We start from the raw sequence: 115,659 nt of genomic DNA, 5'->3' as shown, positions 1-115,659 counted from the left end.
CAAGACAGAAGAAAGAGAAATGAAGGAGTCGATCTTATTTACAATTGCACCCAAAACCATAAGATACCTAGGAATAAACCTAACCAAAGAGGAAAGAATCTATACTCAGAAAACTATAAAGTACTCATGAAAGAAATTGAGGAAGAAAAAAAAGAAATGGAAAAAATGTTCCATGCTTATGGATTGAAAGAACAAAATTTTGAAAATGTCTATTCTACCTAAAGCAACCTACACATTTAATGCAATCCCTATCAAAGTCCCATCCATTTTTTCTAAAGAAATGGAACAAAAAATCCTAAAATTTATATGGAACCAGAAAAGACCTAGTATAGCCAGAGGAATATTGAAAAAGAAAGCCAAAGTGGGTGGCATCACAATTCCAGACTTCAAGCTCTATTACAAAGCTGTCATCAGCAAGACAGCATGGTACTGGCACATAAACAGACACATAGATCAATGGAACAGAATAGAGAGCCCAGAAATAGACCCTTAACTCTATGGTTAACTAACCTTCGACAAAGCAGGAAAGAATGTCCAATGGAAAAAAGACAGTCTCTTCAACAAATTTTTTTGGAAAATTGCACAGCCACATGCAGAAAAATGAAACTGGACCATTTCCTACACCACACACAAAAATAGACTCAAAATGGATGAAGAACCTCAATGTGAGACAGGAATCCATCAAAATCCTTGAGGAGGCAACAATCTCTTCAACTTCAGCCACAGCAACTTCTTCCTAGGAACATCCTCAAATGCAAGGGAAACAAGGGCAAAAGTGAACTATTGGGATTTCACCAAGATCAAAAGCTTTTGCACAGCAAAGGAAACATTAACAAAACCAAAAGACAACTGACAGAATGGAGAAGATATTTGCAAACGACATATCAGATAAAGGGCTAATATCCAAAATCTATAAAGAGCTTATCAAACTCAACACCCAAAGAACAAATAGTCCAATCAAGAAATGGGCAGGGGACAGGAACAGAATATTTCTGCAAAGAAGATATCCAGATGGCTAACAGACACATGAAAAAGTGCTCCACATCACTCAGCATCAGGGAGACAGAAATCAAAACCACAATGAGATACCACCTCACACCAGTCAGAATGGCTAAAATTAACAAGTCAATTAATGACAGATGCTGGCGAGGATGTGGAGAAAGGGGAACCCTCCTACACTGTTGGTGGGAATGCAAGCTGGTGCAACCATTCTGGAAAACAGCATGGAGGTTCCTCAAAATGTTGAAAATAGAACTACCCTATGACCCAGCAATTGCACTACTGGGTATTTACCCTAAAGATACAAACGTAGAGATCCGAAGGGGAACGTGCACCCCAATGTTTATAGCAGCAATGTCCACAATAGCCAAACTATGCAAAGAACCTAGATGTCCATCAACAGATGAATGGATAAAGAAGATGAGATATAGGGGCGCCTGGGTGGCTCAGTGGGTTAAAGCCTCTGCCTTTGGCTCAGGTCATGATCCCGGGGTCCTGGGATCGAGCCCCACATCGGGCTCTCTGCTCAGCGGGGAGCCTGCTTACTCGCCTCTCTGCCTCCTTGTGATTTCTGTCTGTCAAATAAATAAATAAATAAATCTTAAAAAAAAAAAAAGAAGATGAGATATAGATATATACAGTGGAATACTACGCAGCCATCAAAAGAAATGAAATCTTTCCATTTGGGATGACATGGATGCAACTAGAGGGTATTATGCTGAGCTAAATAAGTCAATCAGAGAAAGACAACTATCATATGATCTCCCTGATATGAGGAAGGGGAGATGCAACGTTGGGGGTTAGGGGGTAGGAAAAGAATAAATGAAACAAGATGGGATTGGGAGGGAGACAAACCATAAGAGACTCTTAATCTCACAAAACAAACTGAGGGTTGAGTGGGGGAGAGGGTGGTGGGGTTATGGGCATTTGGGGAGGGTATGTGCTATGGTGAGTGCTGTGAAGTGTGTAAACCTGGCGATTCACAGACCTGTGCCCCTCAGGCTAATAATACATTATATGTTAATTTAAAAAAAATAAAATTAATTTTAAAAAAGAAAGAAAAAAAAAAAGAAGACATTTTTGTAAAAGACAGAACAATGAAGGGTGCCTGGGTGCCTTCATTGTTAAATGTCTGCCTTCAGCTCAGGTCATGATCCAGGGTCCTGGAGTGGAGTCCCACACCGGGCTCCCTGCTCAGTGGAAAGCCTACTTCTCCCTCTCCCACTCCCCCTGCTTGTGTTCCCTCTTTCGCTGTGTCTTTCTCTGTCAAATAAATAAAATGAGGGGCACCTGGGTGGCTCAGTGGGTTAAAGCCTCTGCCTTTGGCTCAGGTCATGATCTAAGGGTCCTGGGATTGAGCCCCACATCGGGCTCTCTGCTCAGGAGGGAGCTTGCTTCCTCCTCTCTGCCTGCCTGTCTGCCTACTTGTGATCTCTATCTGTCAAATAAATAAATAAAATCTTTAAAAAATAAAATAAATAAGGACACCTGGGTGGCTCAGTTGGTTAAGCAGCTGCCTTCGGCTCAGGTCATGATCCCAGCGTCCTGGGATCGAGTCCCACATCCGGCTCCTTGCTTGGCAGGGAGCCTGCTTCTCCCTCTGCCTCTTCCTGCCACTCTGTCTGCCTGTGCTTGCTCTCGCTTCTCTCTCTATGACAAATAAATAAAATAAAATCTTTAAAAAATAAATAAATAAATAAATAAAATAAAATAAAATAAATAAATAAATAGATAGATAAAATCTTAAACAAACAAACAAAGAGGGAACAATGAGCTAGGGCAAAGGCCCCCAGCCAGTATAGTAGGGTCTAAGTAAAACTGAATCCTTACCTTGCCAGGTCACTCTGCTCTTCGGAACTGATCCCATTTTCCTCTTCTGCCCCTCACCAGCCTGCTCATCCTAGTGAAAAAAATAAAAATAAAAAATAAAAAGCTTACCTAGACTTATCTTTCCTTAGGCAATTTCTAAATAAATCATTATGCCTGTTTTCATTTTGAAAGGCTTCACTGTTTTACTGGTAGAAGGTACTTTTTAGGGGCACCTGGGTGGCTCACTGGGTTAAGCCTCTGCTTTCAGCTCAGGTCATGATTTCACCGTCCTGGGATGGAGTCCTACATCAGGCTCTCTTCTCAGCAGGGAACCAGTTTCCCCCTCTCTCTATGCCTGCTTCTCTGCCTACTCGTGATCTCTGTTTGTCAAATAAATAAAATCTCTTTTTTTTTAAGTTACTTTTTTTTTTTTTTAAGATTTTATTTATTTATTTGACAGAGAGAGATCACAAGCAGGCAGAGAGGCAGACAGAGAGAGAGAGAGGAGGAAGCAGGCTCTGCGCCAAGCAGAGAGTCCGATGTAGGACTCGATCCCAGGACCCTGAGATCATGACCTGAGCCAAAGGCAGAGGCTTAACCCACTGAGCCACCCAGGTGCCCCTTAAAGTTACTTTTAATTTATTTTTATTTTTAATTTTTTAAAAATATTTTCATTTATTTGAGGGGGCACCTGGATGGCTCAGTGGGCTAAAGCCTCTGCCTTCTGCTCAGGTCATGATCTCAGGGTCCTGGCAGGGAGCCTACTTCCTCCTCTGTCTGCCTGCCTCTCAGCCTACTTGTGATCTCTGCCTGTCAAATAAATAAATAAAATCTTTGAGGGGAAAAAAAAAAAAGATTTTCATTTATTTGAGAGAGAGAGAGAGAGAGTAAGCTAGAGCGCAAAAGTAGGGGGAGGGGTGTAGAGAGGGAGAATCAGGGTCCTCACTGAACCCGACTCAGGGCTAGATCCTAGGACTCTGGGATCACAACTTGAGCCGAAGACAGATGCTTAACTGATTGCGCCACTCAGGCGCCCTGAACCTAATTTTTAGAACTTGAAAGGCACTTTGAGTAAGGGAATCTTTTTGTGTCTCCAGGACATTCAGGTTGGAAACCGTCCTACCAATGACAATCCTTACCCAGCTGAGACTCCTGGCTGGGTGGGGGATGGGGGTGGTGGTGCTTGTATTTTGGGAGGAGCCCGAGGGTTACATCTTAGAATGACAGGAAAGACGGTATGGAGTTCTGAATTCTGAATCAAGCTCCCTTCCGCTTTCCACCTTCACAACTGTGAAGCAGTCGGTACCACCTAAATTTCTTCTCCGAGGGGGAGTAGACCTGGGGTGTTTCACGACTCCTGGCTGTGCTGTCGGCTTCACGCTATAGGTAAGCTACTAAGGGTTGAACCAGAGTTCTGACTGGACCCTGCTGCTCATTTTCCTAAGATTGGGGCCGGCATTTATTTTTTCAACTCTCCATGGGGAGTCTGAACGAATAGAGAAGGAGCTTCGAAGGGACACTAGTCGGTCTATAGTGTCTGCTCAGTGCTGGTATTACACAGCTGGCCTCTGAGTACCCATGTCAAAAGGAACCTTCCACCCTCTGCTTGCTTGTGCAACATCGCACAGACCTGGCCCCCAGAGATCTATCTCCCCACATCTCACCCCACCTCCACCCTAATCTCTCCCCCAGGCAAATGGGAGGTGCTTGGGGACAGCCTCCAAGTAGTGAGTCTTTGTCCCCAGGTTGGAACAAAACAGTCTCTACCCTCTGGAACGGCTGATTCAGATTATTTGTTTGGGCCTTTTCTGAAATTAAAAAGGATCGGTGTATTTTTACTCTCTGTGAATGGGATGAAAGCTCAAATGTTCCCTGTCGGGTAGGGGAAGTCAGACTTGTGTTTCAGTCATGGACATGATTTCTGCAGGCTCCAGGCACACGTGGCTGGTCTCCATGCCCCTCCCTCCAGGTCTTCCATCCCATCTGCCCTGACTGGACTAGGCTAGAAGAAACCAGGGCTCCTGCTGCTGCCGTTTTCTTTACTTCTTGTCCCTCCTTCCTGATCTGAAGCTCCCTGGCAAGGTGTTATTTTGCATAAAGAATATGGTGGATTTATGGGCACAGTCAGTTTCTGATGAATTTATATTTTAATCTCTGTCCATGCTCTAACTTGGCTTACATGGAGCCGCACAGTTCTTGCACAGAAATGGCGGGGTCCAACTGAAATCATATATAGAGGTGCTGATTACAGGAGGGAGACACTGACCTTGAGCTCGAGTGGCATTGCTGTGTGGTGATCCAAGCCATGTGCACTCAGCCACGATTGAAACCTTCAGATCTCTTGGGCGTTTCCTTCCTCTGATTATAACTTAGGGTTTGCAGCAAAACTCAGGAGGAAACAGAGCAGACTGTGGTGCCCACTTGATTTCTGCAGGGCAGGTCTAAGCAGAGAAATCTCCACTTTATAGGTCCTCTTTTCTCAGCTGAAATGCAGGTACTTGACATCTAACAAACATCGTACATTTAATTATTCTGATTGCCTGACTCTTTTGCCCAGAGGGGAAGAGGGGCCTTTTGTTTATGGAGCCAAAGTCAGGCAAAATTATGAGGTAGTTTGTCCGGGAGAGCTCAAACCTCTCCCTGTTTCCTACATTTCTATTTTGGCTTCTCCTGCCTGCTGCTCATACCCTCAAAGGTCTTGTTACCTGCTACTAAAAATGTCTAAGTAAAGAAAACAAAGCAAAAAAAGTTGGGGGGAGGGGTGGGTAAAGTTAATGTTCCATTAGGGTCTTGGGATGCCTGAGTGGCTCAGTTTGTTAAGTGTCTGCCTTCGGCTCAGGTCATGATCCCAGAGTCCTGGGATCCAACCTCACCTGGGGCTCCCTGCTCAGCAAGGAGCCTGTTCCTCCCTCTCCCTGTTGTGTGTGCGCTCTCTCTTTCTCTCTGATAAATAAATAAAATATCTAAAATAAATAAATAAATAAAAGTGAAAGGACTAGGTTTTGTTAGTGGGTCACTATCCATAGGATTAATGTGTCTGAAGTCCGGTGGTATCACAGTCACCACCACCCCACCCTCACTCCCCCACCCCCCTTCACTTGTATTCTGTTGGTATTTGCAAGGAGGGCGGCTGAACTTCCACAGTTGTGGCTTCTATACTAAGATGCAAGGTCCTGGTTGGTTTTTATCATTCCAGCCACTTACAAACATGTAACTGTTTGAAGAATATGGAAACTGTAACGATTCTATTTTTGTCCCAGTTAAAAATACTTCAGCATAGACAATGGTATCTCCACCAAGTAGAGATTATAGTGTTTGGTTGTTTCATGGTGTTAACTAAATGACCACCACCCCCTTGCTGCATCTTTAGATTTCTATATTTATCAAAATCCATTTGTTAAAGGAGTACATCAGGAAAAGAGCGAGTTATTCCAAGTTTTGCTCACATGGCTACTGAAAATATAGAGAGGGAAGAGAAGGAAAATGTCACAAGGCAATCTTTCTTTGCATTTGGGCTTTTGTTTGCTGTGATGGATTGAAGATTGGAAGAGTGAGTTGTTGAACAGCCAAGTCAACTGCACAACTTATTTCTGCTTGCCACAGAGTTGCTGGGAGCTGTGTATAATTATTATTAAACATCTCCATTATGGTGGCACCTAGGTAGCTCAGTGGGTTAAAGCCTCTGCCTTAGTCTCACGTCATGATCCCAGGTTCTCAGCTCCGCAGGAAGCTCTCTGCCTCTCTCCCCTCTCTCTGCCTACTTTTGATCTTTGTCTGTCAAATAAATAAATAAATAAATAAATAAATAAATAAATCATTTAAAAAAAAAAGGAGCCAGGGTGGTGCAGTTGGTTAGGTACCTGCCTTCAGCTGGGGTCACGATGCCAGGGTCCTGGGATAAAGTCCTACATCACCTTGCTTTGTGCTCCGCCCCCCCCAACAAATAAATAAAATCTTTAGAATAAATAAACAAATAAAATTTTTAATTTTTTTTTTATTATTTTAGGGGTGCCTAGGTGGTTCAGTTGGTTAAGCGTCTGGTTTAGTGCAGGTTGTGATCTCAGAGTCCTGGGATCGAGCCCCACATTAGGCTCCCTGCCCAGTGGGAGTCTGCTTCTCCTTCTCCCTCAGCCTACTGCTCCCCCTACTTGTGCTCTCTCTCTCCGTCAAATAAATAAATGAAATCTTTTTTTTAATTTTTATTATTTTAGATTAAAATCTGGTACAGGATGCCTGGATGGCTCAGTCAGTAGAAAGTAAGACTCTTGATCTTGGGGTCACGAGTTTGAGCCACACATTGGCTGTAGAGAATGACTTAAATAAATATATTTATATGACAGAGATCATAAGTAGGCAGAGAGGCAGGCAGAGAGAGAGAGGAGGAAGCAGGCTCCCTGCTGAGCAGAGAGCCCGATGTGGGGCTCGATCCCAGGACCCTGAGATCGTGACCTAAGCTGAAAGCAGAGGCTTTAACCCATTGAGCCACCCAGGTGCCCCTAAATAAATATAAAAAGATATTATTTATTCATTTGAGAAAGAGCATAATTAGGGGGAGAGACAGAGGGAGAAGGAGAAGCAGATCCCCAGCTGAGCTGGGACCCTGACTTGGGGCTCAATCCCAGGACTCTGAGATCACAACTTGAGCTGAAGGCAGATATTTAACCATCTGAACAACCCAGGCACCCCTAAATAAATAATTATTAAGGGGCACGTGGGTGGCTTAGTTAGTTAAGAGTCCAACTCTTGATTTTGGCTCAGGTCAGGCTCTCAGGGCCATGAGATGGAGTCCTGCCTCAGGGTCCAAGCTGGGCATAGAGCCTATGTAGGATTCTCTCTTCTCTGCCTTCTGTCCCCCACTCCAGAGCCCTTAGCTCGTATGTGCTCTCTCTCTCTCTCGCTCTGAAAATAAATAAATAAATAAATAAGTAAATATGAAGAAAATCAATTAAATGTAGAAAAACATTCAAAAGAAAATAAAAATGACCTGTAATTCCAGTAGGATAAGGTGACATTTATGAATATCTTACCTTCTAGCCTTTCTTTCTAAGCATAAATTATTTTTAGACAATTGGTGTCCTGCTGAATATTGTTTTGCATCCTACATTTTTTACTTGATATTAATTCATGAATATTTTTCCATAATTTCAAATAAGATGATTTTTTTAAAAGATTTTATTTATTTGACAGAGCGAGATCACAAGTAGTCAGAGAGGCAGGCAGAGGGGGGAAGCAGGCTCCCTACGGAGCAGAGAGGCCAATGTGGGGCTCAATCCCAGGACCCTGAGATCATGACCTGAGCCGAAGGCAAAGGTTTAACCCACTGAGCCACCCAGGTGCCCCAAATAAGATGATTTTAATATCTACATAATAGAAACATTAAAAAACCTATTTTATTTTATTTTTTAAAAATCTGTTGGGACACCTGGGTGGCTCAGTTGGCTAAGCGGCTGCCTTCAGTTCAGGTCATGATCTCAGGGACCTGGGATTGAACCCCACATCAGGCTCCCTGCTCAGCAGGGACCCAGCTTCTTTCTCTGTCTGCTGCTCCCCCTGCTTGTGGGCTCTGGCTCTCTCTCTCTCTCTGTTATATGAATAAATAAAATCCTTTAAAAAAATAAATAAAGATTTGTTTATTTATTTAAGATTTTATTTACTTATTTACACGGAGAGAGAGAATACAAGCAGGGGGAGCTGCAGAGGGAGAAGCAGGCCCCTGGATGAGCAGGGAGCCCTGCATGGGGCTCTATCCCAGGACCTGCACGGGGCTCTATCCCAGGACCCTGAGATTAAGACCAGAGCTGAAGGCAGACGCTTAACCCACACTGAGCCACTCAGGAGCCCCAAGATTTATTATTTTTTTTAGAGACGGAGAGAGAGTGTGTGCTCCCACATGCCTGTGACAGGGGGTGGGGTGGGGGGGTGGTACAGAGGGAGACGGAGAGAGAAAGAGAAACAGAATCCACACTGAGCATGGAGCCTAGCACACGGCTTGATACCAGGCCCCTGAGATCATGGCTTGAGCTGAAACCAAGAGTTTAACACTCAACTGACTGAGCCACCAAGGTGCCCCCAAAACCTATTTTTCTTTAAAGATTTTATTTGTTTATTTGACAGAGAGAGAGATCACAAGTAGGCAGAGAGGCAGGTGGGGGAAGGGGGAGGAGGCTCCCTGCTAAGCAGAGACCCCCCAATGCGGGACTTGATCCCAGGACCCTCAGATCATTACCTGAGCCAAAGACAGGTGCACCCCGCCAAAGCCTATTCTAATGTAACTTGCAATGTGGTTAAATATATGTGTGTATATATATATATATATATTTTTTTTTTTTTTTAAGATTTTATTTATTTGATAGACAGAGATCACAAGTACGCAGAGAGGCAGGCAGAGAGAGAGGGAAGCAGGCTCCCCGTGGAGCAAAGACCCCGACACTGGGCTCGATCCCAGGACTCTGGTATCATGACCCAAGCCAAAGGCAAAGGCCCAACCTACTGAGCCACCCAGGTGCTCTGGTTAAATATATTTAATGGAGTCAAAATGTGTATCTTTTTTTTCCTGTATTTGTTACATCTTCTTTTTAGTTTTCAATCTGCAAAAAACTGCTTCAACCCAAATTATAAGAAAACCTGAAGGAAAAAAATGAGAAACCATTACAGTGCCTTTTGAAATATAATAAAACAAAGTATTCAAATAATACCAAATGTGCCCCCATAAATCAAAGAACAAGGGCAACATGGGAATTTAGGTTGAAAGTTAATTCTCTTTTTCACATTAAAATGTCAGAGTAGGGGCGCCTGGGTGGCTCAGTTGGTTGGACGACTGCCTTCGGCTCAGGTCATGATCCTGGAGTCCCAGGATCGAGTCCCACATCGGGCTCCCAGCTCCATGGGGAGTCTGCTTCTCCCTCTGACCTTCTCCCCTCTCATGCGCTCTCTCTCACTGTCTCTCTCTCAAATAAATAAATAAAATCGTTAAAAAAAAAAAAAGTCAGAGTAATCAAATAGTTAAAAATGACACTCCATAATTAAAGTCTAAAGATAGGGGGGGATCGAGTCCCGCATCGGGCTCTCTGCTCAGCGGGGAGCCTGCTTCCCTCTCTCTCTCTCTGCCTGCCTCTCCAACTACTTGTGATTTCTCTCTGTCAAATAAATAAATAAAAAAAAAAAATCTAAAAAAAATAAAAAAATAAAAAAATAAAGTCTAAAGATAGTAGTCCTATAGTTAGGGCCTTCCCATATGCCAGTATTGCTCCAGCAAACATGAGCATACTTTTAAAACATTTATGGATACTGTTTTAAATTAACTTTTTTTTTCCCGTAAAGAAAAACTGTTCAGGGCTTGCCCTGTAACAATGCATTCTGTGACTACTTGATGAACATGAATTTATTAGCTCAATTCTTCTCTATAGGAAGGAATTGTCAAGACAGCAAAACATTCTCAATAATCACTCTGTCCTGGGGTGCCTGGGTGGCTCAGCGGGTTAAGCCTCTGCCTTCAACTCAGGTCATGATCTCAAGGTCCTGGGATCAAGCCCCGCACCGGGCTCTCGGCTCAGTGGGGAATGTGCTTCTCCCTTCTCTCTCTGCCTGCCGCTCTGCCTACTTGGGATCTCTCTCTCTCTTTCTCTCTGTAAAATAAATAAATAAAATCTTAAAAAAATAATCACTCTGTCCCATCATGATTATTTTGTAGACATAGCCCATAAGCCTGACTTGCAAATAAAGTAGAAGGGACAGCCTTGATTTCCTAGTAATGAAAAGGAAGACAGAGGGACACACACACACAGAGTGCCTAAATGCATAGTGCCTTTTTTTTTTTTCTTTCAGATTTTATTTATTTGACAGACAGAGATCACAAGTAGGCAGAGAGGCAGGCAGAGACAGAGAGAGGGGGAAGCAGGCGCTCCACTCAGCAGGGAACCCGATTTGGGGCTTGATCCCAGAACCCTAGGATCATGACTTGAGCCAAAGGCAGAGGCTTAAACCACTGAGACACCCAGGTGTCCCAAAAAAACAAAATATTTAAATAAAAAAGTTTGAGGGGTGCCTCAGGTCATGATCTCAGGGTCCTAGGATTGAGCCCTGCATTGGGGGGGGTGTCTCTGCTCAGCAGGGAGCCTACTTCCCCCTCTCTCTGCCTGCCTCTCTGCCTACTTGTGAGTTCTCTCTCTCTCTGTCAAATAAATAAATAAAATCTTTTTTAAAAAAGTTGATCTAATATGTATACTATTTAACCACAGTGCTGTAGTAACAGCTAAAATATTATTAACATCTTTTGATGTTAATTTCTTCTGTACTCTGTATAAAATAGTTGAGCTGGCTGATAGGAAACCTAAGTCCCAGTTTTGGTTCAACTGCAATCATAGACACATCATTTCACGTCTCCCAGACTCAGTTTCCCATCTGTGAAGTGTCAGTAATTACAGAGCCTTTAGGTGAAGCTGAGATAACTATGTGAGAAAGTGCCCTAAGCATTTAAAAAAGTATAGCCCGAGATACACCATGCTATTATTATTATCCTCCTGTTATTTAGAAATGCAGCAATTAACTGAAATACCACTCAATGACATAGCAAAGCTTTATCTTTGAGATTTTTAAATAGCTTTGAAGATGAAAGGATGTTGAGAGGTTTCTTCATAGGAGCTCAGATCCCAACTGAATTTGTTTTTAAATAGTGTAAGGGTTTGATGACTGTATTTCAGTAGGATTACTAAAAATAGAGATCTTATGCTTCTTCAAAAAATTTTTTATTTTGGGGGCACCTTGGTGGTTCAGTGGGTTAAAGCCTCTGCTTTGGCTCAGGTCATGATCCCAGGGTCCTGGGATCGAGCCCCGCATCGGGCTCTCTGCTCCACGGGGAGCCTGCTTCCTCCTCTCTCTCTCTGCCTACTTGTGATCTCTCTCTGTCAAATAAATAAATAAAATCTTTAAAAAAAATTTATTATGAAACATAACCTGAGAATGAATTGTATAACGAATCCCCATGTCCCCATCACTAACAGTCAGCAGTTGTCAAGATTTTGCCATCTTTATTTTATCCATTCTTTTTCTTTCTCTTGCTCAAGCAATTCCCCAACAAAGGTCATTTTATCCATACATACTTCAAAATATATTTCGTTCGTTCTTTGTTTTTTTAATAGGATTTTTAATTTATTTATTTAACACAGAGAGAGAGGGAACACAAGCAGGGGGATCAGGGGGTGGCAGGCAGAGGGAGAAGCAAGCTTCCTGCTGAGCAGGGAGCCCAATGTGGGACTTTATTCCAGGGCCCTGGGATCATGACCTGAGCCAAAGGCAGGAGGCTCTCCACAACTGAGCCATCCACGCACTCCTTACAGTAAATTTCTTCTTCTTCTTCTTTTTTTTTTAATATTTTATTTATTTATTTGATAGAGATCACAAGTAGGGAGAGAGACAGGCAGAGAGAAAGGGGGAAGTAGGATCCCTGCTGAACAGAGAGCCCGAAGCGGGGCTTCATTCGAGGACCCTGAGATCATGACCTAAGTTGAAGGCAGAGGCTTTAACTCACTGAACCTCCCAGGCGCACCAACCCCCACCCGCCTTACAGTAGGTTTTTTTTTTTTTAGAATTTTTATTTATTTATTTGACAGAGAGAGATCATAAGTAGGCAGAGGGGCAGTCAGAGAGACAGAAAGGAGGAAGCAGGCTCCCTGCAGAGCAGAGAGCCCAATGTGGGGCTCGTTCCTAGGACCCTGAGATCATGACCTGAGCCAAAGGCAGAGCTTAAGCCACTGAGCCACCCAGGTGCCCTCCCCTTACAGTAGTTTTAACTTCCAGTTTTATTATGAGTGTGACTGAAATTCTTGTTGTTGTTATTGTTGTTGTGTTAGGGCTCTTTTCCTCATTTTTCTGTGAACTCTATGACCTTATCTTTTGCCCATTTTTCAATTGAGTTACTGCTCTTCTTGATGTTTTTGAGTTAAGAGCCTAATTTGCTGTCTGTGACAAAATTTGCAAAGATCTTTTCTTTTTTTTTTTTTTTTTTAAAGATTTTATTTATTTATTTGACAGAGAGAGAGATCACAAGTAGGCAGAGAGAGAGAGATGAGGAGAAGCAGGCTCCCTGCTGAGCAGAGAGCCCGATGCGGGACTTGATCCCAGGCCGCTGGGATCATGACCTGAGCCGAAGGCATAGGCTTAACTCACTGAGCCACCCAGGCGCCCTTTTCTTGGTTTGTTAATTACATTTCTCCTCTTTTAAAAATTAGAGCAGGGGGCGCCTGGGTGGCTCAGTGGGTTAAGCCTCTGCCTTTGGCTCAGATCGTGATCTCAGAGGCCTGAGATGAAGCCCTGCATCGGGCTCTCTGCTCAGCGGGGGGCCTGCCCCCGCCACCACCCCACCACCCCCCCGCCGCCTGCCTGTCTGCCTACTTGTGATCTCTGTCAAATAAATAAAATGTTTAAAGAAAAATGAGAGCATAATTTATACACAGTAGAACTCACCCTTTTTAGAGCATAGTCCAATGAGTTTTAACAAATGAATACCATTGTATAACCCACCACAATCGCAATCAAGATTTAGAACGGTTCCTGTCATTTGCTTTGACTCCGCCTATTGTATTCTGTTTTGTCATGATTTTGCACTTTTTCTTAGCTACTATAAGCATGACTTAATGTAAACAGTTTCTTTCAACAAATATTTCATCTGGGTTTTTTTTGTTTTTTTGTTTTTGTTTTTTTTTAAGATTATTTATTTATTTATTTATTTGACAGGCAGAAATCACAAGTAGGTGGAGAGGCAGGCAGAGAAAGAGAGGAGGAAGCAGGCTCCCCGCCAAGCTCCATCCCAGGACCCTGGGACCATGACCTGAGCTGAAGGCAGAGGCTTTAACCCACTGGGCCACCCAGGCGCGCCCCCATCTGGGTTTTGAACAAACATTATAAAGCCTAAATATATATTCTACCTGGGGAGGTGAGGACACATATAACTAATAAAATGCATTTTTTTCTGTTAAAGGAGCTTCTACTTCAAAATTACAGGTTTCTTTTTTTTCAAAAAGTACTTCATTTATTTGTTTGAGAAAGATAGAATAATGGAGCGTGCACAAGAGCAGGGACGGAGGGAATAGGGAGAAGCCGACTCCCCTGCTGTTAGGGGAGCCCGCCCCCTCGCCCCGGGATTATAACCTGAGCCAAAAAGGTAGATGCTAAGCAACTGAGCCACTCAGGTGCCCCCAAAAGGTGCAGGTTTCTTTAGCGAAGGTGAATAGGATTGCTCTTTTATATTTGTGGAATTATGGGGCAAGTAGTAAGCTGATGGTACCTCCAGCATGGTACTGAAGGGGATCAGGCTACGCCACTCCAGAATATGCCCCTTTGGCCAAGAATTTTTTGAGCCAAAGGCAACTAAGCACCAGCCAACTGTGGGGGTGGGGTGGGCAACTCTAAAACCAGTGTATAAATTTCCCTTTTGTAAAGGATATTTACATTTATAAAGGCCATTTTCATTTGTAAAGTTGTCTTCCTCTCCCTTTCTCGAAAGAGAATGGCTCCTATAACAGCTTTTATCACCTGGGATGACTGGAGCCTGCTTAACAAACCTTGTAAACAACCCTGATTTACCAGACGTTTCCTCGTCACCTCCCTACAGCCCACACCCTCCATCTCCACCCTGATTTAAAGATACAGAAGTGCTGGGTCTATCAGGCTGGCTGGGTTCTCACCCCTCTTCTGTGAAGCTTCCGTATGCATATGCAGTGGACCCTTTTCTCCTGTTAACCTATCTTTTGTCAGTTTAAACTGTAGGGCCCCAGATACTGCACCCCAGACGGTAGAGGAGAAAGTTTCTTGGTTTCTCCACTGCCCATATCCCTTGAATGCTTTGAGTTTAGTGGAAGATTGAATTTTGCTTCATTGTTTTCAACAACAGTCAGTGACAGCAAAGTTCAAGGATTTGGAGTTATGTTTCCCAATGCTCAGCCAGTGCTCAACCTCTGTGCAGCGAGTCCCTCAGAAAACCACAGGAAGTTTCTCAAGAGGTGGGCAAGCTTGTTTGTCAGCTCCTCGCGGGTTGGGGTTACAACACAGCCCCCCTTCCCCACCCCCAACACTCTCTTCTCCAGGTCACCTCACTAGTAGTTCCCCAATTTTTAGCAGATAAAGTCTTGAACTCCTCAGCTTCTTTTTCAACACCTTGGCCCTCACCTCTCTGGTCAACTTTCCTCAACCTCAGGTGTTTGATTCAGCCTGAGAACAGGCTGTGCCTACTGAGTTTTTACAGGAGACCTTTCCTCTCATATCAACTTCAGATTCTCTCTACCCACCTCCTTTAGGACTCACCACATCTCTTTCCACTTCATCTTTGGTTTGTCTTTTGATGCATTCTTCGTAAATTTATTGATTGCCTGAGTGTATCATGTTTATGTAATTGTTCCATTGGATGTAAGGGAAATGACAAGCGTTTAGAGGGCAGCAAATCTACCTGACACTTAGCTTTGTACCTTACCGGCTTCTGTGGTGCTAGGCACATAGTGAGGTCTGTGGATAAACACTAATTATTCATTTATTTATTTATTCATTTAAGATTTTATTTATTTATTTGACAGAGAAAGAGAGAGAGAGATCATAAGTAGGCAGAGAGGCCGGCAGAGAGAGAGGGGGAAGCAGGCTCCCCGCTGAGCAGAGAGCCCGATGATGATGATGATGATGATGATGATGATGATGATGATGATGCGGGGCTTGATCCCAGGACCCTGGGATCATGACCTGAGCCAAAGGCAGAGGCTTTAACCCACTCAGCCACCCAAGCACCCTCCCCTTTTCAAAAAAATATTTTATTCATTTGAGAGAGAGAGAGAAAGAGCGCGCGCGCACGCGCACACAGGAGCAAGGTAAGGGGCAGAGGGAGAAGCCAACTTCCCACTGAGCAGGGAGCCTGATGTGGGACTTTGTCCCAGGAATCCAGGGTGGTGACCTGAGCCGAAGGCAGATGCTATAACCAATTGAGCCACCTGGGCACACCTGAATGAAATACTTAATGTAATGAAGAAAATGGAGGTTGCTGAGCACGAGAAGAGAGAGCAGGGGAGCCTTAGTGCTCCTGCAGAAATCTCTCTCCATCAGCAATTTTTCTCCTCTTCCATGTGGACAATTCTTAGAGCCTAGTTCAACTGCCCCTCAGGCATCCTCCGTAGAAACTCTGAGGCCACCATTAGGTTTCTATTTGTATTTTTTTTTCTATTTGTATATATTAAGAAGGATCAGCATCTCCCTGGAATGTCTTTCCTGCACAAAAAAGCATTTCTGTATATCTAAAGCTACAGTCTTATGAGACACAGATTTCAAAGTCAGATACCTTAGGCTCTGGGTATAGGTACTCCTTATTAAAAAGGAGTTGTCAGATTTCTGTCTTGTATTTGATAAATTGTCCAAATTTAGCCACAGAACACTTTTTATTTCTTCATTCCTTCCTCCAACCTTCCAGCCTCACGAGATTAATGAAATCTCAAGGAAAACTGGCAAAAAGGGGCACCTGGGTGGCTCAGTCAGTTAAGTGCCTGCATTTGGTTCAGGTCATGATCTCCAAGTCCTGGGATCCAGGCCCATGTCAGCCTCCCAGCTCAGTGGGGAGTCTGCTTCTCCCTCTCCCTCTCCCCCTGCTTGTGCTCTGTCTCTGTCTCTTTCTCGCAAATGAATAAATAAAATCTTTATTATTTATTTGTTTATTTGTTTATTTATTCATTAAGATTTTATTCATTTATTTGACAGAGATCACAAGTAGGCAGAGAGGCAGGCAGACAGAGAGAGGGAGATGCAGGCTCCCCACGGAGCAGAGAGCCCGATGCGGGCTCCATCCCAGGACCCCAAGATCATGACCCGAAGTGAAGGCAGAGGCTCAACCCACTGAGCCACCCAGGGGCCCCATAAATAAAATCTTTATAAAATTAGCTAAAAAATGTCTTTTTAGGGTGCCTGGGTGGCTCAGTGGGTTAAGCTGCTGCCTTCGCTCAGGTCATGATCTCAGGGTCCTGGGATCAGTACCGCATCGGGCTCTCTGCTCAGCAGGGAATCTGCTTCCTCCTCTCTCTCTCTCTCTGCCTGCCTCTCTGCCTACTTGTGATCTCTGTCAAATAAATAAATAAAATCTTTAAAAAAAATGTCTTTTTATTCTTCATAAGTTACAAAATGAACATGTCTGTAGAGGAGACATCACGTGACAAGAGCTATCCCAGTAGGGAATGTGACTCTTCCTCCTGAGGACAGTATTGATCTCCCAGGTACAGGCTCTGTTTTTAGATGCCCTGACAACAGGTCATGCCCATGGGAACCTGCCATAATCATGGTGCCTGGTACAGTCGGTGGCATATTGACTCTTAATCTCAGGGTCATGAGTTCAAGCCCCACACTGGGGGTAGAGATGACTTAAAAAAAAGAAAATCTGGGTGTCTGGGTGGCTCAGTGGGTTAAAGCCACTGCCTTTGGCTCAGGTCATGGTCCTAGGGTCCTGGGATCGAGCCCACATCAGGCTCTCTGCCTGATGGGGAGCCTGCTTCCTCCTCTCTCTCTGTCTGACTCTCTGCCTACTTGTGATCTCTGTCAAATAAATAAATAAAATATTTTTTAAAAAGAGAGAGAAAAAATCTCGGTGCTTGGGTAGCTCAGTCGGTTAAGCAGCTGCATTTGGCTCTGTTTTGCCCCAATAATGGGTCCGTGAATAAAGGAGCGAGATTGATACAAAGCTAAGGTCAAGCAAAGCTTTATTTAGCACCAAGCATCAAGAATCTAACTGAAGGTTCGGGACACACCTCTTACAAGAGAGGGTGACCCTTCCTTGTTTCACAGACTAGCTTGTAAGGGCAAAGGCCATGCGGTTGGCCTGGCCATGCACAGGTGACCAATGAGATTGTAACACACACAGGAAACTCCACAGTGATTCTAGGTGACCAGTTGAATTACAATTTACCCTAGTAGACATTTGAACCAGACTATTACACCTTGATTAGAATTGGCGCCAAAAAGGCTCCCAAAAGGCGGGGCCCATACTTTTTGGTAACCAGGGAGACAGTATGCATCCCCCTCCCCACTGATGGGAGGTCTCCACCTGGCCTGACCCACCCTTGTATCTGGGCTTTGTTACCTGGAGCTGGTTTTCCAGGACTTGTTTTTAAGTGAATCCCCTGGGGGAATGGGAGCAGGGACAGTTTCTAAATCGGTCCTTACAGGCTCAGGTCATGATCCCAGGGTTCTGGGATGGAGCCCCACATCAGGCTCCCTGCTCAAGTTGGAAGCCTGCTTCTCCTTCTGCATGCCAGTCCCCCTGCTTGTGTTCCCTCTCTCTCTGTGTCTCTTTCTGTAAAATAAATAAATAAAATCTTAAAAAAAAAAATCTTAGGGCGCCTGGGTGGCTCAGTGGGTTAAGCCGCTGCCTTCGGCTCAGGTCATGATCTCAGGGTCCTGGGATCGAGTCCCGCATCATCATCGGGCTCTCTGCTCAGCAGGGAGCCTGCTTCCCTCTATCTCTCTCTCTGCCTGCCTCTCCGTCTACTTGTGAGCTCTCTCTGTCAAATAAATAAATAAAATCTCTAATAAAAAAAAAATCTTAAAAAAAAATAATGGTGACTTACTCCATGGCAAATGAATTCAGGTTCTCCCTCCTTGTATCCAAAAGAAGGCAAAGAGAGCTAAATCCTCTCATTTTGAACTTCAAATAGCACATTTCTCTCACCACAATATACTCTATTAAAATTAATTCACTGCAAATTATTTCTGACTGACATTTCTCTGAGACGGTCTGACTCTACTCCCCTTCTAGACTGGTTGAGCACAGAAGGCAGTGTCGGCTAAGGTTAGGCAGGCGAATTTAGGACCTATGGCTGCTTCACCATGTGGTAGCTGTAATGGGTACTGCCTGCTTCTCTTTCATGAGGGGAGAATGAAAGCTGTTGTGAGAAGTCAGTGAGTGAACTCAGACCAAGCCCTCAGGATTTAGCACATAGGAACTCAGTAAATGGTCAATGAATTTTATTATCACTTTTTTCCTTATTGAGGGATCTTCTGTAGGAATAAGGTCTTAGAAATTAAAAACCACAACACCCAGTTGCTTCAGTTTTTGTCCTAGAGGATTTCTTTCATTGCATATGAATAAACTAGTACTTTAAAGGCAAACAAAGTGTGTTTACTCAGTAAAATTCCCAATTATTTGAGGAACAATCCGCCAAATTAAGTTTCAGTTTCAAGTGCCCTTTGAAAGTCCTGTATGTTTGCCAAAATGATTCACTGTTAGTGTTTTCTTTGGGGGGGAGAGGCAGAGAGAGGGAGGCAGAGAGAGGGAGAGAGAGAACCCAAGGTGATTCCATGCTGAGGGCAAGGCCTGTTGTGGGGTGCAGATCCCAGGACCCTGGGATCATGACCTGAGCCAACTTCAAGATTCAGTCACTTAAACCACTGAGGCACCCACGCATCCCAAAATGTAATTATTTTTTAAAGAATGTAATTATTTGTTAAACTCCAGCTTTTTCTATGTCCTTTGGTTTCTTTTACTATTATAAAATTGAGAAGTACTGGAAGCATATAAAAAATATGGACAATACTGCAACAAAAAAATGTTTCCAATACACACATAAAATACACATTAACATTTTGTCATATTTGTTTTCATCCTTTTTCTTTTTAATAAAATAAGATGCCACAGCTCCAGTTAGAAATTGCTCCCCATTCTTCTTCCCTTTTCTCTCCCAAATTTTCTCTCCTCCCATCTCTCTCTTTTGTTTGTTCATCTTTGGATGGAGACAGGCAATTATCACTTAATGAGAATGTTAAGGGCAAGGGCTTTGAGGGTCTGAGATATTAGGTAACATGATTAAGTATCAGAATGATGAAGGACTTTTTCATCAGATAGGTGCTTTCCTTGGCCAGTTCTTATCTGAGTAATGAGGGGATACAGAAGCCTAAGATGAAATCTACTTGGACACAGACACCAAACGTGTGGTTACCCCCACTTTCCAGATGTGGAACTGAGCCTTAACCAGGTTAGACAAGCTGCTATGGGTCACACCGTGTTCGCCTGCATTTCAACATAGTGGTCTGATTTTCTTTTTTTTTTTTTCTTTTTAAGATTTTATTTATTTATTTATTTGACAGAGAGAAATCACAAGTAGATGGAGAGGCAGAGGGAAGCAGGCTCCCCGCTGAGCAGAGAGCCCGACGCCGGACTCGATCCCAGCACCCCGAGATCATGACCTGAGCGAAGGCAGCGGCTTAAACCACTGAGCCACCCAGGCGCCCCCTGATTTTCTTTTTAATGTAAGCTCTAGGGGTGCCTGGGTGGCTCAGGTGGTTGGGCTTCTGCCTTCAGCTTGGGTCATGATCTCCAGGTCCTGAGTGTGAGCCCCATGTTAGGCTCCCAGTACAGCAGGGAGTTTGCTTCTCCCTCTCCACCTGCCTGTCCCCTGCTTGTGCTCTCTGCCTCTCTCTCAATGAAAAATAGGGGTGCCTGGGTGGCTCAGTGGGTTAAGCCTCTGCCTTCTGCTCAGGTCATGATCTCAGGGTCCTGGAATCAAGCCCCACATTGGGCTCTCTGCTCGGCAGGGAGCCTGCTTCCTCCTCTGTCTGCCTGCTTCTCCGCCTACTTGTGATCTCTGTCTGTCAAATAAATAAATAAAATCTCGTAAAAAAAAAAAAAAAGTAAGCTCTATGCTAAATACGGTGGTTGAACTCAGGACTCTAAGATCAGGAGTCACATGCTCTGCCCTCTGACCCAGCAAGGCATCCCAGCAGTGTCTAAGCCCCCATCTTTAACCAGCAAACACACCGTCTTCTAGGTATCATCACAATGGTTATTTCTGTTGCTGTCATGAACAAAATGGAAGTAACCAGAGAGGTTGTTGATGCCACAGGCACTGTTTCTGACAAAGCAGAGGAGACACTAACTGCCCAGTGATATTTTCTAAGTACTGAACCTGTAGTAACCAATTCCTATCATCTGTATCACAGAAATTTTGAGAGCAATTTTCTATTTATTTATTTTTTTTCTTTAAGGCCATTCTTTTTAAAGATTTTATTTATTTATTTGACAGAGAGAGAAATCACAAGTAGGCAGAGAGGCAGGCCTGGGGTGGAGGTGGGGGATCAGGCTCCCCGATGAGCAGAGAGCCTGATTGGACCCTGAGACCATGACCTGAACCTAAGGCAGAGGCTTAACCCACTGAGCCACCCAGGAACCACAGGTCTCAATGTCTTAACAGCTGTGAGACCTGCTCACTCCTAAAGCAAAGGGAAATCAGGCTTTACTTCTGACCTGGGATTGGCCCTCCTTCCTTGAGAGGGGAGGATTTCTGAACTTCCTTGTTTGATTAACAAGGAAGTGGGTGATGGGTGTTGAATATGCAACAGGGTCGAATACTTGGGGTAAAAAAGACTAATATTTGCTTGGCCCTATTCTATGCCAAGGGGCTGTTTACAGGGATTCTCTTGCTTGGTCTTCACAGAAAGTTAAGAGACTAAAATGGAACATTGTTTTCTGTTGTTGTGTTTGTTTTAAGATTTTATTTATTTATTTGAGAGAGAGAGAGCAAGTGAGAGAGGGAGAATGAGCAGGGCAGAGGGAGAGGTAGAAGCCGACTCCCTACTGAGCAGGGAGCCCCTTGTGGGACTTGATCCCAGGAGAGCAGAGTCCTGACCTGAGCCAAAGACAGAGGCTTACTGAACTACCCAGGAGCCCTAAATGCAACACTGTTATTCCTATTTTACTCATGATGAACCTGAGGCACAGGTAAGGTAATTAAATTGTTAAAGGTCAAAGATGAGTTAAGTGACAATGTTATCATTCACACTCAGGTTGGCCTGTCTTCCAAGTCCACATTTTTCTTTTTTTTTTTTTTAAAGATTTTATTTATTTATTTGACAGAGATCGCAAGTAGACAGAGAGGCAGACAGAGAGAGAGAGAAGCAGACTCCCTGCTGAGCAGAGAGCCCGATGCGGGACTCGATCCCAGGACCCTGAGATCATGACCTGAGCCGAAGGCAGCGGCTTAATCCACTGAGCCACCCAGGTGCCCCCAACATTTTTCTATATGATGTAGGCATCAAAGTAAGTTACTGGTCAGTGAGATCTTTATGATAAATCTCCCTGATAAATTGTCTTAGTTCTTACCACATGTTAAGAATATTACCTACAGGGTTGCCTGGGTGGTGCAGTGGGTTAAAGCCTCTGCCTTTGGCTCAGGTCATGATTCCAGAGTCCTGGGATAGAGCCCCTCATTGGGCTCTCTGCTCAGTGGGGAGCCTGCTCACTCTCTCCCACTCCCTCTGCTTGTGTTCCCTCTCTCCCTGACAAAAAAAAAAAAAAAAAAGATACTTGCAGAGAGGTGCCTGGGTGGCTCAGTGGGTTAAACATCTGACTTTGGCTCAGATCATGAATTTAGGTCATGATCTCAGGGTACTGGGATGGAGTCCCGCATCAGGCTCTCTGCTCAGCAGGGAGTCTGCTTCTCCCTCTGACCCTCCCCTTCTTGCTCTCTCTCTCTCTCTCTCTCTCTCTCGCAAATAAATAAAATGTTAAAACAAAAAACATTCTTTATCTTTGTTCATGATTTATGTGAGAGTACTCATTACCTTCTAATACACTGTAAAACTGTCCTCTTTGTTTTGCCTTTCTCCCTGTAACCTACACTAAAACATATGCTCTACTAGGACAAACATTTTTGTTTGTTTTGTCCAGTGATGTAGCCTTTGTGTTGAAGTCAGTGTTTGGCCAGATAGTATGTGCTCTTTAAATATTTGTTGTCTAGGTGAACAATTTATTATTTTTATTTTAAAGATTTTATTTATTTATATGGGTACTTGGGTGGCTCAGTTGGTTAAGCATCTGCCTTTGGCTCAGGTTATGGTCCTAAGGTCATAGGATAGAGTCCTGCATCCAGCTCCCTGCCCAGTAGGGAGTGTTTCTCCCTCTGCCTTTCTTCCCTTCTCATGATTGCTCTCTCTCAAATAAATCAATAAAATCAAGAGACCGGTGTGAGAGAGAGCACAGGATGGGGGGGAAGGGGGACGGGGGGGGGGGGGGGGAGGGAGTGCCAGAGGGAGAGCAAGAAACAGATTCCCCACTGAGCAGGAAGGCTGATGTGAGGGCTTGATCTCAAGACCCCAAGGCCCTGGGATAATGATCTGAGCCAAATGTAGACACTTAACAGACTGAGCAACCCAGGAGCCCCTACTGAGTGAAAATTTTAATGTACAAAAGACTGGTAAGTTATTTGTATTTTTCCTTTTATAAACTGATTGTTATGTCCTTTGCTTATTTTTCTATTGTTCAAAGTTTTTATTGATTTGTATGAATTTTTTATGTTGTAAAGATAGCAGTTGTATGGCAAATATTTGCCTTAGTTTTTTCCCATTTTTACCATTATGTGTGTTAAAAATATTTAAAATTTATGCAAATTTACAAATCTTTTCCTTTGTGATTTTGTGCTTTATTAGGACAAGTTTACAAAAGAAAAATTTTACCTTTAACTATATTTAGTTAGGGGCTCCTGGGTGGCTCAGTTGTTAAATGTCCACCTTCAGGGGCACCTAGGTGGCTCAGTGGGTTAAAGCCTCTGCCTTCCGCTCGGGTCATGATTCCAGGGTCCTGGGATCGAGCCCCGCTTCCGGCTCTCTGATCAACAGGGAGCCTGCTTCCCTTCCTCTTTCTTTGCCTGCCTCTTTGCCTACTTGTGATTTCTGTCTGTCAAATAAATAAATAAAATCTTTAAAAAAGAAAAAAAAAAAGCGTCCACCTTCAGCTCAGGTCATGATCCCAGGGTCCTGGGATCAAATCCCTCAATGGGCGCCCAGCTCCGCAGGAAGCCTGTTCCTCTGTCATTCATTTCCCCTGCTGTGTTCTCTCTCTCACTGTGTCTCTGTCAAAGAGGTAAATAAAATCTTTGGGAAGAAAAAAAAAAAAAAAAAAAGAAGTATAAAAGCTAAAAAAAAAAGAATACTATCAGAAAAATTTAGAAATAGATTAAGTTGCTTTTAAAAAACAAAATGCCCGGGGCGCCTGGGTGGCTCAGTGGTTAAGCCGCTGCCTTCGGCTCAGGTCATGATCTCAGGGTCCTGGAATCGAGTCCCGCATCGGGCTCTCTGCTCGGCAGGGAGCCTGCTTCCCTCTCTCTCTCTCTCTGCCTGCCTCTCCGTCTACTTGTGATTTCTCTCTGTCAAATAAATAAATAAATAAAATCTAAAAAAAAAAACAAAAAACAAAAACAAACAAAAAAAAAAAACAAAATGCCCATTCTTCCTTCCTTCCTTCCTTCCTTTTTTACTTTTTGTTGCTTAAAAGCACTTCTACTTAATTATTCACTTATGCCTTTTTATTTATTTATTTATTTATTTTCAGTTATGCCTTTTTATTAAAACTGATTCTGATGGTGAGCTTACAAATATAAACACCTAGTCCTTTGGAGCTTAAAAATAATATCATGAATAAAATCCTTTTTATGGTATGATGGATCATAAAAAATGTTGGATCATTAAAAAATACTATTTATTTATAAATATTTTTTTTTTAGATATTTATTTATTTATTTATTTGACAGAGAGAGAGAGAGAGAGAGAGATATCACAAGTAGGCAGACAGACAGAGAGGGGAAGCAGGCTCCCCGCCAAGCAGAGAGCCCGATGCAGGGCTCGATCCCAGGACTGAGATCATGACCTGAGCTGAAGGCAGCGGCTTAACCCACTGAGCCACCCAGTCGCCCCTATTTATAAAGATTTAAAAAGTGACGCCTGGGTGGCTCAGTTGGTTGGACAACTGCCTTCGGCTCAGGTCATGATTCCGGACTCCCGGGATCGAGTCCCACATCGGGCTCCCAGCTCCATGGGGAGTCTGCTTCTCCCTCTGACCTTCTTTTCGCTCATGCTCTCTCTCACTGTCTCTCTCTCAATAAATATAAATAAAAATATTTTTAAAAAGATTAAAAAAAAGATTTTATTTATTTGACAGAGACACAGTGAGAGAGGGTACACAAGCAGATAGAGTGGGAGAGGGAGAAGCAGGCTTCTGGCCAGGAAGGAAGCCCAATGCGGCCTGATCCCAGGCGCCCCTATAAAGACTTTTTAAAAGTTTTTATTTATTTGAGAGCAAGAGAGAGCACAAGCAGGGGGAGGAGTAGAGGGAGAAGCAGACTTCCTGCTAAGCAGGGAGCCTGGTTTAGGGCTTATCCCAGGACCCTGGGATCGTGACCTGAGGTGACCACCAACTCTTAACCAACTGCGCCATCCAGGCACCCCATAAAAAACTTTAAGGTATTTTTCATTTTAATATTTTTCTTGCAGGTATTGAGAAACTTGAGCTCAGGTTGGGTTACTTCCCTTTTCCCATCCATAATAAAACAAATTACTTAAATTCTTTAATGTATGTATTACCCTTTTTTTCTATACATTATCCTTAAATTGGAGGTATTTAATAAAGATTAGGTTAATGTAACAACAGAAACCAAAGGACAAATCTATCAAAGAAGTAAGTAAATTGTCTTATTCTCTTAAATTGGGTTATGTGCCCAGCAGCAGCTATCAGTTTAGACCGGGTAAAACACTATGGAATTAGAATTCCTGGTTTCTAATTATTCAGTCGCTGTGTGGCTGGGAAGAAGGCTTTAATATTGCAGCATCTGTAAAATGGGCTTAACTCTGAGGCCTGCCTCTTGCAGTGGTGAATCACTCAGGGTAAGGCACAGCTTTTCAAGCTGGTGGGGTAAGCCTGAAGGTGGAGCAGGTTTGCACGCCTTCCTTCTGCCTGGGGGTGGGTTGGCTCAAAAGCCAGCTCTCCCCTCCACTAGCGGACAAACCCGCAGGCACAGCTGACTGGGAACCAAGCAGAGGACCTCCAAGGCTCTCTGCAGACCTTCAGATAAACAGAAAGCAAATCAGAACGGCCCAGCCCTACCACCTACAGCTTCTTTTCTCTTTAAACCTCAGCTGTTCTGGGTGTAACATGAGCATACATCAGTACTAACCACTTTATAGAGTCGTTTTTGAGGTTTAAAGGAAATATGTATGATCTCTCTCTCTTGCATACAAAGTTCAGCGATAATGGGTGAAAAAATTTTTTTCTTGGGTAAAATTCTTTTCTAACCCCTGTCTTCCTCTTTTAAATGAAACCTCTTCTAAAGCCTGCTCACCTCAAGCAGTGGCGGTGAACCTTCTAAACAACCTTTCGGTCAGGATCTCTGCAAGGAAACTAGTATGATTTAAATCAGTTCAGTAACACCAAGGTGTAAATGACTGGTACCCACAGGCGACTTGCAAAAAAAACTTGCATTCTATAAAAGGATTAACCGGAAGGATTTCAGAAAATATGGATTTGGGGGGGGGGTAAGAGGGTGAATAGAATTCCCTGAACCCATCACCCCGACGCAGAAACCATGCCTTGTAGGACTGTAGGAAGGGACAAGGAAAACGCACATTTAGTTAATAAGTTCTTGAACCGCAGAACGATTTCACCCCTCACCCCCTTCACCAAGGGGCCTCTGAGATCATAACGACCTTGGCCGTCCTTATCTGAGAAAGAACCTCCGCTAGAGAAGGGGAGAGGGAAGACCGCAGCTCAACTGAATTACCAGAAAGGATGTTTTCATTTGAATAAACTCTACCCAGTTGTTACCTCCCCCCTCTTCTCCCCTAACTTTTATCCTTTTGGAGGGGCGAGATGCTGGGGTTCAGGACGAGGGGAAACGGCCGCCAGAGGTCCGACGGGCTGGGGGCTCCTCGGCGGGGCGATCTCCACTGCTGCCCGCTGGACTCCCGGGAGGGGCAAGCAAGGAGGGGACAGCGGCGAAAGTTCCCTGTTCTGCTCGGGTCCTCCCCAAAACCCGAGCTAGCGGAGCGGGGGGCGGGTAGCCGGATCACAGAGGACTAGGCAGTTTCCGGCAGGCTGGGGGAGCGTCCCGGGGCACAGCCCGGCCCGACGCAGTGGTCGAAGTGGGCGTTCTGGGCAGCAGACTGCTGCGAACCAGCAGGCGCCGAGGAGGGCCGGCCGCACCACCCCCACCTGCGGCCGCGCGGGGAGTGCCCGGACCGCGTGGGCCCAGCCCCGAGCCTCCCGGGGAGGGGCACAGGGGGCAGGGCGGGGCCCCGGGAGGCGGGGTCGCGAGGCGCTTGGAGGCTAAAGCCGCGCCCCAGGCCGGTGAGGAGGCGGCGGGAGGGGCCGGGAGGGCCGGAGTGAGCGGCGGCCGCAGCTGCAGCAGGACGGCCCGCCGGCGGCTCGGGGCCGCGCGCCGGGAACCTCGCGGGGCGGGCGGGCGCGGCACCCCCTGCCTGGCCGCCTGCGCCTGGGGGGGAGGCGGCCCACGCGTGACGGGACCAGCAGCATGAGCAGCGGCTACAGCAGCCTGGAGGAGGACGCCGAGGACTTCTTCTTCACCGCCAGGACCTCCTTTTTCAGGAGAGCGCCCCAGGGCAAGCCCCGCGCCGGCCAGCAAGTGAGTGGCGGGCGCGGCAGGGTGCTGCAGCGGGCACCAACAGCCCCCGGGAGCCCCGAATCCACGTGTATCTGTGGGACGCGCCGGGCATGCCCAAGGGGAAGGAGGAAGGGGGCGCCTAAGAAGGGGCTTCGGACTTTGGGGATCCCGGGGTCTTGCCTGGAGGTCGTGCACGTGGGCGTGCGGGCGTGCGCTAGGGGCGGCCAGGGCGAGGGAAGGAGGTGGGAAGGGCGGGAGGCCGAGGGCCTGCTCCTGCCTTCGGCGCCGGACGGCCTCTGCCGCCCTGCTTTGGGCTGCGGGCTGCGGGCGAGCAGTTCTGAGAACGTGGAGGTGTCCCCAGCCACTCCCGGCGTTTCCTCTGCTCCCCGGCTGTCCATGGTCGGGGTCCTGGCCCCGGCCTCCACTGGGAGTCGGTCCACGGACAGGGAACTCCCGAGGGGCTTGGGGACTACGGGGTAGTTTTGGTGACCTGGACTCCGCCACCTTCCGGGTCCAGCACGTTGGGGGTGGGGGTGGGGGTGGGGGCGACCGCAGGCGCTCCCCAGATCTCGGTTGCGGGAGTCCAGGTGGTGCGTTTCCTGCGAAGTCAAGTTTATGAGTGCCTTCGGTGTTTTGCAAACAAGTTCCGGTGCTAGGTAAATACCAGCCGGCGGGAGCGGAGCATTAGACCGTTTTCTTCCTTTTTTGGAGGAAGCTTGCTGTGGGAAGTTATGACTTGGGAAAAGATGAGAAGGGAAGTTTGGGCCGGTTTGGCCGACCCGAACCGACCGTGTTTTCCTGGAAGGCTTTCCTGAAACGGGCCACTTGGGGTGGACTTCTGAGCCCCGCGCGTGAACCCGCGGCCCCTTGGCCCCGGGAGCCGCACCAGGAAGCTCCGCCAGCCCGGCGGTGCTCGCCTCGGATTAGTGCGAGGCTGTAATGGAACAAATTTGTTGCTCTTCAACAACAGGCGCTCACCAAACCGTTGCTATTAGACTTGGTCCTGGAGGCTGGAGGCAAGGAAAATCGTTCAGGGCCGGATGATGAGTTATGGGAGGGGTGAGGACTGAGTAATGTGTCAGGGTTTCCTTTCCAGACCTTTTAAGTTTATTTAACCACTTTCTGAGGTCAAATTTCTTTTTATAATTCGGAAGTTCTAATCTTTTCAACCTCTTAACTTCCAAACCGGAAGGGGGGGGGACAGGGGACAGTGAAGGGCGAGAGTGGAAAGTCAAGTGCCCTTATTCAGTAGCAGGTAATTTTGAGTGAAGTTCGGGGCGGCAGCCTGCCCTCTTTATTGTTTCTAAGGCTTAGGGCTGCACTATTTACTAGTCACTTTGAGCGGTGGCTTAGCTTCGGCTGCTGCAACAAATACCGTAGACACGTGACTTAAACACAAATATTTCTCTTAGTTCCGGAGGCTGGAGGTGGATCTCGGTGCCTGGCTGGTGGCTTCGGTTTTGGCAAGGACCCTTTGGCTTGGAGACCGCTGACTCTTTGCAATGACCTCCCATGGAGAAAGGGCCAGCTTTCTTCCACTTACAAGGACACTGATCTCATCGTGGGGGCCGCCCTCATGGCCTCATTCCTTACCCCCCACAGGACCCACCTCCAAATCCTTTGGCATTTAGGGCTTCCTCATACGAGTTTTGGAGTGGGGGGTCCACAAACATTCAGTTCATAGCGACTGATCCTCTATTTTCGGTAGAGTGTATTTATTTTTTTTATTTTTTAAAGATTTTTATTTATTTGACAGAGATCACAAATAGGCAGAGAGGCAGGCGGGGTGGGGGGCACGGAGCAGGCTCCCTGCTGAGCAGAGAGCCCAATGCAGGACTCAATCCCAGGACTCTGGGATCATAACCTGAGCCGAAGGCACAGGCTTAACCTACTGAGCCACCCAGGCACCCCAGTAGAGTGTATTTTAATGGCATGAGTTTGTTCTAAGGTTTGGAAGGCAGAAATACTCTTCCTCTCTGTCGGTTAGGGAAGAGTTGCTTTTCCTTGTGCTTCTCTCACTTGGTTCTTTTTTTGGCCTCTTCTGTCTTTCTCTCCTTTGTATTTTCTCCTGCCACTTCTTTTGCTGTCACCATTTGACTAGAACATGACAGAGGGGGTTGCACTCATTTGAAGTTGATTCCAGAGGTGGCTCTTCTCCAGAAAACTTGCTGGTTCTTAGATTGTCCAGGTGTGTCGGTCCTTCATGAGGGCCAGAATATCCAGGTTAGAATTTCGGGAGAAAGTGTTAGTGCTTTAAAAGAATAAAACCTTTGGGACGCCTGGGTGGCTCAGTTGGTTGGACGACTGCCTTCGGCTCAGGTCATGATCCCGGAGTCTTGGGATCAAGTCCGGCATCGGACTCCCAGCTCTATGGGGAGTCTGCTTCTCTCTCTGACCTTCTCCTCGTTCATGCTCTCTCTCACTGTCTCTCTCTCAAGTAAATAAATAAAATCTTTAAAAAAAAAAAATCTCCCATTTAAAAAAGAATAAAACCTTGGATTGCCTGGGTGGCTTAGTGGGTTGAAGCCTCTTCCTTCGGCTCGGGTGGTGATCCCAGGGTCCTGGAATGGAGCCCCACATCGGGCTCTCTGCTCAGCGGGGAGCCTGCTTCCCTTCCTCTCTGCTTGTGTCTCTGCCTACTTGTGATCTTTCTCTCTCTGTGTCAAATAAATAAATAAGTAATCTTAAAAAAAAAAATAAAACCTCCCCCCACCCCAGAGTTGAGATATACAGTGTTTCTGTTCATTAATCTAACATATATATTATATAATGTAATTTATTTCACTTTCAGAATGAGCTTAACATTAATATATATTTTGGAGTATTGTGGTGAAAGTCAGGACAGTAAGACCTAGTTCTTCACTTGAAGGACTTGTTCTCTATATTCTGAAGCATTATTGCCTGTGTATTCCCTCTCCTAATATAATACACGCAAGGTGCTGAGTTATGGGACTTATTTGCCAGTTGGCCACAGCATTTGAAACTGAATTTTATTTTTTTAAGATTTTACTTATTTATGTGACAGAGATTACAGGTGGTCAGGTGGAGGGGTGGGGGGGGCAAACAGACTCCCTGCTGAGCAGAGAGGCCTATGCAGGGCTGGATCCCAGGACCCTGAGATCATAACCTGAGCCAAAGGCAGTGTCTTAACCCGCTGAGCCACCCAGGTGCCCCTGAAACTGAATTTTTGTGAGCATTTTGGTTAAATTGACTGAATGAGTGTGTTAAATTCCGGATGAGATTTGTGAGTTCAAGAAGTAAAACTTAAAATATAAAGCAAGGCATCCTAAGCATAGAACATTCCTTTTACCTTAGGTTGGATAACAGATAAGCCTTTTTCATTTTATTTATTTTCTTTATATTATTATATTATTACTTTATATTTCTTTGTATTGTATTTTATAGTGGGACATACCCCCAGTGGGACTTGAAGTCATGACCCTGAGATCAAGAGCCAGCCAGCCCTGCCTTTTTCATTTTATTATGCTGGTGATTTTAAGAATAAGATAGGTATTTTTAACAAAGCATAAAAGTGAAATTTATCCTTTCTCTAGAAAGGTGGAAAGAAATGTTGCCATAAGGTCTATTATTGATCACAGTAAAGGTTTTTTTTTTTTTGGTGCTGAACCACCTGGTGAAAAAGCCAGGAAAATTCAGTTTGTAGGACTCCTGAAAATATCCAGAGATAGCAAGATGTTTTTGGTAAATGCAGGATGGAGAAAAAGGGGGAGTGGGATGAGGAATTTCTTTTCTTCACTTGACAGGCAAAGGAACATCGCCCAACTTCTTTCTGTCTCCCAACAAAAACAAAAATCCTATGGATATAAAGAAAATGTTACCGTTTTCTTCGTTGTGTTGGTACCCTCTTTAAAAAAAAAATAAATAAAAAGGCTTAAAAACCTGTCTGGAGAGTAGAAACAGCAGTGAGAGGTGGCCTTTTTTGGTGGCAGTTTGATGACCTGTTTATTGCTGTATCCCTGGGGCGTCCATTGGTACTGGACACAAAGTGATTGCTGAGTGAATGTTAGTTGTATGAATGAATGCTTTCCTGGTTTGGTAATAATTGGCTCATTGCAAGTTTTTCAGATGTACCCTATCTAATGAGTCTCCCTAGAGCCCCCTGGAAAATTAACTTAAGGAAAGGTAAGGCCTTGTTAAGTGTGTCACTGAAGGGCCCACGCACGTACTTTGCTTTTGATTAATTCTCAGCCCCACCCCCCAAAATTATTTCTTTATTTGTTTCCTTTAATTTTTTTTTTTTTTTTTTTGAGAGAAAGAGCACATGCACCTGTATGTCCCAGGAAGGGGTAGGGTAGAGGGAGAGAGAATCTTAAGCAGAAAATAACACAGAGGACATGGGGAGATGGAGAGGAGAAGGGAGTTGGGGGAAATTGGAGGGGGAGACGAACCATGAGAGACTGGACTCTGAAAAACAATCTGAGGGTTTTTCAGGGGCCAGGGGTGGGAGGTTGGGTGAGCCTACTGGTAGGTATTAAGGAGGGCATAAACAATGAATTCTGCAACACTGAAAAGAAATAAAAAAATAAGATCTTAAGCAGACTCCACTCTCAGAGGGAGGGGCACTCCAGACCTGATCTCACAACTCTGAGATGACCTGACCTGAAAGCAGGGGTCAGACGCTTTATCAACAGAGCCACCCAGGTGCCCCCCCCCCCCCCCCCATTTAAGAAATCTGATTTTCTCTTTGCAAATATGGACATCTGTAATTCAGGATTTTCTTAAAAGGTTGACCCTCTATTCTGTACATATGTTTGTTACAATGTTCTTAATTCCTGCTTGTGGATCCACTGTTGTTTCATGTAGAGCGGAGAATGGGCAGCTCTGTAATTTATAATTCTCCTTTTCTACACATTCAGACTTCCGAGAGTAGGAATGAACTGAAATTACTAATATGGTCTGTTGGAACTATCTTACTTCATAGCTAAGGTAATCCCTTTTCTTTCTGAGCCTTGGCTAGTTAACAGGAATAAGGAAATGAGACACACTTTTTGCTTTAGCAGTAGAATAGTCAAGAATTTTTTTTTTTTTTTAAATATTTTATTTATTCACTTGAGCGAGGGAGCAAGTGAGAGAGAGAGTATGAGTTGTGGGGACTGGTAGGGGCAGAAGGAGAAGCAGACTCCCTGCTGAGCAGGGAGCCCAGTGCCAGGCTTGATCTCACCTGGGATCATGACTCCAACTGAAGGAGACGCTTAACTGAGCCACCCAGGTGCCCTGAACAGTCCAAGAAGTCTTAAAATTGTCTTTGTACCACTCACACTTCCGAAAGAGTTATACTGAAGACTTGTTTAATAAGGAAAGCCTATATGAGTCCACATAACAGGTCTCAAGTTCGCCCTATGGGTAATTTCCTTACTATAATTTTTTTTTTAACATTTTATTTGACAGAGATCACAAGTAGGCAGAGAGGCAGGCAGAGAGAGGAGGAAGCAGGCTCCCTGGGACCATGACTTGAGCCCAAGGCAGAGGCTTTAACGCATGGAGCCACGGAGGTGCCCCTTTCCTTACTATAATGTAAATATTTTTCTGACTTGGCAGTTTGGTGCTGTGTCTTGCTGCTAGAATCAACAGTAAGAAGTTGCACTGTTTTATTCAGTGTGTCCATTAGATGCTTTGGCAATAAATCACTGGGAGTAAAAGAACAGTGATTTAGGGGTGCCTGAGTGACTCAGTAGGTTAAAAGCCTCTGTCTTTGGCTTGGGTCATGATCTCAGGGTCCTGGGATCAAGCCCTACATCGGGCTCTCTGCTCAGCAGGGAGCCTGCTTCCTCTCTCTCTCTCTGCCTGCGTACTTGTGATCTCTGTCTTTTAAAATCTTTAAAAGAAAAGAAAAGAACTCTGCCTTTGGCTCAGGTCATGATCTCAGGGTCCTGGGATCAAGCCCCACATTGGGCTCTCTGCTCAGCGGGGAGCCTGTGTCTCCTTTCTCTGCCGGCCCTCTCTGCCTGTTTGTGATCTCTTGTCAAATAAGTAAATTAAAAAACAAAAACAAAAACTTAAGGGATACAAACAGGCCAATTTAGCCAAAATACATTATACAACAGCAACTCTTTCGCACGCATCTTTCCCCTATCTTCTGTCATTTCACCATTGCTTCTGAAGAGCACCCCTCTTCCCAGATAATGGTGCTCAGCCAAATCAGAAGTGAAAAGCAAGCCTCAAACCAGGACAGGACATCAAAAGATAGTTACTTATGTGGGCAACTGGGCACGGGGTTGAGGGACAAGAACTGATGCTCAGGGCTAAGAGTTACGGACCAAGCATTTGGTCTGCCTCATTTTTCTTCTCCCAGAAAATGATTGTTTACAGTATGACATGCACTGACTGCCAAAGGAAGTCTAAAAAGAATAAGCACATTATTGGGTATTTTTAGCTTCTCTTTTCATAAATGTTTTGTGTCACTGCTTTCCAAATAATTCTAAATCTTGCAAGTTAGCCAGAAGAAGAAACCGGGTAGAGATGTATTGTTCATTTAAGAGGTGACTAATTTTCTCTTGAAGTTGAGTTAAAAGAATGTGTCTTTGTGAGTTCTGCTCACACAAACACAAAATTCCAATGGATTAATAGGTACCGTGTAAAAACAGAATTTATCAGACATGAAGATGAAATGTGCAAATCACCGCATACCAGGCAAAAGGACTGGTAGGAATGTTTGCATTCAACAACATCGGGATCAAAACTGAATGCAAGAGTTAGTACAATCAAAATACCTTTGAGGTTTTTAAATCACTACTTTTTTTTTTTTTTTTAAGATTTATTTATTTATTTGACAGACAAAGATCACAAGTAGGCAGAGAGGCAGGCAGAGAGAGAGGAGGAAGCAGGCTCCCTTCTGAGCAGAGCGCCCAGTGTGGGGATGTGGGCTCCATCCCAGGACGCCGGGACCATGACCTGAGCAGAAGGCAGAGGCTTTAACCCACTGAGCTACCCAGGTGCCCCTGGCCTGTTTGTATCCTTGTTTCATTGAAGAGCTCTGTATAGTGCCTAGGAAGAGGTTTAATTCATCTTCTTCTTCTTCTTTCTTTTTTTTTTTTTTAAGGTTTGTTTTATTCATTTGACCGAGGGAGAGACAATGAGAGAGGGAACACTAGTAGGGGAGTGGAAGAGGGGGAAGCAGGCTTCCTGCTGAACAGGGAGCCAGATGCCAGACATGAGCTGAAGGCTGACGCTTAACGGACTGAGCCACCCAGGCACCCCAAGAAGTTTAGTTCTAAGCAAGCGTTAGCCATGTGACAAGGCGCTGCTGCTTGTTCGCTCTCCGATACACCTTACAAAATAACCACATGCGATGAGGACTGTAGTCCTACCAGCCTCACTTTTTTTCAAGATCCACGTGGTTCCCCATTGCAGAACCTTACCCTGGGATTGCTGCCATCCATTCTCCTTCCCATGTTAATCTGCCTCTCCCCTCGGAGAGGTCTTTCTGAGCCACCAGTCTGAAGTAGGTACCCCTCCCCTCTTAAAGCCCTCTGCTCTTTCCTTTCATAGCAAAGATGATAATATGTTGTTCTGTTTAGTTTAACAAGGGCAGAGACTCCCGTGTTCCAGGAGCACATAAAATAAATGCTCCATGCTTGGTGTGTGAAGGAATGAAAGCTTACTAATTTTGGATGGAAGTTGCTATACAAATTAACACAAATTTTCCCCCTCTCCCAACTAGACCATAAGCCTCCGTGGTATCTTACACATTAGTGTCATTTAAAAATAGATGATATTGGTAATAGGTGTTATTACTAGTTTATATATAATTCACTTCATGTATTTCCCCCTTATTTTAAGAAAGCCTGTCATTCATTTATTCAGTAATTTATTGAATTTATTTTATAAACAATTTATTTCTGCTATGAAGGAAAGAGCAGAGCATTTTTGTAAAGCATTTGTTTTTATGTATTAGAGTGTGGGAGAGTGCCCATGCGTGTAGGGGGGAGGGGTAGAGGCAGAGGGAGGAGACTCCCTGCTGAGCAGGGAGCCTGAGGAGGGGCCCAGTGTGGGGCTTGATCGCAAAACTCTGAGATCTTGACCTAAACCAGAGACAGACACTTTACCCATGGAGCCACCCAGGTTCCTGGAGAGCAAAGGGCATTAAGAGGGGAGGAGTGCCTACTTTGTTTTGTCTTAGTTTTATTTTATTTTATTTTTTATTTTTATTTTTTAAGATTTTATTTATTCATTTGAGAGACAGAGATCACAAGTAGGCAGAGAGGCAGGCAGAGAGAGAGGAGGAAGCAGGCTTCCCGCTGATCAGAGAGCCCGGTGCGGGGCTCGATCCCAGAACCCTGGGATCATGGCCTGAGCCAAAGGCAGAGGCTTTAACCCACTGAGCCACCTAGGCCCCCTTAGTTTTATTTTTTAAAAGATTTTATTTTACTTATTTATTTTAAAGATTTTATTTATTTATTTGACAGAGATCACAAGTAGGTAAGTAGGCAGAGAGGCAGGCAGAGATAGAGGGGGAAGCAGGCTCCCAGTTGAACAGAGAGCCTGATGGGGTGGGGCTCGATCCCAGGCCCCTGAGATCATGATTGGAGCTGAAGACCAAGGCTTAACCTACTGAGCCACCCAGGTGCCCCTAAAGATTTTGTTTAATCTCTGTACCCAACTCGGGGCTTGAACTCAAAATCCTGAGATCAGGGGTGCCTGGGTGGTTCAGTGGGTTAAGCTCAGGTCATGGTCTGGGGTCCTGGGATCAAACCCAGCATCAGGCTCTCTGCTCACCGGGGAGCCTGCTTCCTCCTCTCTTTCTGCCTGCCTCTCTGCCTACTTGTGATCTCTGTCTGTCAAATAAATAAATAAAAATCTTTAAAAAAAAGAATCCCGAGATCAGGAATCACACACTCCACCGACTGGGCCATCAGATGCCCCCATTTAGTAATATTTTTTAAAAGCTTACCAACTAGACAGCTCTCTAATTTTTCTTTAAAGAACTTGCTCCTTTAGTACAAAGGAAACCCGTACGTGTTGATGGTTTTTCAGGGAACCACGTCTATTGTGTGGATAGAGTGTGGTAAAGCTATACATCTGTTTGGATGGAAAGTTTACTGAGAAGTTGTATTCCTGTAAAACAAGTCACATTTTTCCTGTTGACATTTGTCCAGAAACTATAGATGATTGTGTTCCACAGAAACCTCATCATCCTCAAGGATATGAGATGCATTAAACAGAGTTAATGTTAATACCACTAATCAGACCTTAACCACTCTTTTTTTTTTTTTTTTTTTAATTTTATTTATTTATTTGACAGACAGAGATCACAAGTAGGCAGAGAGGCAGGCAGAGAGAGAGAGAGAGGGAAGCAGGCTTCCTGCGGAGCAGGGAGCCCGATGCGGGGCTCGATCCCAGGACCCTGAGATCATGACCCGAGCCAAAGGCAGCAGCCCAAACCACTGAGCCACCCAGGCGCCCCTTAACCACTCTTTTGAATGAAGTTAGTTTTCTGGGTTTTTCTTCACTACTACTACTACTTCTTCTTCTTTTTTTTTAATATTTTATTTATTTATTTGATAGAGATGGAGAGCACAAGCAGGCAGAGCTGCAGCAGAGGAAGAGGGAAAAGCAAGCTCTCTGATGCACAGGGAGCCCTATATAGGGCTCCATCCCAGGACCCTGGGATCATGACTTGAGCCAAAGGCAGCTGCTTAACTGACTGAGCCACTCAGGTGCCCCCCAGGATTTTCTTTTCTTTATTTTTTTTTTTTAAACGTTTTTTTTTTTTTTTTTTTTAAGATTTTATTTACTTATTTGACAGAGAGAAATCACAAGTAGATGGAGAGGCAGGCAGAGAGAGAGGGAAGCAGGCTCCCTGCTAAGCAGAGAGCCCGATGCAGGACTCGATCCCAGGACCCTGAGATCATGACCTGAGCCGAAGGCAGCGGCTTAACCCACTGAGCCACCCACGCGCCCCCCCCCTCCCCAGGATTTTCTTAATAATTAACACTCGTTTGGGTATCTGTGGCTAATAAAATGATTTTTGTTTAATTTTTTCTTTTTTTTTTTTAAAGATTTTATTTATTTATTTGACAGAGAGAGATCACAAGTAGATGGAGAGGCAGGCAGAGAGAGAGAGAGAGAGAGGGAAGCAGGCTCCCTGCTGAGCAGAGAGCCCGCTGCCTTCGGCAGCGGCTTAACCCACTGAACCACCCAGACACCCTAATTTTTTCTTTTTTAATGGATAGGGCCAGAGATGCAGTAGGATGTCCAAGCCCATGATCAATGATTAAAATGTGACATGCATGTAAAAATGTTGTGAATGGAAGAGACCATCTGCCCTAGATTTATTTTAGTATGCGTGAGAGAGCCCACATGCAAGTGGGGGGAGGGGCAGAGGGCGAGAATCTTCAAGATAAGTCCTGCTGAGGAGGCCACTTGGATTTCACGACTCATGATATCATGACCTGAACTGAAACCAGGTCGGATGCTTAACCTACTGTGCCACTCAGGCGCCCCTAGAAGAGCCCATCATTCTAAAGCAGGACTGCCCAGTATGGGAGTTCCTGGCCACGTGTGGTTGTTGAGCACTTGAAATGTGGCTGGCCTGAATTGAGAGGTGCTGTAAGTATGAAATACACACTGGATTTCCCAGACAAAGGAAGAAAACATAAACTATTACCAGAGTGCTTGTTTACTATTGCTTATATGTTGAAACAATATTTGGGATATGCTGAGCTGAATAAAATTAAGTTTTACCTGTTTATTTTTTAACATGGGTACAGGAAAATTTAAAATTACATAGGCAGTTCACATTCTGTTTTCTGCTGGACAGTGCTGTTTGCTAGGGGCTTCGATCTCCATCCTCTGGTGGCTGCAGAGGGACAGACCACTTGCCAGCCAGGCACCCTGGGAAGATTTTTCTTCATAAAGAGGAACTTGCCCTTTACTGTTGGGAATGGTTTTTCAGCCCCTCTTGGGTCATGCATACTAGCATTTTGAGGTTGTGAAACCCGTGTGTGGGGAACTTCCCTTTTATCTGACCAATGAGCTGATAGATAAAACTGTCCTAAAGGCAGTTCAAATTGCAACCCTGCCTTAAGTTTACAGAGAATGGGGTTCATTAATTCATAGAGTACTAACCCAGCAAGAGTAATACACATTTTATAGAATGTAATTGCTAACTGCTGCTACATGATTCAGTCAGCTAAGAATAATTTACTAATTATATACTGCAGCACTCAGTTTTTTTTTTCCCCAGATGCTAAACAAAGTGAGATAATTGGAGGAGGAAGAAGGATGAATTTGGGAATTGGAATCCAGAAGAATTGATTGAGAAGATATGGATTTAAAAGGTTTTAGAATGCAACCAGCACAGAGTTTTTCATGAAATTAATGAGGTCTAGACAATGTGTGTGTTAAGATAGTAAGGTTGTTTTCTAAATGCATTCCCATGGAATATTCCATTAAATTTTTTAGAATTGTTTCCTAGTGTTTTCATTTGTCCTTCCTTTTTAAAAAAATAATTAATACCCCCAGTGTGGGGCTAGAACTCCTGACTCCCGAGATAAGGAGTTGCATGCTATGGACCAGCCAGGTGCCCCTCATTTGTGCTTTTACATGCATTATAATCATACTGATTTTCACAATCCCCATTAAAAAAAGTTGCGGTAAAATACACCTAACCTAAAATTTGCCATCTAGATAGTTGTTCGGGTAAACCATTTTGAAGTGTTCAGTGGTATAAAGTATCTTTTCATTTTAGTGTCTCCAGTTGCCAGAACTTTTTCTTTTTTTTTTCTTTTTCTTTCTTTTTTTTTTTTTTAAAGATTTTATTTATTTATTTGACAGAGAGAAATCACAAGTAGACGGAGAGGCAGGCAGAGAGAGAGAGGGAAGCAGCCTCCCTGCTGAGCAGAGAGCCCGATGCGGGACTCGATCCCAGGACCCTGAGATCATGACCTGAGCCCAAGGCAGCGGCTTAACCCACTGAGCCACCCAGGCGCCCCGCCAGAACTTTCTCATCTTGGAAACCGAAATTCTGTCTCCATTAAACTGCACCCCACCCCCATACTCCTGGCAGTTAGCCTTCTATTTTCTGTTTCTAAGCATTTGACTAGTCTAGATAGCTCATATAAGTGAAATCATACACTATTAGTTTTTGCCTTTTTGTGACTGCCTTATTTCACTTAGCACAATGTCCTTAAGGTTCATCTGTGCTATTCCATTTGTTAGAATGTCCTTCCTTTTTTTTTTTTTTAAGATTTTATTTATTTATTTGACAGAGATCACAAATAGGCAGAGAGACAGTGAGAGAGAGAGAGGAGGAAGCAGGCTTCCCGCTGAGCAGAGAGTCCGATGTGGGGCTCGATCCCGGGACCTTGGGATCATGACCTGAGCCGAAGGTAGAGGCTTTAACCCACTGAGCCACCTAGGCACTCCTAAAATCCCCTTCCTTCAATGGAATATTCCGCTGTATGTATATACCACATTATGCTTATCCATTTGTCAATCGGTGGCTAATTGGGTGCTTCTACCTCCTGGCTATTGTGAATGATGCTGCAGTAAACATGGGTGTACAGATAGCTCTTAGAGACCCTGCTTTCAATTCTTTCGGGTACATCTATACCCACCGATGGCATTGCTGAATCATACAGTAGTTATACTTTTAATTTTTTTAAGGAATTCTGTCCTGATAAATTTGAATCTTGCTATTTAGATTTAGGATTAATGAGCTCTTTCTGAGTGATTGATTACAGCTAGCCCAGCTATCATTTTCATGTTTGCCTTGGATTTCATTGAATAGGCATTATTTTCTAAATTTTGGAACACTGAGATGTTCCTGATTTTTTTTTTTTTCTTTTTCTTTTTTGCTGCTATGCATAACAGTGTAGTGAATGTTTTGAGGGAGAGACTTTCCCAATATGGATTAACCTCAGGATAGATGTACAGAATGGAATTCTACTTAAGCAATGATGGTATGGCCATTTTTATACCTGTTTGTTCTCTTGCACTAATTGAAGGCTGCATTTTTAACTAGTTTCATTGTGCCCTTAGCTCCATTTTGGTGTAGTCATTAAAACAGAGGGAAAACTGGGACCCCTGGCAGCCTCAGTCAGTAGAACATGCCACTCTTGATCTTGGTTTGTAAGTTCAAGAAGCCTCACTTTGGGCCTAGAGTTTACTTAAAAAACAGGAAAAGCTTTGTAAAGGTACCTCGTTGTTAGTTAATTGCATTCCTTTAAGCAGTAAATTTAATATTTTTCTGCACTTCTAAGTGATCTTCCTCTTGGTATGAGCATTGTTCATGGCCTTTGACCATTTGCGAGGTAGGCAGGAAGTCTCCAGAGAGCCCGTTCTTGAGTCCTGTGCACATTTAGCTGGGTAGATGGTTCTCCTTTTTTTGTGGTCAGCTAAACTTCAGGTTATTTTTGACTTACTGTGTTTGTTCCAAAGGGACATTACATATTCTGGCATTGAGAAATACTTTAGCATGTGTCTCGGGCTGACATCATTGAAACTTGGAGCGCAAAAGCAAACAGCAAACCAAACAAACCAACCCCCCCAAAACAAAACTAAACACAAAACCACTTAACTTCTGTAATTATGACACAGGAAAGCCATTACTAAGAAAGCATCAGTGTCCTATGAATACACTAGAATAACAGAGGGTGGGAGCTGGGTGATATACATCTTTAACCATGTTTAAACAGGCACTTTCGGTTGCTTTTTTTAATCTTTGAATTTCAATTTATTTATTTATTTATTTATTTAGAATTTCAGTAAATTTAGTGCTAGTGTTCCAACCACCCTGGTAGATAGAATTCAGAACTATATAAATAGACCAGGTATTGAAAAAAGGATTGTAAGCAGGTCCCATGGTGTAATGGTTAGCACTCTGGACTTTGAAAAAAGGATTGTAGGGCGCCTGGGTGGCTCAGTTGGTTAAGCAACTGCCTTCAGCTCAGGTCATGGTCCCAGAGTCCTGGGATCGAGTCCCACATTGGGCTCCCAGCTCCATGGGGAGTCTGCTTCTCCCTCTGGCCTCCCCTCTCATGCTCTCTCTCACTCTGTCTCTCTCTCTCTCAAAATAAATAAAAATCTTAAAAAAAAAAAAAAAGAAAAAAGGATTGTAGCACAAACTACTAAAAACCCCACCTACCAAAAATGACTTTTATAGTGTTTACTTATAAGCTTCTTGTCTTTTGTTGAATCATTGCAATTAGATGGAATTTGGCATCGATACTTTTTAAGTCTTGGCCGTGTCAAAAATTTTTGCTTAATCTCTTATAATCTGATTAACTCCTACTCCTTGCTTTCATTTAATTTTTTTTCTTCAGAATATTTTAAATAAGTGAATCTTCTAAAGAGATGTAAGAAATTATTTCTGACTTTAGATAGATCACGAGCCCTCCTTCATCCTCCTGTTCTTAGACAACTTAAGTTTACTGTGAAAATTTCTTATAAATGCTTGTTTTGAGGACTCCTTTTCGGTACTTTGCCAGTGAAGTCATAGAAATTTATGTGTATCTGGTCACAGTTCTCAAACAGCAAACCAAAAACTGAAAGATTTGCATGAAAATAGAAAAATAGCTGTATGCATTACATATGAAGAAAAAAATACCAATACTAATAAAATGAAGTTCAGCATTCCACAGTGTTTTACAGTTTAGGGAGCGTTCCAAGGGACTTGAAATGCAGTTGATTTATTTGGACTCTAATTTCAGTGGAACTTCGAGATAAGAAATTAAACCAACACAAGTTTTATCGCTGTAGACTTTCTGCAGATTTCAGGTTTTAATGGCATCGCAGAGGTGAATTCAGGGATATTTGACTGGAGTCCGTCATTTCCCAGCTATGGGAAAATGTAAATATTATGTAGGTGGTTTAAAGAAACAATAATATTACTTGTGTCCATTTAAGGTCTGTTTCTGTTTGTTTAAACAGGCTTGTGGATCGCTTTTTCTTGCCAGTTTTCCTTTGTGGGGAAGTTACTGCCCTTTCAGATCTCTCTGAAGTTTGAAAATTGCTTTCTCTGATGACTGGCGCTGGCCACGTGGGGCGGACGGTTGGAAGGAGTATGGTTGGTTAGGCTGTGGCTGCTGTTGCTGAGCTGGGGTGTGATTCTTGGCTGTCCTGTGGGGCTCCGTTAGAGGAAATGTGGTCTGTGGACTGTACCCAAAGCCCAATTATTCCTGCCATTTGGTGCAGAGGATCAGAGGTAGGTCCTCTAGGGGAAGGTAGTACCTCTCAAAAAGGCAAACATAGCACCATTATCAGAGAATCAACTTTTTTTTTTTTAAAGATTTTATTTAATTATTTGATAGAGATCACAAATAGAGAGGGAGGGGGGAAGCAGGCCCCTCTCTGGGCAGAGATTCTGGGCTTAATCCCAGGAGTCTGGGATCATGACCTGAGCCCAAGGCAGAGGCTTTAACCCACTAAGCCATGCAGGCGCCCTAAGAATCAACTTTTTTTTTTTTTTTTTAAAGATTTTATTTATTTATTTGTCAGAGAGGGAGAGAGAGTGAGCACAGGCAGACAGAATGGCAGGCAGAGGCAGAGGGAGAAGCAGGCTCCCTGCTGAGCAAGGAGCCCGATGTGGGACTTGATCCCAGGACGCTGGGATCATGACCTGAGCCGAAGGCAGCTGCTTAACCAACTGAGCCACCCAGGCGTCCCAAATTTTTTTTATTTTTTAAAGATTTTACTTATTTGACAGGCAGAGATCACAAGTAGGCAGAGAGGCAGGCAGAGAGAGAGAGAGGAGGAAGCAGGCTCCCTGCCGAGCAGAGACCCCGATGTGGGGCTTGATCCCAGGACCCTGGGATCAAAACCCGAGCCAAAGACAGAGGCTTTAACCCACTGAGCTGCCCAGGCGCCCCCAGCCTGGTTTTTTTTTTCGTTTGTTTGTTTGTTTTTTGTTTTAAAGATTATTTATTTATTTATTTGAGAGAGAGACAGTGAGAGAGAGTATGAGCAAGGAGAAGGTCAGAGGGAGAAGCAGACTCCCCATGGATCTGGGAGCCCGATGTGGGACTCGATCCTGGGACTCCGGGATCATGACCTGGGCCGAAGGCTGTTGTCCAACCAACTGAGCCACCCAGGTGTCCCTCAGCCTGGGTTTTAAATCCATGCTTGCCAGCCAGTGTCTTGGGCACGTCCTTGCACCTCTTTAAGCTTCAGTCTGTAAAGTAGCAGGATGCCTGGCACATAATAAGCTATAATGAGTAATAGCAATTTTAAAGAACCAGCTATTTATCCTTGAAAGGTTCTTCTGTATAGGGTAGGGTCATGCACTTTAACTGACTTTTGGGCTGAGCAGAGAACTGACCATGGAAGGGAGATTTGAAGCCAAAGAACGAAAGGTGGCAATGAATTAGGTGTGTCTCTCAGGTTTTATTGACCAAAATGAACTGGGAATCCTCATTGTCCTTGATCAAGAAGATTCAGTCATTCCTGGAGGCTTTTCTTGTTAAGCCACTTTCAGTCTCACTGTAGTTCCTTTGTTTTCTGGTAAAGGGGTTGTTGTCTCCTGACCAAGCCTGAAGCCACCTAGCGAAGTCTTCACCAACTTCTTTTTTCCCTTAAAGCAAGCCACTCCCGTGGAAAGAGAATGATCAGGCCTGTGAAAATGGGTTCTTCTTAAGAGATTATGTATAGGGGCCTCTGGGTGGCTAAGTAGGTTAAGCCTCTGCCTTCCGCTCAGGTCATGATTCCGGGGTCCTGGGATTGAGCCCCACATGGGGCTCTCTGCTCAGTGGGGAGCCTGCTTCCCCCCTCTCTCTGCCTGCCTCTACGCCTGCTTGTGATCTCACACTCACTCTCTGTCAAATCAATCAATCAATCAATCAATCAATCTTTAAAAAAAAAAAAAAGGAGTTCATGTATAAGTTAACAAACCAAAGGTTTTTTTCTTTTTTCTTTCAACTTCCTCCGTTCTCCCTTACCTGCCTCTGGCTGCAGAGTTTTCCCTCAAGGCTTGACCTGCTGATGAATTTGGCTTCTTCCTGAGGGCTTTCCTTTTTCCTCCAGAAGGTGTAAATCACCTTGTGCTTGTTGATTAGGGACTTAGTCACCGTTTTGTTTCTGGTTTTCACGAGATCAGATAGAATGAGGTAATGTATTTAACTGTGTAAGTCACTGCAAAGGGGGTGCTGCAGCTGTCATGTGAATCCCATCTCCACGTGGCGTTGTGGCGGAGTTCCCAGCCCCCTGGTCTCCCACCCACAGTGTGTCAGCTGGACCCAGCCATAGTTCAGAAACAAGCCCCCCCCAACCCCCCCCCCCCCCCCTGCGCTCTCCAGGAACACAGGCTTTAAAGCTGCCCAGTGAGTCACGTGGTCTGCTCGGCGCACTCCTCCCAGTTCATTTATGCTCTGTAAAACTGGCATGAGTGTTGGAATCTGGTGGGAAACCTCTTCCTTTGGACCACGTGAGCCTCTTGGGGTTTGCTTTTCCCTCTCCGTACACAGTCTCCCCTTCCTTTGGTTGTGTTTCTTACAATGAATTGGTTGTCTAAAACTGGCTTGAGATTCTTAATGCTGCTGTGAATATTTTTAATCACTTGAATTGTAAATTAGCTGAACTGTAAATTTTACTGATACACTTTTCCGTAAATGTAATTTATTCATATAAAAAACCTAGACATTAACTAGCATGTGAGTACATGCTCAATAAAGGTTAACTGTTACTTCTAGTAGTATTAGCATTAGTTTATTAGTATTAAAAACAATTTGTTAGGAGACTTTACCCAGTGTGATTTGCTGGAAGAATCCAGGGATGTAGAATTGGGAAATCATCTTGGGTTTGAATCTGTCATTTACCAGCTCTGGGAGTTTTGAACAGGTTCCTTAACTTACTGAGTATTAGCTTGTTAATTTTTTTTTTTTTTTAAGATTTCATTTATTTGAGAGAAAGAAAACATGAGCTGAGGGGAGGCTGACTTCCTGCTGAGCAGGAAGTCCAACGTGGGGCTTGATTCTGGGACCCTGGGATCATGACTTGAGCTGAAGGCAGACAATTAACTTACTGAGCCACCCAGCACCCCCCTCTTTTAAAAAATTTTTATTTATTTATTTGAGAGGAGAGTTAATCATCACATGCACAAATCATTTGATATGGCCTCTATAAAGCAAAGACCCCTGGCCCCTGGCCCTCAGGATGAATTCAGTAAACCACCAGGACCCCCTGATTTCTTTCCCAAGACTTCCCTCTTTAGAAAAAGAAATAATTCTACAGGGTGCCTGGTGGTTCAGTAGATTAAGCATCTGCCTCTGGTTCAGATTATGATCCCAGAGTCCTGGGGATAGAGCCCTGCTATGTCCCTTGCTCATTGGGGAGCCTGCTTCTGCCTCTGCCTGCTGTTTCCTCTGCTTGTGTGTGTTCTGACAAATGAAATAAAATAAATAAATAAATAAAAACAGTTACTACAGAACGGTTAAAGAAGATAAAGTGTGTGGAAAGTATTCCTAGGTGGGGCACCTGGGTGGCTCAGTGGGTTAAGCCTCTGCTCAGGTCATGATCTCAGGGTCCTGGGATCCAGCCCTGCATGGCGCTCTCTGCTCTGCTTCCCCTCCCCACCCCACCCCCCGCCTCTCTGCCTACTTATGATCTCTCTGTGTCAAATAAATAAATAAAATCTTTAAAAAAATAGTAAGAAAAAAAAAGTATTCCTAGGTTATAAAATGTTACATAACTGCAAATATGACTGCATCACCAGTGTGTTTAGAGATGCCTACAAAATTGTTTCCTTAATATAGATTATCTAAAAAATTGATTTTAGATTTTTCAACCTATGGTAGCATTGGAGGTGACACTTGTTATTGAAAAATGAATTTATTTTCCCCATCTCACTCATGTGTGTCTATTTTTATCTGCAAGGTAGTGATTTGTTTTGGGTTTGTTTTTTGCTTTAGATTTTTATTTATTTATTTGAGAGAGAGCACAAAAACACAAGCAGGGGGAATGGCAGGCAGAGAGAGAAGCAGGTTCCCTGCTGAGCAAGGAGCCCAACATAGGACTTAATCCCAGGACCCTGGGATCACAACCTGAGCCCAAGGCAGCTGTTTCCAGTTTCATACAGACTTCAGGAGATACTTCAGCAAGACCCTGTAGGGAAAGATACTTCCTTAAAATTGGACTTCTAAACATTTGAGGGATTACTGAAAATTTAGAAAGACATAACTAACTCTAAAGGTATGGCTGGATGGAATGGTTCCTTTTAATGTGAAGAGTCTGAGGTTTTCTTTTAGCTAGAAGGAACATACTTAAGTGCATAATTACAGGAAGTTTTGTTTTTAGTCATGGAAATCACAGAAAAATTATTTTTCTAGTGACTCCTGTTATTTTCATTAAGTACATCCTAGTGTCCCTGAAATTATGTGGTGGATTTTAGATTTGGAAAATGTGATGTGACAGTACGGATGGCAGATTTTGGGGCTGCTCATGTTTTGTGTTCATTTTAATTTGAAATGTTGGCTGCTGAAAAGGAGTATGTGTCAGAGTGGTTTGTGTGAACTAAAATGTTGCATTGGCATTTTGTGGCAAGTGGAGTACCAAGACTCCAGACCATCATGTTCGTTATTAAATATCATTTGAAGTATCTCATTTTACATCTAGACATTACGTTCATTTAGGCACTGATTGATTGTAACAGTTTTTATGATCAGATGGGAGAATGTGGGCTGAACTATAAATAGATTCCCTCAGCTGTATAATTGATGTCATCAAAAAAGGTAGACCCATAAAGTTGAAAAGCTTCTTCAAAATACTGACCTGTTCCTTGTGGCTGTTAGGACTTGGAGGAGTGCGTTCTGGCCAGGGTTCAGTGGCTGGCAGCGAATGAGGTGGAATGAAGGCAGCAAGCATGGGGTGGCGTGGAAGTGGGGCCAGGTTACAGATACTGGTCAGCTGGGGGGATCTGGTAACTCTGGATGTGGGTATTGGGGTGGTAAGAAAGGACAGGGGTGAGTTGTGGCCTTCTTGGCTTGGGTGACTCAGGAGGTCATGTCACTCACCACGAAAGGGAATGTAGAAGAAAAATCAGATTTGGGAGGGAAGGTAAGTTCAGACAACCTATTGACTGCAGGCCATCAATAAAAACAGAATGAATGAATCTGGGTGTAGTTTTTTGAACTGTCTGCAGGGCATCAGTGTTTCCCAGGCTTTTCCATAAGATAGAGGAGGTAGACCTGATCTGGGGAAAGAGCTTTGGGATTTGTTGAGGCCCGGGAGGAGGAGGACCCAGGCAAGGAGGACACCCTGGAATTTAAAGGGTAAGGGTGTGTTCCCAGCCATAAGTAAAGTGAGTGGCTGGGGAGGTAGGAAGAAAGCCAGGGGAGTGGAGTCCTAAGAGTCCAGGAGGAGCCCACCTCAGGAATAAGGGCTTGGTCAGGACAAGTGGAGCATACAGAAAAGCCAGGGATCCAGGGACTGAAGTTGAGCCAGGAGGAGACTCTGGAGACCTTGAGGAGCGTCTCTTCAGTGACTGGAGAGGCAGTCTGACTCCAGAAGGAGGAAGAATGAATAGTTGTGGAGGAGACTGCTCTTCCAAGGCATGGCTGGGAAGGAAAACACCGTGCCCTAAAATGAGGCCGTGGGGTAGAGGGAGTCGTTAGATGAGACACTTGAGGAGAAAGAAAGCCCATGGGTATTGGAAGATACAGATGAGGGAAAAGGTTCCTTGAAGGAGATGGCTGGCTTCGAAGCAGAAGGAATGGTGTTCGGACCAGAAATGGGGAAGGACTGCTTAGGAAGAAGATGGCTCCTCTCGGAGAAGAGGGGAGGGGTTAAGTCTGGAAAACACGCTCCTGGTATAGGTGATGGTGACTAGGAGTTCGAGTCGTGGCAAATGGGGACTGACTGGGCGGGCGGGGGTGCGGCTGTGTGGCGAGAAAGCCACGGGCCCAGAGACAGAAAAATAAACAAACTAGCAGGAGGGTGGCGGGGCTGGAGGACCAGGTGACGCTGCGGGTGGCTGCGGGTGGAGCCGGATGGGGAAGGACACACCTATGGGTGTGGTGAAAGGCTGGGAGAGGGCGCGGGCCCAGGGCCTTCCTCGCTTGCCAGGCTGAGTGAGATTGTTGGATTTTATTTTCTGGGTAAGGAGGAACCCTGTAAGGAGTAGTAACAGGTCAGACCTCTGATTTTGCAGCGGGGAGCAGTTTAAAGGCAGAGTTTGGGCGGAGACGGGGGTATTGTTTGGAGGCTATTGCGGTGACCTGGGGGGAGGGTCGGTCCTAGGGTTTGAAATGGGGCAGCCGCAGTGGGAGAGGCGAGGATTCCTGAAGTTGACTGGGTAGATGGGCACCTGTTTGGCCAGGTAGGGTGAGGGGAGGAGACAGGTATGTGTTTGGGGCAGCTGAGGACGGTCCTGCCCCCGTGGAACTGGCAGGAAGGTAAGCCGGTCTGGCGAGGTGGCACCGTTCGATTTAAGGCACGTTTTCTGAACATTGGTGTAACGTCCAGTTGGCGACTAGAATGAGGGGTCTGAAGCTTGGGAAAGAGGTCTCTCTCTGCTAGAGACATATTTGGAGGCATGAGATCATCATCCTTCAATAGGAAGTGGTGGAATTTATTTGAAGGAACACGAAAAAAATCTTGATGTGGATATGGACTATAAAAAGTAAACTTCTCAGACCATTTCAGCATATTATTAACTTTCTTAGAATAAAGTCTTTGATCAGAATGCGGATGTGTTGCCCTCCAGTAGCTCAAAATTTAAATGACAGAAGGATGTTAGGAAATAAATTGAAGGAAATGTTTTTAAAAGATTTTATTTATTTGACAGGGACTGCGAGAGAGGGAACACAAGCAGGGGGTGGTGGGAGAGGGAGAAGCAGGCTTCCTGCTGAGCAGGGTGCCCTGTGTGGGGCTTGATCCCAGGACCGGATCAGGACCTGAGCAGAAGTTAGATGCCCAGCGACTGAGCCACCCAGGCACTCCTCGACAGAAATGTTTTTATCTTTATAGTTTTTTGGGTTTTTTTCTTAAACTGTTAGGTTGAAATCTTTTTTGTTTTTCTTTTCTTTCTTTGTTTTTTAAAATTTATTTGCCAGAGAGAGAGAGAGAGAGCGAGAGCGCGTGTGCACAAGTAGGGGGAGCAGCAGACTCCCCACTGAGTGGGGAACCTGATGTAGGGCTTGGATCCCAGGACCCCGGGTCATGACCTGAGAGGAAGGCAGCCACTTAATCAGTTGAGTCACCCGGGCACTTCTTATTATGTTTTTTTCTTTTAAGTTTTATTTTTATTTAAGTAATCTGTATACCCAGCATGGGGCTCAGAATCATTACCTGGAAATCAAGAGCTCTTCCAGCTGAGCCAGCCAGGCACCCCCCCCCCCTTTTTTTTTAAAGATTTTATTTATTTGACAGATCACAAGTAGGCAGAGAGGCAGACAGAGAGAAGGGGAAGCAGGCTTACTGCTGAGCAGAGAGCCGGTGCGGGGCTCGATCAGGACCTTGGGACCATGACCCCAGCCGAAGGCAGAGGCCTTAACCCACTGAGCCACCCAGGGCCCCCCTGCTCTCCCCCCCCCCCCCCCAAGAATCTAAAGTCTTTAGATTCTTTGGAAGTTGCAGCAGTGTGGTGGGTGCTCTAGAATTTGGAGCTGTGGGTAGCTCAGGTTCTCCTAAAGCCCCTGCCTCTCTCTCCTGAACTGCCTGCGCATCTTTTGGATGTAATGATGTAGAAGAGTGCTGCTTTTATGGCATCAACAAACATTTACTTTTCCCAAGATTTTTATTTATTTATTGAGAGGAGGGAGCATGCACCTGTGAGAGGGGAGGGGGGAAAGGGCCAAGGGAGAGGAAGAGAGAACCCCAAGCACTAGCCCCAGGGCTGAGCCTGACAGGTATAGGATAGTTCACAATGCGTAATTATGTAAAAGTAGTGTGAGTACCTTTATAGCTGACCACCCAGCTTTATTCTTAAGATTTTGAGGGTGCCTGGGTGGCTTAGTGGGTTAAAAGCCTCTGCCTTTGGCTCAGGTCATGATCCCAGGGTCCTGGGATCAAGCCCTGCATCGGGCTCTCTGCTCCGCAGGGAGCCTGCTTCCTCCCTCCCTCTGCCTGCTTCTCTGCCTGCTTGTGATCTCTGTCTGTCAGATAAATAAATAAAATCTTAAAAAGAAAGAAGAAAAGATTTTGAGAGGGGCACCTGGGTGGATTAGCCACAAAGCATCTGCCTTTGGTTCAGGTCATGATCCTGGGGTCCTGGGATCCCTGCTGAGCCGGAAGCCTGCCTCTCTCCCTCTGCCACTCCTTCTGCTCATGTTTCCTCTCTTGCTGTGTCTTTCTCTGTCAAATAAATAAATAAAATCTTAAAAAAAATATTTTGAGAGTGAGTGAGTGGGCATGCCTGTGTGTGTATAGGGGGAGGGGCGAGGGGAGGGTGGGGAGAAAATCCCCAGCAGACTCTGGACTGCGAGCCCAGCTGGTGTTGGGTCAGTTTCACCACACCAAGGCCATGATCGGAGCTGAAACCAAGAGTCGGACACTTAAACCTACTGAACCACCCCAAGGTGGTTTACAGACCATCCAGCTGTAAAGATAACACTTGCAGGTGTCTTTGAAGGCCCTGGGTCTTCCTGGCCCCATTTTCTCTCTGGTTCCTGTCTCTCCAGTTCTTTTCTTTAATCATGCTATCCATGTATTTAATACTTTTATTACTGGTGTCTCTGTAAATATTAATCAGCAATAGTTAGTGTTACTTCACATTTTCTTTTCTTTTCTTTTCTTTTCTTTTCTTTTCTTTTCTTTTTTTTTTTTTTAACTTGTGGATGTGATGGGGCACCTGGGTGACTTAGTGGGTTAAGCTTCTGCCTTCGTCTTAGGTCATGATCCCAGGGTCCCAGGATTGAACCCCGAGTTGGGCTCTGCTCAGCAGGAGCCTGCTTCCCCTTCTCGCTCTATCTGCTGCTCTCCCTACTTGTGATCTGTCAAAGAAATAAAATTAAAAAAAAATTTGTGGATGTGTAATTCCATGTTTTCTTCTTTTTTTTTAAATATTTTATTCATTTATTTGACAGAGATCACAAGTAGGCAGAGAGAGAGGCAGGCGGGGGGGGTGGGGCTGGGGGTGGGGGTGAGGAGGAGTAGGCTCCCTGCTGAGCAGAGAGCCCGGTGTGGGGCTTGATCCCAGGACTCTGGGATCATGACCTGAGCCGAAAGCAGAGGCTTTAACCCGCTGAGCCACCCAGGCGCCTCCCATGTTTTCTTCTGTAGCTCACTTTGGTTCAACTTTGTTTTTGAGATTCTTGCTACTCCAGTTCATTCTTTAAGTGCTGAACACTCTAGTGTGTCCCATTTTCCTGTTGATGGACATTTAATATTTCCTTCCATTTTTCTCTGTTATAAATGACATTGTGATACATATAGTTATTTACCTGTCTCCTTTTGCGGGCGAGTGTGAGACTCCGGGTAGGTTATAATCCCAGGAGTGGACTTGCTTAGTTTGTGGAGAAGGGAATGTGTATCTTCAGGTTGGTTGGACAGGTTCTTCAGTTCCATCTTTGAATTGGGCAGCTTGAGGATTTAATTATTTTTAACTTCTATGTTAGTATTTTCTTTTCTTTTTTTATTTTATTTTATTTTATTTATTTATTTGACAAAGAGAGATCACAAATAGGTAGATAGGCAGAAAGAAAGAGGAGAAAGCAGGCTCCCTGCCATGCAGAGAGCCCGATGTGGGACTTGATCCCAGGACCCTGAGATCATGACCTGAGCCGAAGGCAGAGGCCTAACCTACTGAGCCACCCAGGCGCCCTGTGTTAGTATTTTCTTGAAACTGTAATGGACCTATGGAAATGTGTGGTTTGGGGAAAATTTGGAATACACAACAGATAATATTTACTGTGAATTAATGGTCTGTGATTTTAGTGATTTGTGTAAAGTTCCATTTAAATGAATTTTATATGGTTTTATATCTTCACCTAGGATCACAATGAAAGGCTGTAAGAAAAGAAATAATGAAACTGTATTTCTTTGTGCTCTCCTGAAGTTAACATGGAGTGTGGCTTGGGGGTGGGGTATTAAAAAACATTGTTATTGAGGTGTAATTGGCATATATTAGTTTCAGGTGTACAACTTAATGGTTCAATATCTGTATGTGTTCCAAAATGATCATTAAGTCACCGTACCTTGTTACAGAATTTTTTTTCTTGTCATGAGAGCATAGGGCTTGAGTACCTTAACTGCTGCTCTCTGAGCTACTTTTAAGTATGTGCCACAGTGTTTGTTAATTTTGGCCCAGTGCTGTACTGAAAATCTCTTCTCAGCCCTCACTGATCTCAGTGATCAAGCAGAATGGAATGAATGATGAATGGCATCAGGTCATGATCCCAGGCTTCTGGGATCGAGTCCCGAATTGGGTTCCTTGCTTGGCGGGGAGCCTGCTTCTCTCTCTGCCTCTGCCTGCTGCTCTGCCTGTTTGTGCACTCACGTGTGCTCTCTCTTTCTCTATCTGACAAATAAAATCTTTAAAAAAAAAAAAAAAAAAAAAAAAAGAATGGCATAAATCCTGATGGGATCTTTGTGAAGTAACCTGGCATACTATACTCCCTTGGGATGAAAGAGGGTTCTGTTTTCTTAGTCTTCCTCAGGTTGCTTCAGTTTAGTTTGTGGTGTCCAAGAGACTCGTTGGACTGGCTTTAGGCTGATACTAATCAGTTCCTTCATATTTCCCCCACTGCTTTTTTTTTTTTTTTTTTTAATACAGTTTGGTGGGGAGGGTTAGAGGGAGATGGAGAAAGAATTTCAAGCAGGGAGTCCCAAGCAGGAGCCAGACGTGGGGCTTGATCTTACAACCCTGAGATTATGATCTGAGCTGAAACCAGGAGTTTGACTCTTAAGCTACTGAGCCATCCAGGGGCACCTTCCCCAGTGACTTTTTAAGAACTGCTGTGTAGCTCTCTTTTTTCAGTAAGATCCAAAAACCATTTGCTACTGTGGCTTAGTTATTTCTCCAAACATTTATTTCCTTCTGGCAGGAATCCCGTAAGAGAGCCACTTCTCAGGGACCTTGGCTATAAGTTCTGCCATGTGTCATGTCATTATTGATAGGGACTTCTTGCAAGAATAAAGCATGAAATGGGGCGCCTGGGTGGCTCAGAGGGTTAAAGCCTCTGCCTTCAGCTCAGGTCCTGGTCTCGGGGACCTGGGATCGAGCCCCACATCGGGCTCTCTGCTCAGCAGGGAGCCTGCTTTCCTTCCTCTCTGCCTGCCTCTCTGCCTACTTGTGATCTCTGTCTGTCAAATAAATTAAAAAAAAAAAAAAAAAGAATAAAGCATGAAAGATCTTGGCATCCTAGGAGGAGGCAAGGGGCGAGCTTTTTATTTATGCAGATTTAATGTTGATCACTACTGATTTCATCGGAGGCTTTGTGGGCCTCTTACATACTCTCCACTCTCCTAGTTTATTTTTTTATTTTTTTAAAGATTTTATTTATTTATTTGACAGAGAGAGAAATTACAAGTAGGCGGAGAGTCAGGCAGAGAGAGAGAGGAGGAAGCAGGCTCCCACTGAGCAAAGAGCCCGATGCGGGGCTCGATCCCAGGACCCTGAGATCATGACCTGAGCCGAAGGCAGCGGCTTAATCCACTGAGCCACCCAGGCGCCCCTCTCCTAGTTTATTTTTAAAAAATTTTCATTTAGGGGCGCCTGGGTGGCTCAGTGGGTTGGGCCACTGCCTTCGGTTCAGGTCATGGTCTCAGGGTCCTGGGATTGAGCCCCGCTTCGGGCTCTCTGCTCAGCAGGGAGCCTGCTTCCTCCTCTCTCTCTGCCTGCCTCTGATCTCTCTCTGTCAAATAAATAAAACCTTAAAAAATTTTTTTTTCATTTATTTTTAAAAATTTCACATATTTATTTGATAGGGGGTGGAGCAAGTGAGCACAAGCAGGGGGAGCTGCAGAGGGAGAGTGAGAAGCAGGCTCCCCACTGAGTGGCGATGGGATTATATCCCAGAACCCTGAGAGTAGGACCTGAGCCAAAGGCAGCCGCCTAACTGACTGAGCCACCCAGGTGCCCCTCCTGCTGGTTTAGACTAAGAATTTTATTTTATTTTATTTTATTTTTTTTTAAAGAATTTATTTATTTATTTGCCAGAGACAGAGGGAGAGAGAGCGAGCGAGCACAGGCAGACAGAGGCAGGCAGAGGCAGTGGGAGAAGCAGGCTCCCTGCCGAGCAAGGAGCCCGATGTGGGACTCGATCCCAGGACGCTGGGATCATGACCTGAGCCGAAGGCAGCTGCTTAACCAACTGAGCCACCCAGGCGTCCCTAGACTAAGAATTTTAAAGCAGGTGCTCCTCGAAATAGAGAGCAAATGGGAAATCCTGTGGACATGGGGTCTCGTGACTATACAGTTGTCAAGACTGGGTTTGAGAAGTGACCTGACTGCTAGGGACATTCAGTGGGCAGGTCATCTGTTCTTGAACAGCAGCATTTCCTTAGTCCTGTGTGGCCTTCTCTTTTGATTTCCTGAAGCACTCAGTGACTCCTAATTCCAATACTCGGAGCTATCCGATCACAGTTATTTGTTGCAAATTATCTTTTCTACTGTATTAGGCTTTCTTGTAAGCTGATCATAATAAACTCTGGTTGATAGCTCACCTGTTTTTATTTATTTACACACACATATATGTAATACTTTTTTTTTTTTTTAAGATTTTATTTATTTGGGGCGCCTGGGTGGCTCAGTGGGTTAAAGCCTCTGCTTTCGGCTCAGGTCATGATCTCAGGGTCTTGGGATCGAGCCCCGCATCGGGCTCTCTGCTCGGCGGGGAGCCTGCTTCCTCCTCTCTCTCTGCCTGCCTCTCTGCCTACTTGTGATCTCTCTCTGTCGAATAAATAAATAAAATCTTTAAAAAAAAACGATTTTATTTATTTGACAGAGATCACAAGTAGGTAGAGAAGCAAGCAGAGAGAGGAGAAAACAGGCTCCCTCCTGAGTGGAGAGCCCGGGGCTCCATCCCAGGACCTGGGATCATGACCTGAGCCAAAGGCAGAGGCTTTAACCCGCTGAGTCACCCAGTCGCCCCTGTAATACATTTTTATTTAAAATAAGTGTGAGGCTTGAACTGATGACCCTGAGATCAAGAGTCCCGTGTTCTACTGACTGCGCCCATCAGGCACCCTCACCCGCTTTATTTAAGTTGTTTGCTTTCTCCTCAGACCTAGCAATTCTACTTCTAAAAATTTATCCTTAAATTAAAAAAGAAAAAACAACAAGCCCCTCTAAAACCAAGGATATATGAAAAGGTTTGTTATAAGAGTTTCATTAAAGCATTTTTTTTTTTTAAGATTAAAAGTGTTTTGGGGATGCCTGGGGTAGGTCAGTCAGTTGAGTGCCTTCAGCTCTGGTCATGAACTCTGGGTCATGGGATCAAGTCCCACTTCGGGTTCCTTGCTCAGTGGGGATCCTGGTTTTCCCTCTACCTGCCACTCCCTCTGCTTGTATGTTCTCTCTCTCTCTCTGACAAATAGATATATATATATTTTTTTTTTAAATTTTTTTTTAAATTTATTTATTTATCAGAGAGAGAGAGCGAGCACAGGCAGACAGAATGGCAGGCAGAGGCAGAGGGAGAAGCAGGCTCCCTGCGGAGCAAGGAGCCCGATGTGGGACTCGATCCCAAGACGCCGGGATCATGACCCGAGCCGAAGGCAGCTGCTTAACCAACTGAGCCACCCAGGCGTCCCTAGATATATATTTTTTAAGATTTTATTTACTCATTGGACAGAGTGAGTGCAGGCAGGCAGAACTGCAGGCAGAGAGAAGGAAGCAGCCTCCCCACTGAGCAGAGCTTGATGTGGGCTGGGTCCGTGACTTGAGCCGAAGGCAGAGGGTTAACCCACTAAGCCATCCAATAATCATGGGAAAATAATCTCAATAATCATGGGGGGAAAAAAGATTTAAACTTTTTTTTTTTTTTTTAAGTAATCACTATACCCAGTGTGGGGCTCAAATTCACACAGTGAGATTGAGTGACTCGCTCTACTTACTGAGCCAGCCAGTTGCCCCAAGGTATTATTTTTAATAGTGGGAAATTTAGAAACAATTTAAAGGTCCAACATTAAACCTGTCATATATGTATAGACATTCACCTATCTAATAATGTTTGTAGAAGGGACGCCTGGGTGGCTCAGTTGGTTAAGCAGCTGCCTTCGGCTCAGGTCATGATCCCAGTGTCCTGGGATCAAGTCCCACATCGGGCTCCTTGCTCCACAGGGAGTCTGCTTCTCCCTCTGCCTCTGCCTTCCACTCTGTCTGCCTGTGCTTGCTCTCACTCTCTCTCTCTCTCTGACAAATAAATAAATAAAATCTTAAAAAAAAAAAAAAAAAAAAAAAAAAATAATGTTTGTAGAAGGGCACCTGGCTGGCTCAGTTGGAGGAGCATGATCTTGAGGTTGTGGGTTTGAGCCCCACGTGGAGTATAGAGATTACTTAAATAATTAAATAAGCAAAATTAAAAAACCATAACCTTGTTTAAAAAAAAAAAAAAGTATTTGTAGAGTACAGTGGTACAGGTTCTGGATCCAGACTCTGAATTCTGCTTCTGCTGCTGCTACTTGGAACTGTGTGACCTTGGGCAAGTTTCTTTTTCTCCTTTTAAAATTGTGGTAAAATACACATAACATAAATTTTATCTTTTCAACAATTAAAAAAAAAAAAAAGATTTTATTTCAGAGAGCACAAATGGTGGTGGGGAGGAGCAAAGGGAGAGGGAAAGAGAGAATCCCAAGCGGATTCCACACCAAGCCGAAGTGGCACTTGATCTCCCCATCCCAAGATGATGACCTGAGTTGAAACCAAGAGTTAACTTGCTTAACCAACTGAGCCACCCAGTTTCTTAATGGAATTGTTCATTGTACAGCTTTCTTTAGGGCATTCTGAATGTCAGTGAAGTTAATGCATGTAAAAAGCATAGACTGGGCCATGTCCTAGTAACACTCAAACACTGTCTATCATATATATTTTAATTTAAGTACGAATTTTATGGGGACACCTGGGTGGCTCAATTGGTTAAGCTCATCTGCCTTTGGCTCAGGTTGTGATCTCAGGGTCCTGGGATCTAGTCCTGCATTGGGCTCCTTGCTCAGAAGGGAGTCTGCTGCTCCCCCTGCTTTTGTGCTCTCTCTCTGTCTGACAGATAAATTTAAAAAACCTTTTTTGTGTATGTAAGATATACAGCGTGACTTGATATCCACAGTGGGCTGATTATTATAGTCAAGCTAATAAGCATGTCATTTCCTTATATGACTTTTTTTTTTTAGTAATGATCACGACCTGAAATCTGTTGTAGCATATTTCCTGTGTTTAGTACAATATTAACTATAGTTATCCTGCCTGCCTGCACATTTGCTCTCTAGACTTAACTCATCCTGCAGAACTGAAACTTTGTACCCTCTGACCAACAAACATTAGCTGTTGTTACAATATTCAATACACAGATACTCACACAAATAATTTTTTTAAAAGATTTTATTTATTTATTTGACAGATCACAAGTAGGCAGAGAGAGAGGGTGGGGGGGGGGAAGCAGGCTCCCTGCTGAGCAGAGAGCCCGATTCCGGGTTTGATCCCAGGATCCTGAGATCGTGACCTGAGCTGAAGGCAGAGGCTTAACCCACTGAGCCACCCAGGCACCCCTACTCACAAAATTTTTTTTTTAAATAATTTTTTAAAAAGATTTTATTTATTTATTTGACAGAGAAATCACAAGTAGATGGAGAGGCAGGCAGAGAGAGAGAGAGAGAGAGAGAGGGAAGCAGGCTCCCTGCTGAGCAGAGAGCCCGATGCGGGACTCGATCCCAGGACCCTGAGATCATGACCTGAGCCGAAGGCAGCGGCTACCCCACTGAGCCACCCATGCGCCCCACTCACAAAAATTTTTAACTGGAGATTTTTTAAATGGCATGTATAGTTTAAATACAAGAATAGAAAAAAAAAAAACTCCCAAAGGATTTACCTTTCTGGGTGATAGGATAATCTTTTTTTTTTTTTTTTTAAGATTTTATCTATCTGACAGAGAGCAATAAGCAGGGGAATGGCAGGCAGAGGGAGAAGCAGGCTCCCTGATGTGGGGCTCCATCCCAGGACTCTGGGAGCAGGACCCCAGCTAAAGGCAGACACTTAAGGACTGAGCACCCCAGGTACCCCAGATAATCTCATTTGACTTCTGTGTTTTTTTCCCTCTTGTAATTGTCTTGTTTTTCTTTTGTAATAGAAAAAAAATTTGCATATGATTTTATTCTGGTGCCTGTGGGTAAAAACACTGAGAGGTTCCTAGTGGGTTAATCCTAAAAAGGACAATTTGATTTTTCACTTTTATCTTAGAGTTTCATTTGTTCCCTTTGCTTGACTAATTATTTACATCAAGATTATTGTGGCATGTATACAGTTGTGTCCAAAATACTCTCACAATGGCCACTTCCTAAGGGTAGCCTTAAAATTGCATATAGTTTGTTAACCTTATTGTGGTATTTTGTTTTTCTTAACTGTAGTTTCCTGTTCTTAGGATTTTTTGCATGTCAACATTAAACTGAAAATATTTTGCTTTGGAGGGTTAATAAGCCAGACAGAGTGGTGTTGATAATTCAAGGAAATGGCCCAAGCCATTATCAATTAAAATTGCATAAAAAGCCAGGTGTACCTTGATTAGAGGTTTCGAAGGTAGGAAGCCAGGAATATTCTAAATTCCCGTGGCCTGTGGTATTAAAACTGTTCTGTAGTGAAGGTGGGGAGAGCAGAAGAGGCCACGAGTGGGTCAGGAAGAGCGAGGGCCAGCAAAACACACTTGCAGTGCTCGCCGCTGGGAGCTTAAGACTTCTTAGCAGTGTTGTGTGTTCTCTTAGCAAACCTGGTTGTCGTCGTCATTTTTTTTTTTTTTTTTTAAGATTATTTATTTGAGAGAGCACAAGCAGGGTGAGAAGCAGGGAGAACAGCAGAGAAAGAGAGGGAGAAGCAGGCTCCCTACTGAGCAGGGAGCCCAGTGTGAGGCTCAATCCCAGACCTGAGCCGAAGGCAGACACTTAACTGACAAGAGCTACCGAGGTGCCCCAGCAAACATAGTCTTAACGTCTGCTTAGATATAGATCTCTTTTCTTCTTAGTTTTAAGTGAGCCCACCTCAGGTATATATGCCATATGGATCCCAACAACCTTCGGTGCACCTGGGCCTGCCCAGAGGTTTGTATGGGTCCTAGTATGGGAAGCATGGCCTAGACAGTGTGGGACTTTTTGTATGGAATCAGGTGAGAATTGTTGATAGTTGGCATGCTTTGAGAGAGCTTCCAGGTTATTCTACCAATATCAAATGTCTGCTGGGCTGAGAATCTTTAAGGGTTGGGCTCAGAGATTGAAGGAAGTTGACAGAGAATTATGGCAAATCCATAAAGTGATGATTCTGTGCTGTATTGAATAGGTATTGTATTAAGTGCTTTATTACGTCCCAGCAACCCTGTGAGATAGACCTTCACTTTCGTTTATAGGACAGTACATTACAGATGAAGTTACCCTTTTTTAAAAAATACTTTTAAAAAAGGATTTTATTTATTTGACAGATGGAGATCACAAGTAGGCAGAGAGAGGGAGGGAAGCAAGCTCCCCTCTCAGCAGGGAGCCCAATGTGGGGCTCCATCCCAGGACCTTGAGACCCTGACCTGAGGCAAAGGCAGAGGCTTAACCCACTGAGCAACTCAGGCGCCCCTGAAGTTACCCTTTCTTTAAAAAAATTTTTCATTTTGGGGTGCCTGGGTGGCTCAGTGGGTTAAAGCCTCTGCCTTCAGCTCAGGTCATGATCCCAGGGTCCTGGGATCAAGCCCCACATCAGGCTCTGCTTAGCAGAGAGCCTGCTTCCCTTCCTCTCTCTCTGCCTCTCTGCCTACTTGTGATCTCTGTCAAATAAATAAATAAAATCTTTTAAAAAATGGGGCACCTGGGTGGCTCAGTGGGTTAAAGCCTCTGCTTTCGGCTCGGGTCATGATCCCAGGGTCCTGGGATTGAGCCCTGCATCAGGCTCTCTGCTCAGCGGGGAGCCTGCTTCCTCCTCTCTCTCTGCCTGCCTCTCTGCCTACTTGTGATCTCTGTCTGTCAAATAAATAAAGAAAATATCTTTAAAAAAAAAAAAGAAAAAAAAGAAGAAAAAAATCTTTTAAAAAAGATTTTCATTTTGGAAGTTTTTATGTGCTTTAGGTATATGTTAGGTATATGTTTTATTAAGTGAAACTGTATTACTAGCTTTCCTTCTATCTCTTAACAAAAAAGGAAAAAATATTTTGTTCTTGAGGTTAAGTATGGAGCATATTTTATCTTCAGATACAGAACCTTTGTCTTTATATAGATAATTGCATCTTGAAAATTGAGGTATAACTAGAATAAGTAAAATGTCTAAATCTTTTTTTTTTTAAAGATTTTATTTATTTATTTGTCAGAGAGAGCGAGCGAGAGCAAGCACAGGCAGACAGAGTGGAAGTTTTCAAGAGTCAGAGGGAGAAGCAGGCTCCCCGTGGAGCAAGGAGCCCGATGTGGGACTCGATCCCAGGATGCTGGGATCATGACCTGAGCCGAAGGCAGCTGCTCAACCAACTGAGCCACCCAGGCGTCCCAAAATGTCTAAATCTTAATTGGACAGTTCAATAAGGTTTTATTTCCCTTACTTTCTTTCCCTCCCCCCCCAACTGCCCTGCTCCAGCTTAAAATATAGTACATTTCTGGCACCCAGAAGGTTCTTTTGTGTCCATTCTTTTTATTGATTGATTAAAGCATATGTGCTGCTGAAGTGAGCACTTTTGTGTCCCTTCCTAATCAGTAATCTTCACCTTTTGGCTGGAATCACTATTCTGATTCTGTTACTATAGATTAACTTTGCTTCATCTTGAACTTCATATAAATGAAGTATCCAGTATGTACTCTTTCTGCCCCGGCATCTTTTGCCCAAAGCAATGGCATGTGATTCACCCGCATGTGATTTATCACCATTAGAAGTATACTGAAGCCCGTATTGGTTTGATTCACAGGGTTGTTTTTTGGTCCCTTTAGGAGTATAAAACAGTGTAAGTGGGAAATAAGTTCAGTTTTCAAGAGTGCTGTATGAGGTACCCAAGGTAAATGCATATGGCTGATCATGACCTAGAAAGTGCAGAGGAAAAGTCTTAGTGATAACGCAGGTACCAGGCTTTGTGTAGAAGGAATGAGACCCGTACTTCGAAGACACGTGGGCACTAGAGGTTCAACGATAGGGGGTGGAGTCGGTGCTCCCAGCATGTGTTTGTGTTTGATGAGTGCGAGAGATGGATGGCAGTCCTAAACTTGGCCTCCAGACTTGGCCCAGGTCAGGGAGGTGCTTTCTTGAATGTCAAACCTTTGAGGTATTTACACTTTGGAAAGATTCATTGGGCAGTGGTTATGGCATTGCAGGGATGTCGGCTGTGCAGAGCTCAGGGTCAGGAGGAAGATCTGGGCTGGAGAAAATGAACACAAAATGGGTTATAGCTGTGGGAGTAGACCTAGGCTCCTGGCTAGAGTTCTAGAGTGGTGTGGTTCACCAAAGGTGGGTGTTAGAATTGCTCAAGAGACTTCTTGGAAATATACTGGGTAAGCCTACCTAGGAGCTTCGATTGGTGCTTCTGGGGTCACAGCAGCTACTGGGATTTTTGAAAACACTTCAGTTTATTCTGATGTCCGTTCCCTCCTCATGCTGCAGATGGCAGTCAGTGAGGAAAGTAGGGCTTGGGCTCCCTTTTAGGACACACATCCCACAGGAGAGTCAGGAGACCCCAGTCTTGCTGTCTGGGTGGGCAAGAGAGCAGTGTTCAGTGGGTCCCAAAGGTCTTGTTTCCAAAGTGGCCGTGGTGTGCCTGTTGAAACACTGCCACAACAGGGAGCTTGCCAGCTTCCTAGGCAGTCATTTTGGGACCATTTTGAAGATCAGAAAAGATTTTTGGTGAAATAAGCCAAACTGTCACAGGGTGGGCCTTGAAAGGAGCACAAAGCTAGTCTACCCTGCATGGGTTACTCAGTCCTGGGTTATAATGACGGTTTTCACAACTGCCCAGTTTCCTTTTCCCATCCTGATCCTCTGCAGTGCTTACTACTCCTGTGTAGCTTTCAAAGCCTCTGTTACGATCCTCTTTAAATTGTTCCTCTTGGGACACCTGGGTGGTGCAGTGAGTTAAACATCTACCTTTGGCTCAGGTCATGGTTCTGGGGTCCTGGGATCCTGGGATCGAGTCCTGTGTCTGGCTCCCTCCTCATTGGGGAGCCTGCTTCTCCATCTCCCTTTCTGTAGCTCCCCTGCTTGTGCTCTCTGTCAAATAAGTAAATTAAAAAAATTTAAAAAAAGGGGGGGGGCAGAAATTTAGCCATAAAACCTCACATGCCCAAGTCCTACGGTTTATGGGACAGTGTGACTAAAGTAAATAGTCAAGGGCAGGGACTTTCCAATGAGTGTGATTACTGTAAACAAATATGTATAAGAATCAATAAGAAACATCCAAAACAAAATGGCCCATCATTTTGGTGTAAGTTTAGTAAAACTGCTTCTTTAAGTTCCAGGAAAAGGCAAGACCCCTTAAAACTTGCTTACTAGTAAACATTCACTAGAGTGCAAAGGCAATTTTATTTTGGCAACTGAGGACAATTCATGAGTCAAGTATTGATTAAATATTTGAGCACCTGGGTGACTCAGTTAAGCATCTGCCTTTGGCTCACATGATCCCAGGGTTCTGGGATTGAGCCCCACATCGGGCTCCCTGCTCATCGGGGAGCCTGCTTCTCCCTCTCCATCTGCCTGCCCGCCCCCCTGCTTGTGTTCTCTCATTCTCTCTTGCTTGTTCTCTCAAATAAATAAAATCTTTAAAAAAAATAAAAGTTGAATTTGGTCTTACGTGTCATATTAGAACTGAACACTTAGGGGAGTCTTGAGGTAGGGACATGGAGGCAAGGCTGCCTCAGTGGGCTCTGAGCTCTGCTTTCTCTTCTGCTTGGAGAGGATCAGATTTACTTATCACACTGGTAGAATGACAGGCGAGAGGGTGGGTCAAATAAAAGTTAGGATGCATAGGCTCAGCACCTGGGTGGCTTGGTTGGGGGGTGACTGCTTTTGGCTGAGGTCATGACCTCACAGTCTTGGGATTGACTCCCCCATTGGGCTCCCTGCTCAGCAGGAAGTCTGCTTCTCTCTCTGAACCTACCCCCCCTTTGTCTCTCAAATAAAAAAATTGATAGGCTCAATGAAGAGGATGAATCCAAGATGAATTAAAGATATACACTAGGTCTACACTTGTGATGCCTCTACTCCATCTCAAAAATCCAGAATTATCTTACCTATACAAGGAGAGAGGAATAAATGTTCTCTATTTAATGCTGGTCAAAATGCCTTATTTGGGGAAATGTCTTATTTGAGGAGCAGTAGTACAAAGAGGAACAATTTATTTGCTCATTTTTTACTTTTGTTTTTATTATTATTATTTTTAAAAGATTTTATTTATTTGACAAAGACAGCAAGAGAGGGAGTACAAGTAAGGGGAGTCCTGTGTCTCTTACCAAGTCCTGTCCCTCTTACCAAGCAGGGAGCCCTCAATGGGGATTGATCTGAGGACCCTGGGATCAGAACCTGAGCGAAAGGCAGATGCCTAACGACTGAGCCACCCAGGCACCCCTATTTACATATTTACATATTTATTTAGTTATTTTTAAAAAGATTTTATTTACTTAATTTGACAGATCACAAGTAGGCAGACAGGCAGGCAGAGAGAGAGGAAGGGAAGCAGGCTCCCCACTGAGCAGAGAGCCTGATGGCGGCTCAATCCCAGGACCCTGAGATCATGACCTGAGCCAAAGGCAGAGGCTTTAACCCACTGAGCCATTCAGGCACCCCTTAGTTAGTTATTTTTAAAGATTTTACTTATTAGAGAGAAAGAGAGCATGAGAGGGAAGGTCAGAGAGAGAAGCAGTCTCCCCGTGGAGCTGGGAGCCCAATGTGGTACTCCATCCCAGGACTCCAGGATCATGACCTGAGCTGAAGGCAGTTGCGTAACCAACTGAGCCACCCAGGCACAAACCCCCGCTTTTTATTTTTTAAAGATTTTATTCGTCAGAGAAAGTGCAAACAGGGTGAGTGGCAAGCATAGAAGATAGAGGGAGAAGCAGGCCCCACAGAGCAAGGACCCTGATGCAGGACTTGCTCCTAGAACCCCAGGATCATGACGTTGGCCAAAGGCAGATGCTTAACTGACTGACTTGACTTAAGCCAGGCGCCCCTGGATTTTTGCCTTTTGCCTCTACTGCTACTAACACCGATCTCTTCTTACATGCTTATAAAGTAGTTTCCAAGAGGAATTTGTTTTATGTGCTTTATTACCTTTGATATAAATAGTTTTGAAGTTGGTGTTGAAACTGCTGTATAACCATATACAAAGCTAATGTAGTAAGGATATGTTACTGTATTTGAAATCTATAAATCTAATACTGGAAAAAGCAATCTCTTTAACAGGCTATGCATCTCTATGGTGCCTCCTCTTTTTTTTTTTTTTTTTTTTAACTTAAATTGAAGAGATTTTTAAAAAGGATTTCATTTGAGAGAGATTGAGAAGGTAGGTAGGGGAAGGGAGAGAGAGGGACAAGCAGACTTTGCACTGAGCCCAGAGCTTCTTGACTTGGGGCTGGATCCCAAGACCATGACCTGAGTGGAAACCAAGAGGCAGACGCTTATTGGACTGAACCACCCAGTCCCTGACACCCCCCCTCCTTTATTTAAAGTGCTGACTGAATGTCAGGAACACTGGCAGCTTACCTAATTTAAGGCTGAAGATATGTGGACAGGCAATAAAAATAATGACCTTGGTACTTTGAGATAAAATATTAAGTTATTTTTAAGGTGTCATTTAATCTTTGATCGTACACTTGATGATTGTTTTGTATAAATAAGATTTTGGTTTTAAGTAATCTCTACCCCCAATGTGGGGCTTGAACTTACAGCCCTGAGACCAAAGGTCTTTCTCATGTGCCACCGAAGGAACTAGCCAGGCGTCCCCAAACATTCTTTCTGAATTACTGGAAGTGCTAAGGCAGCAGCTTGAAATTTACAACAGACTAGTTGATGGTTAGATACTAGAGGATCATGCTTTTCAGGGTATCAGCAGTTGCCTTCTTGCATGGGCTGAAGAGGGGTGCTATCGTAGCTACAGATTAAAGAGCTGAGGTGCTGAGGAATGAACACTGTAATCCTAAGGTTTCTTGAAGAACGTAATTTTCTGAATAGATGATATATTTTTGTTTTGCTTTGTAGATCCAGGTCAGTGACTTCTTTAAAGGTGCTGTTTTAAAACTTTGTGTCTTTCAGTATATGCTATCATGGGGCTTGCTTCATGGCAGGTCTTTTTTTTTTTTTTTTAAGACTTTATTTATTTGTCAGAGAAAGAGCAGAAGCACAGAGTGCTGCAGGCAGAACAGACAGAGGGAGACGCAGGCTCCCTGCTGAACAAGGAGCCCCATGTGGGTCTCATCCCAGGGCCCTGGGATCATGACCTGAGCCAAAGGCGACACTTAACCGATTGAGCCACTCAGCTGTTCCCCCACTTTTTTAAAACCCATTGTAAGACCATGACTTTACAGGCATTATGTTTGTTTTGCAGGAGAATCAGATTAATTTGCTTGCACAGCCCTCCGACTTGGGGACTTCTTTCATTGGCTTAGGGTTGTCTTTTGCTCCCTTTAAACTTCAGGAGAGTTCCTTTGAGTATTCGATGGGATTTTGTCTGGTTTACCACAGTAATTGCATACTTAATACCTAATGGCTTAGTCCTTACAAAACTGATTGTTTTGGTATATAATTCTAAGTGTAATTCTCTAAATATAAAATCTTCAGTAACCAATTGTTGGCATATCTGTGGACCGATGTCTGAAGATGATGGCGATGGATTCCCATCTCTGGGTTACCCTCAAGGATCTCCGGGTTGGTAGATGGCGTTGTTAGTGGGGCTCCTCTGGATCAAGAGCAAATTCATCTTGGAAAAGGGTATTATTGCTCTACTGTCAGATTTGCCAGTTCTCCTTCTGTCGTCTCCATTCTAACTCCCCCTGAAATCTAGTAGCACTGGGAAAAGTTATATCTACCTTGGTACAATAATCTGGCCACTGGTCTATTACATATATTAAAATTATTTTATTTAGAGAGTGCACATGAACTGGGGGAGAGGCAGAGGGAAAAGGGTGAGGGAATCTCAAGCAGACTCTGTTGAGTGAGGATCCTGATGTGGGGCTCAGTCCCACGACCCTGAGATTACAACCTGAGCCAAAACTGAGTCGGATGCCCAACTAGCTGCGCTACCCGGGATCCCCAAGGTTTTATTTTAAAGTAATCTCCTCATCCGGTGTGGGGCTTGAACCCACAACCCTGAGACCAAGAGTCACATGCTCCTCCACCGATGGAGCCAGCCAGGTGCTCTTGGAATGTAAGACTGTTAATTAGATATAAACTCGGAGGTGGCTTAATGGGAAGGGGTAGGGTCCCAGTCCTTACAGGGACAGGGTTTCTTTCTGGGTCTGAGAATATTGTGAACTTAGATCTTGGGAATGTCTGTATACATTATGAGTATACTGAAACCACTGAGTTGTATGCCTCACATGGGTGAATTTTAGAGTGTCTGAGTTCTAAGTCACTTTTTTTTTTTTTTAAAGATTTTATTTATTTATTTGACAGAGAGAGAGAGAGATCACAAGTAGGAAGAGAGGCAGGCAGAGAGACAGAGAGGAAAGCAGGCTCCCCGCCGAGCAGAGAGCCCGACGCGGGGCTCGATCCCAGGACCCTGGGATCATGACCCAAGCCGAAGGCAGAGGCTTAACCCACTGAGCCACCCAGGTGCCCCTAAGTCACTGTTTAAAAAAAGATCTTATTAATGAATTTTAGTGCAAAGATGATTACAGAATTGCTCGTGATTTCCTGCTTTCCCGTTTCCATTCTCCAGATCTCCCAAAGCAGTTGAAACGAAAGATAAGAAACATTAAACACTCTTATCTTCTGGTGTTGGGGAAATGCTGAGTGGCCCTGAATTTGTGTGGTGAAAGTTGTTTACGCAAGCCTGAGTCTGTAAGCCCAGAGATAAGAGAAATCCGGCTGAAGGCTCATTCAGGCAAAAAGTGATCAGACAATTGTGCAGACATGCCTGATGGAAAATCTGGGATTTCCTGATATTGGTCCTTTAATTTATGGACCATTCTAGGCTGTCAACAAAGTAGTTGTCTCCAGTGAAATTGTGATACACGCTACAGTGTGGATGAACCTTAAAGTCTGTAAGCTCAGTCACAAAAAGACAAATGTAGGATTCCACTTATGTGAGCTGCCTCAAGTAGTCTGATTCATAAAGTAGGATGGTGTGGTTGTCAGAGGCTGAGGGACAGGTAAATGGGGGAGGTATTTTGAACAGGTACAGATTTCAGTTAGAGAAGATGAAAACATTCTGGAGATTGATGTTGGGAGTGGTTGCACAACTGTGTGAATTGTACTTAATGCTGCTGAGCTATACACCTTAAAGTCGTTAACATGTGGGGAGCCTGGCTGGCTCAGTCAGTAGATCTTGGGGTCATGAGTTCAAGCTCCATTTTGGGTATAGAACTTACTTAACAGGGGCATGGGGTGACACAGCTGGTTCAACATCCGACTCTTGGTTTCGGCTTAGGTTGTGATCTCAGGGTTGTGAGATTGAGCCTACATCTCCACATGCCACGTGGAGTCTGCTTGAGATTCTCTCCTCTCCTTTGTCTGCTTCTCCTGCTTGGGCGCTCTCTTGATTAAATAAATCTTTAAAAAAAATTTAAAAATGGATAAACTATTAAATTCTATGTTAAATATATATTTTTTTTATGTTAAATATTTTTAAACACACACAAAGAAGAACTCAGTTAAGAGTGGAATCACTGGAGGGGCACTTGGGTGGTCCATTTGGTTGAGCCCTCCATGGTTTTTTTTTTATTAAAGATTTTATTTATTTATTTGACAGACAGAGATCACAAGTAGGCAGAGAGGCAGGCAGAGCGAGAGAGAGGAGGAAGCAGGCTCCCCGCTGAGCAGAGAGCCCGACGTGGGGCTCGATCCCAGAACCCTGGGATCATGACCTGAGCCGAAGGCAGAGGCTTTAACCCACTGAGCCACCCAGGTGCCCCGAGCCCTCCATGTTTTGATCTCCCCTCAGGTTTTGATCTCAGGGTTCTGAGTTCAAGCCCGATGTTGGGCTTCACACTGGGCATAGAGCCTACTTTAAAAAAAAAAAAAAAAAAGAGGTGCCTGGGTGGCTCAGTCAGTTAAGCATCTGCCTTAGCTCAGGTCATGATCCCAGGATCCTGGGATTGAGCCCCACATCAGGCTCTGTGCTCAGTGGGGAGCCTGTGCTGCTCCCTTCTGCCTGCTGCTCTGCCTGCTTATCTTCTCTCTCTCTCTCTCTTTGTCAGATAAATAAATAAAATCTTTAAAAAAATAAAAATAAAATCACTTGAGAAGTAAAGTGGGTAGGACACAGGTCTGGCTTCCTATCAGACTGCACACCGGTTTCAATGGCCTAGTTTCTGCTACCGTCCTGAGTATGTGTGAGGAGCAAACCAGATACTCAGGTCACCACCTGCTGTACCTTCCTTCTGATCCTTCCACCTGTCACTCATGGAGCATCATCTCCTGTGTCCCAGAAATTGAACTCTGCACTGGAGAAAGATGAAAGTGTGCCCCGAGGTGTTGATAATCCTGAGAGACGTTGGGAGAGATGGATTTGCTTCTAAAGAAGTGTCACATTGCATAGTGGCCATCTGTGGTAGTAAGTGTGGGTGGCACTATTTAGGTAGTGTTGGGGGGGTGACAGTGAAATGTCTGGAAACCTCATTTAAAATAGTAAAATCAATACGTGGCTGAAATTTGATACTCACAGATGCACTCTTTAAAAAGGCCTTATCTCTAGAGGAAGAGTCGTTTATACCCTGAAAATTCTTCACGGAAATAAAGAAATCCTCATGGTGCCAGAGGAGCTAGGAACTTTGTGTGAGGAGCCACCAGGATGAGGGTGAGGCCGACTATCCGGTGGCCCCTGTTTCCTGAGGCAGCAGAAGGCAAACTCACAGCTAGCGAGTTCCTTCAGGAACTGACGGTCTGGTCAGTGGAGGATACCAGAACACAAACAGGAGAGAAAACGTGTCTACAGAGTGTCCTGTAACAAAACACCATGGACGACATGGCCTATCAACCACAGGAATTTATTTCTCACAGTTCTAGAGTCTTGGAAGTCCAAGACCAGGGGCCCGGCAGATTGGGTGTCTGGTGGGGGCCTGATTCCTGGTTCACAGCAGCCTTTTGTTGTGTCCTCATGTGGTACGAGGGTGTGAAGGAGCTCTCTGGGGTTCTTTTTCCTTTTTTTTTTTTTTTTTAAAGATTTTATTTATTTATTTGACAGACACAGCAGGAGAGGGAATACAAGCAGGGGGAGTGGGAGCCCACTGAGGGGCTCTGACCTGAGCCTGAGCTTAAGGGTTGAGCAACCCAGGCACCCCTGGAGTTCCTTTTATGAGGGTTGTAATCCTTCAGGACCTGATCACCTCCCACAGGCCTGCAAGCCAAATACCATCTCCCTGGGGATGAGCACTTCAACATACAAATTTTGGGAAGATGGAAACATTCCATAAGTAGCACATTTTTTTTTTAATTTTTTAAAGATTTTATTTATTTATTGGACAGACAGAGATCACAAGTAGGCAAAGAGTCAGGCAGAGAGAGAGGAGGAAGCAGGCTTCCTGCTGAGCAGAGAGCCCGATGTGGGATTCGATCCCAGGATCCTGGGATCATGACCTGAGCCAAAGGCAGAGACTTTAACCCACTGAGCCACCCAGGTGCCCCAGTAGCACAATTTTTATATTAAAAAAAAATTTTTTTTAAATACAGCCATGTATAAGTGATTGAAAATCAGTAAGAACCAGTTATGGAAGGGAAGCATGAAAGTCCAGTGGGTCAGTGACCATGAGCTTGGACAGTCTAGATTCAGAACTCATTTTAGACGTTGTTAGTGTTTTTAGGGAGCGCTCATTCTCGGAGGCCGTTTTCATCTGTTAGATAGATTCTCTACTGGGGAGGAGGAGGAGGTAAGGGAGGGTGGGGGAGAGGTGAGGTGAGGCAAGGATGTGATATTTTTGGAACAGTTTGAAATACAAAGTAATTTCCTGATAAGATTAGTTCCTCCTAAGTTAAAACCCAACTGTGGTCGGTCTCTTAGTAATGAAATAGAGTGGACAAGTTTAGAAAAACTGGGTCTCTAGCTGTTACGCTTGAATCCCACTTAAAGTTCACTTTAGGATAAGAGAGGGATCAGTTTTTGTGGAGTACTTTATTTTGATTTATTTTTGAATTTTATAGTAAATCACAGTCTGTTTCCCTGTCACTTTTCTGCTTGGGGGCAGCACACTGTTGCACCTATTTGAAATACAGCAAAAAAAAAAAAAATTTTTTTTTAAATATAGCAAATTTTGAAAGAAAATATAGAAAAATGCTGAAGATAAGAGTTATTAACAATGGGGGAACCTGGGTGGCTCAGTTGTTAAGTGTTCTGCCTTGGGCTAAGTTCATGATCCCAGGGTGCTGGGATCAAGCCCCACATTGGGCTCCCTACTTGGTGGGAAGCCTGCTTCTCCCTCCCACTCTCCCTGCTCGTGTTCCTCTCTTGCTGTCGCTCTGTCAAATAAATAAAATCCTTAAAAAATATATTTATTAACAGTGTTTCTGGAAACAAATCCTGTTCCCTACCCCTGAAAAGGGACACTAGAAAATAATTACACCAAAAGTGATATTTCTTCTTGCTAATTCCATAATCATTCACCAGTGACATTAAGAAGCTGTTGTAACAGGTATTTATTTATTTTTAAGGTTTTTTATTTATCTCTTGACGGAGAGACGGTGAGAGAGGGAACACAAGCAGGGGGAGTGGGAGAGGGAGAAACAGGCTCCCTGCTCAGCGGGAGGCTACACAGCCCCAGCCAAAGGCAGAGGCAGATGATTAATTGACTGAGCCACCCAGGCGCCCCTGTAATAGGCATTTAAAAGGAAATCATGAAAACGATCGATGTGTTTAAAGGTATGAATACTGAGACGTTTATGTTGGCCTAAGAGAACTATTGTCTAAACCTGGCTAGGTGCTATAAGGGAGGAATCCAAATTTGTATTTCATAAGTAAGGTTACCACTAGGTCATTAATCTGGGATTTCTTGACCTTTAAGGAGTAGGTCACAAATCTTATTTTAAATAGGTGGTGATACTGTCATTTGTTTTATCTTTTAAATGCAGGGAAATTTCTTTTTAAGATAAATTTTCCCCCAGTGACTAAGATAATACATACTCAGTGTACAATACTTGGAAGTTAGAAAAAACGGGAGAAGTTTCTGGAAAATCTCTTCCTTTCAGGCAGTCTGTTTTCAGGATAGTTTTTGGTTGTGGTTTGAGAAAGCTTTGTCCCTGCTGGTTTGCTTTTATCTAGATGGGCCATCCTTTCTGTTTTGTGTGACACATTTGTGGACGACTTGTCAGAGACCCCAGTGTCCTTTTCCTGCCTCCTGTCTCTGGTCTCTGGCATGTGGAGGATTTGGGAGGTAGTCACCTAGCCTCACCCCATCAACTTCCTGTCTCGTTTTCATGGGCGCACTAGCAGCTTTACTTTGCATTTGTTAAACATTAAAGCCAGTAAGGGCACATGGCTGGCTCAGTTGCTAGAGCGTGGTTCTCTTGTTCTTAGGGTTGTGAGTTTGAGCCCCATTTGGGTGTAGAGATTACTTAAAAACCTTAGAAAAACAAAAATTAAAGTCAGCAGAACATACTGCAACAACCTTATACTTGGAAACGTCTGGGTTTGTTTCTAAGTCGGGGGCTTGGCAATTGGAAGGCTTTCTCTACAGGGGAAGAGCCCCCTGTGGGAGGCACTGGGTTCAGATTCTGGCCCCACTATTCTGGAATTGTAGCCATGACAGACAAGTTCAGCTTGGTTTCTCATGTGCAGGGGAAATAAGGTATTTGGGTAAAGTTACATGATTTACTAGATGTATGGCCAGCTTTCAGAAAGTGCTCTCTCCATTGATGTTATGCCCAGCAAAACCTGTTTGTTTCTTTCATTCAGAAATCTTTATTGAGCACCACCTGGAGGCCAGCTTTACTCTAGGTACCAGACACCAAAACAGGGAGGAAAAAAAAAAAAAAAACCCTGTCCACAGGGAGCTCAGATTTTTGTGGGGAAGGCAGTAATAAACTAGATAAATGCCTACTTTATGTGATTATATTAAGTAGTGGTAGGTCCTAAGGAGAATCGTAAAGAAGCATGGAAGGTGTGTGTGTGTGTTACAGGAGAGGAAATGAGTTATTTAACCTGTAATGTAGCAGCATATTGTTTCCACGTGTAATGGGTTTTTATGTTCTCGTTGGAGGCCAAAACTTGCCCTTTTGTGTAAGTGGAACTTCTTTGCTGTCCCTGGCATGTTTCTGGGAGGAGGTGGGTTCTCCTCTTGCCTGGCTGAGAATGCCGGCTCCGGTAACAAAGGGTTGGAGTGCTGTGCGTCTCTGGGTATATCGTGGAAAGTGCTTACAGTAGTGTCAGGCATTCAGTGAATTTTAGCCCTAGTATGCTAATGCTGTTTAGCTCTTCTGTCTCTTTGTTACAAAACTCAGAAGTTTTAAATAGAAACCAGAGGGGCGGCTTTCTTGGAAAAATTGCCTAGTGTTAGGAAGCGGTAATAACGTGTCAGATTTGGAGCACAGACATAATGTGGACCCTCCTTCCCCCGGTTTCCCACACCAGTCACTTCTTCTTCAGATCTCATTATCTCTTTTCCCTCTCTTGAACCCCTGCGGCCATCCGAAGGAACAGATTTTTTAAGGCAGGAACCATGGTTGATGGATGAACAAAGACCATCTTGTGTTGCTATCTGTTGAATCAGGCAGAAGGAAGAAACACATTCTCATAGCCTCGTCAGGTTTCTAAGAATGAATGTACTTGGATAAAGAGAAAGGGATAAGAAATCAGTAAAGGTGTGGTGCATGCTCAGTGAAGGAGAAACAGAAACAGCACTTTTCCTAAGCTTGAGTCCTATCTTACTGACTGGCTAAATACGAGATTTAGAAAATAACAGAAATCCATCCAGGGATGTGAGCTTATTCTGTGTGATCTCTACCTTCAGTTTCTCCTTATTTCTCAACAGCGCCTTTTTAGTTTAAGCAATATGGATTCTGTTCCCGATATGAAAAATTTATACTTAAAAAACTTTATTTAGGGCTACTGTTAATATTTCAGATCTTTATACATTATGTCTGCCCCAGTTTAATAGTGGTCATGAAGTCAGTGGTTTTTTTTTTTTGTTTTGTTTTTAAGATTTAAGAGAAAGAGAGGGAGCGTGAGAGGGAAGGGCAGAGGAAGAGGGAGAAAGGATCTCAAGCAGACTCTCTGCTGAGCGGGGAGCCCCACCTGGGGCAGTTCTGAGATCAGGACCTGAGCTGAAACCAAGAGTTAGAGTCTTTTTTTTTTTTTTTTAATTTTATTTATTTATTTGACAGACAGAGATCACAAGTAGGCAGAGAAGCAGGCAGAGAGAGAGAGGGAAGCAGGCTCCCAGCCGAGCAGAGACCCCGATGCCGGGCTCGATCCCAGGACCCTGGGATCATGACCTGAGCCGAAGGCAGAGGCTTTAACCCACTGAGCCACCCAGGCGCCCCAAGAGTTAGAGTCTTAACTGACTGTGCCACTAATTCAGTTTCAATAGTTTAAAAAAAAAGGTGTAGGGGTGCCTGGGTGGCTCAGTGGGTTAAAGCCTCTGCCTTCAGCTCAGGTCATGATCTCGGGAGTCCTGGGATTGAGCCCCACATCAGGCTCTGTGCTTAGCAGGGAGCCTGCTTACCACCTCCCTCTCTGCCTGCCTCTCTGCCTACTTGTGATCTCTCTGTCAAATAAATAAATAAAGTCATTGAAAATATTAGGACTACCCCTCCTCTGCTTTAAAAAAAAAAAAAAGGCTTAGAATTAAAAGATACTGGGTTCTTTGTTGGTTATTGTATTTCATGAGCTATATTATCCTCTCAATTCAAGAAAGCAGTGACATATAGTGGGCAGTTTAGTGTGGCTCTGGGTTAAGATGTCAGCCTCTTTCTCAACCGTTGTATAAAATTTGAGACTGATCATAGTCTGTTTTCCCACATATGAAGTAATTATTGTCTCAAAAGGTGGTTGTGAGGGGCGCCTGGGTGGCTCAGTGGATTAAGCTCAGGTCATGATCTCGGGGTCCCACATCAGACTCTGCTCAGCAGGGTACCTGCTTCCCTCTATCTCCCTCTCTGCCTGCCTCTCTGTCTGCTTGTGATCTCTCTCTGTCAAATAAATAAATAAAATCTTTAAAAAAAAAAAAGTGGTTGTGATGGTAAAATGGATACATATATATGTGTCTAACACAGGGTAGATGTTAGAATGGAATCCGATGGATTTGACTTGTCTCAGGAATAGTAATTTTTTTTTAAAGGTTTTATTTATAGTGGTGATGATGACCGTAGGCAGCCTCACACTGTGAAGTGGTTTGTGGTGTACTACGGTTACTCTGAACAGGGACCCTCTGAGGGTAGGTTTTTCTATGATAATTTTTTTTGCTGACAAAAAGCAGATTAAGAGATTTAGAAAGTCCTGAAAGATGTTAAGAGATCACTTTTTGTTGGTCAAGAGGACATGTGTTTTAAAAAGTCATGGGAGGAGGCGCCTGGGTGGCTCAGTGGGTTAAAGCCTCTGCCTTCAGCTCAGGTCATAATCCCAGGGTCCTAAGATCGAGCCCTGCATTGGCTCTCTGCTCAGCAGGGAGTCTGCTTACTCCTCTCTCTCTGCCTGCCTCTCTGCCTACTTGTGATCTCTGTCAAGTAAGTAAATAAAATCTTTAAAAAAAAAAAAAAAAGTCATGGGAGGTTGCTGATAACAGTTGGCAGTAAGAACTTTCTTAAGGAAGCAGTCCAGTGTTTGATGGGACGGCCACCATGCCTGAGCTCTGCCTGGGACTATGACCCCCTAACCATGCCTCATGCCTACGGCGTCCAGCTCTTTGAAGGCCCGTTGGATGGCATCCCAAAGGTTGGGTGTAGTTGCATAGCCTTTCTGACAGTTCCCAGGAAGTGTCTGCTTTTGCTTTCTTCTCGGTCGATCTATCCAGCCGAGAAATAACTGGCTTAATGCTGCTGGTTGTGACTTCTGACTGGTTTCCACAGGTGGAGAGACCAGCCTGAAATCTGTTTTGCAGGGAAGAAGTAGGCTGGAACAGTACAGCAGACAGTTTGGGCCCCAGGCAGACGGTCATGATGTATAGCGTGTTCTCCTTCAGGGGACCTGATGTTGGGGTTCTCTGGGCAGCTGGGAACTTGTGGACCAGGATTTGGCCGTCCTGCAACATAGCAATTTAGAACTTTCAGTACACCTGATACCCTAGTTACTTGGAAACGGAAATTCTAAGTTCTAGAATGCAACATTTTTTTCTCCTCATGTTTGGACTTCTTTCATCTTTCAGTGCTGACCTTTTAGTGAGTACAGAGAGAAGTTGATTTAACAGGGTTTTTAATTTTAAGACGGGAGACCTAACACACCCATATGAGCACCTTGATTGGATCAAGAAGAGCTATAAAAGGCATTTTCTGGAACAGATGGGGAGCTCTTAATTTGGAATGGATATTGAGACGGCCTTACTGATTTTCTTAGGTGTGATAATTTAAAAGTGTTTTGATTATGTGGGAGAAAGAATGTCCGTATTTAGAGATTCATGCTTAAGGATGTAAAGAGTAGCGGGTCCTCATGTCAGCAGTTTAGAAATGGTTCTGCAAAAATAAATGAAGCCCACCCCCTATAGAGGGGTGGCATTAAGTGCCTTGAGGACCGAGGGCCTGACCCATGGCCGCACACAAAGTATTTGCTGAGTGGGAAGCCATTCCCAGGAAACCAGTCTGCGCTGTTCCTGCCTGCTGTTTCCCCTTCACTGAGGTCCTCAAGGGTGTGTCTCTGGGAAGATTCCAAGCACCTTGCACAGGGCTGGGCACGTGGTACTCTGTTGAAGGAATGGGGAAGAATGTGACTAGCACAACCATTTGAAACTCTTAGCAGCAACCATTTCAGAGTGAGCTGTTGTGTTTTCCTTGCAGACTTACTGACTGGCAGGAATCCAGGAATGAGGGGCAGTCTGTCTGGTTCCTCATGAGTATTTTCAGGAAATCAGGCTGAGTTCCTAACAGATCTGAAAAAGGAGTGGCAGGGCATTGGGTGGTCCAGACCAGATCTCCAAGACTAATGTGTTTGGCAGAAAATAAGCAGGTGCCACTGTGCATAGGAAAGCTGGGCTTTCTGGAACTTCCCACCCTAACTGTCGGAATTTGGTTTACTCTCAGGCTGGGCTGGTAGTCAGGTTTTAAGAGGCTGGTGGGTAGGTTTGGCGTTGCTCTCAGGTTATGAAGTGTTGTTTAAGCCATTCTTGGGTGGTATAGGAAGGAGGGAAAGCTTATCATTTTGTGCACATTGATTGCCCGTTGCCCATGTGTTTTATGTTCAGTGTTTTCTCAAGCAGTACAGTGAGAACTATAGTCAACTTTCTTCCCTAAGTGCTAAGCAAATACAGAGTTCAGGCAGAGAGTAAAAATAGTGACAGAATGCTGATTATTTTCTGTTTAGGGTGAGAGAGAGGAGGCACAAAGGAAAGAAACCATTTACTTCATATATACATTTGAAATTTTGTCCCCCCCACTTCTACTGAGACATTCAGAATGGTTAACTGAAACCGCCTTCTAAAAATACCCTTTAGCAGCACAGAAAGTATTTTCTCTTTGTCTAAAATTAGCTGATTTGAGCTCAGTAGTCTGGTTTCCTAAATCCTTCCATTAGGTGCTTTGGCTGCTTCTCTTTAGTTTTATGAGCTCTGGGTAACATGTTTGATGGGGAAGCAAACTAGGAATGACTCTTATCTTTGACAGAAGAATTTACAAATATCTGAGGCTAGTTCCAGGTTAAGTCTCATCTCTTCCAGGAAGCCTTCCCAAGCTGTTTCTGTCCTGGGCTCTCCTTTTCTTTCTTTTTAAAAAGATTTTATTTATTTGAGAGAGAGAGAGAGAGAGCCATGAGCCCGTGCTTGCACAGGCCTTGGGGGGTGGAGGGTGGGGGGTGAAAGGCAGAGGGAGAATGAGCAGAGCCCTGATGTGGGGCTCAGTATCAGGACTCTGAGATCATGACCTGAGCCGAAGGCAAACGCTCAACTGACTGAGTCACCCAGGCACCCCTGTGCTCTTTTCCGTCACCTGTCTTCCTTGATAACACCGCTCTCCCTGTCCCAGCCCTGCCTGTCCTGAAGGGCCTGACCTGTGCTCTTCTCCCTGTTCTATCCAGTGCCTCACACGACCGTTTGCTGAATGTTTAAGCACTTAACAAATATTTGTCAAATGTCAGAGCTGGTCCGTTTACTGAGCAGGAAGAGAGGGAGATACTATTTGGCGGTGGTGTTCACAGACGCCTATCTCTTCATGGGAAAATTAAGGAAGTGGGAGCTGAAGAGAAAGCAGGAGAGATATTAGCTGAGTTGGGAGTGACTGGGAAATGTTGGCCAGGTCAGAGTGTGGTGGTAGAGAGCGGCCAGGCTGATGAGAACTCCATTCCTACCTTCCCTCTGCCTGAGCCCTAGATGGCACTGGGCACTTCGAGGTTTGTTTATGTTTGTAGAATACTGTGTGCGCTTTTGGAAAATGTGGTTTACCTGCCTCAGGCGGGAAACAACATTGGTTTTGTGGATGTTAGGTATACTTAATTAGCTTGCATTTGTCAATTTCTGAAAATGTTTTTCAGTAATCTGGAGTTTGTCTTTCTCTTCCAAATCCCTTGAAAGAAGGGGGTCCTAACTTCTCTTTTAGACTCATAGACTTTCCGTCTTAGAAGTGTTCCCATTTTACAGCTGTTGGGATGTTCAAGAAGGACCACCTGTCATCCCGTTTCCCTGCCTGAGTTCTGGATCAGTTCGTTGAGAAGGAAGACCAGAGTAAGGAAGAGGGAGACGGGTGTTACCTTTATTGCTGACAGTAGACAAAACTGATCATGGAGAATGTGGCCTGCTGCGTGGACAGGTGGTCTCCCCGAGGCTGAGCTCCAGTGCTGGGCTGGGGATAGTCCCGCTACAGGCTCAGAGCAGAGTGTGGACCCGCACGTGATGACTCTGGTGCATACTCATTTTTCCTTCCAGACCCACTGATCCTGTGCTCCTTCCTTGTCCAGGAGGTAGGCTCATGGGTGGAGAGCGGAGGCCTTTTTTTCTATTAAGAGGTAAGAAAATGACACCTGTAGAGGTGATGTCCTTTCCTAAAGTCACAGAGCTAGCTGGCAACAGACTTTTCTCCTGGGCTCTAGAGACCATTGGTACGCATAGAAAGGGCATGGTTTTGGAGCTGGCCAGGCCCCCTTCACATGCTTCCTCTGTCACCTTTGCATTCGTTTATGCATCTGCACTATGGGATTAGTCTTCCTCTCTCAGGGACTTTTGGGGGAGGTTTTCAGTCGATTTAACCTATGTTTAATAACCTGGGCTCATGCTCCATTGCCTCCTCATGAGCAGTGCAGAGCTTACCCCAGCTTGTCTGTAATATTTACCAGCCCGTATGTTCCTTCTTTTTAATCCTGGCTTAGAGCCTCAGGAAACTTGGTGATTGGGAGGTGTTTCTCAGCAGATTGGGACTTGGAAATTGAGTATTTTAATTTTGATATTTTGGGAGGGAAACTGTTGTTCCTCACGAAGTAAAGTGCTGTATTGAAAGAATCTTACATGTCCTACACTCTGTAGACAGGATTTGCGTTACACCTGGAATTGATTTTGTAGCCAAGAGTTGATTGAGCACTGTGGCCTGCTTAACCTTGGGGAACAGATGCCGTTCTATTCCAAATATTCTTACTTCTTTTCTAGGACATTCTTTAAGTGGCTGTTTAAAGATTTTGTTTAGGGGCACCTGGGTGGCTCAGTGGGTTAAGCCTCTGCCTTCCGCTCAGGTCATGATCTCAGGGGCCTGGGATCGTCCCACATCACATCGGGCTCTCTGCTCAGCGGGGAGTCTGCTTCTCCCTCTCTGCCTGCCTCTCTGCCTACTTGTCATCTCTCTCTGTCAAATAAATAAAATCCTTTAAAAAAGATTTTGTTATACAATTTAGAGGACTTTGAAAAAGTTCCCGAGGTGGAGGGTGATTGGGGCCTAGGGGAAACGGTGAAAATGCGAAACAGACACATATTTGTGCAAGGGACCTGGTCCAGAAAGTGTAAAATGGGATGGAGCCCAGTCTCCACGTTTCTTGCAATGTCCTGGGTGAAATCTCCCCAGGCCCTCCAGGTCATTCTGCAGCTCTGAGCGGGTGCACATCCTGTGTTCAGTGCTTTGTGCGAACCTCCTCTTAGCGGCTGCTGCTTGCTTCCTGTCCAGATCCTCAGGCTAGCGAGACTCAGCTGTCCGGTTGGGTCTGCACCGCTCGGATACGCACACGTTTGCCTCAGACCCTAATGCTCAGACTTTCCTGAAACAACGTTCTGTTTCTCTTCTTTCCATTTCAATTCTGACTTTTGCTTTTTCATGTGTTCCCAGCCCTCACAGGCAGCCAGAGGCACATCCCCCCCCCCCCCCCCCCAGTCTGGACTGACCTGGCCTCCTGGCCGTGGGGAGCGGTGAGGGGGGGTTGCTGAGTCCCAGCACTGAGGAAAGGTGGGGCGGGAGGGCACTTCCTCCTGGCCTTGGACTTCCTGCGGAGCCTGTAGGGAAACAGAGCTGGAGGGTGTGCAAACGCTCAGGGTTATACCAGCAACACAAACACTCCTGCTCAACAAAGACAGTTTAAAATGCTGTAAACACCCCGCACGCCCCCTGTCCCCCCCCCCCCCCCCCCCCCGTTACTGGCAGCTCAATTTCCAGGGTAGTTTTTGGGGAGGGTAGATTTTTAATTTAGAAATTGGTTGCTGTGAGAGGGTGACAGTAAAAACTGTCTTTCCTTTTTTGACAGTCTTTGGCAATAGCAGTTTTTGTTTTTGTTTTTACATGGTTAGAGAGGCTTTTTTATTTCTCAGACCACAAGGGCCTATTTTTACCTGGGACTCTCTGGTTGGTTCTCCCTAGGGGCTTCCTGCCTCGGGCTCTATGAGGGTCTCTGTGAGGGCAACGGGCTTTGGGGACAGTAGGAGCTGTAGTTGTCTCTCTGGAGGTGGCTTGTGCTCTGCCTGGGGTGTGGGCAGCATATCAAAGTGTGGCCCTTTATGCTGACAAAGTGCTGGATTGCTTTGTGTTTACTTTTTTTAAGGTTATTTTAAATTTTTTCATATGTGAAAGTCTTTTCTTTCCCTGCTTACCATTCATAACAGACTTCCGGAGTTGTTTTTGGAAGTTTTGTGCGGAAAGGAAAACCATCTCCAATCTCACCAGTCTGGCATAAGCACTGGTAACATTTTGGAATATTTTTCTTTCTAGTCTTTAGGCACGTTAAAAGATAAACTCCAACTGAGTAAAGTTTGTAAGATCTTACTGGCTTTAGTCAGTGATTCATGAATTGGGCAGCATCTTATCTGGCAAATAGTAAGGAACTCTGAAGAATTGTACAAAATGAAAGATTTTCAGGGAGCAGGGCCCACACAGGATGGATGGGACAATGACGGAGAAATTTAAAAAAAAAAAACAAAGAGCAGATGGTGGCAAGGTCACCTTCCTCAGGCACAGCAGGGAGCCATCAGGCTGATGACCTCACTAGTGCTGATCAGGTGATTTCCAGATTGACCTGTTTGAGGTTCCACTCCTGGGGGAGGCTGAAACTCTTAAGTTAGGTCTTAAATCTTAGTCTGGAGACTTGGGTTTAGCACAGGTGACTCCATTTTGGGCTTGCTGTCCAACTAGGCACATAATTTATCGTATTGGAGATGCAATTTCTCCTCTAATTTTTTTTTTCCTTTTCCCATGAAAAACTCTGTAGCGTTCATGTTAACAGCCCCTGTAGGGTTCCTTTGAGGTTTGAAAATATTGTTGAGCTATTTCCTTAATGCTGGGAATACAGTTTCTGATTTTTTTTTTTTTTTTAAAGATTTTATTTATTTATTTGACAGAGAGAGATCACAAGCAGGCAGAGAGGCAGGCAGAGAGAGAGAGGAGGAAGCAGGCTCCCCGCTGAGCAGAGAGCCAGATGTGGGACTCGATCCCAGGACCCTGAGATCATGACCTGAGCCGAAGGCAGCGGCTTAACCCACTGAGCCACCCAGGCGCCCCAGTTTCTGATTTTTAAACGAATTATCTGTGGTCCTGTATAGATTATTAATTCTCTCTCTGTTTCCAGTGCGGGGGCTTGAACTCATGACCCTGAAATCAAGACTGAGAGCTGAGGTCAAGAGTTGGATGCTTAATGGACTGAGCCACCCAGGTGCTCCCAGATTACGAATTCTCTGATAAACTGTTAGTTGTATTAGTGCCTCATCCTCCAAAATTTAGGTTGAATACAGCGTTTGAAAACAGGGAAGCCTCCAGAAGCCAGGAGTGCATAGATCTGTTGTCCTCTTGCTTTCACTGTCTCAGTCCATGGTTGGTTTTCCTCCTCCTGCTTTTTTTGGCTTAATGGGCTTTGAATTGGATGGATCCGGTATGAACCATGCTTAGCTTCTGTGCTGATGAACTGCATATCCTTTTATTTGCAAAATAGGGATAGTAGTGGTACCCAACTACAGCGCTGTTAGAAGAATTCAGAATCAGGTTGTGAAGGCAGTGGCATAGTGTCTGGACTTTGGTGATAAGATTCATTAAGGGCAGCTGCTGTCACCTTCCTCCCTTTCTCAGTGCCTCCCAGAGATTTGGGTTGGCGAATTCTGCTTTCTGCTTTCTGGTGTTGGAAGCGTGGCCAGAAAGGAAAGGGAAGCGGAATGGGGGAGGTATATTGAGAAGACCTTTATTTTTCCCTTCCTAAGTGCAGGGAAAGTTCAACTGTTTGTTCCTGGGATTGTCAGAACCCTCAAGGCGGTTGGTCTGGGCTGGGATTGGCCTGGGTGAGGGGGGGGGGCGGGACCCCGGTGCACTCTACTTTTCTTGCAGGGGCTTCTCTCTCCCTGGTCTCTTCTCCCGGCCTTTGGGTCAGTTTGGGTGTCCCGTAACTCACCCAAGTCACTGGCTGGGACCAGCCTTGCATCTCTCCCTGACACGCTTCCTAGGACTTTTGTGTTTCTCACCCCATCGATGACTAAGCAGGAGGGCTAAGCAGGAGGGCGGGAGAGGATTTTTGTAGAGAAAAGTTATCTTTATGCTTATGTGAAGCCCTTCAAGGTCACAATGCACCTGATATCTGTTTGAATTGCTCTGACGTCTTTCACTTCAGAGTACTTCACCTCCTTGGTAGGTAGATGGAAGGTGAATCCTCAGATAAAACCAGCATCTGGGGCTGCATTTGTTTAAAAAAGAAAGGGGGGGGCAGGGGTGCTGCTGAGGTGAAGCTAGATGTGGAAGTGTCTACTGAGAGTGGAGGGCAGCAGTGGGGAGTCTTTCTTTGTCCTTCATCGTGGGTTGCCTGTGGTGTGGAAGAATGAGGCCGCCTGCACATGGTCCTTCAGTCAGGCCTTTTTTTTAAAAAAGATTTTATTTTTATTAGACAGAGATCACAAGTAGGCAGAGAGGCTGCTGAGCAGAGCCCAATGCGGGGCTCGATCCCAGGACCCTGGGATCATGACCTGAGCCAAAGGTAGAGGCCTTAACTCACTGAGCCATCCAGGCACCCCCAGTCAGGCCTTTCTAAGGGCTATGAACAGACTTACTCAAAAGAGCAGCCTTGAGTGGAGTGTAGGGGAGGATACTTCAGGAAAGAGGGTTGAGTGAATGAATGGAAACAAGAGTGATAGGAAAGAGTTTTAACCCTGTGGTGCGCTTTGGAATTTCAAGTTTGTCTAGTTAATATCTTTCTTGGTCTGGACATCTAGCCTGAAAGGACTGATGATTCCTTCCCTTCTCTCATAGTGCCACCTCTGTATGTCAGATGGTATGAGAGTGAACGTGACATGTGTTTGGACTAGTGCATTAGTAAGGCTGCAATGAGTAAGAATTGAGGATTTAGAAATCCAGGCCTTAAGGAGTTAAATGCGACTTCCTGGACATTGCCTTCAGCAAATTGCTGTCATCCACACATTTTAACTCTGTGTTGTCTGAAAACATAGACAAAAAAGACAAAAAAGACAAAAAAAGACAAATCTTTTTTTTTTCATGTGGCGTGAACTTTGACTCTGTGTTATAATTGGCAAGGAAGAACACCAAGTATCTTTTGGATAAGTTTGTTTCTGATAATTTTTCATGGCGTGCTGGCCCATAGACATTTCTAATTTTCTTGAGATACTTCGTTTTTCTGGTCAAATTAGGTAATGACTCCTACTTGCAAGGCCTCTTCCCTTGATTTTCAGATTCCTGCTCTTGGCGGAGCTGGCGAAGCCCAGAGCCTGCTCAGCTTCCCAGATGGGCTCCACCTGCCTCCTCCTGGTTGTTGCTACATTCCCTCATGCTTCCTGTCTGGCTCATCTCCAAATGAGCCTGCTCATTTCCTTTCTCTGGAACCTCCCTCCCGTTACAGGCAAGGTTCAAAGGTTCCATAACCAATCCAAGGATGGGGAGGCCCCAGATCTGACCTGTAAACTATGACCTTTGTAAGAGCCTCTGGCACCCGTGTGCTAACCTGAACAAGGACTGTGGCTCAGGAGCTCCGGTTTTAATGGCTCTTAGCCGAAGGCAGTGGCTGGCTGCTGGAGGACCCTCAGAGTCTTCAGCAGTGAGCTGTTTTAATCTAGAATTTAGGGTGGGCACTGTGTCACTACTTACCACTGTGTGGTGTCTTTCTCACTTCCATCCAGGCTTCTCCGTGATAGCTTCTTTTTTTCCCAGTTAATTTTCCCAATTCTCTGTGGACTCCCATTGTGGGCACTTGATTAGGGCAGTGGCGTAGATAGAATATCAGTATACCGGGGTGCCTGGCTGGCTCAATCCGAAGAGCATGTGGCTCTTGATGGGAGGGGTCATGACTTTGAACCCCACGTTAGGTGTGTAGAGATTACTTAAATAAACTTAAAAAGAATATTAGACAACTCACTGCTGAAGAGGACAGGGACCATAGCCCAACGCCCTCTTAATAATCAGAACTGTCCTTAAGGACTGGTCTTCCTCTGCAAACCCAAGAACTCACTACCTCTCCCATTCTGACCGAAACCTCAGAGCGGTGGGCTGTGGCCACATTCTTTTTCCAATTATGAAAGCTGATTAGCCGGATTTGGGTGTGCTTGTCTCTGAGGCCTCTAATAATCTTTCCTTTCTTTGTTACCCAGCTCACCTAGAATTTGAGAAAGTTAAACCAGTTGTGAAAATGTATCCCCTTTCAGAAATGAACAGCATCTTAATTGATTCCCTTTGAAAACATGTTGAACAGGGATTTGTGAGTCTGAGCGTAATCTGGTATGCCTTGAGGTTGGGCTCTCCAGCGGGGGCACTCTGAGGAGACTGGTCCCCCTCCAAGTTTGTTTTCTGGCTCCAAACAAATGAGTGGCTGTTGGACGATTGGCACGCGACCCGGCTTTGAAAGCACAGCCATATAGGGTATTGTGGACTGGTAACCAGGGGCTTTAAAAAGTGAGGTCATGGAAGGCCCAGATGAAACGCTCTTCATGTGGATCACAACTGCAATTAATCTTATTAACACCCTGGGCCCGTGCCTGCTCTCACTACCCCGCGTGTGTGAGGGTAGTTAAGGGGCAAGCTTTGAAGGCCTCGCTCCTTTGATGATGCAGATGGAGAACAGAAGCGTATAAAACTTTGTTTCTGCTGTTACAAAGGCCTTTTGTGTGCCCTTGCAGATGCATTTAGTTTTGAGAAGCAAACCAAAAAACCCCACACAGATTGATAAGCGGTAGGAAAGCGGGGATGGGTTGCAAATGCAATCTTGTAGATGTGGGCTCTGAGACCAGATAGAATCAATCCGTTGAAAAGGAATGTGCGACGGCAGCCTTCCAGCATCGGGCTGGTCCCAGCACCGTGTTCCCGAGAGGACGGTTTAAAATGCTGTCAGGTTATTGGGAGGCAGGAGTAAACACAGGAAGCAGCCAACGGAAAGAGGTGCTGCGGCTGCTGGATCTGCAAGGACGGGGAGGCCCAGGGCCTGCTGAGACACGGAAGTGAGGGTTCTTGTGGGGAGGGCCTTGAGGAGGGGGGGGCACACGGTGAGGGGCAGGGTGGTGTGTGCACACGAGCTCTTGGGGGGAGAGTTAAGGGTGGCTGAGAGGCAGGGGTGAGGCTGGGGGAATATACAGGCAGTAGATGGCTCCCATGGACCTTTCCCAAGTGTATGGAGGCCTAGTGCAGGGCTCCATCCTTATAAGGTTACAGCCTGGTTCTATTTTTGAAGTCCATTAAAAAAAGTCATCCTAAAACACCCACCTAGACTCCCTTCTGCTTTTTCTTTGTTGTTTAACAAGTAGCCTGGAGACAAAGAGGTGGTTTAAAATTGTCAGGTTCGACAGATGTGGTGTGGGTCTGCTAATATCCCTGAATGAATACAGGATCCACTTACTAAGTGAATAATTAATAAAAGAAATATCTGTTCTTATGTAATTTACCCATCTGCTCCTAATTAATAATTTCACACTTACAACATTATTACAGGTCTGTTTTCTTAGTTTCCTGCTGTGTGTTTCAACCTGCGGGTCTTCTCAGATCCTATAGCATTCTAAAGTGCTTTGGGACTCACCAAGGAGGGTGGGAGAGGGAGAGGAGGTGAGCATCCTTTCTGTCCTGGAGGAGCAGCGTTCCCTGGGGCGCTGTGGACTTGCTGGCGCTTTGCCCTCCCCCTTTGCTGGCTGCCTCTCCTACCCTGACATCACACTTAATGCCTCTCTCCCTACAAGGAGGGGTAGAGGGCTATGACAGTCTTTCCTTTTTCTTTGGTGTTGGAAACGTGAACAGCAAACATCTTATACAGCAGCATAGGAGCGCCCAAGCTGTGGGCCTGAACCCCCACCGGGAGGGAAGTAGTGCCCCAGCTCTGTCTGAGTCCCACTGTTTGTAAACATCTTCCCATTGGGTGGGGGGAAAGCCCTGGACTGGCCAGGATGAGTCAGCATGCCATGGCCAGCCCCCAAGATAAGCGTGAGTCTCTAGACGTGGCACCCAGCCGACCATCAGCGCTGGTGCCGTGAGAACACGGCAGCAAGCAGCACCCTGGACTTTTAAGGTCAGGACCAGCGGCACGAGGCACCCCAGAAACAAGTGCCTTCAGGAATGGAAATCCGTTTGACTTCAGCATGTTACTTTATGTTGCCCTTGTGCAGCTTTCCCCAGCTCGTTGTTCATTCACCCTTGCGCACCCTACGGAATCAGTCTAGATTCCCGTTGTCCGGTTGAGCCCCATGAGCCACACAAAGCCATTTACATTAAAAATATTATTTATTTATTTGACAGAGATCACAAGTAGGCAGACAGGCAGAGAGAGAGAGAGGGGGGGGAAAGCAGGCTCCCCACTGAGCAGAGAGCCGTATGTGGGGCTTGATCCCAGGACCCTGGGATCGTGACCTGAGCCGAAGGCAGAGGCTTTAACCCACTGAGCCACCCAGGTGCCCCTTAAACTATTCATAATTAAATAAAAACAAAAATTCAGTTTCGCCTGTAAGTGCTCCCATGCCCACATGGGGCTGGTGACTCTTCTCCGGACAGCACTCTCTGGAACGCTTCCCTCATGGTAGAAAATGCTGTTGGATGGCGCTGGTGCAGATCTGCAGGCTGGTCCTAATTTGAGAACTTTCTGGGCTCCCTCAGCATCTCCACCTACTTTTGGATCTCTGGGGTGAGAACACCTTACTTACAGGGACAGACTTGAGTGCAGAGTCCCAGCCTGAAAGACCCTCTCTGGGGCCTTAGTTGTGTGTGAGAGCCCTTCCTGCATTCATCACGGGGTTTCCACTGTGTACACTTACAAGTGTACACAGCAGAGTTCTTTTCCTGCTAAAATGTAGTTCAGGAGCATCTAACTTGATTCGTGGAGAGTTTCTTTGGAGCTTCCAAACTCCTTGCTCCCTAGCTGCTGGAGAGGACTTTTACATGCAAACCTGCTTTGCTCTGCTGATAGGTCTTTCCCTGATGGTCGGGGAAAGCTCTCTGAGATTTTTCTGTTCTGGTGAGGTCCTCAACACTTCATATGCTATCTTTGTTGGAACAGAGCCTGGAAGGAGGACATTTAAAGAGGTCATTATCAAGGCTCGTTACCACTGGAGCTGGCCCTGCCTGCACTCTGTTTGCAGCAGGGGCTCCAGGCTCCGAGACAGGGCAATACCTGATGTTTTGTTCTGTACCCAGGACAGGCTCGTGTCCTCTGGGTCACTCCGTGGGCCTCCCCGTCTTGTTGGTGACACTGTTAGGGGACTGCTGTTTCCACAACTGCACAATGTGATTCAAAGTTGTAATTCATGAGTTCGGAATCTCGTTTCACTTCAAGGAAGCATCTCTTGGCCCGGTAAATTTACCCCTTCCATCGATAGATACAGGCTGGCTCCCACTCCTGGCCAGGAGTCGGAGCGGCTCCATGTGGGGGCGGTGGGCCCATGGCAGAGAGCTAATGACTCCGATTACTGAGTGACCGCCATCAGGTGCTGTGCCTCCGTTGTCCCCCACTCAGAATCTGTGTCAGTTGTGTGGTTTTTAAAAAAATGACCACTTTTTTTTTCTTAAGATTTTAAAAATCTATTTGTCAAGAGCGTGAGTACAGGCAGGCAGAGTGGCAAGCAGAGGCAGAGGGAGAAGCAGGTTCCCTGCTGAGCAAGGAGCCCTAATATATGCTACTCCTATCCCAGGACCCTGGGATCATGACCTGAGCTGAAGGCAGCCGCTTAGCCAACTGAGCCACCCAGACGTCCCCAAATTGTGTTTTTAAAAGGGTCTGTACTTTCATTTTTTAAAGAAAACACACAAGGGAGTGGGCCAGGAGTTGGACAGGCTTGACTAGGCTATCCTCCACGGGAGGGTGGAGAGGACTGTCCCAGCTTGAAGCGCTTGGCACCAAGCCAGGCGCCGGCAGGTACTGCATAGAATTGTTGAATGACGAGTTGTATTACATTTTCGTAGCAGCTCTTTAAAGTACATACTGGTTTGCACATTTTACAGAGATGAGAAAACAGATCCGGGAGGTTAAGTAGCTTGCCTTTGGTCACACAGCTAGGACGTGGCAGAGCTGGGATTCAGACCTAGCGAGCCTTGAGTGTACCTGCAGCGGCGGCCACCTGGTCCCTGGGCTGTGAAGGGGGAGCCCCCCTCTCACTCGCACCTGGGAGCCGGTCTTCCTGGGTGCTTTTGTAAGGACCTATTTAGAAACTGTCCCTTCTCCCCTTCCCCCAGGCGATTTACAGGTAACAAAGCCCAGATACAAAGGTGGGTCAGGCCAGGTGGAGACATCCGTCAGTTGGGGGGGAATGCATACTGTCTCCCTGGTTACCAAGGAGTATGGGCCCCGCCCTTTGGGAGCCCCCAATCAAGGCGTAATAGGCTGGTTCAAATGTCTACTGGGGTAAATTGTAACTCAGTTGGTCACCTAGCATCACTGTGGAGTTTCCTGTGTGTGTTACAATCTCATTGGCCACCTGTGCGTGGCCAGGTCCGAACGCATGGCCTTTGCCCTTAAAAGCTAGCCTGTAAAACAGAGAAGGGTCGCCCTCTCTTGTAAGAGGTGTGGCCCCGAACGTTCGGTTAGGTTCTTGATGCTTGGTGTGAAATAAAGCTTTGCTTGACCTTCGCTTTGTATCAGTCTCACTCCTTTAATCACGGACCCATTATTGGGGCATAACTTTATCTTGTTGTTGTTTAATTTAAAATGTGATTATTTTTAACTTAAAATGTTAAGTTGAGATAAAATTTTCTGTTAATAGATAGGTTAGCAAGAAGGGCAAAGAAGTTCTCCGTCCCTTGGCCAGAGAAAGGCTCCCCCGCCCCGGGCTTGCTGATGAAAACACTAGAGGAGAGGCTAGTGGTTCATCATTTTCACAGAACAGATTCTGGAAGGTTGGAAGACTGAATGAAAAGTGGCTTATAAAAGAGAGGACCTGTGACTGCCCCCGCAGACACACCTGGGCGTGGCCTGGCAGCCTTTGAGCCCAGGAACAATAAGGATACATTCAGACACCTCTGCAGTAAGGATACATTCAGACACAGGCGCCCGGTGCCTTTCCGGTCCTCGCCAGCGCAGGTCAAGGTTAATGTCTTTACTGTTTCCTCTCTCCTGTGCTTGCCACGCAGGTTTTGAAAACCCCTCCTTATGTTCACCTGTTGCACTCTTTTACCTACTCTGTCCTTTGTGGGTGGCATGTTTTTTTCTCTTTCTTTCTTGCAAGGCCGTCTTCCCAAAGGCATTGCATTCAGAGGAGGGGCAGGAGGATCCTTCCCTATGGGAGAGGAAAGGCGGGGTGGGGGTTCTCTTGTAAAGGGGTAAAAATTTGGAAGCTTTCCAGTTCTAGAGACTTCTCCAGTTATGACGCTAAAAGAAACCACTCTGGGCGGAGCTTGTGACTTCTCTGCCTTTCTCCCAGCTTCCGGACTCCTCCCCTCAGACGCTGCGTAGTTGTCATTTCAGAGGCCTTTTCCCCTCCCCACCTTGCTCACTCCTCCCTAGCCTGTGCCGGAAGGTAAGCCCCGCCATGGTGGAGGTGTGGCACCCACTGTCCCCATGCTTACCTGAGAGCCTGGCACACAGCAGAAGCTCAGGAAATACTTGCTCAGAGAGCAGCCCTTGGTCCCTGGCCATGAGGTGTGCAAGTGCTAGGTCAGTCGACTAAACATAAGAGAGGAGATCTTAAAAGTTCTCCTCCTCCAAAAAAATTATAATTATGTGAGGTTGATGAAGTTCTAGAACCTAGTAGGTGAGGTTCGGTGGGCTGAGGTCCGGAGCTGATGACCAAGAAAGAATTCTTGAGACATCTTTGATGCAAAATGGTGGTTTATTAAAAGCACGGGGAGGACCCGTGGGCAGGAAGAGCTGCTGCCCAGGGCTGTGAGGGATGGCAGGTTATGTACCCTGCGGTTGGGTGAAGGTGAGGAAAAGGGAGGTTTCAACGGAGTTTTCATATACTAAAGAGGGCCTACAAGGATACTGGAGGCCTTGAGGCTGGATCAGTGTTGTCTTTAGGCCAGCCGTTAACATCAAGAGTTGGGAGATTCTTGGTGGGATATCACAATCCTGCTATCAATTGTCTTTGTTAGTGAGATTTAGGACATTTGTAAGCCAGGGGAGACTCCAGTTTTTCAGGATTGTGATCTCTGCAAGTTAACTATTTATGGTGGTCAGGGGTGCCTGAGGAATGCTACACACATTACCAAGGGGAGCTTTGTCTTCAGCCAGCCTCCTGCTCCATCATCAAGGTGATTGATGAGCTCTTTTAACTTGTGGGTGCTGTTTCGCAGTATATATGTGGGTCAGATCCCTTTGCAGTGCACCTCAAAACAAAAGTGTTGTTTGTCATTTGTATCTCAATATTAAAAAGTCAGGGTCCCAGCCATCTAGGTATTAGCTCCTTCTGTGGGATCTATGTTCCAGTTGATCCTTTAATAACAGGGTGTTCCGCCTTGAAAGGATCTTGGAGGTCCTTGGGGCCCCCTCCTTTCTGAACTGCTCCTATGGTTTCCTTGGGTTTTAATCTCTGAGAAGGAAGGATGGTTGTCACGCAAGTATGTCTCGGTTATGCCTGTGTGAGTGATCCAGGGGGGCTTTCTCTTTCCAGACCAGCTAGCTCCTTTGACTTCCTCAAGCTTCTGGGAATGCTGACGTGAGGAGGCCTAGGGGTGATTGGTGCTTAGCTAAGCATCTGCAGTGAAGAACTCCCTGGGGGCTCCCGGCTGGCTCAGTCTGTAGAGAGTTGGAGCCCTGGGCTGGGTGCAGAAATTGCTTAAAAATAAATTTTTTTTTAAAAGATTTTATTTATTTATTTGACAGAGATCACAAGTAGGCAGAGAGGCAGGCAGAGAGAGAGAGAGAGAGAGAGAGGAGGAAGCAGGCTCCCTGCTAAGCAGAGAGCCCAATGCGGGGCTCGAGTCCTGGGATCGAGGATCCCAGGACTCCGGGATCATGACCTGAGCCGAAGGTAGAGGCTTTAACCCACTGAGCCACCCAGGTGCCCAAAAATAAATTCTTAAAGAAAGAAAGAAAAAAAAAAGGGAACTCACTAAATTGACTTGACCCTGCCTCTTTGCTCTTAATCATTCTCTTTGTCTCTTCTCCTTTTCGTTCTTCGGCTTCTCCTGTGTCTTAACTTAGGCACTAAACCCCTGTGGTGGGCATATGCTGCAGTATTGGTTCGTTAGCTATTTTGTTCATTTTTAAAAAGTAACTGGTTTATTTTAGAGAGAGAGTAGGGTGCGAGGGAGGAGCAGAGGGAGAGAGTATCACAGGCAGGCTCCATGCTAAGTGACATGGGGCTTGAGCTCACGACCCTGAGATCCTGACCTGAGACCCTGAGACCCTGACCTGAGCTGTAATCAGGAGTCGGATGCTTAACTGACTCAGCCACCCAGGCACTCCTCTTTACTTTGGGGGTACTTCCACCACCAAGATTTTATTTGTTTATTTTGACAGAGAAGGAACACAAGCGGGGGGAGTGGGAGAGGAAGAAGCAGGCTTCTGGCTGAGCAGGGAGCCCGATCCGGGGCTCGATGCCAAGACCCTGGGATCATGACCTGAGCCAAAGGCAGACGCCTAATGACTGAGCCACCCAGGCGCCCCCACCTCCCATGGTGGGGGGGATACTTAAAACTTTAAAAAAAAAAAAAAGACACTTATTTGACAAAGAGACCGTGACAGAGGGACTTCAAGCAGGGGGAGTGGGAAAGGGAGAGGCAGGTTTCCTGCCAAGCAGGGAGCCTAATGTGGGACTCGACCCCAGGACCTTGGGATCATGACCTGAGCCAGAGGCAGCAGCTTAACCGACTGAGCCACCCAGGTGCCCCTGGGTACATTTTTAATGGTGGGCCTTTGATTGCCTTTATTCCTAAGTGGAACCATCTTGCTCCATAGGTCATACTGTTAAGAGCAGCAGCAGATCTTTGCAAAATTGCCATGTTAGGCCAGGAAGCACTTTTGAGATGAAGATGATTCACACTGCTGGTCTCTTTTATTTGCTCGGAAGTAGACGTGGGCCATTGAGCTGAGGGCACGGGATTAGTGGGCGACAGACTCTGGGTCAGAGCCCTGGGCATGGTGGGTTTGGGCTTCTTTGTCACGGTGCTCTCATGCCCTGCTGGTGCCACATCTCACATTTGTGAAGTGGAGACCTCTTACTGGCCACTTCTTAGTATTTGCTGGGGAGAGCCTTGGGCAATCTACTGAAAAAGGAATGTGGGAATAAAGCCTTATTATCTTTTTCAGCTGTGGCCTGTGACCAGTGAATTGTGGATCGGAAAGAGCCGGGTAGTCAGGTGCAATGTATGTTTTGAATTTCCTTAGAAATAGTCACCGAAGCTTCTGAAAAGTGACTTTAATCTACAGCTTTTTTTTCTTTCCCCTTTCCTAACCAGTGACACCAAATAAAGGATTGCTTTGGGGTTCTATGTTGGCAGACCGAAGGCTCCCCAAGGGACTTTGACGCCCCCTCCTCCTGGGGAGATAGGGTGCTCTCTCTGTTTCTCCAGCAGTACCGACACCGACCCATCTGACTTCAGGGCGCTGCTAAACTTGGGAAGTTACTGACCTACTTTATAGTCAGCGTACCCAGGCTCTGAATTAAAAAAAACTTGACACCTGAATGGATCAAGAGCCATTTTATGTTGTTTTTTTGTTTTGTTCTGTTTTGTTTTTGCAGAGTTTATTAGAGAGAGAGAGAGAGAGAGCGCGCGCGCTTGTGCGCATGCGTGCGAGCACATGTGCACGCCCATGTAGGGGGAGGGGCAGAGGAAGAGGGATACGCAGACTTGCTCTAGGTGAGAAGCTCCATTCACAGTCCCGAGATCATGACTTCAGGTGAAATCAGGAGTTGGACAAGTGATTGATGGAGCCACCCAGGCACTCCTGGAGCCCTTTTACGTTCTTTATTAAAGTGTTCCTGCCACTTCTTTGGTTGCCACTCCCTGTGGCTTCGTAGCACTAGCTCCCCATAAGAAAAGATGGCAACAGAGACCGGCTTGGGTAGCCTCTGGTAAAAAGGTAGACACCTCTTCAGAAGTTTTGTAGTGGAGGATAAATCAGTCCATATTTAGCTGCTCTTCTCTTTTTGACTTGAAGCTAGTTAGGACCCTTCATCCTTTTGAGTTGCTACTCAGGGTTGAATGTGATCATGTAGCCTTTGACTCAGGCAGGGACAGTGGGAACCTGTTTGTGTTAGTGGAAACAACACAGAGGACCCGATTAAAATTGAGTTTGGTCTGTTAACTGGTTGGGTCATCCCCAGATGAGTGTGTCACACAACTCCCACCCCAAGAGGTCTCAGGAACTAGAGTTACTGAGGGTTGGTAGGCTTTGGGAGGGAGTCTCGCCACCACGGAACCGCTGAGTTTCTGCTGGCAGGGGAATTTGCTTAGAACTTGATCTCCTTTGGAAACTGGAATAATGTCTACTTGGTTAGGTTGTTGGGAGAGTGAAATGCAACACGAGGCCAGCGTCTTGGATAGTTGACTTCACGGGGTCCCCGCACACTGAGGTTTGGGCGCCTGTGACTGCATTTTTTTTTTTTAAAGATTTTATTTATTTGACAGAGATCACAAGTAGGTGGGGAAGCAGGCTCCCTGCTGAGTAGAGAGCCTGATGCGGGGCTTGATTGCAGGACCCTGGGATCACACCTGAGCCAAAGGCAGAGGCTTTAACCCACTGAGCCACCCAGGCACCCCCCCCCTGTGACTGCATATTATAGAGGGACGTTGCATACTATCCTGCGATGGTTGAGCTCTTTAGACAGCAAACCATTGGGGAATCCTTCAGTGGGTTCAGCTATGTCATCGCAGCCACAGTGTGGAAGGTCAGAGCTGGGGTGAGACTGTAGGGGTTGGGAGTGGTGAGAGTGATAGGGGAGATCTGGCTACTTGTATCTTGACATGAGGATTTGTTCAGAAGGTACGTTGCCCTCCGGTAGTTGTGTCTGATTGGGTCATTGGTGAGTGCCAGCTAACATCACTACCTTTTTGCTTATAAATATGGTGAAGCTATAAAGACCATAAGGTTCATAGAACATGTTAAAGGGAAGCTTTTGGTGTGTGTCTGTGGATACTGTTTAAAATGGAAATGACAGGGCACCTGGGTGGCTCAGTGGATTAAGCCGCTGCCTTCAGCTCAGGTCATGATCTCAGGGTCCTGGGATCGAGTCCCGCATCGGGCTCTCTGCTTGGCAGGGAGCCTGCTTCCCTCTCTCTCTCTCTCTCTCTCTGCCTGCCTCTCCATCTACCTGTGATTTCTCTCTGTCAAATAAATAAATAAAATCTTTAAAAAAAAAAAGTCTATAAAAAAAAAAAATGGAAATGACCAGTCTTGCACGTACTCCTAGAGAATGGTGTTTGTGCAGAAGGGAAATTTAAAAAGGACAGCTGTACAAAATAGTATTAAGTGTTCCTTTTAGCTGCCGATAGATTAGTTTTATTCCATATAGCCCTCAGGAAGACTTGGTCTGAAGGAATGAAAGCCATGTTTGGTGGATGACCCGGGAATTTGACAGTGAGAGGGCGTGTGTATGCCTCCGTGCCAGTGTGTATGTTTCAAGGTGAAGTGCTCCAGAGTTCTTGTGTGGAATGCGAAAAGAATCCTGGCTTATCTGCATTTTTCTTTGTGCTTGTTCATGTGTAACATGGTTTGTTTTCCTTCTAGGATGTGGAGAAAGAGAAGGAAACCCACAGTTACCTCAGCAAAGAGGAAATCAAAGAGAAAGTCCATAAATACAACCTGGCTGTCACAGACAAGTTGAAGATGACCTTGGTAAGCACCTACACCTGGCAAAAGACAGATACAAACTGTAGGTCTTCCCATCCATGTATCTTAAAGTCTCTCAGTAGCACTTGCAGCCATTAAATGGTAAGAAACGCCAGACGATGAAGTGGAGTACTTCGGCAGCTTTCAGATGAAAGTTCTATTTTGAAGTAGCTTTATCGCACCCATCAGTTAATACTTGAAAGTTTCGTGACCTGGGGCGCCTGGGTGGCTCAGTGGGTTAAGCCTCTGCCTTTGGCTTAGGTCGAGATTCCAGGTTCCTGGGATGGAGTCCTGCATCAGGCTCTCTGCTCAGCAGGGGGTCTGCCCCTCCCTCCAACTTCTGCCTGCCTTTCTGCCTACTTGTGATCTCTCTCTCTCTCTCTCTCTGTCAAATAAATAAAATCTTTAAAAAAAAAATTTGTGACCCTGGAATGATTTTTAGCACCAAGGATTGCCATCACCTCTTTAACATACAGGTGGTACCTCAAATTGTGATAAGGCTTACGTCTGTTTTCTCTTGTGCAAATAAGTCGGGAAGTGTCGGGAAAAGGATTTCATGCCGGTGGGTTAGAATAGAATGGAGCCAGGATTCCTTCCAGCTGGTTGCCTCGGAAGGTGGGCAGATGTAGTATTCAGCTTCCTGCACGTTGTTTGGGTCTCCTGCTCTGCATTGTTCGGGGCTCCTGCTCTGCGGAACTGAACACTGAACTCAGTGGGGAGCTGGTGGAGGCGGGAGAAGGCATGGGGCGTAGTGGCAGGGGAGAAGAGCCAGAGCAAAGCCAGAGTATTCATTTGCCTCAGACAGGACCGGCGTCTCTGCTTGTCCTCACATTTGGTGACTTTCCTGGAGGCACCTGCCATCCCGTGGTGCCCGTTTCCAGGGTCCTTGGACTTCTGCCTCTCGGGCTGTTGGCTGTGAACTGACAGTTCAGCCAAGGACAGAGTGACTGGCTTAGAGCAGGCCCTGCTGATGTCTGTGACCTTTGGGGGAGGAGCGCTACACGTAAACCCTTGTGGTAAAGGATTCCTCCCCAGTGGGACGCCCTGAAGAGGAGGAAACGGGACACATGCTCTCGACTTTCTTCTTCATTACTCCCAATGGTGATGCTTGTCTGTTTCCAAACGCGCTTTTCATCAAAGGAGAAATACTGCACTCAACCATCGGCTCCCCCCTCCCTCCCCGGAGATGACGTTGCAAAAATAGAAATTTGAAGTGTTGTGGAATACTTTCTACAAGAATGAACAATTGAATTAGTATGGTAAATTGATCTTGTGGAAACGAAGAAAAGCAGTGGACCAAAAATGGGGGTTTTTAAAAACGTTTTAACTGTCTGATTTCTTCACTTTTTAGAAAAAAGATTTTTATTTGATAGAGACACATCGAGAGAGGGAACACAAGCAGGGTGAGTGGGAGAGGGAGAAGCAGGCTTCCCGCAGAACAGGGAGCCAGATGCTGGGCTTGATCCCAGGACCCCGGGATCATGACCTGAGCTGAAGGCAGACGCTTAAGAGCCACCCAGCGCCCCTAACTGTCTCATTTCTATGTAACACCTAAGGCTTTATTTTACTAAAACACTAAAATACGTTTTTTTCCTGGATGTAAAAAGAAAAAGTGAAGAGCAGACAATTATTACTGTTTTTGGTGACTAAGAAATAGTAAGTCTACCATCAGCGAAGACAAGTGCTGAACTCAGCAAGTTGTGTATTTTAAATACGGGCAGGTTCCCCCACCCCCCATGAAAAGCGTATCTCAATAAAATGGGTAAAAAATAGTATATAGAAGGAGATACAAAGTTAAGACATGTTAAGACAAAAAAGACAAGTGCTTATAATATCTGTAGTTGGCATTGTAGCTGCTTGAGGCCGCCAAGATGCATCGTCACGCGCCCCCACGCCCTGCGCGATGTGGGGTATGCTGTGTCCAAACATTTTGGCGAAATTGATCATCTAGGACACGGGGTGATAGGCACTAGGAATGAGGTAGCTTGTTTGGGTTCCCTTCCCTCGGTTTTGGGTGTTTCCAAGTGACACACAGAACCTCTCCCCTTCCCTCCCTCCCTCCGTCCCTCCCTGATTTTATTTATTTGAGAGGGAGCATACATGTGCATGCGTCAGGGAGGGGAGCCCGTGCAGGGACTCCATCCCAGGTGCCTAAGATCACAATCTGAGCCAAAAGCAGACGGTTAATGGACTGAGCCAGCCCAGGCGCCCCACGACCTTCCTTTTCTGTGTAATAGCTGGTTACCAGCTGCAGAAGTTTCCTTCCAGCCAGTTGGCCCCGACCCGTCTGCCACACACCAGTGTGTCTTGGGATTTGGCTGGCCTCTGCTTCGGTGGACTGTAACCTCTCCAGTGGGCCCTGACCTTTCACATGTGGTTTCGGAGGCGTCCCTCCCGGACTGCTGTCCTGTCCCCACAGCACGAGGAGGCTTCTATTGCCACATCTGCCCTACAGACCCCATCTCTGGAAGCACTTTGCCAGGGTAGTGTTAACCTCCCTCTGAGGTCCTTCCCTTCGGGGCGATCTTTACTGAAGCTGTGCCACAGAGCAGTAAAAGCACAGAACCAGACAAAGAGTATCTTGCCTTTCATCTAACTGTGCGTTTCTTCCTGCTTCAGAATTCAAATGGGATTTACACTGGCTTCATTAAAGTCCAGATGGAGCTCTGCAGACCCCCTCAGACTTCTGGAAAACTCGCTCCCGGTAGCAATGGCTGTATGAACACGCTTCACATCAGCAGCATGAACACTGTCGGGGAAGTGATCGAGGCCCTGCTCAAGAAGTTTCTTGTGACCGAGAGCCCTGCCAAGTTTGCACTTTATAAGCGTTGTCATAGGGAAGACCAAGGTATGTTGCCAGGCCTCAGATGAAAATGGTGTCTGCTTTTATGTCTTTGTCATCCTGAGCAGCAGGAAAGCTGCTGGGTGTTATGTATGTCAGAGCCCAGGGACAGGTTCTGGGAGCCATGGTGATCCTGGCTTAACCCTTTTCCCATTTCCTGGCTTTCCATATTCCTCAGTTGGACACTTTGTGGGTCTGAGGCGTTTCAAGGCATCCACATGTGATGGGCATTTGTGGAGGATTTTGTGATGTGTGCACCAGGGGATGGCTTTGAGTTTTTTTGTAAGCCTTAATTTTAATGCTCTTCAGGATGAAAAAGAATGCTTTTGTGCTTGAAGGTTTCATTAGCACATTCCAGTTTGATGTGCCTCTGAACAGGGGTGGTCTGGGGGACTTGCCTCCTTGGAGACTTGGAGGACGGGCAGGCGCGTGTGTCACTGCACATTTGCAGACTTCCTGATGTGCGTGGCATCATCCCGGGTTCTTCTGTTTCCTGAGCTCGCCTCGCTAGCCGTGACCCGGGGGCAGTGTGGCACCCAGCCCCCCAGAGGCACATACAGTGGATAAATAACATTCTCCTCTGGGGTCTGCCTGTCTGAACTTCATGCCCACATGCAGCGAGTCGGAAGAAGATAGTCAGGAACTGTGTGAAACTGAACATGGTAGTTCAGTGCTCGAGCAGAAACTGATCACCAGTGGTGAATAACCATGATACTGGGAGTCATCAAGTGCTTGTTTGGAAATGCTTAAGATGTGTGGGCAGTCCCGCTACTTAACCTCTGCTTTTTTGGGGTAGAGCCTCCAGCAGCAATGGAGGAAAATAGACTAACTTGATGTGCTAGACATAGCCTTCACTTGTTGGGAGAGGAAATGCAGCTAGTTGCTGAGTGTGCATACTTCTCTTTGACCCCAAACCATGGGCTGGGCCCTGCAGAATACAAAGAGGACCCTAGGCCAAGGTTCCTACTCTCAGGAGGCCCCAAACTTGAAGCATGGGCATTTACATCTCCAGGGAAATAAGTACCTGTGATGTGGCCGTATCCAGAAGTGCCAGGATACCATAGAGGAGCTCAGATGGGCTATTCGGCAAGCTTCGTTGCCTGCCCGCTGGACTTGAGCCGCATGGCCAGACATTAATAGCATCCTGTTGAAATATTATCCTCATGGCTGGCAGAGTCTTTCAGCACTGCAGGCAGTGCTAGTACCCTGTGTGTGTCTCTGTGAGTGTCCCCATGTGTTGCAAGAGACACATGCCTGCAGCCAGCAGAGCCCGCGTTCTGACGGCCTGGTTGGTTTGCAGCGGCTCATAATTCTAAATTAATGTATAGAGAGATTCACTCTGACTTTGTTTTCTTCGATGGTATGTTTTTACTGTTTCTTAAAGGGGCTGCAGATCCTTTTGTAAGTGTATTATCTTGCTTTCTAAAAGGGGGAGCAGAATAAATGACAGGCCCATCCTTGGACTAATACCCATTAAAATTCATTCCTGAGGATTATTCCCTTTGTAATCGAGGCGCAGTGCGTATTGTGCAGCTAGAACGGAACTAGCGTAGATTTCATTCCACCTCCGGCTGTTCACAGCGATAGGAGAGGGAGGGCGGTGACTGGGTGGCTGGGTCACGGGCTGTGTTGCCTTGATCGGGAGGAGGGGCTGGAAAGCCAGGCGGATGGTCTGGGGAAAGACGGGATCCTGTGTAACGAGCTGCCTGTTTGCTTCTGCAGTCTACGCCTGTAAGCTTTCGGACCGGGAGCATCCGCTCTACCTGCGTTTAGTGGCTGGGCCCAGAACAGACACGCTGAGTTTTGTTCTTCGTGAACATGAAATTGGAGAGGTAAGTGATTGTTCATTCTTGCTTTCCACTGTAGAGAGCAGCTGGCCCTGGTTTACTGCTTGAGTCTAGTGACTCTATTTCCTCGGGGGTGGGGAGGGTTGGGCAGGAGGAGAGAGAATGCATGCAGGCGGGCATCTGTCTAGCTGCCTCTCTGTGTCTCTTGGGATGGGGAGAGGAGTTTGGAGGACAGCTTTCTGTGTGTTTCTGAATTGTCAGAAATGAACCCAAGGTTAGCCTACAATAGAATTTTTTTTTTTAGAACAATATCTGTTCTCTTGGTTTATAATTCTCAGAGGTGGGAAAAGAGCAAGTAAGAAATCTTTTTCCCACCCGAGGATCCCATTTCACTTCTACTACCTCCAAATTACCCTAATGCAGCTAAACTGTGAAAGTTGATACTCTCCATATGTTTGCTACAAACCTCTCCAGGCTCATTCGTTTAAAGAGAAATAGAAGGAAATGGAATTTAAAAAAAAAAAAAAAAAAGGAAATGCAGGAGTTTGTCTACCATGAGAGACATAAAACTTTGTAGAATCTTTTTTTTTCTTCTTGCCACAGTGATTTAGAAATTATGTTTGTATATGCATCATTTGTCATTTTGTCTCCAGGGAGGATTGAATTTAGGCCAGTTCAGTTGAAAAAAGCACTTTATATGGTCCAGCCACCAACTTTAAAAGGACACTTGAGTAAATTCCTGGGTCTTGGGGGCAAGCCATGGGTCTCCGTCTTCTGCCTGAACAAGAAATGGCATGAATTGTCCATGTAGAACATTGTGTGATGCAGTGAGAATAGTTTCCAGGTTTAAAGTTAGGAAGCCAGGGGGTGCCTGGGTGGCTTGGTGGGTTAAAGCCTCTACCTTCAGCTCAGGTCATGATCCCAGGGTCCTGGGATGGAGCCCGGAATCAGGGCTCTCTGCTCAGCGGGGAGCCTGCTGCTTCCTCCTCTCTCTCTGCCTGTTTCTCTGCCTGCTTGTGATCTCCGTCTGTCAAATAAATAAATAAAATCTTTAAAAAAAAAAAAAACAAAAAAACAACAAAGTTAGGAAGCCAGGAGTCCACTTCCACTTCCTACCAGTCCTCTTGTGAGTTTAGGAGCATGATGTTAGGAGAATCTTCCAGTCTTCAGCCCTCAGTTTTGAAATCTGTGAAATGGGGCTAAAGACTTTTAAAGGTGGTTTTGAGTTACAAATTAAAAATACATGTAAACATGCCATGTAAATTATGTATCTGTAAGTTGGAGCTTGATCTGGGGAGTTTTAGGAAGATAGTGCTTTTTTTTTTTTTTTAAGATTTTATTTATTTATTCGACAGAGATCACAAGTAGGCAGAGACGCAAGCAGAGAGAGAGGAGGAAGCAGGCTTCCCACTGAGCAGAGAGTCCAATGCGGGGCTTTATCCCAGGACCCTGAGATCATGACCTGAGCTGAAGGCAGAGGCTTTAACCCACTGAGCCACCCAGGCACCCTGACAGTGCTGTTTTAATTAACAGAATATTCTATTGTAGAAAGTTTGTTCTCCTACTCCATGTTTCTTACTTTCTTTAATAACCAGGTCAGAATTCTCCAGACAGCCTTCTACCATTATGCCTACTTGGTGGTTTTATTCCATTTGTTCCATCTGTTTTACTTGTATTAGGTTATCTCTGGTCCTTTTCCCTCCCCACACCCCTGGGAGTTTCTGTCAGATATTGTTCCTGGGGCCCCTGGGTGATTTAGTCCCTTGAGCTTCCGACTCTCGATTTTGACCCCCATCATGGTTTCCTGGTAGTGAGATTGAGCCTGGGCGCGTTGGATGGGCTCAGTGCTCCGCACTCAGCGAGAGTCTGCTTGGGATTCTTCCCCTCTTCCCTGTCCCCTGCTTGTGTGCACGTGCTCTCTCTCTCTAATTAATAAATAAATAAACCTTTAGTGGAAAAATTGTTCTGCCTAAAGCCATGATTCTCAGCCTAGGACCCAGGGCCCCCTTTTGGAAGGTGTTTTGTTTGGAAAATAAATTTAAAAACCCCCTCTGGTGGTGCCAAGTATCTTTCTTGACCTTTACTGATGAATTAAAAAAATTTTTTTCTTAAGGTGCCTGCTAGGGGTGCCTGGGTGGCTCAGAGGTTTAAAGCCTCTGCCTTCAGCTCAGGTCATGATCCCAGAGTCCTGGGATCGAGCCCCGCATTGGGCTCTCTGCTTCTCGGGGAGCCTGCTTCCTCCTCTCCCTCTGCCTGCCTCTCTGCCTACTTGTGATCTCTGTCAAATAGATGAAATCTTTAAAAAAAAAAAAAAAAGTGCCTGCTAGGTGCGGGGTGCTGTTGGGGAAGCAACTCAGAGTCTCCAGGGCAAGTGGCAAAGCCCAAATAGTGAGAAAAGAGTAGGTAAAGAGTAGGTGAGGGAGACGCTTAGCAAATGATCCCCATAATTTTTAAATCTTTTGTGATCAGGGCTACCATTGCTCAATGAGAGCTTCTCATAGGTGTTGTTCTGGGTCAGAAGGAACAGAGGAAGGAAATCATGGAAGACTTCTTTGAGGAAGTGGCATTTAAGCTGAGACTTGAAGGTTGAGTAGGAGTTTGCCAGGCAGAGTAGAGAAAGTGAGTGAAGCTAATGTAATGAGTGGGACAGTGTGAGAGAGAAAAGGGAGCTAGAGGGGTCAGGGTCTTTCAGACTTAGCAGGAATGACCAGGGGAAGCCACCGAAGGTTTCTAATAGGGGAGGGACATGCCTAGATCTGCATTTTATGAAGAGTATTCATATTCAGCTTGGCTCCTGAGGGAACAGATGGGGGAACAGAAGAGTGGTGTAAGGAGGTTATTGGGTGAGTTTGTCCCTGGGCTGGAGCAGAGGATGGTGAATGCAGAGGGGGGCAGCAGAGGTAGTAGAGAAGAGCAGGCCAGTTGGAGAGCTGTGTAGGAGCTGGTAAGATTGTGGGAAGTGGAAGAATGTGGCGGTGATGGTGGTGACTGCAAGGAGAGGCCGAGGAGAGTGGTTTCTGATGCTGCTGGGGTCAGGTAGAGAGGGGCCAGGTCAGCCGTGAAAATGTCTGGTGCACTTGGGGCCCTGAGTGCTTTGGCCCCAGTGAGATCCGCTGTGGAGAGCTGTGGAGGCAGGCAGAGGTGCGAGTGGGCCCGGGTGTCCTCGGAGGGCCCGGGTGTCCTCGGAGGGCCCGGGTGTCCTCGGAGGGCCCGGGTGCTGGGGGAGGGAGGCTGGGGAGCGCCTCCCCCCACCAACCCCACCTGTGCCGGCCCACGGTCTGACTTCAGCACCTGGGTTTCTCCTTCTTGTGTCCTTGCACAGTGGGAAGCCTTCAGCCTTCCAGAGCTACAGAATTTCTTGCGGATCTTGGACAAGGAGGAGGACGAGCAGCTCCAGAGCCTGAAGCGGCGCTACGCGGCCTACCGCCAGCAGCTGGAGGCGGCCCTGAGCGAGGTGCGGACGCCCGGCTAGGCGCGCCCTCCCCTGCCGCCCCTGGCCGAGAGGCGCGGGACCTGCGTGCGCAGCCCCAGCCGGGGTCTCTCTCGCGGGGTGGGGGGGCCGTCCTCGCGCCCCGTGACGCCGGGGGGCCTGCCCCCTCGGACCCCCGGCTCTAGTCCCCGCCGCCTTCCGGCCTTTCCCGGCGTGGCTGCTGCTGCCCGTCCGACGACCCCGCGGGCTCACCTCTCGGCAAGCTGTGAATCTGTGGTCTCCCCTCTGGGGCCATCTAGGCGGCCTGGAAGCACGACTCTGGGTTTTGTTTGGTTTATCTTTCTTCCGTACTTTGTTTTCGTTGATTATGTGATGGTGAAGTGGAGCTGAAGGACGTGCAGATGATTTTTTTTTTTTTTTAAAGCTTAATAAGGAATCTCTCTGAAGACTGTTCTGTGTTGAAACTACCTGTCCGTTTTCTGTTTTCGGTCTTGAAATGTCCGAGGAAGCGACCTGAGGGACTTCGGAGGCCCCGGAAGCCGGGAACTCGGAGGCCTTGAAGGGTTTGGTTAGGAGTTGGACTGAGAAGGTGAAGAGCAAGTTTGGAGGAAGGCGCCAGCGGAAGTGGGGAGCTCTGCGGGAGCGTGGTTGGGGTGAGGGGCGAGTGGTCGGGGAGACAGGTGTGTTTGGTTACAGATGGGAAAGCCTTGGGTTTTGAGATGTTAAGCCCATCGTGGTAGTGCTTGATGGGCTGGTGAGTAAGACCCGGGAACAGAGCCAAAGCAAGTAGGAGCTGGAGCGGAGGGAGGAGCTGGGAAGTGTGCAGCTGCCCAGAGAATGAGCGGCCAGCCAGGTGGACCAGAGGGGGTCCTGTGGTGTGGGTCGCCCTCTCTGGGGACCCGTCCTGGTGCTCTCTTCTGGGGGTGGGGCGCTTCTGCGGGTGGTGGGGCCATGACCGAGGCCTAGCTCAGGTTACTGTCCATCTCCTACCCCAGGTCCGGTCTCCTACCCCAGCCAGCTGTTTCCTGAATGGAAAGGGAGTCTGGATAGGGGGTGGCAGTTTTCTGGTTAGCTGCGAGATTTGTCAAGTAGAGAGCTCACTGCATACTTTTGTGACAATCACTCCCCTTCTTTCCCTAGTTTCCCTTTTTCCTGAACCCTTCCCCCTCTTCCTCCTCCGCTCTTCGCTCCTCCCCACCTTCTCTTACAAATTGCAGTCTGTTCTTCTCTAAGGTAGATCCTAGATGTGGAGTATACACCCAGTGCTATCAGATCCTCCTTCCAAAAGGAGTACTTGACTGAGGAAGAGGGTGGCCAGAAAGGGAGGACTCCCCTGCTGCTGCCCTGCCACACACCAGCTGACCACACAAGAGGGGCTCTTTCTGGAAATGCTCTAACGAAAGCGCGTGTTCTGCCAACCAAAGAAAGGCGTGCAAAACAGAAGCCTTCCTTAAAGCAGGTTAAATAACCTCGTTTTTTGCAGCAATCTGAAAACAAGAAAGCCGTGCTGTGTTCTAAAGGGGCCTTATAATCTGTTTTTTTTTTTTTTTTAAAGTCTAGATACATTTTGTTTATAAATTCCCAAGGAATTGTCAACACTTTGGTGACACCTAATGGATTCTTTTTGAAATTCCAAGGTGCTTCATTTCTTTGCCTCTTAAGTGAACTGTGCCTTTTAAAAACTGCATTTCTGTTCCCTTCTTGGTGGCACTTCCGACTTTGCAGAGAGCACCCGTCTTGTTGGAGGCAGGTGTCCGCGGTGGTCTGTGTTGTGCACACACATTACTGAGACAATCCGATCTTCCTAAGCTTTTTAAGGAGAGTTGGGGTGGGGGGAGTAGAACTAGCTATAAAATATGTATGGGGCACATCTTGTTTAATTTTGCATGTGACTTCTTTTTAGTGCATCAATGAGGTTTTAGTGACGTCATCCAACACTTTACCTTTATTGTTCAGGGAATGCCTTCGTGATTTTTTATACTGGTTTTACTGTTCAGATTGTGGCTTGGGTTTGAGTATACTGCTATCAACCACCTGGTCTTTGAATTGCCCACCCAGTAAGCTTATATTTTGTGAAGCATTTGTTTTTCAGATTAAGACACTGTTAGAACCTACAAAAGTAGTAGCTGATGGTTATCTGTGAATTTTTCTTTCTTTCTTTCTTTTTTTTTTTTACTTGAAGTAGATTGTCTTAAACAGGCATCCTCCTCTCTAGTATCCAGAACCTCGCTCGTTGTCGTGTGCACTACAAGTTGCAGTTTGGAAAACTTGCTGTATTGAAATTGTCAGTACATAGTTCTTGGAACACTGACATTCTCTCCCAAACACTGGTTCCTGCAGCAGCATTTTTCATGCATAAAAGAAGAAAAGGCCACTACGGCCAGAGATTTTTAAAAATCACTGTACAAATTCTTATGCTAAATTAAACTAAGCTTTGCTGTAATACTGTTTTCTCTTCAATATGTGATGGTACCAGAATGTTGTTAAAAATGAAGGGGGTAGTATTGCAGGGGAGCATTTTAAATCACAGAAGTAAAAAAGTTATAATATTTATAATTTTGATGAGTTTATTTTAATAGGGAAGATTTTTCTTCCCTGCAGTTGTTTCTGGAATGGCAAATTGTTTCCATTATTAAAAGTCGAAGTTGTTAGCTGGTGTCTGTGTGTTTTTATTTGCGATAATAATATGCCCGGTAAAAGGAGGTCGCAGGAGCGGGACGAGCTGCTTTTGCGGACCCAAGAGAACACGTGTGGGAACGCAGGGACTTAGGTTTGAGTGGGGCACATTTGTTCTCTCAAGTGTTGCTTTTCCTTTGTCTTACTCTCTCGGGAAGGAAACCCTCACTGAGTGTCTACCTGTACAACACATTCCTAAAACAGTTGTTCTGTTTGTGGAATATACATACGTTCAAAAGTGTATAAAGCATGTGAACAAAGAATTAATACAAAGTGGATGCCCTGTGGCCCCTTCCAAAAACAGGAGGGTCCCATTAGTTCCTTAGAAATCCTCTCCCGGGGCGCCTAGGTGGCTCAGTGGTTTAAGCCGCTGCCTTCGGCTCAGGTCATGATCTCAGGGTCCTGGGATCGAGTCCCGCATCAGGCTCTCTGCTCGGCGGGGAGCCTGCTTCCCTCTCTTTCTCTGCCTGCCTCTCCATCTACTTGTGATTTCTCTCTGTCAAATAAATAAACAAACAAACAAATAAATAAATAAATAAAATCTTTAAAACACACACACACACACACAAAAAAGAAATCCTCTCCCTCCACCTTCCCTACCTGCCTTTAGTTCTCTTGTCCTTGAAACAGACCACTTTCAACGTTTAAAGTGTGTATTTTTTGGTCAGCATGCCTGTCCCACACAGGATGGTGGGATGGGGAGTATTTGGGGGAGTCCGTATCTGTGAGTGGGTAAAGGCTCTGTGTGCTCCTCTCCTGTGCCTGCTCTAGGCAAGCATTTTTACTGCTGCACTGCCCCCTAGAGGTGGTGGTGAAATCAGACCAGGGCTGCACCTGTTGGTGAAGGGAAACATTTCCAGAAAAGCACCATAGTTGTTTGAGAAGTGAAAATATTATGATAGAAAATGATGGCTTTGTATAGATCTCTCTGATGAAATATCGAGAGGAATCTGGTTTGTTTGTTCAGCCTGGGTTACTACCCAAGGTGCACGGGGAGTTTTTTTGTTTGAATTTTTATCCCTTAAAGGGAGTTAGTTTCCTGCCCTAAGCTTTTTGTCAGAATTTATCACCAAACGATAACCTTTTTAGATTTTCTTATTTTGCAGAATCCTCAAGAATAGTATCTTGCATTTTGTGTTAGAAAGAATGGGGAGGGTGCCTCAGTAGGTTAAGCATCTGCCTTGGGTTCAGGTCATGATGTCAGGGTCCTGGGATCGAGTCCTGTGTCGGGCTCCCTGCTCAGCAGGGAGTCTGCTTCTCCCTCCTCTTCTGCCACTCGCGCTGCATGTGTGCTCTCTCTCACCCTTTCTCTCAAATAAGTAAATCTTTAAAAAAAAAAGGGGGGGGGAACGCCTGGGTGGCTCAGTTGGTTAAGCAGCTGCCTTCGGCTCAGGTCATGATCCCAGCGTCCTGGGATCGAGTCCCACATCGGGCTCCTTGCTCAGCAGGGAGCCTGCTTCTCCCTCTGCCTCTGCCTGCCATTCTGTCTGCCTGTGCTCGCTCTCTCCCCCTCTCTCTCTGATAAATAAAATCTTTAAAAAAAAAAAAAAAGGTTGGGGGGATGTCTCTGTACTGGCAAATTCACGCGAAGTGTTCACAGTGTGCCAGGCTGTATTCTCCAAACCTCAGTACATATTAACGCTTTTTCTCTACTGTGAGGTAGGTATTGTCAACATCCACATCTCACAGATGAGGTGGCGCACTGAGGTCCAGCAGCTTGCCCACCGCCTCGCTGAGAGAGCGGCCGAGCCAGGTCCTGGCCCCGAGCAGCCCTGCCGCTTCGCTCCCCCGGAAGCTCCGTCCAGTTTTCCAATGCACCTGCCAGCAGGAAGCCGGGATGTTGCCCGTCCTGCGCTGAGCGGTTTGTCAGAAAGCAAGCCTCTGGGTGCGGTGGGGGTTTGTGGGACGTGGAAGGGCAGCCTTGATGTCTGAGTGCTCTGTCATCCTTGTGTGGTGTTCATTCAGCGTCCCACTGAGGTGGTTGTGGGTTAACACTAACCGTCTCCCGGTGTTTTCATTCCACAGGTTCTGTTGTGCGGGAGGCTCCCAGGGCAGCTAGCCCGGCCAGTGTTCGCACTGCAGTTAGTACCATCATTCCCGGCACCATCCAGAAAGCCTCCTCGGGGACTGCAGAGTTCCCCATTCGCAAAGGCTAGAGCTTTCCTCCCCCACCAACGATGGACCTCTGCAGAGGAACACGGGAAACCAAGCATGGAGTCTTGAAAGTGCTCCCTTGTCGGTGTGCACACCCGCACAGTTGACCAGGTGCGCAGAAGAGCAGCTTTGTACAAGAACTCGGGGAGGGAAGTGGGGGGAACGGGAGTGGGCAGCTGTAAATAACTTTCCAGGGCGATGTCATCTGCATGGTCCTGTTTTGGGTTTTTTGTGGGGGTTTTTTGGTTGGCCCTTTTTGGTTTCATTCTGCTTTTCTGGCAGAACTTTGTCTCTAATCCTGCAAGGTGAGAATGGCAGGGAAGAGGACAGACCCTTTTGATCTTAAATAATAGTTTCCAGAGACAGCTGTGACTCACGCTTGGCTGAGGCAGTACTTGGCAGCAGCTGAGCTGCCAAAGCGCCCCTCTCCTTCCCCTCTTGGAAATGGGAATACTGACATTCTTACATGTTTACACACAAACAGCAGAACACCCAGGGCTCTTGGTATCCTTCCAAGGAAGCTGGGGGTTTTGGCTTTGTTTTTGGAAGGGAGTTACTTTAAGTGGAATAGTTACTTTCAGCCTTTCTAAATGAGCCTCACCTTTAAGGCAGCTGGCTCTTCAGTGGCACAGATCGGGGGTGCTGGCAGCCTCCCCTTGTTTTTGCCACCCTTTGTTGGCAAGAGGGATTAATGAGATCCTGCTCAGTTCCTTTCTCTGAAGTGGGGTGCTAGGGGCTTTGCTTGTGAGGGCTTTCCGAGAAGGCGGGGCTCCGAGAGGGCAGGGCTTGGGGGGACAGAAGGACAGAGAGGGAGTCTCAAGCAGATTCCTGAGTGCAGAGCATGACCAGGGCTGTGACGCAAGGCTCAGTCTTACACGGGCCTGGGACAGTGACCTGAGCTGAAATCAAGGATTGGAAGCTTAACCGATTGAGCCATCCAGGCATCCCGAGGGCTTTCAGATTGTCAAGTGCGATAGGATTTGTTTAAATTACAGGAATTCTGGAGCAGCACACTAGAATCCTTGAATTGTTACTATTGCGGGTAGGAAAGCAACCGCTTCAACTCCAGTGTTTTATACTGAGCTATAAATGGGGTCTTGAGATTCTTTTCAGTTTCAAATGACTTTTCCTTGCATATGTAATCTCTCAAGGAGCATGTTGACTCAGTGACTTTTAGGTAGTCAGGCATACATCATGCCTTCTCAAGAAAAGACCCTTGTCAGAGAATACATGGGCAGCCACAGTAACTGGGGACTTAAGGAAAGTCCGAGTTCCATTGCCTTTCTTCTCGATAAACTTTCTAATTGGCAGTTTACAACTTTCTAATTGGCAGTTTACGTGCGTTGGGGAGGGGGGTGTGTCTCAAGGAAGACAACCAGTGAGGGTGTAGGGGTGTGGGTGAGGCCAGGAACAAAGTTTCTGTTCCCTGTGTCACCCTGTGTCCACCGCCCCAGCTTGCTTTGTACAGTTTTGTTCTTTTGTACCTAAGGAAAGGGAGCAGAGGCACAGTGGGTCTCACAGAAAGTTACTTGTTAGGAAGCTGGTGCTTGGGAGGGGGCGGTTTAGAATCTGTTGGAAGAGCTTTCAAGGCAGAATGACGTTTCCATGCGATTCATGGACTGCACCAGACCTATCAGAGGTGCTTGTTTCATTTTTTTATTATTTTTATTTTTTACAAGATTTTATTTATTTTTTTGACAGAGATCACAAGCAGGCAGAGAGGCAGGCAAAGAGAGGGGGAAGCAGAGTCCCCACCTGAGCAGGGAGCCTGATTCAGGGCTTGATCCCTGGACCCTGAGATAGGACCTGAGCTGAAGGCAGAGGCTTAATCCACTGAACCACCCAGGTGCCCCTATTTTATTACTATTTTTTAAAAAAGATTTTTATTTATTTGACAGAGAGACCGCAAGAGGGGGAAGCACAAGCAGGGGGAGTGGGAGAGGGAAAAGCAGGCCTTGATCCCAGGACCCTGAGTTCACGACCTGAGCTGACGCTTAACCAACTGAGCTGCCCAGGTGCCCTATTTTTTTTTTTTTTTAAAGATTTTATTTATGGGACACCTGGGTGGCTCAGTTGGTGAAGCAGCTGCCTTCGGCTAGGGTCATGATCCCAGCGTCCTGGGATTGAGTCCCTTGCTCAGCAGGGAGCCTGCTTCTCCCTCTGCCTCTGCCTGCCATTCTGTCTGCCTATGCTCGCTCGCTCTCCCTCTCTCTCTGATAAATAAATAAAATCTTTAAAAAAAAAACGATTTTATTTATTTATTGGAGAGAGAGAGAGAGAGAGAGCATGAAGAAAAAGGATAGTGGGAGAAGCAGACTCCCCACTGAGCAGGGAACCCAATGAGCACTTGATCCCAGGACTCTAGGATCACAACCCAAACCAAAGGCAATCACTCAACCAACTGAGCCACCCAGGTGCCCAGTGCCCTAATTTAATTTAATTTTTTATTTTTTTATTATTTTTATTTTTTATTTATTTATTTTTTAAAGATTTTATTTATTTATTTGACAGAGAGATCACAAGTAGGCAGAGGCAGGCAGAGAGAGAGAGGAGGAACCAGGCTCCCTGCTGAGCAGAGAGCCTGATGCGGGACTCGATCCCAGGACCCTGAGATCATGACCCAAGCTGAAGGCAGCGGCTTAACCCACTGAGCCACCCAGGCGCCCCCTTAATTTTATTTTTTAAATTTTTGTTTTTTAGTTTAAATTCAATTAATTAGCATATACTATATTATTAGTTTCAGAGGTAGAGGTCAGTGATTCATCAGTCTTATATTAATACCCAGTGTCATTACATCACATGCCCTCCTAGATGCCCATCCCCCCACCTCCCTCCCCTCCAGCAACCCTCAGTTTGTTTCCTATAGTTAAGAGTCTCTTATGGTTTGTCTCCCTCTCTGATTTCATTTTGTTTTATTTTTTCCCTCCCTTCCCCCATGATTCTCTGTTTTGTTTCTTAAATTCCACATACGAGTGAGATCTTATAGTTGTCTCTGACTGACTGATTTTACTTAGCATAATACCTTATAGTTCATCCACATCATGGAAAATGGCAAGATTTCTTTCTTTTTTGATGGATGAGTAGTATTTCATTGTATATTTAGACCACATCCTCTTTATCCATTCATCTTTAATGGACATCTGGGCTCTTTCCGCAGTTGGCTACTGTGGACTTTGCTGCTGTAAACATTGGGGAGCGCGTGCCCCTTTGGATCACTACATTTGTGTCTTTGGGGTAAATCTTCAGTAGCGCAACTGCTGGGTCCTAGGGTAGCTCTTCTTCAGCTTTTTGAGGAAACTCCACACTGTTTTCCGGAATGGCTGCACCTGCTTGCATTCCCAACGACTGCAGGAGGGCTCCCCTTTCCGATCCCCAGAGGTGGCAATTTCAAAAAGACAGATTTTTCTGCATCCCACCCCAAAGCTGAATCTGTATGTCTAGGACGGGGTTTGGCGAATCTGCCATTTTACCCAGCGCCCCATACGTGTTCAAGTATTAACTGCAGATCCTCAGAGGGTTTCCGGGGGCTGAAGGGAGACATCCGTGGGCACAGGCATCCCTCTTAAGGCTTTTAAAAATGCGCCATTTTTTACTGTAATTGACACAGTGTTACCGAGTTTCAGGTGCACAGCATAGTGATTCAACATCTTTGTACAGCGGCTGTGCTCACCACAAGCGAGGCTACCCTGTCACCACAGAACGCTACTAGAATGCCAGTAACGATATTCCTATGCTGTCTCTGTTCTCGCCGGATGTATTCATTGCACAGTTGGAAACCCATGTCTCCCACTCCCCTTCACCCATTTTGCCCAACCCCCCATCTTCCTCCCCTTTGGAAACCAGCTGCTCTATTTATGGATCGGTTTCTGCTTTTTTGCTCATTTTGTTTTTTAGATCCCACCCATATGTGAAACCACAAGGTATCTGCTTAAACAAGGTCATTTTAAACGAAGTAATGGCAAGTCCGCAGAGGGGCTCCCTGACCTGCAGCCCTTAGCCCTGGAAAGGACTTTTACATAAAGTAGCACCCTGTGCCTCTGACCACAGCTGCTTGGATCTTCGACGGATACAGGCTGTTGATCAGTTAGACTCTCTCAAGGTTTTAAAATCGGCACAGGAAGTCAGCAGTATCATAGTGTGACATAGTCGCATACAGTGTCCTAGTCAGCAGTGGGCACTCCCAGACCTCGAGGGCCTTGTGTCAGTGGGGAGAGAGTGCGCAGAGAAAGCAGGAGAACGGAGCCAAGGGGAGCAGAGGAGGGGCTCTGTGGCCTCCGTGAGGGGGAGAGTGCGTTCAGAACCTACCCACTACTTCAGCTGTCACATGCTCACGGTCCCCTCTTCCCCTCAGTGGAGAGTCCTCTGTCTGCGTGCCCGTTGCGCTAACGTGCTCATTTCCACAGTGGGATCAAGGATGGAAAAAGGGAAATTTATAGCACGAAGTTCCTGTTAGGAAAGATGAAGGGCGTCAGATCTCTGCTTTTCTTCTTCTAGTTCTTAGGGTGGAAGCTCTCCCAAGGTAAGCAGGAGAAAGGAAGTACTGAAGAGCCGTAATAAACGAAATAGAAAACAGAGACCCAATGCCACCAAAAGCTGGTTTTCCGAGAAGCTGAGCAGAACCAAGAATCCTCTGACGGGGCTGCTGGGAAAGAAAGCGAAGGTGCAGGTTGAGAACATCAGGAGTAAGAGAGGTTGACGTTGCCGCGGATTGTAGATATTCTCGGGAGGTTCCTATTTTAGGCCCCAAACTGCTGTTACGGTGTGCCCCCAAAAACATGAGCTCCGCACGTACCTGACTCTGCCGAGTTGTGGAGTTGCATGCCAAGGGCTGACGCTGCTACTGCTTCCAGCATCTCGGTTCCCAGCAGCGATCTGTGCGTACATTTCGTGAGTATGAGCAGTGGTATTCTAACACTACTTAAATTTACCTTCATATTACTGGAAGGACAGTAGAGTTGAGGCTTATGAAAATGAGAACTAAGGTTCCCTCCCTCCCTCTCTGCTCCCACCACCATCCCTTTCTCTCCCTCTCTTCCCTTTTTTTCTTCCTCCCTCACTCCCTCCCTTTTTCCCTTTCCCAGTCAACAGCTTGGAATTAATTTTAATTACATATAAAAAGTGAGTCAATCTGGGGCACCTGCCAGGCTCTAGAACATGTGACTCTTGATCTTGGGGTTGTGAGTTCAAGCCCCATGTTGGGTGTAGAGCTTACTTAAAAAATAAAACAAGTTCTAAAAAGAAAAAGTGAGTCAGTATGATTTACCATTGGGTTCTATGATATCTGTATTCTTTTTTTTTTTTTTTAATAGATTTTATTTATTTGACAGAGAGGGAATACAAGTAGGGAGAGTGGGAGAGGGAGAAGCAGCCTTACCGCTGAGGAGGGAGCCTGATGCAAGGGTCGATCCCAGGCCCCTGGGATCATGACCTGAGCTGAAGGCAGAGGCCCAACTGAGCCACCCAGGCACCCCGATATCTGTATTCTTATAGCCACCTGTTTAACCTTTCACTTTATATTGGTTCTGTTCTTGGCAGAGAAAGAGACTTGAGTAGAACACGAAGCATTTTAATTTCTTTCATTCAGTGTGTATCTATAAATTGCCCTGAAGATGGTAGGTATTGGGTGGATTCTGGTGGGAAAGAGCCTCCTGGCCCTTCACTTCGTGGAAGCCAGTCCACGTGCAGTACGAACTGGTATGTGTTGGGAAAGTACAGAGTGGTATGAGCATTTACAGGGTTGGAGAAGCTTCCTTCTAGAGGTGATGTAGAGCCCCGAGCTTAAGGATCGGTAGGGGTTGCCTCGCAGATTCCCTAACTCACGTGAACGTTCTCTACACAGTGGGGACTGGTTTCAGAAGTCCTTTTGGCAGCATGTCCTATCAGTGTCCCTCTTGCTGGTTTTCCTCCGTGATGAGAAAAGGACTTGAGGGCTAAAACACGGTCTCTGAGTTAAGAGTCATCTTCAGCAAGGGCAGAGTTCAAACTAACAGTGGCCATTGCCCTGGAGCAAACCATTTCTCCCCCTGTAAAGTGGAGAGAGCCTTGGCTGTTTGCTTGCCTCCCAGGGCTGATGTGAGGACCAAATACCATGATGAGTGTGAAGGTATTTTTGTCTCCTACAAAGCCCAATATTGTGTAAGGTTACTGGTATTGTTTTCCAGGTTCTTCTTTTTTTAAGATTTTTTTTGAAAGATTTTATTTATTTATTGAGCCGGACGCGGGGCTCAATCCCAGGACCCTGGGATCATGACCTGAGCCAAAGGCAGAAGCTTCAAACCACTGAGCCACCCAGGTGCCCCTTTTTAAAAGATTTTATTTATTTATTTGACAGATCACAATAAGGCAGAGAGGCAGGCAGAGGGGGAGGAGGAAGCAGGCCCCCTGCTGAGCAGAGAACCCAATGTGGGGCTCCATCACAGGACAGAGATCATGACCTGAGCTGAAGGCAGAGGCTTTAACCCACTGAGCCACCCAGGTACCCCTGTTTTCCAGGTTCTTGTTCCGAACATGGAGTTAACTACTGGCTGCTTTACCACTGGGCTAAGATGCTCACCTATCCTGTTGACACTAAAATTCATCTAGAAGCATCACCTAGGACGCAGTTTCCAAAAGGGACATTTTCCAAAGCAAAAACATTTTTTATTTGTTCTTCAAACTCTGGCTTAGGAAGGGCAACAGTTAAAGCAAATCTGAGAACACTCAAGATTCCAGGGCGATTGGCAGGACCCAAGTAATCAGCACTCAGTGTCATCCCTCGCACTGCCTGTAAATAGGTGCCAGAGTGTGGCCTGTCTTCTGACAAGTCACAGCCACTGTGCTCAGAGCTACTGGGACTGGGGATCCCTGTGCTGTCCGCCCCGGTGAGGCAAGAGTGATACTGAGAGACCCAGACCAGAGGGCCACCCGTAGGAGCAGCCCAGGGATTTCCCCCTTGTTTCTAGTTGGTGTGGTCATGCATGTGAGAGCCCCCCCACCCCCCGACCGACAGGACTCTCCCTGGGGACTGGGCTTAACATCTGCAGTGCTCAGCATTTCATAGTCCATCTGGAATCAGCTGGTTGGGCAGCTTTTGAGACAGGCCCGGGCTCCTCTGCAGGCTGACTGTGAACCCCGGCAGTTGCTAGGGCCTCCCATGGCACCACACAGGGCCGGATGACCTGCGCTGTGCTGAGGACCAGACTTGGTACCCCAGGATTCATTTTCCATGGGAAGCCACGTATACAGAGGAGCCATTTCTCAGACTTAAGCAGGACAGACTGCACTGCGTTTCTGAGCTACTTGGCTAGCACTGGGATGAGGCAAAGGAGTGGTGAGGGTGATCGTGTTTTGGACAACGGGGGGCCTGGCTTCCCAAATCAAGTCCAAGTGTCCACGTGCTGTAGCCTCTGAAAGAGCTGGTCGCCCCCCACGCAGCACTCTCTACCCTGTGCAGCTTCTGGGAGGTATAGAGACGTGCTGGAGAGAACGTGGATTTGTGACCAGAGCCTGCCAGCCCAGAGTCCGTGAAAGTATTTTCCAACATGTGATGAGAACATAACATCTAAGCAATCATTTCAAAGAAGCTTCTACTTGGTTTTGGAATCGTAGCTGGGAGCCTGTTTATTTATATTCTTTGTGCATATAATACATGTAAAACTCTTTCCCACCTTGGAGGTAAGGTGAGCCTCTACGACTAGACAGCTTT

At 45.7% G+C, this 115,659-nt stretch overlaps 1 protein-coding gene across 1 annotated transcript; it reads left to right on the top strand.

Moving 5' to 3' along the window:
• The first annotated feature begins 26,942 nt into the window (after positions 1-26,942).
• On the top strand, positions 26,943-105,796 carry RASSF3 (Ras association domain family member 3). The gene is made up of 5 exons (XM_082738330.1): positions 26,943-27,224; positions 94,985-95,092; positions 97,706-97,934; positions 99,651-99,760; positions 103,038-105,796. Exons 1-5 carry the CDS (start codon positions 27,114-27,116, stop codon positions 103,185-103,187), a joined length of 708 nt encoding a protein of 235 aa, XP_082594456.1. The 5' UTR covers positions 26,943-27,113; the 3' UTR covers positions 103,188-105,796.
• The last annotated feature ends 9,863 nt before the right edge of the window (positions 105,797-115,659 follow it).

Source organism: Mustela nivalis (assembly GCF_964662115.1).
Source record: "Mustela nivalis genome assembly, chromosome: 7".
In the NCBI taxonomy this organism is placed as follows: domain Eukaryota; kingdom Metazoa; phylum Chordata; class Mammalia; order Carnivora; family Mustelidae; genus Mustela; species Mustela nivalis.
Note: the sequence above shows the minus strand (reverse complement) of the source record. Positions and strands in the feature narration are given on the sequence as shown.

Excerpts from the sequence above, each read along its gene's own strand:
- RASSF3 (XM_082738330.1), top strand. The coding sequence starts at position 27,114 with ATGAGCAGCGGCTACAGCAGCCTGGAGGAGGACGCCGAGGACTTCTTC. Across the intron at positions 97,935-99,650 it reads TTGTCATAGGGAAGACCAAG|TCTACGCCTGTAAGCTTTCG; the intron begins GTATGTTGCCAG and ends TTGCTTCTGCAG. Across the intron at positions 99,761-103,037 it reads GTGAACATGAAATTGGAGAG|TGGGAAGCCTTCAGCCTTCC; the intron begins GTAAGTGATTGT and ends GTCCTTGCACAG.